Source organism: Jatropha curcas, chromosome 9, assembly GCF_041381405.1.
Source record: "Jatropha curcas cultivar XTBG-Jc1 chromosome 9, XTBG_Jcur_1.0, whole genome shotgun sequence".
In the NCBI taxonomy this organism is placed as follows: domain Eukaryota; kingdom Viridiplantae; phylum Streptophyta; class Magnoliopsida; order Malpighiales; family Euphorbiaceae; genus Jatropha; species Jatropha curcas.
The window spans coordinates 4816091-4952943 of NC_143159.1; the positions used below are offsets into that span (position 1 = coordinate 4816091).

The 136853-nt window shown below is 33.1% G+C and overlaps 19 protein-coding genes, 1 long non-coding RNA gene and 2 pseudogenes across 36 annotated transcripts in view; 14 read left to right on the top strand and 8 right to left on the bottom strand.

The window, feature by feature from the left end:
• Positions 1 to 502: 502 nt before the first annotated feature.
• LOC105630682 (cyclin-D3-1) lies at positions 503 to 3913 on the top strand. The gene is made up of 6 exons (XM_012212576.4): positions 503 to 1359; positions 2106 to 2192; positions 2295 to 2393; positions 2485 to 2686; positions 2830 to 2954; positions 3170 to 3913. Exons 1-6 carry the CDS (start codon positions 1051 to 1053, stop codon positions 3398 to 3400), a joined length of 1053 nt encoding a protein of 350 aa, XP_012067966.1. The 5' UTR covers positions 503 to 1050; the 3' UTR covers positions 3401 to 3913.
• A 13721-nt stretch (positions 3914 to 17634) lies between these two features.
• On the top strand, positions 17635 to 18989 carry LOC149493503 (uncharacterized). Its single transcript, XR_016322512.1, has 2 exons — positions 17635 to 17989; positions 18571 to 18989. It is a non-coding gene; the product is annotated as an uncharacterized LOC149493503 (long non-coding RNA).
• Positions 18990 to 19419: 430 nt separating this feature from the next.
• Positions 19420 to 21604, top strand: LOC105630681 (transcription factor bHLH145). Its single transcript, XM_012212575.3, has 2 exons — positions 19420 to 19571; positions 19673 to 21604. The coding sequence occupies exon 2, from the start codon at positions 19690 to 19692 to the stop codon at positions 20785 to 20787; it is 1098 nt and encodes a 365-aa protein (XP_012067965.1). The 5' UTR covers positions 19420 to 19571; positions 19673 to 19689; the 3' UTR covers positions 20788 to 21604.
• Positions 21605 to 22934: 1330 nt separating this feature from the next.
• Positions 22935 to 33328, top strand: ASG2 (transducin family protein / WD-40 repeat family protein). 4 transcript variants are annotated; one of them, XM_020677996.3, is made up of 21 exons: positions 22936 to 23267; positions 23966 to 24015; positions 24172 to 24240; positions 24602 to 24679; positions 25151 to 25285; positions 25384 to 25491; positions 25661 to 25789; positions 26637 to 26752; positions 26838 to 26955; positions 27365 to 27470; positions 27751 to 27896; positions 28021 to 28191; positions 28289 to 28399; positions 28867 to 28978; positions 29617 to 29966; positions 30489 to 30579; positions 30852 to 30947; positions 31055 to 31125; positions 31197 to 31324; positions 32192 to 32306; positions 33001 to 33328. In XM_020677996.3, the coding sequence occupies exons 3-20, from the start codon at positions 24193 to 24195 to the stop codon at positions 32277 to 32279; spliced, it is 2202 nt and encodes a 733-aa protein (XP_020533655.1). In that variant the 5' UTR covers positions 22936 to 23267; positions 23966 to 24015; positions 24172 to 24192; the 3' UTR covers positions 32280 to 32306; positions 33001 to 33328. The 4 variants fall into 4 exon arrangements, with proteins under 4 accessions (XP_012067963.1, XP_089582120.1, XP_020533655.1 ...); XM_012212573.4 differs by lacking the exon at positions 23966 to 24015 and having other exon boundaries at positions 22935 to 23267; positions 32198 to 32306; XM_089725994.1 differs by lacking the exon at positions 23966 to 24015 and having other exon boundaries at positions 22935 to 23267; positions 29623 to 29966.
• A 2941-nt stretch (positions 33329 to 36269) lies between these two features.
• Positions 36270 to 37272, top strand: LOC105630679 (uncharacterized). Its single transcript, XM_012212569.4, has 2 exons — positions 36270 to 36553; positions 36649 to 37272. Exons 1-2 carry the CDS (start codon positions 36411 to 36413, stop codon positions 37067 to 37069), a joined length of 564 nt encoding a protein of 187 aa, XP_012067959.1. The 5' UTR covers positions 36270 to 36410; the 3' UTR covers positions 37070 to 37272.
• A 6432-nt stretch (positions 37273 to 43704) lies between these two features.
• LOC105630677 (Protein kinase superfamily protein) lies at positions 43705 to 45632 on the top strand. Its single transcript, XM_012212568.4, has one exon. The coding sequence runs from the start codon at positions 43962 to 43964 to the stop codon at positions 45492 to 45494; it is 1533 nt and encodes a 510-aa protein (XP_012067958.1). The 5' UTR covers positions 43705 to 43961; the 3' UTR covers positions 45495 to 45632.
• A 7357-nt stretch (positions 45633 to 52989) lies between these two features.
• On the top strand, positions 52990 to 56326 carry HB22 (homeobox protein 22). Of its 4 annotated transcripts, none has more exons than XM_012212565.4 (2): positions 52990 to 54057; positions 54407 to 54678. In XM_012212565.4, exons 1-2 carry the CDS (start codon positions 53265 to 53267, stop codon positions 54601 to 54603), a joined length of 990 nt encoding a protein of 329 aa, XP_012067955.1. In that variant the 5' UTR covers positions 52990 to 53264; the 3' UTR covers positions 54604 to 54678. The 4 variants fall into 4 exon arrangements, with proteins under 4 accessions (XP_012067955.1, XP_012067956.1, XP_037494332.1 ...); XM_012212566.4 differs by lacking the exon at positions 54407 to 54678 and adding an exon at positions 55652 to 56326 and having other exon boundaries at positions 52991 to 54057; XM_037638404.2 differs by lacking the exon at positions 54407 to 54678 and adding an exon at positions 55308 to 55589 and having other exon boundaries at positions 52992 to 54057.
• A 3776-nt stretch (positions 56327 to 60102) lies between these two features.
• LOC105630675 (FH interacting protein 1) lies at positions 60103 to 63132 on the bottom strand. The gene is made up of 4 exons (XM_012212564.4): positions 62629 to 63132; positions 62382 to 62483; positions 61474 to 61745; positions 60103 to 60502 (listed from the first exon to the last, which is right to left on the bottom strand). Exons 1-4 carry the CDS (start codon positions 62912 to 62914, stop codon positions 60320 to 60322), a joined length of 843 nt encoding a protein of 280 aa, XP_012067954.1. The 5' UTR covers positions 62915 to 63132; the 3' UTR covers positions 60103 to 60319.
• A 6200-nt stretch (positions 63133 to 69332) lies between these two features.
• On the top strand, positions 69333 to 72989 carry AFB5 (auxin F-box protein 5). Its single transcript, XM_012212563.4, has 3 exons — positions 69333 to 70352; positions 70806 to 71307; positions 71390 to 72989. Exons 1-3 carry the CDS (start codon positions 69685 to 69687, stop codon positions 72146 to 72148), a joined length of 1929 nt encoding a protein of 642 aa, XP_012067953.1. The 5' UTR covers positions 69333 to 69684; the 3' UTR covers positions 72149 to 72989.
• A 5907-nt stretch (positions 72990 to 78896) lies between these two features.
• LOC105630673 (pyridoxin (pyrodoxamine) 5'-phosphate oxidase) lies at positions 78897 to 86047 on the bottom strand. 3 transcript variants are annotated; one of them, XM_020678015.3, is made up of 15 exons: positions 85846 to 86047; positions 85547 to 85747; positions 85399 to 85437; positions 84813 to 84980; positions 84618 to 84723; positions 83976 to 84142; positions 83566 to 83808; positions 83287 to 83375; positions 81941 to 81991; positions 81755 to 81845; positions 80839 to 80943; positions 80664 to 80734; positions 80315 to 80410; positions 79345 to 79454; positions 78897 to 79140 (listed from the first exon to the last, which is right to left on the bottom strand). In XM_020678015.3, the coding sequence occupies exons 1-14, from the start codon at positions 85987 to 85989 to the stop codon at positions 79388 to 79390; spliced, it is 1638 nt and encodes a 545-aa protein (XP_020533674.1). In that variant the 5' UTR covers positions 85990 to 86047; the 3' UTR covers positions 78897 to 79140; positions 79345 to 79387. The 3 variants fall into 3 exon arrangements, with proteins under 3 accessions (XP_020533674.1, XP_012067952.1, XP_037494330.1); XM_012212562.4 differs by having other exon boundaries at positions 78897 to 79236; positions 85846 to 86046; XM_037638402.2 differs by having other exon boundaries at positions 78897 to 79236; positions 85547 to 85685; positions 85846 to 85982.
• Positions 86048 to 87003: 956 nt separating this feature from the next.
• LOC105630672 (uncharacterized) lies at positions 87004 to 88627 on the bottom strand. Its single transcript, XM_012212561.4, has 6 exons — positions 88325 to 88627; positions 88134 to 88232; positions 87892 to 87933; positions 87532 to 87661; positions 87328 to 87429; positions 87004 to 87229 (listed from the first exon to the last, which is right to left on the bottom strand). The coding sequence occupies exons 1-6, from the start codon at positions 88544 to 88546 to the stop codon at positions 87132 to 87134; spliced, it is 693 nt and encodes a 230-aa protein (XP_012067951.1). The 5' UTR covers positions 88547 to 88627; the 3' UTR covers positions 87004 to 87131.
• A 1983-nt stretch (positions 88628 to 90610) lies between these two features.
• Positions 90611 to 93500, top strand: LOC105630671 (bet1-like protein At4g14600). The gene is made up of 4 exons (XM_012212559.4): positions 90611 to 90859; positions 90975 to 91098; positions 92009 to 92065; positions 93083 to 93500. The coding sequence occupies exons 1-4, from the start codon at positions 90798 to 90800 to the stop codon at positions 93242 to 93244; spliced, it is 405 nt and encodes a 134-aa protein (XP_012067949.1). The 5' UTR covers positions 90611 to 90797; the 3' UTR covers positions 93245 to 93500.
• Positions 93337 to 95392, bottom strand: LOC105630992 (uncharacterized). Its single transcript, XM_012212987.4, has 2 exons — positions 94067 to 95392; positions 93337 to 93937 (listed from the first exon to the last, which is right to left on the bottom strand). Exons 1-2 carry the CDS (start codon positions 95039 to 95041, stop codon positions 93545 to 93547), a joined length of 1368 nt encoding a protein of 455 aa, XP_012068377.1. The 5' UTR covers positions 95042 to 95392; the 3' UTR covers positions 93337 to 93544.
• Positions 95393 to 95543: 151 nt separating this feature from the next.
• On the bottom strand, positions 95544 to 99030 carry PEPKR2 (phosphoenolpyruvate carboxylase-related kinase 2). Its single transcript, XM_012212557.4, has 4 exons — positions 98746 to 99030; positions 97686 to 98516; positions 96534 to 96830; positions 95544 to 96180 (listed from the first exon to the last, which is right to left on the bottom strand). Exons 2-4 carry the CDS (start codon positions 98440 to 98442, stop codon positions 95834 to 95836), a joined length of 1401 nt encoding a protein of 466 aa, XP_012067947.1. The 5' UTR covers positions 98443 to 98516; positions 98746 to 99030; the 3' UTR covers positions 95544 to 95833.
• A 94-nt stretch (positions 99031 to 99124) lies between these two features.
• PUR7 (purin 7) lies at positions 99125 to 102739 on the top strand. The gene is made up of 12 exons (XM_012212558.4): positions 99125 to 99575; positions 99723 to 99824; positions 99961 to 100090; positions 100569 to 100661; positions 100748 to 100836; positions 101038 to 101118; positions 101322 to 101411; positions 101574 to 101663; positions 101833 to 101883; positions 101990 to 102036; positions 102286 to 102343; positions 102451 to 102739. Exons 1-12 carry the CDS (start codon positions 99258 to 99260, stop codon positions 102508 to 102510), a joined length of 1209 nt encoding a protein of 402 aa, XP_012067948.1. The 5' UTR covers positions 99125 to 99257; the 3' UTR covers positions 102511 to 102739.
• Positions 102740 to 102867: 128 nt separating this feature from the next.
• Positions 102868 to 104099, top strand: LOC105630991 (glutathione transferase GST 23). Its single transcript, XM_089725997.1, is given in 4 exon segments — positions 102868 to 103423; positions 103425 to 103568; positions 103742 to 103810; positions 103812 to 104099. Coding segments are annotated over 4 exon segments (693 nt in total). The 5' UTR covers positions 102868 to 103231.
• Positions 103679 to 107737, bottom strand: LOC105630668 (Tetratricopeptide repeat (TPR)-like superfamily protein). Of its 4 annotated transcripts, none has more exons than XR_001046689.4 (5): positions 107586 to 107737; positions 107229 to 107481; positions 104997 to 106777; positions 104347 to 104436; positions 103679 to 104196 (listed from the first exon to the last, which is right to left on the bottom strand). XR_001046689.4 is itself a non-coding variant. In XM_012212556.4 (3 exons), exons 1-3 carry the CDS (start codon positions 107624 to 107626, stop codon positions 105536 to 105538), a joined length of 1536 nt encoding a protein of 511 aa, XP_012067946.1. In that variant the 5' UTR covers positions 107627 to 107737; the 3' UTR covers positions 104872 to 105535. The 4 variants fall into 4 exon arrangements, 1 of the variants encoding a protein (XP_012067946.1); XR_002284021.3 differs by having other exon boundaries at positions 104347 to 104666; XR_001046690.4 differs by lacking the exons at positions 103679 to 104196; positions 104347 to 104436 and having other exon boundaries at positions 104872 to 105210; positions 105304 to 106777.
• Positions 107738 to 107811: 74 nt separating this feature from the next.
• ATJ1 (DNAJ heat shock family protein) lies at positions 107812 to 116402 on the top strand. Of its 4 annotated transcripts, none has more exons than XR_016322575.1 (20): positions 107812 to 108012; positions 108135 to 108240; positions 108361 to 108453; positions 108536 to 108627; positions 109235 to 109318; positions 109523 to 109561; positions 109790 to 109960; positions 110056 to 110097; positions 110196 to 110283; positions 110840 to 110904; positions 111014 to 111076; positions 111163 to 111235; positions 111832 to 111923; positions 112466 to 112537; positions 112846 to 112902; positions 113352 to 113400; positions 113485 to 113554; positions 114514 to 114603; positions 115368 to 115543; positions 116069 to 116402. XR_016322575.1 is itself a non-coding variant. In XM_012212552.4 (19 exons), the coding sequence occupies exons 1-19, from the start codon at positions 107983 to 107985 to the stop codon at positions 115357 to 115359; spliced, it is 1404 nt and encodes a 467-aa protein (XP_012067942.1). In that variant the 5' UTR covers positions 107812 to 107982; the 3' UTR covers positions 115360 to 115525. The 4 variants fall into 4 exon arrangements, 2 of the variants coding, with proteins under 2 accessions (XP_012067942.1, XP_012067945.1); XR_016322574.1 differs by having other exon boundaries at positions 107813 to 108012; positions 116005 to 116402; XM_012212552.4 differs by lacking the exon at positions 116069 to 116402 and having other exon boundaries at positions 115332 to 115525.
• A 5707-nt stretch (positions 116403 to 122109) lies between these two features.
• Positions 122110 to 123844, bottom strand: PUP3 (purine permease 3). The gene is made up of 2 exons (XM_012212549.4): positions 123088 to 123844; positions 122110 to 122615 (listed from the first exon to the last, which is right to left on the bottom strand). Exons 1-2 carry the CDS (start codon positions 123814 to 123816, stop codon positions 122265 to 122267), a joined length of 1080 nt encoding a protein of 359 aa, XP_012067939.2. The 5' UTR covers positions 123817 to 123844; the 3' UTR covers positions 122110 to 122264.
• Positions 123845 to 128216: 4372 nt separating this feature from the next.
• On the bottom strand, positions 128217 to 129725 carry LOC105630990 (uncharacterized). Its single transcript, XM_012212986.4, has one exon. It carries the CDS (start codon positions 129655 to 129657, stop codon positions 128410 to 128412), a length of 1248 nt encoding a protein of 415 aa, XP_012068376.2. The 5' UTR covers positions 129658 to 129725; the 3' UTR covers positions 128217 to 128409.
• Positions 129726 to 132295: 2570 nt separating this feature from the next.
• On the top strand, positions 132296 to 135512 carry LOC105630989 (protein DETOXIFICATION 27-like; annotated as a pseudogene). The gene is made up of 8 exons (XR_016322638.1): positions 132296 to 132516; positions 132603 to 133143; positions 133238 to 133323; positions 133439 to 133496; positions 134648 to 134879; positions 134962 to 135069; positions 135160 to 135246; positions 135356 to 135512. The product of XR_016322638.1 is annotated as a protein DETOXIFICATION 27-like (transcript).
• Positions 135513 to 135645: 133 nt separating this feature from the next.
• LOC149493504 (protein DETOXIFICATION 27-like) overlaps positions 135646 to 136853 on the top strand; it is a 37036-nt pseudogene continuing 35828 nt past the window's right edge. Inside the window, exon 1 of the transcript XR_016322637.1 lies at positions 135646 to 136793. The product of XR_016322637.1 is annotated as a protein DETOXIFICATION 27-like (transcript). The remainder of the gene's footprint in view (positions 136794 to 136853) is intronic.

The following is a 136853-nucleotide window of genomic DNA, read 5'->3' on the forward strand; positions in this document are numbered from 1 at the left end:
TTGATACGGTTTGTGTGTTAGAACTTAAATTTCAACTTTCAACTTGGATTAAATAATATAATTTAAATTTATGAATATTGAATTAATATTTGATTTTAAGTTTTGAAATTATTAGTTAAATTCTTTGTATTTATATATATTATTTTGTTATATAGGATGAATATTTGATGAGAATGATATATTGTATATTTTAACTATTGTAAAAAATTATTTTTCTTGCACTTAAAATATGTACACTTATATATATATATATATATATAAAAGAAAATTCGGTTGAACCAGTTCAACCTTGACCCAGTTAGTCATAATGCCGGTTTAGTTACTAATTCGATTCTAATAGCATTGAAATAAAGGGTAAGATGGACTTTATACTTTGGTTTTACTCCAAATCTAACATGCTTGTCTATTAAACACCCTAAATAAAAAAAAAATTTTGGCTATATAAATGAATTTGGAGGGAGGTTATACGAAAGCATACGCAACGCAAGTATTTTCTCCGGTAGCCCAACAATAGTTTCCACGTACAACAGTTGTAACTGGGTGTTTTAAGACATCAACAACACCATCCTTGTACAGACAATACTCTCTCTTTCTCTCTCTACAAAATACTGTAATTGCCCTTTTGTTTTGGATATTTTTCACTTATATTTTTCTTTGATTCATATATCAATAGTGCCCTTTCTCTCCTCCATCTCTCTCTCTCTCTCTCTCTCTCTCTCTCTGCCTTTTGCCCTAAAAAGAGGCACTCATTTCCTTCATAAACCCCTGCTTGCAGCAGTCTTTTCAGCCCCCAACTTAGAAAGATAGAGAGAGAGGGAGAGTGTTTCTTTCAATCCATATTGGTTTTTTGTTCTTTTGTAGTCTGATAAAAAGACCATTATTTGTTCTTCAATTTCTTGAGGCAAAAATCTGTTATTTATTATTCGGACAAAGATTAAAAGCCATCAAAGTTTTGATCACCATTTTCTGTTTAATGAACTTCATCGTTTAAAAATATACAACCCAGAAAGAAAGAGTCTTTTCTTCTTTTTTGGAGAGGTTTTTATTTTAATGGCGCCGAGTTTTGACTGTGCGGTTTCAAGCCTTCTTTGTGCAGAGGATAATAATAGCATTTTCAATGATAACGATTGCTATGGTGATGTGGAGGAATTTGAAAATATCATGCATCTTAGGAATCATCGAATCCACCATCAAGACAAGGCCTTTTACGGTGGGTTGCCAATGCAGAGTGAGGAGTGTTTGGCTTTGATGGTAGAGAAAGAGTGCCAGCATTTGCCAAATGTGGATTACTTAAAGAGACTGAGAAGAGGAGACTTGGACTTGGGGGATAGAAAAGAGGCTGTAGATTGGATAGGAAAGGTGGGTTTTATTTATTTATTTTTTTTTTGTTTTTGTTTTTTAATGTTTTATCAAATACTTGTAGATCATTTTTAGTTTCCAATTTTCGATTAGTTTTTCAAAAATCGGAAGTCTTTTTGGGGGGGTTTCGCTAGTTTTATGCAAGGACAGGACCTTTTTTTTCTTTGGCATACTGAGGTCTGATGGTTCTATAGAGATTTAGTTCCTGATTTCCGGAGTTGAATTTGGGGTTGCTTCTGCATTTTGATTGATTTCAGCCCTTTTGGCAAGTATTTATTGTGTTTGTGTTTCTTTTTAATATTGGTGTTAAATGACATCGGTAAGCAGTGTTTTTTTTTTTTTTTTTTTTTTTGCTCTTGTTATTGGGAATTTCTTTTTCCTCTTCTCTTTTGCTTAATCTGAAATGAGTTTGGTGGGTTCCCTTGCTTTTCTCCCTTTTTGGGGCCAATGTTGAGTTGTTAATTGAAGTCCTCTGTATTCTTTGCCTTTACCCTTGTACATGAACTAGATTGTGCATATTTTATCTTTGCTTTTTAATCTCTTTCCTTTGATTAGTCTCATATGCATATTTTGTCTTACTTTGATTCTCTCTCTCATTTGATTAATCTCATGCCAAACATCATTGATAATGAGTTTTTTTTTTTTTTTCCTATTTCTGTTCTGTTCTATTCAATTCTTTGTGCAATTCCTTTATGGAGCTCAATTGATTGTCAATAATAATACTAATGGCCTTGTTGGCTCAACAGGTTCATTCCCATTTTGGTTTTGGACCACTTTGTGCATATTTATCAATAAACTACTTGGATAGATTTCTCTCTGCCTACGAACTGCCAGTAAGTTTGATAATTAAGCACATTTTCCATATATGTCTTTTTTCCCCCTACTGCCTCTCTTATGATCTTCTTCTTATATATTGCTTAAAAATTCCTTCGCAGAAAGGTAAAGCTTGGATGATGCAATTATTGGCTGTGGCCTGTTTATCTCTTGCAGCCAAAATGGAGGAGACTGAAGTTCCACTTTCTCTAGATTTACAGGTGAATATCTATCTGAGTTTTCTTTTTAGAATTGCCTCTTTTAAGTTTTTGTTTTGATCTAATTAAGTTCTCATTATGGTGATTTTAATAGGTTGGTGAATCAAAATTTGTATTTGAAGCAAGAACTATACAAAGAATGGAGCTTCTTGTACTAAGCACCTTGAGTTGGAGAATGCAAGCAATTACACCTTTCTCTTTCATAGACCATTTCCTTTACAAGATCAATAATGATGAAAACCCATCTAGATCTTTAATTTTGAAATCAATCCAGCTCATATTAAGTACAATTAAAGGTCCGTTTATTTTTCCTCTCAAATAAAAGTAGTTTTGCAACTGTACTAGTCTACAATAATTTATCTCTGAAGTTGTAACAGTTGTGATTGAGATATTTGAGAGGAGGTGACTGATGTTTTTGGTTGGTTGAAATTGAATGCAGGAATTGACTTCTTGGAATTTAGGCCTTCTGAGATTGCAGCAGCAGTGGCCATAGCTGTTGTTGGGGAAATCAAAACAGTGGTCTCTGAGCAAGCAATTTCTGTTCTCTCTCAACATGTACAAAAGGTAAATTACTGCATTAGTGGTCCAAAAAATCTAATAAAGGAAACATAAATTCCGATTCGTATTTTTTAGAGTTCTATTACTCTCTATCTGACCAATTGAGCTATGCTACTATAATTGCATAGATAATTACAGTTTAATGTTTAGACAGTAAATGGTAGTAATTATTTTTTTCATATTTGGCTGATTATTTCTCGTTAAAATTTTGGTTTTTGCAGGAGACAGTGATGAAGTGTATTCAACTAGTTTATGATTTGTCATTGATTGGTGGGTCTATTAAGGATGCAAGTGCCTCAGTCCTATCTGTGCCCCGAAGTCCAATTGGGGTTTTGGATGCAGCATGCTTGAGCTATAGAAGTGATGACACAACTGTTGGGTCATGTGCAAATTCTTCTCAAAATACTCCTGATGCCAAAAGGAGAAAAATAAATAGACCATGGGAAGTGTAGCTTTGAATAATGGAGGTTTGATTTTTCACAAAAGACCTTTTTGAATATGTTTTTTGAAATTGGAGCTTTGGTGTCTCTACGATGGTGCTGCCAAAGAAAATAGGAAGGGTAAAAAAAAAAGAAATGAAGGCAGAAAGGAGGGCAGGTAGGAAAGAAGTGAAAATTGGGAAAATGCAGAAATGGAGTATAAAGATTTCAATAAGTTGGATCATGGTTGAAGGATGGAGGCAAATTGGAAGTGGGAAAAAAAAAAAAAAAGATTCATGCTTTGGGCATGAAAATAACAGTCAGAGCTGTTAAATATTAGATCTCTTAACAGCTATAGACAAGGAGTAGAGAGAAGGAAAATATTGGTTAAAAAAAAAGTTTTTGGTTTTTATTTTTTTATTTTTGGGTTTGTGAGACACAGTTTGTTCTAGGTTTTGGATTTTTGCTTTATTCAAGAAAATTGTCAAAAAAAATAGAAAAGAAAATAGTATAAAATATATTTTGAAGGACATTTTGAATTGAAAATGAATTATTTCAGTTTGTTTGGACATTTTTGTTTTATGGAGAATCACAAAGAGCGGAAGAGAATACCTTAAAGAAAGAAACAGATTTTCTCTTAAAATTATTTAATTACTGTGTCTGTCCGTCTGAACTGATGAGCCACTTTGCACCTGCTAACAACCCTTAGTTTGACCATCTGCCTGCCTGGATTAAACTGTGGGTTCTGCGCCTCAAATGGTGTTAAAGTACTTCTCTTTGGAAACACAATATTTACAACTGTAAGAATAAGTGGAGATTAAAATACTAGGTGGTCAATCTTTAATATTTTATTGATAGTAATGCGAAATGAGAGTATTTTAAGATAAAAGCAACTGGTTTAAATTCTATTTATTAATTTTTCTCCAAAAAATTTTTTATTTATTAATAATAAAATAATATTCTCTTTTTGTCATGGTTTAATTTATATATAAACTAATAAAAATTTAATTAATATAGTTAAATCTTAATTATTTTATTTTATTTTATTTTTTCCTAATGTACTTAAATTATGAATGTTTTGAAGCTTTCTGACATTAAAATTTGAGCTAGAGGGTGAAAATTACACTGGAGGAGAGCTAGAGCATTGAAATTCAAAGTTGAGACACATCCCATCGGTTTGCTAGGATTTTACAAACATTTCTGATAACGGAAATATAAGAAAAGGAAAGATGAACCCCATGTAGGAATCATAACAAATATTTACTTATTTAGGAGGTGAAAGATATTTTCAAAATTTAAAAATAACGAAATTGAAAAAATTTACTATTTTATGGGTAAAAGATAATTTTTTATATTTTATAAGGTAATTTTAAAATTAGAGGACAGAGTCCATTGTTGATCATTTCAAATTCCGCCATTGAATGCACTATCATTTTAAGACCGGAGAATTATTTTTTAACATTTTGATATTGAGATATAATCAATAATTTTCAAATCATATTATAATTGGCATAAAATAAAAATAAATATAAAGTTGAATTAAAAAAAACGAAAATATGAATAAATTTGACATTGTAAATATGTATTTCCAACGTGTGGCCTTGCAATTATAAAGAAAAAAAAAAAAAAATGTGGCCACTAAACCAGGCAGGAAATGAAATGGATAATTGGCTAGGCTAAACAAAGGAGATGTCGATAATGCCATTAAGCCTGGCCTTGTCCAACGTCTATAGCAGACTTCAATTTCAGACTTATTTGATGCTAAACTGCCATTATTGTTCATTTCAAATCGAGGATGAGGTGGCAATTATTTATTGTGTCTATAATTGTACGATCCCAATTCTGCCATTATTATTTATTTTAATTGCAATTTGTTTTGATAAAATTTATTTTTTATTATTTTTTTTAAATAAAAAATTAATTTATTAAATAAATAGATCTATAAATTCGATCTAGACAACTCAATCTCTTATTATATAATTTTTTTTTTTTTAGTTTATTTGATTTTTAAAATCTAAAAAATAAAATATAAATATTTTTTTATGGAATTTTCATTTTCAGCCTCGACGGTATCCATAGTTTATGGAAAAAGCGAAAAAAAAAAATGATGAAAAATGTTATTTTCTTTTTGAACAAAATAATGGCTGGTTGTCGTTTGGGACATTTCAGTCAGAGTAACAAATGAATGTCGTTGGAGTTTGGAGACAAAGTTAGGACAGTAGTTTCGGTCTACCGTTGTTATTATGAAATTAGAAAATGGGCCGCACGTGGGTCCACATCATATAATAAATGGGCCTTTGTGGATGATTCCTGACATTTACAATATTTTAAACAAACTCAAAATCTAATTCGCCAATCACATGCTACTCTCAGTATCTTGCACAAAATAAAAAATATATATATAGTAAGAAAAAAGAACAAAAGCAGTAACCAAATAATGTTTTTTTAATTAAAAAAAACAAAATTTTTTTAACCAAACAGCTTTTTTGTTCTGATAACAAACAAAAGGTCAGTGTCATTAGATGATAAAAAGGAATAATTAAATATTAATGAAAGTAATTAGTGACAGTAAAGGAAATATTATAGCGTGTGATGTACTGAAATTCTGAGTGGTCGCAAGCAGCCATTAAGTTAACAGCTCAGAATGGCCAGTTTCTAATCAAATCAAAAAGTGTAAGAGATAGACAAGTAAATAAAACACAAAGACAAGAACCTTGGAACTGTAAAATACCCATAACCCACTGCTCTTAAATTTCTGATACAGTCAGGTTTAATAAAAAATAATTATTATTCTTTTTTTTTTTCTGCAAAAATGTAAAATATTAAATTAATTACATTTCCATTCCCTACCACATGAAGTTTGCTTTTGTGTCCATAACTAAGATGGAAGGCAATTTCTCATGGCAAAGTCTTTGCAAGAAATTATTTACATAACGAAAAAAAAAAAGAGCACTATTTCTACTTTTTGACAATGAAATGCTCGTAATAAATAATTTATTATGTCGGGGTCCCTCGCTGCAATGTCATATCATTTGCAATAATTTGAATTTTGCTTTCTAAAGATTGTAAGCTATTATCATTTTTCGGCTTTTTTTTTTTTTTTTTTCGAAGGCTATGTTTATTTCTTGAAAAAAAATATATCTTTAGAAAAAATATTTTTGAGAATAGAGAAAAAAGGGAGTACTGTTCATAACATGATTTTTTAAAGTCTAATAAAATTTGAAATATCAGAAAAAAATACAGGAGTGATAATTCTCTCTCTGTTTCCTGCTAGAAGATGTTGCGGAGAGAGAGGAATCGTAGTATTATTGTCCACTTGCAATTACTTCTTTCCTTGCTTTCAATAATGGCATTTTGGTGGGCCGTTCGAGTGGGCCTAGTGGCCCAATCATTACAAATCATTCCCCAACTCAGCCTGTGAATGGCTCAACAACAAGTCCAAAACACCCGACCCAATAAAACAGCTAATTTGATGAAATGTTTGATAAAACGCTTGAAAGAAAACAACAATAAAATGTTCAGCGAAATAACTCGCAACTGTTATTATTATTATTATTTTAACAATATTTTACAAAATGATAAAAATGAATATTATTATTATAAATAATTAATAATAAAAATTCAAAAGATTTTAAATAAAAAATTCCTAAAGTGATTTTATAATACTTTATTTTAATTATGAAAGTTATAAATAATGTTTGTGAAGTTTTTAATTAAAATATAATTTTTTTTATTGGTAAAAAGTGAATGCATTTTTCTATTTCTGTTTTCTAAAAAACTGTTATACATAAGTAAACACATCCTAAATGAATTATATCACAATAAAAAAAAAATTTATTTAGGTGGCAAAATTCAATGTAGCATGACCAGCATGGGCCAACATCTGGGCTTCCACTCTTGTCGTTGATTAGTGGCAGTTCATCTGTTTGGGCCCATTTTGATGACGATCCCCATTGTAAATTGGGGAATAGGAGTCGGAGTCAGGTTATTGAAATTTGTTGAAAGGCCTGCTATTCTGTTCGGCTTTTATGATAGACAGGGTAATAAATTACTAGTGCAGAGACGAGCTATCGTTGGTTATGTACCCGAGAGCGGTGCAATTATTTAAAAATTAAAACATGAGAAGATAAAATTAAAAACCGTAAAATAAAAGCATTGACGATTGGATGGGAATCTAATCCATCACGGCTAAGAACTTCACCGCTGTCGTTTCTAGTAGTACGCTACAGTGCGCAGCTCGTACTTTTTTAGTACTTGTTCATACCTACACAGGTTGACGCCTCACGCATTTCACTTTTTTTTTTTTTTTTTTAAAAACTACTCCGTCTTGTCCATTTCTCATCTTTTCCCCCTCCCCTCCTTTCATTTTATTTTTTTTTCACCCATTTACCTTTTTTTTTTTTTTTGATAAATACTTGGCAAGAATTTTCTTTTCTTGAAATTTCTAACCGTTAATACAATATTCTAACTTTTCATATTTTCTCAAAGAAATTTTTAAAAGAAAAATAACTCTTACTTTTCTTTCATTCGGAATGAGGAAAAATCAATATCTTCTCTTATTCTCTCTTTTCATTTTCTTTTTCTTTGTTATTCTTTCTCTTCTAAATAAAAGATAAGAGAGAAAATAAAACAAAGGAAAGAAAATATAAGATGATTTTTTATTTTTTTAATTATTTGAAAAAAGAAAGAAAATAAGAGAGAAAGAGAAAAAAAAAAGCTATAAAACTATATTAATGGAGAAAAAGTATGTGATTTTCCATTTATATCTATAAATAAAAAGAAGAAAAGAACCTATATACGGAGCTCATTGAATTTTCCACGTTATGTAACATTTTTTTTTTTTAATTTATTGACTGAGCTGGTCTTGCTTTGTGAAATCCTTTGCTTTTTCTTGTTTTCCTTAAAAAAGATGCAGGTCTTCCTCTTTCGATAATGATATTATTAACAAATTTAAATTTAATTGAATAATTACTGTTGTCCATGCGGCGGCCTAGAAAATGTGAATGTGAATTTTGTCCTATATGAATAAGTTTAGCAAGGTTAAAACAAAAACTCACTTAAAAAAGACGAACGTTTCGATCAACAATAAATTATTTATTTTTTTTCCGACATATAATTCATTTAAAAGTGATTATTTTTTAAAAAATATAAATTATTTTTAAATATTTGAAAAAATAATAAATAATTATTTTTAATTTATTTTACCCTTATTTGTATCGCTGTAAATGAAAATTTTATTCACGTGAAAGAAGTTTTTAGAGTTAACGAAGAATAAAAAAAAGTTTTGGGTGGAATTGTAAATTTGACAAAACCAAAGCAGGAAAGTGCAGAAGAGTGGTAAAAAGGATAGCACACCAGAAAGCACGTCAATGGCGGCTACGCGTCCGCGATAACCGCTGTCATAGTTGGTTGGCCCGCACCCGCAGAGCCCAATCTGACGGTTGCCTTATAACTGACACGTGTCGTCCATGAAGTGATTAACCGTATCAATCCTCTTAATAGTTCACTGAATAACCGTGCATCCGGCTGTGACCCAAGCCTCGCGTGCATGGTAGGCCATTTAACTATTCTTTGACCAAAAAACCAAACGCACCTCACACTCTCTCTCTTACATGGAAACACGAGCCCAAGCGTGCACGAATGCATGCGCCATATAAGATCCCGACGGTGATGCGATCTGATAACAGTGTGTTTCATTATTTTGTTTCCTTTATACCTAGGCATGCCCTCCCTGATTCAACCACGTGTACTTCTGGATCTGTCTTGGTTTTAAAGTCAGTTAATCAGGACGTGAGGAGGAGATGCGCATGATAAGGGAGGTGAAGGTCATATGAATGTAAATGTGAAATTAATTAAAATTACAGCGTCAAAGATAAGACGGCGTGATTTTAATTTAAAAAAAAAGGGTCTGTTAGTCGCGTGAGGGGCCTTTTTTTCGCATAAAGTCTGCTGTTTGTTACTGTACCGAAGATTTAGTGGTCGGAACTGGAAGATTTTTTGCACTTATTTTAATCTTTTCTTAATTAAATATGGAAAAACAGTGCTCCTGCTTTTGATTGTTTGATTAATTTGAAGGGTACTCCTAAAGTTGTTGTAAAATTTTTATTTGTGGATGTAAAATTTTATTTTCGTAATGTACGATATATAAAATTATATCTATTAAATATTTTAATTAGTAAATTATTTTATTAAATATTTTAATTTATAAAATTATATCAATTAAATATTTATTAAATATTTAAAAATATAAAAATTTTTGTATAAAAATTAAACTAAAAACACAGAAAATCAATATTTTACATGTATAATAAAAAATCTCGAATATCATTGTTGTTATTATAGAAAACTATGTAATGTTGTTAAAATTTGCAAATTCAAGCTTAATGTGTCATAGGATTAAAATTACATAATTTAGGGGTGAATTAAGCTTGTTTCAAGTTCTTGGAGTTCAAATTCAATTTGTTGTAATTACTCTATTTATTCACAAGTATAAGTCGATTAAGAGCAGATATTTTGTCTATAAATATAAGTTATTTTGATAAATATTTATTTTGATAAATATCAAGGAGCAATTGACAATTTTTTTTTTAAATTTTATGTTCCGTTTGTTTTCATAAAATAACTTGTAGGAAAATAATTTGCTGGAAAATATTTTTATAAAAAAAAATTTTCCTTGAAAAAATTTTTCTAAATGACTTATTTTTCATTGTTTGGTTGTAATATTAAAAATTAGTTAAAAATATTAAACTATTGGTCTCATAGGACCATAACAGATATTAATAATAATAATAATAATAATAATAATAATAATTTTATAATTTAAAAATTTTATTGTTAAATATGAAAAAGATGAAAAAAAATGTAAATTATGAAAGCCGTCGGTGGTCGGTGATAAATGGTGACTGGTGGCGGTGACTATGATGATTAATAAATTAAAAAATATGGAGTTATAAGGTTTGTCAATGTCCGAAAAATGTTTTAGTCTTTCGAAAATGAGAAGTTATTTTCCTTAAAAAATGACTTAATTTTTGTTTAACCAGAAAAATATTTTCCGTTGACTTATTTTTCTGAACGCTCCAAACAACCGAAAATTGTGAAAAATATTTTTTTGCAAGTTATTTTACGAAAACAAATTATTTTACGAAAACGAATAGAGCCTTACTCTTATTTATTTTTTATATTAAATAATTTTACTTTTATTTATATTAAATAAAATAACTGTCTTCACAATTTTCTAGAGAGTAATTTAGTTAAATTAATCAACATTAATTTATAGAAATTAATTATTTTTGTAATCCCTATGTAACAACTTTAAACAATTTATATTTGTGGATAGATGGAGTATAATTAAAACAATTTACACATTCATAAATTTAAATGCAACTTCAAACTCAACTCATTTATTAAATGAACCCAACAATCAAATTTAATTTCGGCTCATTAAATTCATCAAATTTATAATCTTAATTAGAGTTAATTAATTACTCTTAATTTTATTATAATTTATAAATTTCAATACTTCACTGTAAACTTTAATCTTTAATTATCAGAAATCATCAAATTAAAAAGAAAAATAACTTAAAAAATAAAGTGCAATTGGATAGTAAGAAAGGGTTAGATTTGCACTCATTTTTTTAGCATATATGTATATATATTAAATGATAAATATTAATCATACATTATGATATAATTACAAGGCTAATTAGATGATGCTGAAACAATTACAAACTCATTAACAACATAAACCACATTCAACTAATAATTACAAAGAAATATTAGAAATATTTAATGAAACTTTTTTCAATGTTGGAATGATAAGGCCACTATTTCCTTTAATAATCTTGTTTTTTTTTTTTTTTTTTTTTTTTTTTTTTTAGTTGATTGGTCTAATGCACACCTCAACCCGCAGTTTATATATAACCTGAGTCCAACTTACCCACTAAAATAACATTTTTTTTTCTAAAAAAAAAAAAAAAAGAATCGAATGACAATGGACAGCACTAAACTAATGAAGGGCCAAGGCACGGTTTGTCATTATTTTTACGTGGGAATGGGGCTAATTTTAGTTAGTCTTGCAATTAAAATGGAAGACACTTTTAATTAGTCAATGTGATAATTATATCACTATTTATGGTTGGATAATTTTGACTTAGGTTAAAACAAAAAGTTAAAAAAAAACTAATTCTATTGATTATTTGGTAAAAGAAAGTTGAAAAATGGGAACCAACTAATCATATCTCATTCTTTGAAATGGAAGAGTAATATGGAAGTAGTGATTTTATTTATTTATTTATTTATTTATAATTACTTGCCAATGGTCGCACCGTGGCATCTCATCAAATATTCAAATGTAATTACTACCCTAAAATAATGTGTTCTCTAAATATTGTTATTATTGATATTATTACAAGTTCACACACTCGTGTGAGAGCTGCAATTATATTTTTCTCATTCATTTGAAAGTAACTTCATGGTCGCAATGTTTTGTTTATGTGTTAATTAGTTAAATATTATTGTCCTTTCAAAAAAAAAAAAAAAAGTTAAATATTATTGTGAATATATAAAAAAGGCATCACGGGGCTAAACCCTATCCTTTCTTGTTTTAAATAAAGATAAAAGAAAAATTTTGAATGTGGAAATTTGGTGGCTTCCATGTCAAAAATGTTGAGCTGCTGATACACTGCCAAATGTATGCCAAGAGTAAGTGGATGCTCAATGGTTCTATCTACTACTACTATTTTGGGTTGACTCACTAACTAATGCTTCGTTTTTCAATTCTATTCCACTATCTTCCGCTGAAATTATTAGACCCATTAATTCTATTATTGTTAATTATGTTTCAAAATTAAAAAAAAAAAAAAAACAAGAAAATAAAAGAAAAAAAAATATATTCTTCGATCCACTTAAGAAAATACGTACTTTTTTCTTTTTTGTTTTTAAACAAAAGGTTGGAAGTTTGGTTCCAACATCACATCTACAAGATTGCGATGGGAAGTTTTCTGTTTTCTTGTCATCCAAGGGACTTCAGCAAACGCATTCGCATCCACGTTCCATCGCATTAGTTTCTTGTTGTTTCTCATGCAAGCAAACTCTTATATATATACACATACACAAATTATAAAGTGATCGGTAGTTAAATGTTTTGTCTCATAATTCTATTAGTTGGATATCTATTTTATAATTGATGTAAAGAGTTTTGAGATTTAGTTATATTGGAATATAACATAAAAAAATAATTTATAAACACCTATTAATGAATAAATTATATATTATTATTATTTTTTATTCATAAGAACACATTTAGTAGGGATCCAACCCGTAGTTATTTGTAAATGGTAAACGCCGTTAATACAGGAAGAAACTATTCATTTCCTTTCTTTTCAGGATACATCAGCATATATTTATATATGTTTGTATGTCGGGATTGATATCACAAAATACATGCATATGTTCATTCACACGTGTTTGATGATGGAATTTCAAACCTAAACCATCCTTTCTCTGTCTCTGTCTCTATGTATATATATATATAATCTCGAGCCACTGAATTATAAGCTTAATTCCAAACACACCCCTCCCTTAAAATAAGATGAAAAGAGAGTTGACACTTTTCTTTATGGGTAAAAAGAATGGCAATTATTGTATAAATATAAAAGAGATTGGCATAAAAGTCTAAGCAAGTTGGTAGTGCATGGTATAAGATATTGGAGAGAGAGAGACAGAGAGAAGGCATATGGATTCTTTTTTTTAGTTATAGTTTTTTATTTTTTTGGTATTGGGTTTATGGGTATATTTATAAAAGTAGAAAAGATGAATAATCGTTTCAGTGGTGGAGGGAGTAGTATTTGTTCTTCTAGCTAGCTTTCCAAGCGTGGGTGTTTTTGTTGGAGAATCCACAACCAAATGGCTCCATGTATGGTATCTCATACCCCACGCTTATACTTATATCTCTCTCCTCCTCCTTCCCCACCATAACTCATTTTTATAATTATATATATTTTAGATCATTCTTAATGGTCTCTCCTGAAAGGAATTACTTCTTTTCTTTCTCTCTCCTATTTTTCTGATTGGTTTTCCTTTTTATCCCCTTTTCAACTAACGTTTTTGTGCCAATAAACTAATTTCTTTTGTTGCATAAAACACGGGATTGATCTTTGATTGTATTGCGCATAATGCTAGCTTTCTCTCTTTTGTTAGTGCACATTTATAACTTCCTCTTTTTTTGGGTGCTTTTATGCTTTAATCAAAGAAAGATTGGTTTGAATCCGTCCTGGTGGTGAGATGAGATGACAAATATCTATTCTCAAGTCTTGCGTATAAAGTTATTTTAAACACCGAAAAGGATCGGATTTGCTTAATGCGAATTTTATATTCAAAAAGAAAGTGGAAAGATTAGTTTTAGCTATATGCATGCATCAGTTCATCATCCTTCAAACAAAGTTTATGGTATGGAGTGTCCACTATAACAAGTGAACATGAAGCTCAGATAGCGAAAATTATGGATTTGTGCGTTACACAGAGTTATCCATTTCATCTCCTTCTGTGGATAAGCTATATGTACACTACACTTATGAGCTTGAGCTCTGTGGTATTGGTAGCATAAAAAAGCAAGAGACTTTTAGTTAAGTGGTCAATCCACAACCAACATTCTAATGTCATTTCTCAAGGCTTTATTGCTTCAATTGAGATTAATTATGAAAAATTTTTAATAATAATTAATTAAAAGTGGCTGGAAAAAGCAAACATGTATAATGATTCGAATGTCATATTCATATTAAATATTAATATATAAAGTAATAAAATAATTTGTTTTGATATAAATAAAATTACAATTTTGAATTCAATAGAATCCTAATTAATAAACAATGATACATTGTTTAAAAATGAGTTTCTTGATTTTCAAAATTATGTAAGTTCAAGCAAGAATTAACGTCTAAAAAACATACATCTGAAAACAAAATTTTGATATCTAATAAAAATATCTAAATTTTATAAAAGATTAGGGCATTTTAAGCAAGTGATGAGTGTTTACTCATTATAAATCGAGAAAGCTCCTATTGAGGCGAGAGTGCTTTCTCTTATGGGCTTGACGCGGTACGAGTAAGACGATGCTTAATCCAATGGACTGAGTACACATGTGGTGTGACATAATAAAAAAAAAATCTAAAAAAATATATTTAAAATTTTGTTTTGATCTATAAAGAAAATATCTAAATTTTAGTGATGACTACTCAAGTCCCTTAACTTAGATAGGAGTGTTCGATCATTGTGGATGAAGAAAATTTTCATTGAAAGTGCTTTTCTCTCTTGTGGCCTCAATACATGGCGAGCAATATTAAATTTCTCCCTTACGTCCTCGTTACATGGCGAGCAATATTAGATTTAACTCGATGAATGGAAAAATATCCGGGTTATAAACAAAAAAATGGTCCAACTTTGTTCCTATTGACAAATATATATGAAAAAGATATTTTATTAATATATAAAACGTGTAGAGGAAGGAGGAATCGTTTGGTTTGGTTTGCTTTACATGTCATGAGGGGGAGTAGTTGTTTTGGTGCTACCAAAAGTGTAGACCCAATGGGATTGGAGAGTTGTAGAGTGAGTTGATTAAAGCATGGTTGTTGTTCCCTCCACTCCAAACAAGAGGGCATGAAAGTAAGTTTATTATTATTAATTAATTGTTTATTCACAAATTACATTTATAATTGGAGCATTGGATCTTCTTACCTGTTCATAAGATTTTCCTTCAGGTGATTAAAATCATGGGTTCCCCTTTTTATTATTTTCTAATTTCTAGCTTGTACCATACCCTGTCTTGGCACGGCAGTCTCTTTTGCCCTTTTTCTAAATTTTCTAGTGATCATTTTATTACTTTAAGACAATAGATAAGGAGGGAGACATGTCATGTAGTCCCTCCCTCCATTACTCTATTTCTTTTTGTTTCTTTACAAAGCATGCCCTTCTCTTTCTCTTGCTTAGTATTAACATTAATTAATTTTTGGTGTATAAAATGAAACATATGTATGTAGACAAAAATATATTACATCCATTGCTTCCTTATATGTTACAAAATAAAACGAAAACGATCTTTGATGAGAATGAGCATCGAATACAACTGTAGCTTAATTGAACCGAATTGAAATATCTTAATTTTATTCATAGAAAAATTTAGCCAAATTCAAATAATCAAAATCACAATTTTTTATCTATTTTTTTATCGATTTGGTTCAGATTGAATTGAAATTTACATTTTTTTTTTACAATAATAGATTAATTTCAGTCAGATTGGATGGAATCAAATAAGGTTTTGTTTAATTTTTCAATTAAAATTGAAATATACTCACTTTAATCTTAATTTTAAGAAGCGAATAAATGATCGTTATAATATCTATATAGAAAAATAACTTTTAAACAATTGAAAAAATTACTTGAAAACTCAAATCCTTTTTTTGCATAGTTGAATGGAGTAGAAAGCAGTCAAATAAAAGTATATTTAGTATTTAATATTTTTTAAAAATTCTTTAATTTAGAATATCCAAAATATTCTTTTAAAGTCGATTCAATTTCATATTATTTATGTAAATATCTAAGGACCTTTAGATATAGACACCTATAGGTTCTTAGATATTTACATAAATAATATGAAATTGAATCGACTTTCTAATTTGAATATTTATATTTCAAAATTGAACACAAATTTTTAATCCAATATAATAATTTATTTTTCTCTATTTTCTCATATGCGCTCATTTAGATCACTTAATAATTGAGCGTTGTCTAATTTTCAGTATCGAAGAAATTTCAAAACATTCTTTTTAAGAATTTGGTTATACATAATTTCTTTTTGCTTGAAAGGCTACTGAAAAATCAAAAAGGAAAGAGTTTGTTAAATTTGATGGATAATTAGATATAATAATTAGCCCTAATAATAGAGTGAGATCGTAAATGAATTAGAGAGTTAATTTGAAACCCCTTGGTCTTGGGTTTGGTCTAATTCATGTATATGCTATAGCTATTTTTTATGGTTTAGGCAAATCCATAGATCACATCAATGAAAAGTATTATTGTACTCTGTGGAGGGGCCAAAAGAGTCTAACGACCTTTTTACCATTCTTTCCAATTCTAAAGTTAGTCCATAGCTACCAAAACAGATATTACTGTCAGGTAGATAGTATTGAGTTTAAATATGATGCAGCCAGTGCTGATCACTAGGGTGGGCTCCCATCATCTTCCTATAATCATATGGTTTGAACGGTCAAGCTACAAATAATTGGTGTGCATGTTAAACATAGGATACCATCCCTTTCTAATAATCTTCATCTCATTTTTTTCTTTTCTTTTTTAACCCTTATTGTAAAAGTATTTTTTTGCTCTCTTTTGATTCCTCTACAAACTTTTAACTCAGTTAAAAAAAGAACACTTCAATTCAATCTATGGAAGTTAGAGAAACCATTTTTTATTAGAATTTCCTATGTTGATCTTTTCTATTTAAAGAAAGATTATATATATATATAGCATATTTGAATATCTTTTCGTTTTACATGTCACAATGTAATATTAATTTCTTTATATAGTTGATAGAATTTTTTTCTTTTGTTTTTTTTTTTTTAGTATTGAAAGAAAGAATATTCGAATTCGGATCTATTGCCGATCGTATCATTTAATATTACACTATGTCTTGATGTGCTTAGATTCGCTTCTTTTGATTGCTCATGATATACCAAATACAACTTATATGCCAGTTTTGCTTCTTTTCTTCTACACTACCAAAAAAAAAAAAAAGTTTTGTCTGAATAATATTAGAATATGAGAAATTCAATTTAAAATTTAATTTTAATAATCTCTTATCAATGTGTATATATATATTATCTAATAAAAACTTGAGTTCAAACTAATCTAAAAATTAATTTGAAACTAATATATAAATTTATTAAAATTTTAATATAAATTATTCGTTTTGATTTGATATTGATTATATTCCTCAAACAACAATAAAATAAAAAATTAAAGTAATCCCAATAAAAGAAACAAAGAAATAGAAAAAAAAAACATATAAGGAATATTTTAATAAATATGGAAAATGTAATGTTATTTTTCACTAAAAGTGTGGAAATTATAGCTGGCATGATGGAATTGGTCCCTAATAGAAGGTACAAGTTCTCCTAGTCCAACCAGATCGGATTAACTTAACTATAGTCAGGGGTTGGGTTCGAACCCAAGCAAAGCAGGCCATAAATCATAATACTACCACCCCCACACGGAGGGAGAGAGAGAGAGAGAGAGAGATGGGTTTTGTTACAGTGCATCATCATTATACACTAATACCTTGCGTGCACTCCTCACGCACGCACGTATGAAACATCGCTTTTTTCTTTTTTGTTTTCTGATTTTTATTCTCGCTTTTGATACAAGTAGCAAAGGACATTTCCGTCAATTTAGTTTCTATATAACCTTAGCTTCCGTGCACTCCCAACATTTCGACTTTGACTGTTCTCTCTCCATCTCTCTACCACTGGCACTGCCAAGCAAAAGCATTTTTTTTGCATCTGTGTTTCCTGTCGCGTGTTCTTCCGTCTGGCTATTTGATTGTTCTTGATTGAATTGGGTCTGGATTTTACTGTAAGTCCTATTTAGCTTTTTGTTGATTGTTTATGTTGATTTTTTGACTGGATCATCCTTTTTGCCAAATGGGTTTTTATTCTTTTGATTTCTTCTGGTTCTGGTCTTAAATTTCGGCTTCTTACTTTGCTTTTGATTTTTCTTTTCGGTTACAGTTTATTTATTAATTTTCTTTCTCAATCTCCTCCTCATTTTTTCATTTCTACTACTGTTTGTTCTTTGGACCTATTTTCTCATTTCTAAACTACTGGGTACGAGTATATGCTGCTAAAGATGAGATCTTTGGTTTAGTTTTTGAACGGTTAACTATTTAGATTCATTCTGCATATTAATAACTGTAAACTCTTAAGCTGGTTGTATTTTGTTTTTTGATCCATTTTGTGTTTCAGCTAACAAATCCAATGAAAACCAAATAAAATTTCTTTTCTTTAATGGAAGCCTTGAAACTCTAAGTTCACTTCTTATGTACTATATAGTATATGTCAATTCTTAGTTGCCAAAACCGCATGTTTTTGGTTGATTTCTCTAGCATTAGAAATAAGATCTACAGGATCACTCTGATGTTGAAAACCCTTTTGCAGGGTTCTTAAAGTGGTATTGGAGCAAGAAACATCTGTGGCTATCTTTTGGCTGAGAGAAACAGTATGCGGTGGTTTTTAAGTCTTTCTGTAGATGTGTATAGGAAAGTTATCTCCCTGAACCTCTACTGTAGAGTGATCCTGTAATTTCTTTTTCCCCATCAACTATACCCTCCAATTCTACTGCTTTTTTCATTCAGTCTACTTTCCATGGGATCGACTTTTTTTGTTGTTATTCCCTGTTATGTCCGCCAGATTAGCTGAAGGGGAATCAATCTTTTACAATTTCCAATTGTATCTTGCTCATTTCTCTTGATTAGCTGTATTATTCTTTTACTTTTGTTGGTCTACTCTCTCCAGCTACGTTTATTGAGCGTCCATTGTGGTTTATGTGTCTGGCTTTTTTCCTGTTGTTCAATTGGTATCGCCTAGCGTGCGGCCTGCGAGTATTTGGTTTATATTCCCCTGGAAGATTGTACTCTATTCTGTTTTCATTATATTGAAGGATTGGAAAGTAGTTATGGTGTGCCAAGCAGCAAGCCAAACAAATTTTCGGGCATTGAAACACGAAAATGGGATTGCTGGGACTGCCACCATTATAGTTAGAGTCATAGCATGCTTTCAACCTCTTCAAGATTGCCAGGTTAGTGGAAGTTGATTTTATTCCTTGAATCTGTCTTTTCTTATAGGAATTTGATATTCTTGTTGCATTGCTTAATAAATATTCTCTCTTTTTTTTATTTTTTTTATGTGTGAGATTACTTTGTATTCCCTTTTGTTGCTGATGATGTTTGAAAAGTTTATGCCCTTTTTTTTACTGATATTTTCCTTGTTTGTTGGATTTTTTGCCAGGCTGAATATTTCCGTCATTTGCTTAAACCTGTAACGTAGATTTATTTTTTGTCCTTCTGTTTTCAAGTTAAGCTGGAGTTTTTTGTTTTTCCTATTACTACTGAAAGAAACAGCAAGTAAACAACCACTTTTACTAGTGAGAAATCCTTCTGGTATGTTTCATTTTTCTGATTACGTAAAGTTTAGTTGCAGTTTCTTCTGAATTTCTTTTATAGGATGAGGTATAAAATCATTTCCCGTTGTTTTATTATAGGTTATTGTTTTGGTTGGATGGGTGAAGACTGGGTATCCTGGTTTCCTCAGCAACAATTTGATTGGCAAATGCTCAATCTGAATCACTTGGGTGCTCCATTTAACTTGGGGCAGCAGTATTCCATCCCTTCACTTGTGAACTCTGGCACTGACATGGTTTCTATAAATGGGACTTTACCTGTATATCCATACCCTGAGCAACCTCATTCGCATGTTGGTCAAGCAAATGAAAGTCATGGTTGGTTTTACCGTGTGCCTCGTTTCCAACAGGCTTTTGCACCTACTTTACATTCTGGTCTCAAAGAGAAACTCTCAACTGCCCCTTGTGACAATCATACAGAGGCCATCATGCCCAAGGTGGAGTCTGGGTGTGCTCAAAAGAGATTCCTTGTGTTTGATCAATCAGGCGATCAAACAACTTTGGTTTTTAGTTCTGGGATTGGATCTCCTGTCCAATGCTTTTCTTCTTGGGGTCCAAATCCAACTGGTCTGTATAATTTGAAGAGGGAAGATCCTGGGACTAAAGAAAATCTGAATATTCACTTAGGGTCAATTGCAGATGACCATTTTGATGAAAATAATGATACTGATTTGCACAGTGAGATGCATGAGGACACTGAAGAACTGAATGCATTACTTTACTCAGATGATGATAGCGATTCCACCAAGGATGATGAAGTGACTAGTACTGGTCACTCGCCTAGTACAATGACAACGCACTGCAGGCAAGATTGGTTTGAGGGAAGTACAGAAGAGGTTGCAAGTTCTGATGGTTCAACTAAGAAGAGAAAATTGTTTATTGAAGGTTATAGTGATGCACCGGCACTGATGGACACTGCTACTTCTAAGAAATCCATTACAAGTTTTGAGCATGAGGATGATGCTGAATCTAGGTGTGATGGTGACATGAACTGGGCTTCAGGTGAGATGGGTTATGAATCAAGCAATAAGAGGATTAGAAAAGAGAGAATAAGAGAGACTATCAGCATTTTGCAAAGCTTAATTCCGGGTGGAAAGGGGAAGGATACAACTGTGGTTCTTGATGAAGCTATTAATTACTTGAAATCCTTGAAGCTGAAAGCAAAAGCTTTAGGACTTGATGTGCTGTGTGATTAGTAAAACTTCATCGAGTAATTTTAGTACTAGTACTAGGTCTTTTCAGTTAAAATGTGAATTAGAAGTTAATATGGTGTGCAGAATAAGTCAGGTAAATATGAGCTGGGCACGGACTTGCAGGTTTGTTCACGATAGATGAATTTCTTGCAAAAGAATCACAAAAAGAGCACCATTGCAGTATCTAATCAATGATTGATTTAGAAATCAACAAGCTTTAGATATTAATATTTTTTATAGTTCCTGTAAAGAGGAAGGCAAGTGCAGCATTATATGTCCCATTAAAGGAAGAGATAGAATGATTAAGGCGTCTTAGGGCCTAGAGAAAGTAGCACTCACACTTGAGCGTGGAGAATGGTTGTGAATGAGAAGACTAGTTATTCCAGAGGGACCGCGGCAAAGAAAGATGAATGCACGCTGCTTTTGTGTTTTGGGACCCAATCTTCACTTTCTCACCCCTTTTTGTATTTTTGTCATGTATTTGTTTTTCTCGGTGGGGTTATCACTTTCTTGATGTGTAACATTGCACGAGCAAGGGCCTCCTCCATCTTTTATCTTGGCGACCTCCTGGGCCCCCCTGATTTGCTATTTCATGCATCTGCGCAGGCGCTGTTACTCTATCTGCTCTGCTTTCGGAAAGATAAGCTTGGCTTGGCTTTTTAAACGGGTAGGAGTGTTTGAAATTTGATCATGAAAGAACATTTATGTTTGTTTGCTCTCTTGTTTGCCTCAAGCTCATAGCTGTACCTTTCCTATTGTTATTTCTTTCAAGTGACTCTGGTTTTGGTTGGTTAGATGTAATTTAATTTGCTTGGTTTTACTATTGTCTTTATGCCTATGTACATATGCTGCATGCAAATATTTATTAAACGCAAACAGTGATGTGATTCCTTTCCCTCCAATAAATTGTTGCAAATGCTTTCGAGTCCCTCTAGAAATGATGGGTTTCTATAATGGGACCACAGTATTGCATTATTTGGTGAAGGAAAGAAGAAGATATATATGCTACAAGCCATGTGATTGTGGAGAGGGCCTCAGGTTTAAATCCGGTAAAAGAAATTTGCATTTAAGAGAGAGAGGCGTGTGTCCTTTTCCTTCGCTTTCAAAACAATGACCTCTTATTTTACAGCTTTTCTTCCTAATTGCATGCTTTATCAAAAACTATTGGACTTCAAAAGGACATGGTCCTTGTCAAGTAGACCTTATGGATATCAAAATTATTAATTAGAACGAGCGTGCTAATTGGGGATTTAATTTCTATATTCCAAATGATGAAAGTAACAAAAATGAGGAGCAAATGATCCCTGAGGTGAAATTGCCTGCTGTTTTCAAGCTTTTGGCTTTTCTATTGTGGGTGGATGAAGAGGAGGAAGGGGGAAGAAAGAAAGAAAGAAAGAAAGAAAGAGAATATTCTTCTGTTGTATATAAAAATAAGATTGCTTAAGTTGCTCACGCTACCAATATTCTTTGACAAAAGCTTGTTGGTATAAGAACAAAAATTGCTTTCCTTAATGTTAAGGTTTGTTCCAACTGGATAAGAAAAATATTCATTTTACAGAAAAGGATCCAAACAACTTTTTTATATTCTGACTATATTTAAACTTCAGTTGCTAAATAATTTTCCAATCCAATTTCCAGTGCTTCAGTGGTCCCTCATTACATTAACAAGTAACTTTTACTTTTCTTTTTCTTTTTCTTTTTCCTTCTTTCTAATTTTTAACTGCTAGTTTGAGTAAATTGCAAAATTATTCTTGCTCAAGACTTGGCTCCTGATTCCGCTTCTTAGATTCGGAGGCCCAAAATTTGTTATTGTATACATAGGCTCAAAATTACTCTAATAAAATCCAATTTTAGCCCAATCCATCAATGGCCTCAAATTATAAGGCAATGAGTGTAAAAAAACCACCAATGGCCCGTGTCCGCATGGATGATGGATCCCATTTCATCCACGCAAAACCCGTGTCTCCATTAAAAATGATAAGACAACCGTCGATCTTGTGATCAACGTGCTTTATCGCTACGCGAACATTGCGAACCCGAACCATCTTTTATTATTATTATTTATATTCACTGAAAAATCGAAAATAAATAATGAATTTAATAAATTATTTAAAATTCAAGTCGTATATTGAGTAGAAAGAAGAAATGTGTAGAAATTCATTCAAACGGAAAAAAAAAAAGAAATGTTTAGAAATAAGCACAGGAAGGCGGCACTGTCACTCTGCACGTATTTTAATTAATCATATTATATTATTATATTATTACTAAAATCCATGATTATAAATTAGTTAAAAGTGCCACCTGCATAGGCATTACGATCATTTTAGCGATCAATCAATCAATTTAGCAGTTTCGATCAGAAGTTGGGGTTGGGAATTTCGCTGGAAGTTCCCCATTTCCTTTCAACAAAAATGGATACTTTTGGCTTTCACGATGGCAACATCTTTAAGTTCCTGGAGAGCAGATACTTCGACGCTCGCCATGTATGTTTACCTTACGCTTCTGATTATTTCAATTTCGATTTCTTTTTTTTTTTTTTTTTTTTTGAACTGTTTATTCCATGATTATTTGAATATTTTTTTCGTGCTTGCGGTTAAGATTGCTAGGTTTTTCTGTTTCTGATTTGAAATTGGAATTTGGGATTTGTATGATCCCAGTTAATATTTGAGGTAACTTAACCAGGTGTAGCCGAGTGTAAATGAAGTTTGGTGCTTATTGTACAAGTCTCACTGAGTTTATCTGGCCATTGTACGAGTGCTAGTTGTTTAATTGAGAATTGAGAATTTCGTGTTTTCTTTTTGGTGATTTCGGTTTTTGAAGTCATATGTATGTGCAAGTTTTGAACTGAGAATGATTGGGGGTCAGGATTACTAAGAAGAATAGAATAGAGTTTTTTATTTATTAAATCAAATTTTTACCTAGGGAGGAAATGGTGTCAAGGAATAATTGGATACTGTTTCAGAAAGGTCACTTGGAGTAAAATCTTATCTTTTAAATTGGCTATTTGTAATTTAATATCTAAGATGACTTGCATTCTGCTAATAAGTCAAATGTCAAATGGTAGCACCATTGTTTGTTCCGCGGAGTGATGTTTTGCACTCTTCAGTATTTTGTTCTATGACAAGAACAAGTGCACTGCCATTGAGCCTTTTCTCAGCTTTCCTTCTTTGCCATTTCTCAGAAATTAAGCTGGGAAGAGAGAGAGAAAGGGGATGATAATTCTTTTCGGTTGTGAGTTTGCTTTTCTGATTCGTATTTCCATGGCCTCAATGAAAATTTATAGATATGTTTATTTTTCTAATTCAAGGAAGTAAGTGCTTTAACATCAATACATGGAAGTTTTTTGGATTTACGCCAGCTAAGGAAAATGCTTTATTCCTTATGTAGGATATCAATCACAGTGTACAAATGCATTCATCATTGATACGAAGACTCTCCCAGGAAAAGGAATTAGAGGTTAGTATAGATTTCAATATTTAATGTTGAGATTGTTGATACTGTGGTCTTAGTAAGTTTATTTTCATTATTATTCCCACCATGATTGCTTTTACATCTTATTGCACTGCCAAAGTATGATGTCTTCTGAAGTCGAATAGGTTTTCAGCTTCTTTTGCTGATTCATATATTATACCAATCTGTTCTATTTGTTGGTGTAGCAGTGTTGCTTTCATGAAGAGTGATCATTTAACTCATAATAGGTTGCTGATTTTTGTTGGATACATGCAAAGCTATATTCATATATAATTTGTTGCCTATTAGAAAACTTGTATTTTCAATAAGCTTGTAATCTCAAATTCCTTCTCTCTCTCTTCAACAGGGGCACCAAGGTTGTGTCAATTCTATAGCTTGGAATTCTACTGGTTCACTCTTGGTTTCTGGATCAGATGACACTCAGGTATGCTACTTCTCAAGTTTTTCTAATTCAGGCATATAAAAGGGAAAAGATCCTGGTTATGCTGAAAGTGAACTATTCTATTGTTTTTCCCCATGTTTTCAAATATAGCTATGCTGAAAGTGAACTATCCTTGTGCTTTCTTTTGGATGGTTGGTAAAACGTTATCTTTTCTGCAATTTTCATCAATTTTTCATATTATCTGCACAAGGAGAAAAAAAGGAGGGCGCAGGATTATATGTGGTTGGGTAAGTATAGATTCTGAATTTATATGGTGTAACTTTAGATTTGGTGAGGGTCAGGAAATACTGAATGGAGTGGCCTTGTGTAAAGCTTTGAACTAATACTCCCTTGCATGTGTGCATGCACACGCTACATACCGATGATTATGTGCATCTGTCTCCATTCTTGCACAGGGACAAGCAATTGCATATTGGCAATGGAATATATTATTAATTTTTCATATTTATGCAGATGAATATATGGAGCTATAATGGTCGAAAGCTTTTGCATTCTATAGATACTGGGCATTCCGCAAACATATTCTGTACAAAATTTATTCCTGAAACTTCTGATGAGCTTGTGGTCTCTGGAGCTGGAGATGCTGAAGTAATTTTCTGAAGAATTGAAATTTATAATTGGATGCTATCTGGGTACAGTTAAAGTTAAATATGTTGTTAACTTTTATCTTATTTCCTTCTGCCCAGGTTCGCTTGTTTAATTTGTCTCGCCTAAGTGGCAGGGGCCCAGATGATAGTGCTATAGCTCCCTCAGCTGTGTATCAATGTCACACTAGACGAGTAAAAAAATTAGCTGTAAGATCTTATCAGATTGATGACGATGAAAGGGGATTACATTTATTGTGTAATATGAAAACAAGAAAAAAACTTAAATTGTTTTCTATTGTTTGAAATGCTGAATAAGTAAATTTTGTGTTCTTGCTTGCTTATCATTTACTTCCATCTACATCTTGTGGCATTTTAGGTTGAAGTTGGAAACCCCAATGTGGTTTGGAGTGCCAGTGAAGATGGAACACTGAGACAGCATGACTTTCGGGAGGGTACTTCTTGTCCTCCAGCTGGATCTTCACCCCAAGAGTGTTGTAACATTCTAGTGAGTTAAAATAAATGGGGAAATTCTTCACTCTCTGTACTTTATTTTGTTTTCCTGCTGTATTAGACAGCTTTGATGATAGTATGTTTGGTGAAGCGCCTTTTGCTGACTGGCTGAGTTCCTTACTGTTACCTTAACATGTTTGGAAAGCAAGGGTGGCTATCTATGTGTGATTATCGCTTTTGATTGTATGATTTGTGTCAAATGTAATAACCATAAGAGACTCAAATTTCTGGTGCTTCATTGTGAGAAACAATAGATGCATGTAGCCTTTTTCTTTATAAAATACTCTAAAGTCTAAATGGGCATTATTATAGTGTGAAGCTTAGGTTATCACATTCAGTATGTTTTTCATTGTAGGAAAATGTGAGAAATAAAAGGTTATCGTCTAGGTTTCCTTAGATATGACATTTTAATTTCTTACAGCTTTAAATGTAGTTCAACTGGAAATACAGCTCACTGTGATATGTCCCATCACGATGTTTAGAGTTTATTTTCAATTTTATACTTATTTACTAACAGCAGCATACTAAGTACTCAATATACCAATGAAACTTGTTCCTAGATGAGTGATCGATCAATTGGCTGGAAAGCCAGGAGGCTGATATCTGAGATTCTGGATCTAGTGCACATAATTACCTGGTTATAGAGGTCTAGTTAACATTTGATAAATATGACTCAAATGTTATTATGAGATCTTGCAGATTAGCATTTATGAATTGTGTGTACAAAGTTTTATGAAGTTTGGTGAACTTGTGTTTCTTCTGCAATTCTGATTCTGAGCATCCCTTTTAAAATGTTTTACCAGTCATCTAAAATTGTTCACATATTTAGTACTTGATGACAGCTTGACTTGAGGTGTGGGGCAAAGAGGTCGCTGGCCGATCCTCCTAAACAGACCCTTGCTCTGAAATCTTGTGACATTAGTGCCAGTCGGCCTCATCTGCTCCTAGTTGGTGGGAGGTGAATCTGATAATCAAACTGGAGTTTTGTAACCTTTCTTATTGTTCTTGTTTTGGCTGAACTTTCTTTGTTTGGATGTATGCAGTGATGCCTTTGCTCGTCTATATGATAGAAGGATGCTGCCTTCTCTGACCTCCTGCCGGAAAAGGACACAACCACCTCCTTGTGTTAATTATTTCTGTCCAATGCATCTTTCTGAACGTGTAAGTGGTGAACTTCACTATTGAATTGCTATCTTATTATTTCTTTTTCTTGAAGTTGACTATCTCATTGACATTATAGATACTATTGGATGGATGTCAAAAAGAAAAAGAGGAGAGAAGGGAAAAGGACATTTTTTTTTACGATAAAATATATTGTGGGGCCAGGTTGCTAAGATGAATTGGAACTTATTCATATTTGTTCTTAAAACCCTAAATTGCTATTGGTTTGGATATTGTCTTATTCTTAATGCGTATTATTCTATGGCTGATTGTTATTATTATTTATATCATCTTCAGATTTCTTATGTAAAAATTGTAAATAATTTCTATAGTAAGATTTTAGAAATGCCAGGGTTAGTAAATTATGAAAGGAATGTAGCTTAAGTCTCTTTTCCCCCCTTCTTTCCAGGTACGGTCAGGCTTGCACTTAACTCATGTGGGTTTTAGTCCGAGTGGAGATGAGGTTCTTGTCAGTTATAGTGGAGAGCATGTATACCTCATGAATGTAAATCATGGTATGCATCTTCCCTTGTGAAGTTGGCTTTGTTGCATTCACTAGCTTTGATTTTCATGTTGTTTCTTTACTCTTAAGTTGTTAGTGTTGCTTGATCTTGTGTTGCTTTATCTATATCTAAATGATGTTGACAACCCAGAGGATCAACCACATACAATTTATTTGCATCGTGGATATTTTATTTATCTTGTGGTTCTTAATATTTATAATTTATAGTTTTTCGATTGGTTATGTAAACAAGGTAGATAAGATTATTTTATAAATTTTCTCTTCATTTGTAGCTGGAGGAAGTGCTATGCAATATACTTCAGGAGATGCTTCAAAACTAATGACCTTCACTCCTATTCTCAATGGGCTAGAATTGCAACCACCACCATCTGATGTTTTCAGAAGTGGTCTTCATTTTAAAAGCAATTTGGCTTCCATGGTACACTTATTTTATATGTTTGTTTATTTCTTCTTGTTAAATGTGCCATATTGGTATTAGTGAGAAAGTTTCTTGCTACTTTTTCTGTGTTTTTATATTTGCTAATCTAATACACTTGCTACAGCTTGATAAATGTAGGAAACTGCTTAAAATTGCTGAAAAATGCTTAGAGGATGGTGCAAATTATTACCATGGAATTGAGGCGTGCAATGAAGTTTTAGATCGGCATGGTCAAGATATTGGAGCTGCAATTAGGCATGACTGTCTCTGTACACGTGCAGCCTTGTTGCTTAAGGTTACTCAAATTTAGTTGTGGTACTTGGTTTCCATTTATCTATTGATACGTATTTCTCATAATGTACTTATTCTTCTTTCTTGCCCTTTATTTTCAGCGTAAGTGGAAAAATGATGTTCACATGGCCATAAGAGACTGCTATAATGCTCGGAAAATTGACAGCTCTTCCTTTAGAGCCCTTTATTTTATGTCTGAAGCTTTGTCACAGGTAATTTCATAGTCTGGACTATGGCCCACAATATTGTGTTGCTGAATATGCAACTACGACAAGATATTATCTACACACAATTGCATTGGTTTAACAGCATGTTGTCTCTGCTGCCACCTGATGCTAGCTATAGAACATCAAATTTATTTTGATATTTGAAGACTGAAGTGCTACAATTATTAACGTGGAATGTCCTTTTTCTTATTAATCATCTGTCTGCTTTAATTTTATGCGTGGATGATTTACTCTGGTGTGTCACTTGGCTATTAATATTCTGTTGCATTTTTTATACCTGGATGTTTATATAGATGATTTGATGTCTGTTTGGTATAGGCAAATAGAAAATAATGTGAGAAGACTTTATAAAAGGGCTAAGTTCGAAGCACATGGGATTAAATTGAACTGAGTTAATCAATTTATGTTTGGTCAGTCATTGAGATCAGTTCCTTATTGTGAGGATATTGCAGTTGGGAAAATATAAAGAAGCTCTGGACTTTGCTGTTGCTGCTCAACACGTGGCCCCATCCAATACTGAGATCGCGGAATGGGTGGAGAACATAAAAAAGAATCTTGCTGCAGGTAATATGTTTGCAATTTCTTGTGCCTTGTGTTTTGGTCCTTCCCTGCCTCCTTCCTGGTTGAACTGTAACATCTATCACTTCTGATGTTATGTCATTAGCAATGCATTGTTCATTTTGTTTTTCAGAACAAAGTTCTTTTAGCATTGGAATGATTACCTCAGTGTTTGACATCTTGAGAGTTTTAAAAGTAAAGAAGTTCATTGTGTTATGGCATTGGTTAACCTCTTGAAAAGCCAAATCATTTAAAATGAAAGGAAGTATGCTAATTTAATGTATACATGGCACTGTACTTCCCTTGTTTGGACATCTGGTCGTCAATTATAAACTAAATACAAGTTTCACATGGATCAAGGCCATTTGACGTGCATAGTTTGTGAAAAAACTAAATGTGCAATTTTCATTCTAGTTGCAATCTTGTGCCCAGCTCAGACATCATACGAAATGCAGTGATTTCAAAATATTCCCTTTAGTTTTTATATGTTCTTCTAAGTGGATATGGTTAGTTGGTTCTGGTAAACATAATAGTTTTTCTCTCCTAATAGAAAAGGATATAGTAGGAAAAATTACCTATTTAATGTGAAAGGCATAATGTAATTTTACTTCGGCCTTTAATGCGTATCTGATTTGTGTGACAAGCTGAAGCTGAAAAAACTAATAAGGCAAATGATGGCTCCCTGAAGTCTGAATTTCGAAGTGGTAGAGCACTGTCACTAAGTGACATACTTTACCGCTCAGAGGCTAACAGTGATGCATCACAAGATGGTCTAAGGTCTGAAAGAGAAGACTCTGACTATGATGAGGAATTGGAGTTGGACTTTGAAACATCAATATCAGGTGATGAAGGGCGTGATGTTGAGCCCAATACTCTTCATGGAAGTTTAAATTTGAGGATTCATCGAAGAGGTGATTCAACACGAGAAACAAGTTGTACAAATGGCTCCTGCGGATCACCTTCATCATCACAAAATGATCGGATGCCTTATCAGGTTACATTCAGATTTTACAGGGGCCTATGTTGCTGTTATATATTTTTTGTGGGAATAGAAATGCTGCTTTCATAGTCTTGGACTCAAACAACTGTTAAATTATTTCTTCTTGAAAGATTATGATTACTGTATAGTCTCTAGTCATTGTGGCTCTTGAGATGGACCTGCTGCTTAGTGGCTTATCTGCTGGTAGAGCAACTATACCATTGAGTACCTATATTCTAAGGCCTTGGAAATAACGAATGAGAGCAATTGGAGTCGAGTATTGATTAAAGGAACAGTTTAGCATATGTGAGAAGACATCACCTGTTTGTCTCCGGATCTCCCTCCCCCCCCCCCCCCCCCCCCCAAAAAAAAAAAAAACATGGGGGATCTTTCATCTACAGTCACCCACCCCACCAGAAAAAAAAGCAGATGCACGTTATATATATGTATATCTGGTTCATTTAAATTTTTTATTATTCTCTTTTTGGTTGATAAATTTTTTCTGTGGTTTTAAGTAAGATTATGGTTGTATTGCAGCCGGAGACAGTCATTGATATGAAGCAGAGATTTGTTGGCCACTGTAATGTTGGAACTGATATAAAACAGGCCAGTTTTCTGGGCCAGAGAGGTATTTTAGATATACAAATGATAAGCACACATGCTATGTTCACACATTCATCATCGTCTGTATGCAAGAATGTGAATGAGTTTGCAGTGTTTATTGTTAATTCAATGAAATGGTAGCCTGTTTTTATGCAAATTATATTTCTATTTGATGCAACATATATCTGCATTCATCCATTGGATTCTGGCTGACTAACTGCATGCATGACATGGTAGCAAAATGAAATCAAATAACAACCTACAGATGAGATTAAATTTCTCATTACTGATTTACAGGTGAGTATATCGGCAGTGGAAGTGATGATGGTAGATGGTTTATTTGGGAAAAGCAAACTGGTAGACTAATAAAAATGCTTCTCGGAGATGAAGCTGGTATTATTCTGTCCCATTCTAAATATATGCTACAATACGAGCTTAGTATTGGCATTCTGTAGTCTCTCTTCAGTTCTTTTGATCTATTTCTCTCTCTCTCTCTGCAGTTGTGAATTGTGTGCAGTGCCACCCATTTGATTGTGTCGTGGCTACCAGCGGGATTGATAACACAATAAAGGTAAATCGGATGAAAATAATTGTCTTTTGGTGCAGTCACTTTGTTTTCTAACTTCACTGTCTTGATTCTAGATTTGGACTCCAACTGCTTCTGTCCCCTCAATTGTAGCTGGAGGATCAGCTGGGCCAGAAACTTCCAACATTTTGGAAGCCATGGAAAGCAATCAACGTAGATTAAGCCACAATCGTGAAGTTATTCTGTAAGACACAAAAATTCCATTTTGTCCTGTGTCTATTATTGCATTTCAAGCATTTACTGAGTGAGTTCTTTAGCCACTGAAGTTGCAGAACAGCCAAAAACATGAATTTTGTGGTTGGCAATTTGCCTACATTCATTGAGCCACTTGCGTTGTTCACTTAACTAGGCCTTCATTCCAGGCTAGTTGCATTTTTCACAATGTTACAAATCCCCTACAGTTGTACAGTTTTTCCTTTCTAGGTTATAGAAATATAGGGGGAAAACCCAAAATTAAAAAAGTGAAAATAGCCACCAACTGAGAAAGAAAGAAAAGAAGAGAAAGGAGAACAAGAAAGAGGGAAAAGGAAGGGGGGGTATTGCACATACTTCTTATCCCTCCTCAAGAAGTCTGCCAGGAGCTTAAAGTGTATAATGTTTCTCTGAATATGAGCCACAAGCACAATCATCCACTTGCCCGTTCTTTCTTCCTCAACAATTTCTACATTATTTCATTAGATGATAATGTGCATACTCTGCTTTCAATCCTTTCATGCACCACTCTACTCTGCTCACCAATGCCCATCTTTGTCTTTGCTATCTGATGTTGGCAGTGTCAGTTATTTTCATTAGGGCCATTCATTGTTCATACTTTAACACTCGCACTTAAACATCCCGTCTCGGTTGCTTGTCATTTCAATGTACCTTCGATAGAGATATTTCTATTACAGGTTATCTAATTGATACTTCATCAATTTTGAGGGGCCTGTTGCCCTCCAACTTCTCTTCTCACAAAATCTAGGTTGTGGCTTTGGTAGTAAAATATTCTGTCATTTAAAAGTTTCTTTCTAATCTTATTATTCATTGTTTTTACAATTATCTATAATGTTAGTTGCAGCCCCTTTGAACTTCTGGAGCGCTTTCGGATGCATGAATTTACCGAAGGTACTTTGCACCCTCATGAGTGTGTGCAGAGCTAATCATGATGTCTTTTGTTGGAGCATGCAGTTAAGTCTCTCTCTCTCTCTCTCTCTCTCTCTCTCAAATTTCATGTTCTTGTCGTCTAGAAAAATGTGTGGGAGTTATGCAGTTAGCACTTTGTAAAATCAATGGGCTAATTGGAAGTCTGAGCATATCTTTAATTTTCTATGAATATAATAAACAGAGGTTGATATACTGCACAGAATATTGATTTTCTATGAATATAATAAACAGAGGTTGATATACTGCACAGAATATTGTAATTGACAGGAAGAAAACCCATGACGTGTTACATCCATTTTTTGACTATGTTTCAGCCTTTTTATCCCAAAATCCTTAACAGTCACTCAGTTGGCTCAAAAGTTAAATTGCAGGAAGATATTTGCACAGGATTTTTATGACTTGTAAGAGAATTCTTATTAGGCTAGGATTTAAGTTCGAAGAATAAGGTAGAGAAGCTTAGCAAATTGAAGGAAGCAAATCACCAATTAGGACTCAGAGCACAGTGCTCCCTAGTCCCTTAAGCAGTCAAGAAAATAACTCAGCTCCAGTGCTGTCTCCCTAGCACATGTTGAACCACTGTGGCCAACCTGCAGAAGGCTTTATTATTATTATTATTATTATTATTGTTATTTTCTTATTTCTTCCACATGAATCCATAGACTTCAGCACAAAGTCATTATGTTCCCAGATTGATTGATTTTTGTTGTATTATTACAGATGTTATCTGATGAAGTATAAATGGAGGATATTGTGTTTTTACGGCAAAAACTCGGGAAAGAAGATACAGGCAGCCGATTGGTATTAGTAGTAGGAAATTAGATGACCATGTAAAGCCTTTTGATGTTTTATGAAATAAGTTGAAGGATCTTATAAAGCATATTGGCGTAGTATAATGATCTTATAGAGCATCATTTACCTTTACCCTCTTTAAGTAACTTTTTTCTTTTTGTTTGTTTTTTTGAGAAATTGTGTTTGTTAATGTATTTATTGAATGTATTCCTGTATAGATGATATTTTCTTCCAATGTAGATGTTATCTTTTTAAATGGCTTTTCGACTGAATTGCTGAACTTTGTGCGGGGGTGTGAATATATTGGCTTTTTCTCAAGATGCTTAAGCATATGCCAACGATGTTCTTCGGTACGAGAATTCATACTAGACTTAAAAATATCAGTCTCATTTCATATCCGATTCCAGTAAGATGCTTTGATTATTTTATATTAATGATCGCTAAATTGTTTTTAACTCGTTTGCCTTTTGATTGGTACGGTATTGACAGGCCTTTTTAAAAGCCAGTCATATTGTTATATAACAGGGAGAAAAGAAAACAATAACGTAGTCTTACTTTTCTCAGTTGCTGGTAGCCAGATGATTGCATTAGCAAGCCAGGTAGATGGCTGATTTCTATTTTCTTCTTATCTATTATGTGAAAGGCACAACATGGCATAACATAACGTAATAAATTATTTTTTTTTTCCCCTTTTCGTGTTTTTTGTGAAGCTGGAAGGACTATACCATACTTCTATATTCTTGCTTTGCAAGTATTCAAATACTTGGAGCATGTGCATGGTCTACCTTGAGAGAGGAGAAAAATACAAGCACGTGCTCCACACGTGGAACAGCCTAAAAAACAATTTGAGGCTATCTGGATGGGGCCAGAGGAAGAATCAAATGGTAATTGTAAAAGTGTCTCAGATTTTGAGGACTTCTGTCAAACAAAGTATTATTGATAAACATAATAAAGATGCCTCCTGTTTGCTCATGTGGTTGAGTGATCTTCGATCTTGTGCATGTGGACTTAAAGCACTTGCAATGCTCAATTCGTTATGACCCATGAGATAAAATAACACCGTAGACTACAAAATAGAGAGTAGCTCTCTCCTTAATTCAGTAAATCAGTGAAAACTCTTATGATTAAGAGGACTTAAATTCGAGATCAAATCACACCTGATCGGGTATTATTACTGCTGATAGTAGTCTTTGGTTAAGAAATGAAGAGTAATTCTTTTAGGTTCATTGTTAAAACTCAAAAGCCCTTCTATGAACCCTCAAGTGAAGGAACAAGGACCAGCCTTGTACCGGTCAGTTCTGGAATCCGGTCTCAAATTCCAAAAAATAATTCAGTTCCACACATTTTAATTTGATTCACACAAATTAGGAAAATATTGTTAACATGATCATACTATAATTTTTGCTTTGTTTTTTCTTAATATACGTTCCCTATTAAATGATCTACGTTACTATTTCCATTTAAATGACTCTTGTTAAATTATTATTGAAACTAGTCAAAATATAATTAAAGAACAAAGGCAATCAAAATCATATTATTTGGTTTATTTCAAGACTTGTTGATGGAGATCCACATTATATAGGAAACTACCAATATTACAAAAGGATTACTGAAAAAGGTAAGCCTACATATAGAATTAAATGCATTCGTTAAAGGAAAAGAAAATAAATATGTTTAATAATTAGATATTTGAGAATTTAAAAAAATAATAAAAATAAGAGAAAAAATAATTGTAAAGATAAAGAATCGCATCCGTTGATAGCAAATTAACCTTACTGAATAAAGGAAATCAAATACATTTATTAACCCTTGATTTGATTAAATAATCTTTTAGAAAATATTTATTGGGTTTAGTGGAGATAACGTAAAAGTGAAAAAATTAAAACTTTTTAATCTTTTCAAAATCACATATTATTTTTGGACAAAATAATTTCTAAAAAGCAAAAATAAAAATGAATAAATTGCCCAACCCATCTTTAATTTTGCAAAAAGGAAATTAATGTATAGCATAAGAACAAAATAAAGGTGTTCACATCAAATTTCCAACTTCCAAGAAATTTCCTTTGTAGAAGAATAAGACTCTCTTTCAGCCACGCATTCTGTCCGTTTTGTTGCTCCAAGTAATTTCAGAATGGACCCCCCTCAAAATTACTCCTAAATACCTATTTTCTTTTTGTCCATCAAAAGCATTTTCATATAATATGCCAACCATTGTAAAGGACTTCCTGTTTTTTTTTTTTTTTTTTTTTTTTTTTTTTTTTTTTTTTTTATCAACAGATTATGTTTTTATTTATTAACTAAAACCTACCTTGAGATTTGACATTGTGGTCTTATTACTAAGCATAAAAAGATTCTTTGCCTGATGTAGATACAAGTTTCATTTCAAAATGGTTGCTTTGATGCTTCATTTTCTTCACTTTCCTTCTTAGTGCAAGGAATATGTTATAAATTTGCACTGTAAATGCTGCGATTTAAGTTTTGTTTAGCAGCAGCTTTTCATATAGTATTTACTGATTAAGCAAAACACTAGCGTTAATATTAATATTTAGAATTTAAAAGAACGCATTTTAATGAATAATTAAATAATTGACATCTATTAAAATAACTAATTTTATTGAATAAATCCTCAAACATATTTGCATAATTATGATCTTAGTACATCAGCTTTACCACTTATTATGTGATCCTTTTAATATCAATATCACATATTTTTAAAAATTATATTATAGAACTCTCCAATATAAACTCTCTTTTTTTTTTTTGACATTCAATATAAAATCTCTATTTGATGTCTACATTTTCTAAATCATTATATCATTATATATCTAATAAAATTTGATTAATTAGCTCATCTACCATTATAAGATCTACCTGTAATCAATAATTTATTTGCATATTTTCTGTAAACAGAAAGAAAAGAAAAGAAAAGAAAAGAAAGAATTAATAACGACTTAATATATATATATATATATATATATATATATATATATATATATATATATATATATATATATATATATATATTAACCTCAATTATGTATTCTCTTTTGCGCAAGAAAACGAAATTATTATATTACTTTTCAAACACGGGACTCCTAAAAATCATATACAATCGACACCCACACGCGTATATCTATATATATATATATATATATATATATACACACACACAACATAAACCGTGTGCAATTTATAAACACCTTTCTTTCTGCTATTTTATAAAGTTTTTGTGTCCGTGTCTTCCATTCCACCCATCTCCACCGCTCTCACTTCTCTCTCTCTCTCTCTTTCTTTAATTCTTTCCTTCTTCCTATGAAACTAAACCTGAAACCAGAAAAATGACCACGGCACCTAAACCTGCACCAACCATTAATATTGCTTCATCGCAGCCAATCAATCCTGAATGTTGTATGTGTGGAGATTTTGGCCTTTCTTATGAGCTTTTCCAGTGCAAGATTTGCCATTTCAGATCTCAGCACAGGTTCGTTTCTTTAATTTCAGGTTTTCAATTTCTTGAATCGAAATCTCTCTGATGGTAAAACAGATTGAATTTTTTTTTTTTTCCGGTTTACGCAGATACTGTAGCAATCTTTATCCGAAAGCGGAGTCTTATCAAGTCTGCAATTGGTGTTTAGGCAATGAAGGGAAAGAAAAATCGCAAAATTCTTCGAATTCATCATCGTCAAATAAGAACAGCAGCGAAGATGATAGCAGCAAGAGTATAAAAAAAGGCGTAAAGAACCAGAGAGGAAGTTTACAGTTGGAAGTAATTAATAGCCCGATCAAGAAACAAAGATCGCCGGAAAGATCGCCGGTGACGACCAGAAGAAGACTTATCACTTATGGTAAATTAGAAGAGAAGAAGCTAATTAGAAGAACAAAATCAGAAGAAATATCCAATAATAATAATAATAGTAATAGTAATGGAATCACCATTACGCAAGTATTTAGAAACAGAGTTAGAAGGTATAAGCTTCTTGATGAAGTTTCAAGCTGATAATTAATCAATCTCCATTAATTATCACTCTTTTCTTTTCTTTTCTTTTCTTTTCTGGTGGAAATTTTGGTCCGTAGAAATTGCGGTTGATGAGGATTTGGTCATTTTCCCTGTATATTTTCCAGTATATGATAATGTTCAAATCGACCAATCCAGTTCAAGAAAAAGAATCAGAATAATTATCACCATTAAAACGTTTTATAGATGGCTTCTTTTTTTTTGTAGCCAATAAAAGTAGAGTCTTTTTTTTTTTTTTTTTCTCTTGTGATTGTGACTGCAGTTTAGGCATCAACACGTTACGCGATTCTTAAGACAGTTTTGGAACAACACTGAATCGTTTTTAGGCGATTTAGGGGAGTGTTTTAGAATTATTGATTCGGATGTGTTCCAATTTGAAATTGAAATTAAATAAATTTATTTTAAGCATTTTAAAATTGTAGTTTGCATAAATAATAATTATAAATATTATTATTAAAAAACTGAATCAATTTAATAATAAACAAATTGAAAGTTTTTTAAATATTACTATTAAAATCACTGGTTTTAGTTTCAAAAATGAATAATCGGAAATTGAACCTTAAATTTAAATTTCAATTACGGTGTTAAGTTAGAAACCATTGATCATAGTTTAATAACAGTTTTGATTTCGATTAAATTTCAATTTAAAATCGACCTGTAGTAATTATTAAGAAATTAAACATTTTGATTGTTACCTTGCAACTTTCTGTTTAAGGTATTAAAACTACTGTAACCTTTTGTTCAAGTCTCAAAACACTTATTCTCAAAAAAAAAAAAAAAAAAATTTCAAAACACTTGTCAAAACCAAAATAGAATTAGTGGAATAAATGTATAAGAAAAAAGTAGGATTAGACGCCACAATACGACATTGAGGTCAACTTCTAACTTTTTCTTAAAATTCTATTTATGTTAGATTGTAAGTTGCACTTCACAATTCACATAAGCACATTCTGTTCACGTTACCGAACTAGAAATTTTTATTTGTGGAGGGGTCAAAAACCAAAAATAAAAGGGTTAATTGAGTAATTTCACTATATAAAAAAAATTAGAAAAAAAAAGTGTCAATTAACTCTCTTTTGGTGAATAGGTCCTCTGTTTATAAGAAATATTTAAAGATAACAAATGGAAGTATTTTTACTTCGAGTCTTTTAGTATTTGATTAATAATCAAATTTAGTAAATGAAAGATGTATCAAAATATTAATAATATAAAGATATAAATTTGAAATTTTATAAATCAGATATATACTTGATTGGAGTATAAATATTAAAATTCTCAAATTCAATCCAATTTTCTATCTCAGTTCAAATTAGACTAGATTAAAAATTAGTTCAATGTTGAATTTAAATATATTACCGCTCAAGCTCAAACAATTTAAGTTCGTTTAACTCGGCGGTTCGTACCAGCTCATAGTTGATAGCAATTAATCTGAATAACTACTATTCGTATTTGATAAAATTTTGATAGCAATTACTGTTAAAATATAAAACAACCATTAAAGGCATATTTGTTTTATATATTATGATGTATAATATATATTATAATTTAAGGTGAATTTATTGTTTTTACTTTAATTTATTATATTAATTAAAATTTTAAAATCATATTTAAGAAAAAAAATTTATTTTAAATAACTATAAATAAAACGAGCATAAATGATATTAATTTGAAAAAAAAATTATTTTTATGATATTAATAGAGTGCAAATAATACAAATATGAATTAGCTCCATCGATATAAAAAAATTCAAAATATAATTAATGAAATCAACAGTTGGTGGAGACTTCTATCAATAATCAGCTAATTGAAAAACCTACTAAATACCTACAATATGACTATTAGGTACAAATTAACAATTATCAATAACATGAATCAGTTGAATCAAACGTTATCTTAAATACACTTATATTATAAACATTTTGTTTTCTTCTTATAATCTAGTTGTTAACCTTTAAATATTTCCAAAAACGTGTGCTTCAAAGGGGTGGCTTAATTGTTATAGTTGCATTTATTTTTCTTCATTATGTGTGTGAAATGAATATAAAGGTGACAAGTAAAGACAATAAATAGTATTTTTGAGATATTTTTATTTTACTATATAGTATGAAACATCTTAGATTCCTTGGGAAAGTGGTAAAAGCTAATGTAAAAATGGTGATTTTTTCAGCCATAAGTCTTCATGTTTAAATAATTAATTCGGCTATTATTTTTTCGACTGATTCTAAAACCCATGCATCACGGAATTATATAAACGTGTCAATGTCATATATTTTCTTTTTTTTTGGTGTTTTCCATGTTAGCTTATGCTGAGGGTCGATTAGGGGTGGCCACGGTTCCGGAACCGGCGGTTCCGGTTCCAGAACCGGCGGTTCCGGTTCCAAAAAAACTGGAACCGGAACCGAACCGAAAAAGTCCGGTTCCGGTTCCGGTTTGGAACCGGACGGTTCCGGTTCCGGTCCGGTGATAAAACCGACGGTTCCGATCGATTTTCCGGTGAATCACATAATTTTAAATTTTAAATTTTGAAGACCGGTTTTCAAAATTTAATAAATTTGTGAAAGTTATTTGTAAAAAAAATACACCTAAAAAATTAAAAAATTCTACAATTAAATTAATTTTTGTAAAGACTTGAATATAATTATTTTTTACAAAAAAATTCTTCAACTGAAATTATTTTTTGTTTAAAAAAGTTTGAATATAATTTAAAAAAATATTGTAGAGAGAGTAAGTAGAGAGAGTAGAGATTTTTTTGTAATGAATTTGTAAATGAAATGAGGTATTTATAATAAATCCAAAAAATTAATTTTTCAAAAATACCCTTGAAACTAGCCGTTATATAGCCGTTTATAGCTATTGGGAGGAATAATTAATAGATTTCACAATAAAATAAAAAAAAAAAACACAACGTTCAGACCAATAATTATAAGAAGAATATGTATTTATTTTTTTATTTCATTTTTCTGTTGTCCCTTTGTAGGGTGTAGGCGTAGGGTTTATAATTTTATTGTGTCTAAGGTTGGGTGGACAGAGTGGTGGGGTACTGGGGTTTCTTTGCTCTAAAAGGAGCTTTTTTTTTTTTTTTTTTTTTTTGGTGTGACAGTTTATAAGAACCTCCGGTTCGAACCGGTTCGAACCGGCGGTTCTAACCGGCCGGAGAACCGGCGGTTCCAACCGGTTCCGACCGGTTTTCTGGAACCGCCGGTTCTGGTTCCAGAAAATCTGGAACCGGAACTGAACCGGAATATTCCGGTTCCGGTTCCGGTTCGTCCCGGTTCCGGTTCTCACCGGTTCCGATTCCGGTTCCGGACCGGTTCGAACCGGCGGTTCCGGTTCCAGGAACCGTGATTTGGCCAAGCCTAGGGTCGATGACCTTCGTTTTATGAATTATAGGCTGAATAGACTTATTAAAAGTGAAAATTACATTTAAGGTCTGATTGATACTATTATAATGTGCTTGATTGCAGAGTAGAACGTGGCATACAGCAACATAGCCCATAGGAAAGTAGTTGAGACAAAAGGAATTTAATCTAGGATACGAATTAATCCGAATCCGACACAAAACCCTTACAGTGGTTTTTTATAAGAGATATGTTTTGATTTTGTCTACCATAAACATATTTACATGTCCAAAATTAATTAATTAATTAATATATGATATCAAAAGAAAATAGAATAAGATTTTCATATTAATAACATGATGAGTTTCAATATTAAGATACAAATGGGCCTTTTAAGTTGAAGAAAATAAGCAACCATCCTATCACCATTACATTTAAGCCCAAGCCCAATAAAAGAAAAGCCATTTATTTTGTAAATGCAAACAATATATATATATATATATATATTTTTTTTTTTTTTTGTTAAGGTAAATGTATTATTTTTATTTTAATATATTATATAAATAAAAATATTAACTTCAAAAAATTAATTTTATTAGTAATCATTGTATAAAATTTATAAAATTCAAATATAATATAATACCAAATCAACTGGCAACTGCATTAATCAAATGAACCAAACCCCCTCTTGCATTAATCAAATGAACAAGAGTTGGCCTCTTGATAGATACAAGAGGCACAAACGCCTTCAATGGCCATAGGCCAGTCTTAACACTTTTGGGCCCCATTCCAAACACAAAATAGGCCTATGCAGGCAACTACATAGGAATCCTATATATATATATATATTCCATCATCAGAATTTATAATAGGCCTATGTCCAGTACGTTTTATATTAGGAATTGAAATTAGACATTTTAATATATACTGATTATAAATTTAGGGATAATAAGGGATAAAATAGTGTAGTTATCAACCTGCATGAAGCATTCGTGTGAATTATGATGTTTATTAATTGTTAAGTGTTAGCATTTTCTTATTGTTTGCTTCTTATCAATGGCAGGGCTGCAAATATTTTAATTCTATTGATGGTCTAATTGTAATTCTCAGCTTAATTAAATATCAATTATTAATCATTGGTACTTTATTTCAATCTATTAAAAAGAGATGTATGAATATATTTGATAATATCATACAACGAAATAATATATTTTTTTTAATATTACATTATATCCTATAAAAACAATATATATATATATATATATATATATATATATATATATTATAGCATAGAGAGAATAACATATGCCTGCCCAATCCAACAAAATAATGAAAGCTTTATGATGATTGTGCCAAAAGCAAAGGATGGGTGTCGTGTGGCCTTCTTTTTGGTGCAGCATTATAATTTTGCATTTGGTATTTCTATAATTTTTCCCATCTCTTTGCCTCCATTATGTGAAAAAGATTCTATCCAACAGAAAAGGAACTGAAAAAATGGCAGATAATGGAATGATCAATTGTGTTTTATGTCAGGCTTTTAGGATAGTTAACTAAATGGATGTCACTTGGCAACTTTATAATGATTTTTTATCTTTAAAGCCATAAATTTATTTATAAATAATAATGATTTTTATTTTGAAATTATCGGTGCATAAATTCTTTTCAAAGGCAGTTAATTATTGTTAATTTAAACAAAAATAAATTTTGAAAAAAAAAGTTTAAAAGATAATTATTATTGGCATCTATAAAATTGGACATGATTAGATTAGGGTTTTGAGTTTCTTTCTTCTTGATATGTATAGCATAGCGGGGACGGGCAATCCTTTAATAATAACATATAAAAATAACAGAAGATTGAAAAATTATACTGAACATCATTTAGGCCCAAATCTATACAAAGTAAAAAATCATGATGGGCCAATGATCCAAACAAATTTTTGACAAATCGCAAATCAAATTACAATTAGCAGTTAATTAACCACAACTAATAATCCCACTCAAATCATAAAAAAGTTACAAGTCAGATGGCCCCATCAAATACAATTTTCACCTTTCATAACGATTTTTAAAATAATAAATTTGTAATATCTTCTTTTCTTGCAAGCATTTGCTGTATTACACAATAAATCAATCTTCTGTGAAGTCAAATTTACTATTGCTAACGTGGGTTCAGTTCAGAGTCAAAGTTCAAAAAAGGAATTTTAGATTCTTTCTAATTTCTAAAATTTCTAAAGCCAATCAGAGGCTGCCTACTCACTCTACTGTATTCTGCTTTTTCAAGGAATAAACCGGGTCTAAAAAGAGAGTGCACATACTACCATATACGCAGTAGCTACGTTAGGAATCCACCAAAATTTTTATAATTCCATGTTAATATTTTTATTACTATTTTTTCTTGTATTTTGTGACGTATAATATAATATAATATATACTGATTCTAAACGTAAGCTACAAGCATTTTTACTCAATTTGGCTGAGTGTACATAAAAATTAAATTATGACATTTTCTTTCATTTTTTTGCATTATTAATGTTTTAAAAATTCGTGGCGGCAGGTAAGGGATAACCATCTATCCATTCTTATTCAAATTTCAACCAAAAAAATATTATAATAATCATTTTCCTTATCTGTGGATGAAAGTTATCCATAGCCAAGATCGACCCATCAATAATTGACAAGTTTATAAAAATAACGATATTTAATTTAATTTAATTTTTTGTACAAGTATATATGAAATATAGTACACAAGTAAAAATTTTAATTTTTAAAAGCTAGTAATTGTCTGTGTACTTTATGCCTAATCATATCCAACTATGCATATAATTTTATGTTTAAAAATTACTTTTCATTGATATTTTCTCTTTTCTCCAATTTTTTTTTTTATCAACTTTATAACCTAAAATTTAATAAATTAAGCAAAATGAATATATATTGTTGATAGATGATAACTTTTAAAAACAGGGAATCTAATATAAGGTATTATAATATAGAGAGTAAACAAAATAATTCACACTAAAGAGTAAAATTGAATACACTAGAGTAAAAAAGTCCACATTCTTATTAAGTTATCATCTAAAATTGAATAATAGATGATAACTTAATTAGCATATTTTAAATTTTTTTTTTTAAAAAAAAAAAACCAGTTCATGGACCGGAATAGAAAAGTAAAAGTGAAAACAGATACCTGGCCCGGCCCCACCGTCTTTAAGCCAAGCCCGAGAAATTCCACCTAAAGTCGCACGCTTTTGCATGTAAAAAGAAAGAGAAAAACATTAAAATATTTACAAACACCAGCAGCATTCAAAATTTTCAAGCTTTGATTATTTTCACATCGTTCGGTTCTCAACTTCAAAGCTGTAAAACACAGCCCACGCCTTTAGACTTTCTCTACCTTCTTTCTACTAATAATGGCATTTGCCGTTCTACTTTCCAACTTCCACCTCCACCTTCTTCTGAATCCATCTATCTCTCACTATCTTCGTCTCCCTTGCAAATAACCCTATACTTTCTTTCTTCTTCTTCTTATTATTTTAATTATGGGTTATCTCTCTTGTAATGCAGAGTCTGCAATAGCCACCTGCGATCCATACAATTGGGATCGCAATAGAAGAAAAAATAAAGCTACCAAAGCTAAACAAAATAAACCAATAAAAATCAGAGACTTCACTTACCCGGAGTTAGTACAAGCTACCAACGGCTTCTCTGCCGAAAGTTTTCTCGGTAAAGGTAGCCACGGCACCGTTTATAAAGCTTTTCTCGACGACGGTAAGCTTATAGCCGCCGTTAAGAAAACCTACCCAAATCCTTCAATTAGTCATCACAATAACTGTACTGGCAGTAACTGCACCACTTGCATGACTCCTGCAGAGAACGAGATTGAGATTCTCTCCAGAGTTCAACACACAAGGCTTGTTAATCTCATTGGTTTCGCTGTTGACGCGAAAGACCGGAAACTACTGGTTGTGGAGTATATGCCAAATGGTACTTTATACAGTCTTTTACATTGTAGCTCTAGACCGCCCGGTTGGACCAGACGTGTTCGGTTCGCTTTGCAAATAGCCAAGGCGATTCATGCTTTGCACTCTTCCAATCCACCGGTGATTCATAGAGATATTAAATCCTCGAATGTGTTGATCGATGATAACTGGAAAGCGAGGATAGGTGATTTCGGGCTAGCGTTAAGAGGACACGTGGAGGATGTCCGCGTTAAATGCACGCCGCCGGCGGGGACTTTAGGATACCTCGACCCTGGCTATCTTGCTCCCGGCGATTTGAGCACGAAGAGCGACGTCTTCAGTTTCGGGATCTTATTATTGGAAATTATCAGCGGCAGAAATGCAATTGATGTCAACTACAGCCCTCCGTCAATCGTCGACTGGGCGGTTCCGTTGATAAAGCGCGGCGATTTCTTGCCGATTTGCGATCATCGAATCGGTACCCCTGTCGATCCAGGAGTGATAAAGAATCTGGCTATTTTAGCGGCCAGGTGCGTGAGATCCACGGCGGAGAAGCGACCGGGAATGGAAGAGCTAGTGGAGGGATTGAAAGTTGTGAACAAAAGAGTTCACGCGCCGCTCATATGGAACCGTTTGAGGAGGCGCGTGGGACGCGCTGAAGAATCGCGGACGTTAGAATCGGTGGTTGATAGTACAAATGAAGAGATGGTTAATGCAAACATCAAGACAGTTAGGATGGGAAGTAGGAGAAACAGGAAAGTATCGAGTGTTACGAGCGTAGAGTATGGAAACGAAATGACTGGGTCATCAGTGGGCGAGCGAGTTATCAGATCAAAATCAATCGGATCATTTGGCGAGATAAAGATGAGCGGCTCTGATTTAAGAAGAAAACAAGGAGTGGCAGTGAAAATGCCACTGGTAAAACTAAGCAAGTCAAGATCAATGGGAGTATTGCAAAGTCCAAAGCTTAGTAGCAGAAGCAGAGGATTTGTTTTTGAACTGGAAAGAGAGAATGGTTCAAGAGAAATTGAAGCCTCTATAGCAAAGCTGTTTATAGGTTTGGATGAGAAATCTGAAAGAGAAATGCAAGAGAAGCCGTTAGTCTCAATTTAAAAATTGTAGTATTTTGTAGCAGTAACAGTAATATCATAAATGGTGAACATTGGTATTCCTGTCACATGGAATGTTGTCAGTTGATGAATTTTGAAATTTTGAAATTTAATTGAATCTTGAGGATTCATCAACTTACAACAGATCATCTTTAAGGGGATCACACTAAATCTAGTTTTTGTGAATTAAATTGTTTGGTTCTACTATAATTTAAATGAAACTTTGAAGAATATTTTTCACAACAGAAACTTCTTACGACTTAATAATTAGTCCCTACTGTACTTCTCAAACTATGATGCTTGTGGAAATAAAAGACGACTACAAAAACTTGTAAAGTTTTGATATCTAATTACGTTAATTAAGAAGTTATTGTGGTCAATGAGAACCGTTATGGAGAGTTGAAGACCACACAACACAACACAGAGATAAGTATCCAGTTGTACACATGCAGTCCAAAACATTTAATACAAGCAGATCTTGTTGGCCGACGTTTGTTTATTGGGTGCCATCGTTGAAAATGATTCTTCTTCTTTCAACAACAGCAGTTGATGTTAGTAAATACATGGTTGCTAAAATTAGAACCAAAGTCACATTCAGTTCTACCATATATGCTCTCTTATTAATGATTTTAACTCATCTGCATCCATGTATGATGGATCTTTCATTTCTTTAGCACGTGCTGTACGCTTTCATGGATTGTTTGTTACCTTATTTCTGGGCCATGCCATTTAATTGATGGAAGTTTTTTAGATGCTTTTTCTTCGACATACACCAAATTCCTTATTACCTATAAGTAAATCAAGCCTCATTTCTTCCATTTTGTGCATGTTATGATTACTGATAGACACGAACGTTTATAGTTAACGGGTCACTGTCTTTCAAAAACTTTTTTAAATATGTTAATGTATAATTCCTGCGTAACTCACTTAGTAAAATTAAAAATTAAAAATTAATTTTATTTGAAAGTAAATTTTCTAATTCATTCTCATCCTATCAATTAAAATTCTGAAAATAACAATAATATTTCAGCTTTTCACAAATCATTCCGACATAAAAAGACGTTACCAATAAATTTTGAAACTGGGTTCCTGAATCCAGAACCTATGCATAGCCCATGTTGATGCAGATTGGGCTTTAATTTGCACGTGAAGTAAAATGGACATGCATTTAAGTCGAGCTCCAGCCAGTAGCCATTGGCTGCAGTCAACAGCTAGTGCCTATTGAACAGATGGAACTTGAAATTAGACTTTATGCATTTGTTTCTACTGAGCCTCTCCTAAAGGCTATTGCCCTAAACCTGGCTTATTTAATCATATAACAATAAATGTGCAGACAAGAAACTCCAAGAATAGGGTACTATTCTTTAACCTGCGAATCCCTAACCCAAAACCCTACTACGTTTCTTCAATCCATTTAGATTGGGAGCTGAATCCATATTGGGCTCTGCAAAGCATCTCACTTCAAACTTTACCTTCAAATTACTTGGCATATATAAAGTCTTAGCTTATAGACACAAATGGGATGATATGAATTTCTTTTCCTTTAATTAGAGGTGTTAAGTTCGAGTTCTGGGTATATAGATTTTTTAAACATTTGGGAGAGAGTAATTTATTCTTTTTGTAGACTTGATGTGAATTCGAATTAATCAGACTAATATGCTTGGAATATTAGACGATTTAATAATAATAAAAAAAAAATGAACCTTAGCCTTTGCTTCCAAAGGAGACTCAAGAAAAATAGAGGGGAATTATTAATTTTAATCCCATATTTAGAAAGGACAAAATATTAAAAGAAAAAAAGTATTATTATTGAGAATTAAATTCATGCCTTCATTTATTTTTAATAAGTAAAATGTGACTTTAGTTGTTGCTTAATAAATGGTTAATTTGTTAGTAATTTGGATATTTGAATATTTTAATAAAAATAAAATAAAATCATGCTTTCCTCCAATATTTTCTCTCTAATTGGAGAGGCACAAAATATATAATTCTAAGTGAAAAATAAATAAAATATTACTTCTTTCAATGTTTTTCTTTCCTTTACAAACAAGAGAAAACAGTTTTATGTAAATATTTTTTTCAAAAAAAAAAAAAAAAAACTCTCATGTACAAACAAAGGCTTAATGTTATTTTTGGACATGTAGAGAAAAATAATGAAGTTCTTACAAGTCTCTAGGTATAGTTTCTTCCTAATGAACAATAGGTTTCTTATTTTGAGTTTACTATCTAAGGTTAACGGTAATTTGGAGTTTTAATATATAGGACAAGGCAAAGTCTTGGGTGTACAAAAAAGTTGGGCTATCTCACATCTTAACTGGTTTTTCTTACTAGGTTTGATTCAATCATTGAGTTAGCTTTTGGTTCTTGACAGTTTCAGACAACTTAACAATTAAAATTTTAATTTTCAATATTTCAATTGTAATTTTACCAATAAACTTAATTAAAAGTTTAAACGATAAATATTAATTTCAACTTGCTTATTCAGATAGATAAGATCCTCAACTAGAGAATTGAAGAAGAAAAAATCGAGTGTATCAGTGATAAAAATGTAAAATAAAAATAATTTGAATTGTTATGGAAATAATTATTTTTTGGGTGATGCAGAATAGAAGAAGTTGGGCCGAGTTTTCGGACAGGGAACCGTAACTTGAACATGTGGTCCAAAACTAATCCCACCGAACAAACTTTTTTACGTTGTCACAAAGTCATAACCATCATGTGCAAACTGTAAATTTTCTCATCTATCTCTGACACAAAGCCTATTTTGAAGCTAAATCCACCAAAGTCTTCATTAATATTTTTCAAAGACTCAGTTTTTAATAATTGAGATGAAGTGAGATTATTATACAATACAGACATACTAACGCTAGAGTTAATCAACGGTAATGAAACGCTGTACCCGTCCCCGGCCCAAATAGTCATGGAGTTAAAAAAATAATTTTACTAAAATTAATTTTTTTTTCAAAAACTTTTCATGTGGGAAATTTAAAAAATTTTTAGCTTGGAGACCAGAGTCCCCTTAAAATTCTCCATGTTGGCCCCCTAATGAAATGTGTATAATATAATTAAATCTATTAAAATTTTAATTATATTGCACTATTTCTCGATGCAAAGTTAGGGTTTATCCCTTAAAACTTCATCAACTTCAATTTTATAATACTGAACTTCCTCTAGCCATAATCCGATGATGAACGACACCGGAATGCTGATGTGGCAATAATCATTTAAAAGAAAATAGATATTTTATTCCATGTATAAAAGCCTACTCTTTAGCTTTTCGTATCATTATCTCTCTCTTATGTCCGAGCTCCAGTCTTGTGCCATAAATGATCATAAACATCTAAATCAAAAGCCCATAATAGATTGAATCTCTCTTATGCCAATTCAAATCTGCTGAATGCTATTGCTTTTTTATATGCAAAGACAATATAAACTATTTTTTACGCTTGAATTTTGTTTTGCTACAGTTTATTCCTCCTCATGAAGGTTTGGGTGCCAATAATGTAAAATTTTGTGAACTCTCTAACTGAGAGCTTACTCTTTCATGGAGTTAGTTACTCAATTCATAGAACAACTTACGGGCATTTTCAACTTTTCTAATCTGGAAGTAAAAAGCTCTTAGAAAATTGACATATATAAGAGCTAAAATCTTCTTTCAGCAAATACTCATAAGTCCGATTTTGCGTAGTTCAATCTCTGTTTTTCTCTTTTAGAGAGAAACCGCAGAGAAGCAGAGAAGGAAGGAGTTAATAGAAGTCTAATATGTGTTTATGCAGCTATTAGGCAAAAAGTCATCTTTTGTGGCTCGGCTAGTGACTACTTTACAGAAAAAGAAGCAATAGAGTACCATACAGTGGTAGCCAAAACAGCGAATTCCCCAGCTACGTTATAATACCTCTATGTGCAAGGCGGACAAAAATAGCATACGAGCAGGAGAGAAAATATTGGACCTTAAAGATTGATATGGAATTGGAAAATTACGGGTCATGAACTTAGTCTTGCCACGTCAGTTTTCCGGTGACGTTGGATACCATATTATAGTTTGAGGGAGTTTAGTGTTAAAAAAAAATTAAATTTTAGACAGTTTCAAATGATAAATTGAAATTTGGAAACGATAAAATGATCATGTCTTAAGTTGAGGGACCATTAATGAAAATAAGCCATAATAATATAAATAATTTTACAAAAGGGGTGAAAATAATGGAGATTATAAAGACAAAGATTCCATGATTAAGGTATTAATGCAATTATTATACTAGAATAAGTTAGATTAAGGTTGGGTTTGGGAGTATGGTTAGAATTGGACATGATAGAGGGAATTGGACTATTAGTGAAGTGATAGTAACGCGACATAAGGATCCAAAACTAGGATGGGCCATGAGAGCTTTTAAGTGGGGATTGGTTGGTGAAGGACCCACCAAAGAAGATTGATGGATCAACAATTTACATGTTGATGTTTGTGTGTGATAATTAGGATGCAAAGCTCATTTCATTCTTTCTTTATATAAATAATAATCATATTATATGAAGAATTAAATAGAAAAAAAAAAAAAAAAAAAAAGGCTGCCAAAAAGCATGGAAATGGAAATCAAGATCAAAGGGCCAGAGACAGAGCCCTCCCCACACTCCCACTCCTTTTCTCCGTCTTGTCACCATCTTTGTCCCCTCTCTCTCCCTCTCGTAATCACAAGAAATAAAGAAAAGAATCTCCGTTATTCAAAAACGGTTAAAAATATTAAACAACGGAACGGAAAAGCAAGACTCACAAGTCACACCACACGTGGCCTTTTCTTTAGGCTAGCTAGTACCTAACCACTACCAGTCGTGAGTCGTAACCCACCTCTCTTCTTCTTGCAGGTACACTGTAACACACAATTTCAGAAGAAAGGAAAACGGAGGGTGGTTGGTTTCCCGCCAGCTGACATGACAGTGACACCAGTACGGGGGCACCCCGTCGAGTCAGACATACCTGGATTGCCTTTACCTTTCCATGGCCATCACATGACGGCCTCTCTTCTCTTTCTCTCTGGTTCTTGCTTTTGTGCTTAGTATTATTACTCACAACAATGGAAATGGAAAATATACTCATTACATAATTTTACAATGTCAGCAAGTGTATTTGTTTATATTTTAATTATTGTATTATTATTATTATTATTTTTGTTGTTGGGAGTGTTTCAAGGCTGTCCAAGTCCCAAGGTGTAAACCTCTCCATCTTCTTCTTCTCCATATATTCTGCAAAAATGAAACAAGAGTCCCCCAATCATTTACAAGATATGTGCTCTCTCTTCCAGCTATTTTCTTGTTTCAATCCTTTGTTCACTTCTGGCCTATGGGGTTTTGGGCCCTAATTTCCCAATACTGCAACTTAATTATCCCACTAAAAAAAAAAAAAAAAGATATTATAGAACTGAATTATGAGTCACCACCTTTCAGAAAAAAGAATTATGATTCACCACATTATTTGTTGTTTATTTATTTATTTTTATTTATACGTCTCTACATTTATACAGAAATACTAACAATGACAGTTCTTTTTTTTTTTCAACAATGACCATTCTAAATTTTAAACTCTTAATTTTACAAATAAAATTCACTTAACTACACTTTATGCTTCAATTGATCTGACCCACTATTCATCTTTCAAAAATCAAATTCTAACAGTATAAATTTAGGGTAATTAATGTTTTTTTTTTTTTTTATATTGTTGTTAGCTGAATTTATAACTTGAAAAAAAAAAAAAAAAAAAACCTTACATATCTACCAGATCGAAACCCAAATTCTACATGTACAGGATAAAAAAATTAAAGTAAAATCTTTATTTTTATATAATAATGTTATTAGAAATTAAATTTAGAGGAATAAAATATTATATTAGTTAGAAGTTAATTTTTGCAGTAATGCATAACATAATAATAAGTACATGTACAACATAATCATAAATCTAAATTTCTAATACTTCTCCCAAATATTTAAAAAAAAAAAATTGTAACAGTAAAGTCACTTGACTGGGAACCGTTGATTTGAGCTGTAGAAACAGCCTCCAGGTAAAAATAAGGAAGATACTGCATGTAATAACGCTTCCCAAATTCTATAAATATGAACTTATCACCTTCACGTAATTTACAAGTATTCTTAAAAAAAAGAAATTCGGAGGCTAGGCTCCTCAGTCTTCACTGCTCCAAAGTTTTCATAGGTGGAAAGTTTTAATCTACGAAGATAAAGGAATCTAAAATTATTTTGTCAGAATGACCAAACTCAAAGCAATAATGATTTCATATACTTACTGTAATTTTCTTTTCGCTCAATATTGAAATTGAGTTTCAATGTAAAATATCCATATAATTTACGGAAAACAAATTAAGGAAGCATAATATATTTTTTATTATCATTAAAATTTCCAAAAAAAAAAAAAAAAAAGAGCAGCGTATATATGAAGTATAAAAATAATAAATAAGAAGATCCAGAAAAGAAATGTATAAATGTAGGCGGTGAAGGAAAGAGGGTCACATATAGTCGGAGATGAACGTCACGCTGCAATTAATGCCCACAAAATTAATTTTTTCTGATTTAAATCCGTGTCCTATCCTATAGTTTTATAATGTTATTCTTCTCCTCCTCTATCTCCATCGTCTCCACTCTGTTTTTCTGCTTCTCGAACGCTTATATATTTCTCTTTGGGCCGCCAACTTCATTTGTTTAAATTACAAGTTGAAGAGGTAATTTAGACTTTATTTGAATTAAATTACCGGTAACGATGTCTTGGCCTGGTGCCTAACGCTGGACACTAATTTCAATTATTGGTTCCACCATCCACCATTCAATAATGAATCCATGAAAAACAAATCACTACACAAATTACTGTCAAATGGTAATGGCCTTAAAACTGCTACCAATGCAGGAAATTAACTTAGCATTGTGTCTTTTTTTTTTTAAGTAAGATAATTTAATTCATTGCAAATGGGTAGATGAGATTTAAAAACAGCTCAATGTATAACTTAGGAGGAGTGAAAATGAGAACCCCTACCATAAATTGGAAATATTTTGTGAGAAAAAAATAATTATAAATTGGATTAAACATAAATTGATTATTGATTATAACTATAAATTGGGGAAGTGCCAAAGATAATCTTGTCCCATGTTCCCAAACACCACCTTTCTCTATCACTCTTACGTCACTTTTCTTGACACTACCTACACGCTACCTCTCTGCTATTTTTATCTCTCTTTTCCTTTGCATATGTTTGGGTGAATTTCTACATTTCCACTTTTACTTTTTACTGCACTAACTGTCAACAAATATGGAAAAAGAACCAGACAACAGTGCACGCCACCATCACCCCAATTCCTTAATTACTACATAACATTTCTACCATTATTTTCTTTCTCTCTCTTTTTTTTTTTTTTTTTTTAAATTTTTAAAAAATGTAATTTAATAATTTTTTTTTAAGGCAAAGAAAGAGAGAAAAAGAAAAAAAAACATATGAAAGGCTTTCGAGTAAGACACCTTTTTTTTGCAGGTCGAGGATTAATGGCCACACTCTCCTTAAACTCTTATCTTCTCTTATGAGCTAATTTTTAATTTTTTTTAAAAAATTTTTTATGACATATTAATCCCATATAAATACAAGGCTTATCACGGTTACCATTTGCTTATTGTGGTGGATCTGCTAAATAAACCGGCCATGTAGATCTTCCTCTATCAAGAAAGAGAGAGCAAGAAGACAACAGAGAGAGATAGCGAGATAGAAAGAGGGGAAAAGAAAGAGAAAGAATGGATTTTGATGATGAGCACGAAGATCAAGAAGAAGAAATGGGCATGCCGGTGCCTGCTGGTTATGACGCTATTAGCAACTCAGCTCGGCCAAAAATGGGTCCAGGTACCGGCGGCGCTGGGGAAGGAGGAGGAGGAGGAGGAGAAGGTGCCTCAACAATTGCAACAGCAACAAACACAAGAAAATCCGGCAGCTCAGTTAGATATAGAGAGTGTTTGAAAAACCACGCCGTCAATATCGGCGGACATGCGGTGGATGGTTGTGGAGAATTCATGGCGGCGGGAGAAAAAGGTACTTTAGATGCACTTAAATGTGCTGCGTGTAACTGCCACCGAAATTTCCACCGCAAGGAGACTGACGGTGGCGGAGAAGGAATATATCACCACCACCAGCAACACTACCCCCAATTCTCTCCTTTCTATCGTGCTCCGCCACCTGCAGGTTATTTACACCTGACGCCGCCAACGCAGCATAGGCCTTTAGCTCTACCAGCAGCATCTGGTGGTGGAGCAGGAGGTGATGTTGTTGGTGGTGGGTATAGTAGAGAGGAAGAGGATGTATCGAATCCTAGTAGTAGTGGGGGTGGAGGCGGCGGAGTCAGCGGTGGTTCAAAGAAGAGGTTTCGTACGAAGTTTACACAAGAACAGAAAGATAAGATGTTGGATTTTGCAGAAAGGCTTGGTTGGAGGATCCAAAAACACGATGAGGTTGCTGTGGAGCAGTTTTGTGGAGAAAATGGAGTGAAAAGGCATGTGCTCAAGGTGTGGATGCATAATAACAAACACACTCTTGGTAAGAAACCCTAATTTTTAGAAAACTCAACTTGAAAAAAAACCATTTCTTTATCATCTTCAAGCAATCAAATTAGCTACTTATAGAGCCAAATGCCAAAGGAGAAAATGAGAGCGAGGAAGAGACATAAAGATATTATCACCATTGCTTAGTGCAGTTGATGATATATATCAAGAAAGGATCAAAAATGGCAAAAAGTTTGTGATTGACAATTTGTTTAGGTGTAGTAACGTGACTAGGGTTCTTACTTTTTTTTTTTCCTTTTCTTGGTTCTTTTTCTTTTTCCTTTCAATTTAATTTGTTTTCTTCTTTAGTTTTTTCTTTTTTTTTTCTTTCTTGAATATTGTAGGATGGATGGTGAAGAAGATGGTGATGGTGATGATGATGACCCTTTTATTTCTTGAATACATTGTTGCTGATGGACCATTTTGCTCCTCAAATCAGCATCTTCTAATTCTTGTTTCTTTCTTTCATTTCAAGAAGAAGAAGAAAAAAAAAAAGAACCCATTAGTTAAGCGCTGGAAAAATTATATGGAGCTGCAATAACTCTGCAACTTCACCAGCTAGCTTTTACATTTCCAGTCAAATAAAACAGTCTTTACTCTTTAGTTTCACAATAAACAGGTTGAAGAAGCAAGAAATAGCCAAGTTACTGCAAGTCTGTAATATATATATATATATATATATATATATATAAATATATATATATATATATATATATATGTATATATAATGAGAAGCTGATGAAAAATGAAACATCATCATCATCATCATAATCGAGAGAGAAAATAAAAGAAAAGAAAAGAGAATTAGAATTGAATTCTTAGTATTGAATCATCAGAACGTGTATAACATGCAAAGCTGCATTTTTTTCGTGTTTGCTCACAACTGTCAACTTCTCCTTCTTTCTTTCCATCTCACCGCTCTTATTTAACTTTACTCGTTTCTTTCTTTCCTTTCGATTCTCTCTCATATTAATTTCTTTCAACCTCCATTTTACTTCATGAAGCCAAAGCTGCTGATTCCGAATTATATATAAAAACCCCAAAAAACCACCGAAGACGGGCATGTCGACAAAAATGTGTCCTTAGGAAAGAGAGTACGGCTCAAATTTGCCACTCTCTTCTGCTTCTTCATATACCTCGTCCGCCATTAATTTCTCTCCTTTCTTCTATGTAGAATTGTTTTATTTCTTTTTTATCTTTTTTTATTTGTTTTTCTTTCTTTACAACTTGTTTTGTTTCTTGCAGCAGTCTTCTTCTCGGTCTTGGTAGTTCTTTAGATATGATAATACAATAATCTTAGGATTTGCTAAATTGCTAGCTCAGTGTGTGTACTAACACTGGTAAATTAGTAAAAAACAAAATTTCTGATGAGGTTATTAACGTAGCCAGTAGTACAGTGGCACAGTGTTTTGCCAGTTTTTTTGCAGTATTATGCAGATTTGCAGACCTTGTGATTATCATATAGTAATTGCACATGTAAGCAAAAAAATAAAAAAATAAAAGAAAATTAAAATTCTCCTTTTACAAGCGTTTCTTTTTCTTTTTGAATATAATTCTTGAATTCTTTTTCTCTACTTAATCCGGTCAAGAATCAAAGATAAATAATATAGCTGATGAAAACTCAAAGAAAGAGAGAAATTCTTGCACGGAGGAAAGTGGATAGACAAGAAAATGTTGGAGAAAGGGAAGAAGTTAAAACAAGAGAGCATCTGAATTGAAGCTGTCGGAAAAACGATCTAAAGTTCGGTCTCATGTTATGTTAGCTCAAGAAATTTGCTTTTTTTCTGTTCCGTTTGAGGGACATGTGGGCTCTGTCTCTTAAGAAAGAAAGAAAGAAAGAAAGAAAACGGAAGAATAATAAATGGACTGACATTACAGCTAATGGTGTTGTGATGTTTTTGCTGCAAGCTTGTCTCTTACTCCTATATATTCCACATCAACACAACAATAGCTCAATTCTTGTTCACCTAATTTCTTTAATCTACTTGGATTTTTCTGATACTGTTCAAAGAGTTAGATGAAGCTCTTTATTTAATTTTCTCTGACGATGGAAGAAAAGTGAGCCATGGGGTTTCTTTTTAGTCTTGAAAATTATATTTACAGAGGCATTGTTTCTGCATACATATGCTGTCTTTTGACCTAGTTTGAGCTACTACCTGTTTATGGACCAAGACTGAGTTTGGAAGAATTAACGATTGTAATCTGATCAGCTAATAATACTAGTAATAATAAATAATAAAAAACGTGGTGTGTTCTCTCTACAATTATTGGTTTACCGAGTCAAATCTTGATTTTAATTCAGGAAAAATAATGTAGAAATCAATGTAGAATTATGATTGTGATTCAGGTTTTTATGTTGGAAAAAATTTACTTGGGAGAGGTTCTTAATTCCTATTCTAATGCCTAACAATATGTTGAAGAGGAATATGACTCACCATAAAAAAAGGGGGTTTAAAAAATTATTACTGTTTTTTTTTTTAGATTGCCTTTGAAACTGCCGATAATTTTGGTGTATACTAAAACATTTTAATTTGTAAAATTGTATTATTAAACACTTTTAACACGTAAAAACAATATTCAACGCTCCAACTAATAGAACTAGATCGATTAGATACTTATTTTATAGTTTAAAAATATGAAAATTTTATTTGGAAAATTGCACTAATGATGTATTAATCAGCATTTCAGTTTTAAAAAGTTAAAATCCTAAAAAAATGTATGGCATTATCAAAATTATAATCATAAAAGCACAAAAGATCACTTAAACCTACGTATAAAGAAAGGAGACTTTCAGTTGGCCCTTTAATCTGATTATATAGCTATTTAAACTTGATAAAAAGAAAAGATGAAAATGAATTACAAATTTCTTAAGAAGACAATTATTGGGATGGTACATCGTTAGAGTGTATTTGCAGAGGAAAAGAAAGAATCAGAAGACATGTTAAGATATGTAAGTAAGAGAGTGGTTGGGGGAGAAGAGAGGCCAATTGCCAATCTTACAACTTACTTTGTGTATGCTAACAACCAAAACCTAATATCACAATCAGTTCTTTCTATATATGGGCTGACATGTTAAGATGCCACCTCCTTTGCTACCAACATAACATTTTCTTATTCCACCTCGTAGTTAAAAATAACGATAATTTTTTACTCATTTTAATAAAACATGTTCTTTTCAAGATTTAGTTGAGCATATTTCGAGTTAAACTAATCAAACTCATTCGATTTGACTCTTTTCTTATGTAAGGAAGTTTGATTTTCTATTTAAATGGGTAAATTGAAGTTTTCTTTGGTTCAATGTAATTTGATTTCAAGAAGCTTAAAAGGTCAGGCTTAAACTAAATTGATAGGAGAAATGCTCAAACCGATTGAATCAATTGGTCTGATTTTATTCTGACAACTATTTTGACTTGAATTCGTTTTGATTTTTAAAGTTCGGTGTGGATTTATTTACTTATCTATTTGGTTCAGTTTTGAACCGAACTGACCCGTTTACACGCTTCTAGACGCAAATAAGTATAATTATTTTTTTCACTAGAAAAAAGGAAAAAAAATAATAATAGTGTACCAATTTTTTTAAATGACCATTAATTATTAGCTAGGTATATAAGGAATACATATAAATCCAATGTGGCAAATATTTTCTCCATTAAACAGGGCAAATTGATCTAAACAACCAAAATTACTTAATCCAATTTAAATTTTTGATTGTTAGGTGAAAATGTTGTACTAGAAATTAGCTAAAGGCTTGAATACAAAATTTGAAGTCAAAGTGTGCATAACCAAAACCAATAATTCTGAAGTCCAAATAGATGTATATATTGTCAAAATTAAAAAACCAACAATATGGGCATATATATTTATATAAATAGTCAAATATAAGTGTAAAAAGTATGGAGAGTGTTGACTTGGGGTTTTGGTATATAAAATATTTACAATCATTGTTTAGTTGTATGATGGCTGGAGGACCCCATTGGTTTGTGTTTTGGGAAAAATCCTTTCAAGTTGAAAGCTTTTTCCTCCAAGTCTAACATGAAATAACTTTGGGACCAATTGCATTGCAATGAAATAAAATATTATTTATTTTTTACTTCGTCTGTCCCAAAATATATGTCGTTTTTAGGTGACTAATTTGTCTTAAAATATAAGCTGATTTGAATATTTTAAGGAGTAATAAATGATGTTGTTCTAACGTTATCTCAAGAAAAAATTATTTTTTCTAACGTTACCCTTATTTATTAAATACAATAATTATCTTCACAAGTTACTCCATCTGTCCCAAAATATAAGTCGTTTTTTGGGTGATTATTTTGTCACAAAATATAAGTCAGTTTCGAGTATTTTAAGGAGTAATAAATAATGTTTGTTTAATGTTACCCTTGTTAGATTAGTTATAATAAATACTTTTACAAATAATTATTGATTTTGAGATAAATGATAATTTGATCAAATTACTCTTGAGTTTGTTATAATCTAAGAGAATTAATTGTTTTCTTAATTACTGTACAACAACTTTAAATGATTTATATTTTAGAACAAAGAAAGTTGTTGATTTTCAGATAAATGGTAATTTGATTAAATCATATTTGATTTTGTTATAATATGATAATTAATTAATTGATTTCTTAATCTCTGTGAAAAATTTTAAAAGAGGACAAATAGAATTAAAAACAATCTATTTATTTTGGAAAAAAAAAATAAATTGAACAACGCATGTTTTAATTTTTCAAGATGATTTCGAGAACATCTAATTTAGATTTCTAACTTAAAATTTCATGATTTTAAACATTTGAAACATGAATTATTTTGCTTGCATTCTAAGTTAAAACCTTTTTTGTGCAATTGCATCAAAGTTTCGGTGAAGCAATAACGGAAATTTTATGTAACAACTAATTAACTTTTTTTTCTTTCTTTGTTAGTTAGTTAAAATGGATTGCCATGTTCATCTTGAAGTGCAAAATAATAACTAGAAAGTGGTATAAATCGTGGTCTATAAGATTTGGTTAGGTTTTATCTTTTCCATCAAAAAAAGATTAGGTAGGCTTATAAGATGGGCCCCATGCAATTGATGAATTGTTAAGTTAGATCTCTGCCATTAATCGTGTTTTGTGTTCCCGCTTTTCAGTTTGCCAGTTGGAATGCAGACAGACAAAGCTGTCCTGACCATTTTCTTCAGACTATCACCCTATTAACTAACCCTTCCGACACAAGTTTTTGTTGGGCCTGTCCAACTTCCAGGTTCCAGGTTTCCACCTTGTAATTTTAAATTGAAAATAGTTTCGGATATATTTGACCCGCTCCACATAATCTCGAAGGACGAATTAATCATGTTTGCCCTGTAGCTGGAGTGAAGAGCCAAGTCTTTTTTTGTTTTTTTTGTTTGTTTGTTTCAAATTGGCGCTTCTTGTTCATCAATCAGGACAGAGATGAAATCATAAAAATGGAGAAGTTACAAGGCAACAGCAGAATTACCTGTTTCCTCTTTTGGATTTTTCTTTTTTAATTTCACATGCTAACCATATTTAATGTGCATTTCTTTTAATAAAATCATTATTTTTAACTTTTTAAAATTATTATTACTACCACCAATATTAGTCAATTACCTATCTTTAGTTACCTTATTCTTACATTAAAATATTACTCTATCCGTCCCATAAATAAATTATAATTTTTATTTTGTTTTTCCCAATATACCCTACAGAAATTAAGTAATTCATATTAAGTTGTTCTTGAAATTAATCAAATTATAATCAAATACTATTTGATTAAATTGAATTTTTCTTGGAAGATTAAAGGTTGATATTTTAACTTTATTTACATCCATAATATAATAGTTTGACTATTGTATTTGAAGACAAAAACATATTAAATAAGGATACAATTATAAACTTTAAATATTATTCACTCCTTATAAAAGAAAACAGGACAATAATTATAAGACCAGGGGAGAAATTTACATATTTTTCAGTAATATTTTAATATGCATTATTTAATTATAATAGAATAACATAGATTATTTAATAATTAACATAAGAATATATTAAGAAAAAAAAATTAAGCAAAATTTATAATTTAACCATATTTATTGTATTTTCTTAATATGACAACATAAAGTACATAATATTAAATACAATCTATAAGTTTGAATCACAAATGAATATTCAGTATCACAAATGCAACATACTGCTACTATCTACACCAACCTCCAGTATGAGACTTGCATTTGATAGGGTTGGATATTTGCTGGCCCCAACACATCACAAGCTGCGGTTCTGCTCTAATGCTCCTTGCAGATTTTTCACAGCACTATCATAGTGTACAAAACCCATGAACCAAAATTCATGGTTATCAACTGAGATTATCTGGATGTATTTTTCTCCAGGTTTGGCCTTGCTTGTTGATGGATTGACACCCTTCAGCTGGTGCAATGGAATAACAACCTATATAATACAGAGTTGGAATATGTTATTACCAAAACCAAACAATACACAGCATGAAAATTGCAAATGATGAATCAACAATTATACTTCATTTCATGAGACCATCACATGAGATGCAGATTGACACATGATTGTTTCCTTACTTCAAAGAAGCAATATAATCTCAAATGAAGCAATAATCTTTGGAATTCTAACTCCGTTTTACCTTCTTTTTTTTTTTTTTTTTCTTTTGGCATGGAGGATTTTGATGGAGAGAAATGAATGATCTTCCAAAAATCAGATTTGGTTAATTATGGGGCAATGTGGTGTTTTTAGCTTCTATATGAACTTACGCTTCCAAAAGCTTTTAGGAAGGCATTGCTTTTTAAGCTTACATTTAATCTTCTTACAAGTTAAGTAGGAGATTCCTTGTCCTCCATGATCCACTCAACTTATTTTTCTTTCAATAAAGCTTCCATTCTTGAATATACACACAATCATATGGACAATACAGATATAAACAGTTTGGGCATTTGCCCTAGGTCAATCTTGAAACTTATTCCCAGCCATGACTGAACCATCTATACCAAACCTAAAGGCCTTGCCATCCACTACTGATCTTAAAACAATGTAGTCAAAACCTTTGTCAGCTTCAACTTCGATGTATCAATGATCAGGTGTTCAATACAATATTCCAGTCAAAGAAGAATTGTTTACATCAGAAACAGTTTTTTCATATACATAATTGTTTCGCATCATACTAGCTAAGAAATAAATGCGTATATTATAACAAATATCACAATCATTGCAGTTACTGGAGATAAAAAAAAAATGTTTCATGATAATAAAAAAAATGATCACTGAAAGTAATATCAATATCAAAAGGGGAAAAATGTGACAAGGATTTTAGAAAGAGGCTTGGATCTGTGTCCTAGCCCTGGCAGTAGAAGTGCAAAATTATTTAAAATGTTATCAAACCACAATGTGCATACCTTGTAGTAACTATATTGTGTTTGATCCCCAGCTTTGTAAGACAGAGGATTATCGCTACAAAATGCCAGCTTTGCAGTTGACAAATATAAAACTCCCATAACTGGACCAGCAGAAGTAGATAGGTAGCATGCATATGTCTTCTGGAGTTGTTCCTCAGGAACGGTCTCAAAAGTTTGTCGAAAGATCTTCTCGTAACCTCCTTCTGCAAGAACTTTAGTTTGCTGAGCAATTCTTCCCACAGCAGCATCAGCAAAACTAGGACCTGTTTTCACTGATTAAGAGAAGAAAGATTCAATTTTTTTGTATGAAGAAAAATACTAAGAGGAAACTGAGCATTAAAACATTAAATTGTTTGGATGTAGAATACGACTAGCATTGTTTTAGTACTCATTAATTCGACAAGTGATTTTGGAAAATAAATCCAGAGACAAGCTATAACTTCAATGGCCAATGCAAAACCCTTTCAGATATTCAGAGATGTCCAAAATTTTAGAAAATTTGATCAGATTTAAAATATCACTTCAATAGCCAATAGCTAACACTGCAATCACTATCAGATTGAATAACCAAAATTGTAGAAAATTTGATCCACTCAACACCCTCCGTTATAGTAGATATACAGCTGAAATAATTACAGACAAAGATAGTTACCAGTAACCATCTTTTTAGAACATCAACTATCACTACGACAAGAAGATCATAAACCATTTTAGAAAAGTCCAAAACCAAAAGTAACAATCTATTCTATGCAGAAGCATGTATGACATGACACTGAAGAAATCAAATTAAAAAGTGAAATTTACCATTGCGATTAACAGAGCAAAAACACTTAAAGGAAATCTACAGACTTTTAAATATACCAATAAACAAACGAAATGAATAAAATCGGAAGAAGACAGATACTCACAGTGTTGCCACATGTTACCAGCAAGATCCTCCGCCTTCTTGGTCGCCTCTGCCGCCTTCTTTCCCCATTTCCCCAACACATCCTTCACCGATTCCATCGTATCTGTTCAAAATGAACCACAAATTTCATTTATTTATTTATTTCCAAAAAAAAAAATTGCAACAATTGGCTAAAGCATTTCGCCAATTCGAACTCCAATCAAAAAACAAATGCAGATATACATTACTATATAGTTAACGAAGCTTACTCTTGGAGGAGGAAGAAGCAACAGGTGCCGGAGAGACGTAGGGATTAGACTCAGCAGGCATAGTAGTAGCAGCTGCTCCGGAAATCGGCGCTGGGCCTTCAGCTGGCTGTGGTGGGTGATCCGTGGCTCTTGACACGTTAGCCCAATTCTCGGCTGGAGGAGCAACGTCGTTTGGATCAAGCTTAGGGTAAGGCGCGTAGTCCGAGGGGTGAGGATTCTTTTGGTTGTCCTCGGGTTCCTTTGACTCTTTGGTATGATCGAGCTGCTGTTGCTGCTTCTGATCCATGTTCGTTCTGATCTAATAAAGAAGAGCAAAAGCTTTTGAAACCGAAGCTATGGCTTCTAGGACCTATCGAATTGAGGAAGGATTTTTGTTGCTTTTGTTTGGAGTTAGGAGGGTTTAATGGTGATGGAGGCTATTACCATTACCAACGGTTAGAAGGCAGACAGATTTGGATTTTCGATACAGAAGTATTTTGTTGTCCAAACGGTCAAATTGATTTTCTAGAGTATTCTTTTGGGGTTCCATTTTATTGTTGGTCTTACAGTTTTTGTCGTTTTTGACAGTTGAAGCCCACAAAAAGCCCATAAAGCTGCGTTGGGCATGGGGCCAATTCCCACAAAAGGGCATCTACGGCCCAATAAAAAAGGCTACACCTCCACATCTCTATGCCCAAAACAGCGAGTTAAAAAGCAAAGTGCTTTTTCTAGTATTTCTCTTCTTAAAATATTTGCTAATTCAGTGGAAATCAACCTATAATAAGAGAAGGATTTTCCTTTTTTTTTTTTTTTTATTACAGCCAGACAGTCAATACCTTATCAAAATCAAATTAATTGCTCAAAAGAAATCATTGTTGAGGTGTTGATAAACATCATTTGAAAGTTGCACCTAATTTGGGCAAACCCAATTACTTATATTTATTTTAACAAAATTTTATAGATATTATGAAATTACAAATTTCTTCACTATCTCATATTTAATCTAAAACTAGGTATCGTCAACAAGGAAAATTCATATCTTTTTTTTTCTTTTGATTTATTATTGTAATGTGTACTATTACTATCTCGACTCGAGCTATTTAAAGGGATAATGATTTCGATTCATAGAACCATCGGTTTTGATTCTTCCATAAGAACCAACTGCTCTAATTTAGTTTCAATTTCAACATGATTTCAATTGATTCCTTTTTTTTTTTTTTCTATCTTATTTTCCCGGCTGAAATGGCTAAAATCGGGCAATTCTAGCTGAAATGACGATTCTCAATTCTAACATTTGAAATCGAATCGGCTCAAAATTGATTAATTTCATGCCAACCTCGATATCATTTTTTTAGGTACGTTCCGATACGATTTCGATTTGGAGTTGACCCAACCGGCTTTTTTTATATAGATCATTCTGTACAAGGCCCAATAGCCTTTATATGGACTTTTATAGTCCTAACAAATAGACACAACATAGTTCAGAAAATTTTCATTTTCTTATTTGTTGTGTGGTGTTTTTATATTAATAATTAACGTGAATTTAAGAAAATAAATTTCCTCTAACTTTTTTTTATTTAAAAAATTTCAATGTGATCTTTCTTTTTCCTCAAAAAAAATAAAAAAACGTTAAATGGGCCAAACAGAAACTATCAATTAACAAGGTGAGCATTCCCAAAATAATAGAACAGACAATGTCGAAGGACTGCCAAACAATGAAACAGTAAAAGGTTTATCATCTATCATGGTGAGCTTACAATAATTGTAATAAGACATAAAAGAACAAGATTTATAAATACATGGTACTTACTTTTATTTCCTTTTTTCTTTAAATTAATGAATGCTTCATTAAGAATCAATGTCATAAGTACTACTGAAACAAGAAAGATTCCCATAGTTGGAAAAATTTTAAAATAAAAATTAAATAAGGGAACCAAAAATTTTAAAGCATAGAAATAAACAGTGCATTGATTCCTGAGTGTGAGTTTTTTAGACAAAATAGCAATTCAATTGTCATTAGAACTGTTTCAATTTAAAAGAAAAATGAATTTTTTTTTAAATAGATTTTCTTATTGGATTCTTATAATGATGGTTTTCTTGTAAGTTCAAACTAATTGCATGCATGGGAAATTAAATAGAAAATAAGTGAATAAAACCAATATTAACAAGATTAAAAAGAAAAAAGAGGGAAAAAAAATTGTCAATATAGACAAATAAAAGACCGACAGAGGTTATCACCCTCCTAAAATTTTCAATTTGTATATAAATATAAACGAATATTTTTATGTCTGCTCAATCTAAATCATGTATCCGTTACGGTCTATTCTTATCGTTAATTTTATAATTAATAATTGAAAAATAGGAATTAATTATATTGTAATTTAAGCGATGGTCGGTCCCTAATAGTTCGATTCTTATTTTGAAAATAAGAGATATGAAAATATTATGGTCCCACGTAGAGTAGAATAAAACTATTGATTCATAAAATTATGATGACAAACTTCCCTTATAATACAAAAGGTCAATGGAATTAAAACAGAGGTAGTTGTTATCTTGTAATTTTAGTGAGACCTAAAAGGTGATTAGACTTGAAAATTGGACATGCCACATTAGACCTTTAGTTTTTAGAAAGCTTCCAAGCTTTTCCTTATCACTATGATATGGATTATGATTCCTTACAGGGCAACAAGACAATGCATATATAATTTTTAATTAATTTATAATTAACATGATAAATTACAAGTCATGAGTTTGAATTCTATTTAAGTCTTATTTGTATCACAATTTTTTATGCATATGATTCTATTGGGATTATTGCTAATTAATTCAATTCTTTTTTTTTTATTAATATAGGTATCCTCGGCTTATTGGGCTAGAACCAAATCATGCTCGCACCGGATCGGTCCACTAAAGGGTGAAGTATTTTCAGTGAATATTTACTTCATTCATGATGATTAAACCTTCGAGCTCACTTAAAAGGAAAAAAACGTGGAACCGCTCATCACAACACTCGCCGGTATTAATTTAAATATTTTAACGGACATGGCACTTGCAATTATCATTATTTGAAATAACTTCCAAAATTTTTTCATAGCAGATAGATTTTTTGATAGATAATTAGAGAGTTTGTTTGGAATTGTGATTAAGGACATTGATATAGTTAAAGAGTCATTTCCTAGAAACTGTGTTTTTGATTTGATATGTTTGTGCTCTAAATATTTTCATGATTCATCCACCTTAATACAATACATGTAGTAATGAACTAATGAAGGGACTTCTCTCAATAATGTTTCAACACTTCGTTTCCCCTCATTTTTTCTACCAAATCCACTCACATATTTATAAGGAAGAATAAAAGCAAAAGACAAAAACATAATTGACAAACTCTAACATATGCAATTCCTATTTAATCATAATTAATTAATAAAGAAGCATAGCGGAATAAATTATTGCGGGAAAAACACATATAGTCTATAATTTTTTTTAAAAAAAAAAAAAATCATCTTTTAATTTACTATTATCATACGAAAAAATGATTTTAAACTTTAATATATATATATATAAAAAAAACCTACTTCAATCACATATTGTCTCTTAATTTTATTTAATTAACTTATTTATTATTTTGTCCATCTCAACTGTTTGATGAGTTATGATTATTTATATCTTTAATCATTCAAACGTATCAAGACATGGGCTTTTACCCACTTGCTAAAAGTGAGGAGAAAAATTGAAAAATGTTTTAACTACCCCATAACCTAAAAAAGGTATGGATGATCTTTTTTTTTTTCTTTTTTTTTTTTTTTAAAAAAAAAGGATACATAATTGTTACAACCCAATATCAATGAATGCAAAGATTAACCGAAAAAACCCACAAAGTAAAAAAAAACTTACTGAGGGTTTTGAGTAAAGGTGAGATTGCATAACAAGTAAAAAACTAGAATAGAGAGGACGGTAAAAAAAAATTGGTTAAGAGTAAAATTTACATAACAAGAGAGAGAGAGAGAGAGAGATCTAAGATTAGATCCAAAGTGTAAGAAGGACAAATGATGCTAACCTCAGCAACACCCAAAGAAAAAAAGATGAGTTCAATCACATCCACTCTCCTTTCATTTTATTTGTTGATTAATTATTTATTTGCTCATAAGTATTATTTAGCCTTCTTTTTTGCCCTTTCTGCACTAAAGAATAACAAAGAAGACAGCATAGTAGATTGCACAAAATGAAATAGGAAAGAAAAAATATTTTATTCATACATTTTTACATAATTAATTACTTTGTCTTTATTTTTTAAAAATTATATTATTTTATTCTTATAATTTATTCATGTTAAATGAAAGTATCATTCCATCCATTATGTAAGATTTAAGTCGTTAACGGATTTAGGTTATAAATAATGTATTTTTTTTAACTACGAGGACAAAGTAATTAATTATATTAAAATATAGAGACAAAAATGTAAGTTTTTTATTTTAGTTTATATGTATGTAGGGTTAATCCAATAATCTTACCGGCAATTAACGACTTAAATCTCAAATAATGGATGAAAGAATAATTTCATTTAACGGATTCAAACTACAGGGAAAAATAGTGTAATTTTTAAATTAGAAGAACAAAGTAATTATTATGTCAAAATATATGGATAAAAATAAACCTTTTCTAAAAAAATAAGAGTGTTATTTTTGTCCCTATATTTTTTATATGATAACCCAAAAAAAAATTGTTTTTCAGAAATTTATTTAAATTTATTATTTACATATAGTAACATTGTAACTTGTTTACAAATGATACTCAAGTAATGGTGAAAGTTAAAAACAGACCAACTAAATAAAAATGAGAATAATTTCATTTTAAGGGAAAATTATATACAAGGACATATTACTTAATTTACCATATTAACGATAAAAAACTTGAATCCGAGATCATCTATTACTAAAAATAATCAATTAACGTGTTAATTATTCAACACTTGATTAAGCTATGGATAGTGATATTGAAAATTAAAAAAAAAAAAAGAAAAAAAAGTTAAAATACTTAATTGATAAAAAACTAGACAAAACAAAAAAACAAAATTTTCAATTTTTTATTAATAGATATATGTATTTTATCTTGTAATTGTATGTTTTTTTTTTTTGAGAAATGACATTATAACGTTAATTGATAATAATTATTTCAGAAAAATAATCCACGAGCTGGAAAAATTAAAATAGGTACAAAAAAATATATTATATTTTACAAAATCATAGCAAGTTATATTCCGCGAAGATAGAGCGCGTGGTGAAGGCACTAATCTGAGTGTGCCATGTCAGCTGTGTCAGCCTTTGGTCGAATAAAGTCCTTGAAGTTTCAGGAAGTACTGGAGTTTGATTGGAGCGTGTCATTTACCTTCCTTGTAAAGCGTAGACATATAGGTCTCTCATACTCATTGAAAAATTAGAAGAATATTATCCTTCCTTTTTCTTTCTTGTGAAATTATCATTTCATTTCGTTTATTTAAAAGTAAACCCATTCCATTTTTTTTTTTTTTTTTTACTTTGTTACCCATTGACAAAGAAATTATCCTCCCTATAGCCACTGGTAATGCTCCAATTCCTCACTTGCAAGTTGCAAATTAGGCTTTTTTTTTTTTTTTTTAATTTGCGCATGTATTTTGATGTGTTTTTTAATATTGAGGAAGAGAGATTCGAACATGGATCTATTGTCGACTTGTATATGCATTTACTACTAGGTTATGTTTTGGTGCATTTTGATGTTTGATTAGTGTTAAAATAAATAGATATATTACAAATGGTTTCTATCTAAGATTTATCTTTACTTGAATTATTAGATTATTATGTGGTAAAAATTAGGAATTTTACATATAAAGATTATAAATTGGTAAAAAATTCTACTTTTTTTGAGAAGAAAATTTATAATTTTCAAATTGATGCAATATAACCATTCTTGAGAATGTGAACTATAAGCAAAATAATATTTCCAATGCTCACAATACTCAATTTAGCTAAGACATTTTTCCTTTTTTTTCCCATTATATAAGGGAAAGATAAAATCAAGTGAAATGAAGACTTACTGCTAGAAATCCAATAAAAAGATATGAGAGACCTCAAAGAATAGGATGAGTAAAAAGTGGCAATTATCACATCAAGTAAGTTGATAAGGCGGCACAAGTTTTTTTTTTTTTTTTTTTTCCCTTGTTTTTTCCCATTATATATCAAATAATCAACAGAACCATTGAATTTTTAAAAAAAAAAAATTAAGTAAAAGATTTTTAGAAATAACATTTCTCTTTATAATTAATAAGATTAGACAAGCAATTATAAGAATTAATTTCATCATCTGAGAATTTCTTTTCTTTTTGATTCTTCATGAGATTGATAGCAAAATTTGAATCTGATTGATGATGACCTTAAGCAAACCTTTAAGCCCCTCCACTAAAGTCAATGGCTCAGAGCTCTCATACAACAACTAGGTTTTAGCCTCTAATTGGGCTAAAGCCACCGAGAATCCGCCAGGTGAAACTAAAATTACAAGAACTCAATAATTAAAAAAAAAAAAAAAAAAAGAAGAAGAAAAGTATTAAAATATCAAAGAGAGTTATAGGGGTAATTCTAACAATAATACCTTTGCAAATTTTAACAAGATTTTTAAAAAAAAAAAGGGAAAAAGGAAATTAGCAGAAAAAGATAGTAATTAAAGGACAAAAAAGCATGTAAAAAGAGGAAAAAAAAAAAAAAAACTCCCAAATAATGGAGGAGAAGTGTGGAGAGCCATTGGATATTGCAGATGAGAGAGAGAAAGAGGCATGGAGAATCCCAATGCTCAGTCTATCAGACATCACAGCCTACTCTTCACACCCTCCTGTCACCAGTTATACTACTAAACTAATCTCTTCCATTTTCTTTACTTCTTCTCTTCTCTCCTTCTCTTCTTCTTCTTCTTCTTCTTCTTCTAATCTTGAAAAGCTCTTACCTTTATTTACCAAACTCACTGCTCATCTCCTTCTTTCTGACTAAAATCCCTTTCATGATCTGAAAATCTGAAAAACCAATAAGAAACAATTTTTTTTATTATTATTTTATGATCATCAATAAAAAACCTAGATCAGATACTGACTCTCAAACCCCTAATTTCATGAGAGAAGATCGAACTGAAATGTCTGAAGACGACAACCGATCTCCGCCGTCTGATTCTGTTACTAATTCTGATTTATCTTCTAACAAGACCCAAACTTGCACTTCTGGGTGTGGTTCTAGTTCCGGGTCTAGCTCCATACCCGAATACCAAGCTCCTTATCCTGACCAGGTTCTTGAAAATGTCCTCGAGAATGTTCTCTGCTTCTTGACCTCACGCCGGGACAGAAACGCTGCCTCATTGGTCTGTAGGTCTTGGTATCGTGTGGAGGCGCTTACACGATCCGAGCTCTTCATCGGGAATTGTTATGCAGTCTCTCCACAACGCGCTACGGCGCGGTTTGCTCGAATCCGGTCCCTGACATTGAAGGGCAAGCCCCGGTTCGCTGATTTCAACCTTATGCCTCCTCGATGGGGGGCTCACTTTGCGCCATGGGTTTCTTCTATGGCAAAGGCATACCCTTGGCTCGAGAAGGTTCACTTGAAGCGGATGACCGTGACGGATGATGATCTTGCGCTGCTTGCGGAGTCATTTTTGGGATTTAAGGAGCTTGTGCTAGTGTGTTGTGATGGGTTTGGCACTAGTGGGCTTGCTGTGGTTGCTAGTAGATGCAGGTATGTGGGTTTTTGATTTTATACTGGTGTGTGTTTATATATTTTGTAGTTTATGTTAGTAATGGCAGAGTAGATCTGGTTATAGTGCTGGCTTTTTTAGGAAAGTTTGAAACTTTTCTGGGTTTTGTTTTATTTTGGTTATTGTTTGTAATTATATGACAAAGTCTAAGTAGAAGAATTTGATTAGCATAATAATTTTCTGGGTTCACATTTGTAGAAGGCATGTTTAGATCTGTGTTGTAGTTTGAAACTGATCAAAAGTTTGTTCATTGAGGTTGGGATTGTTGCTTCTGATCTGTTTTGTTTATTGCGATTTGATAACAAATGTAAACCTCAACAATGCCTTTTCAAATATTGGGATGTTAAAGATATTATTCAGAACTTGCAATGACGAAGGCTGTTTGATTCTGTAATTATGACCATGTTTTGTGGATTTTTACATCTTTTGTACAGACAACTGAGAGTGCTTGATCTGATTGAATCTGAGGTATCAGATGATGAAGTTGATTGGATTTCGTGTTTTCCAGAGAGTGAAATGTGCCTCGAATCTCTGATTTTTGATTGCGTAGAATGTCCAATCAATTTTAGTGCACTGGAAAGGCTGGTGGCACGGTCACCATCACTGAAGAAAATTAGATTGAACCGACATGTTTCAATTGGCCAGTTATACCGCCTCATGGTCCGAGCTCCACAACTTACTCATCTTGGAACAGGCTCATTTCGGCCATCAGAGGATGTGGCTCAGGGAGAACAAGAACCAGATTTTGTATCTGCATTTGCTGCTTGCAAATCTTTAGTTTGCCTATCTGGATTTAGGGATATACTTCCGGATTACTTACCAGCAATTTACCCTGTTTGTGCCATTCTCACTTCTCTAAACTTAAGCTATGCAAATGTTACTGCTGAACAGATTAAACCAATAATAAGCAATTGCTATAAGCTTCAGATTTTCTGGGTATGTGTTATAATGTGCCATCCTTTTTTTAGGCAATGCACTGAATTGGGTGATTTGAAGTGATGTTGGTTTTGTTCTGCAGGTCCTTGATTCAATATGTGATGAAGGACTACAGGCTGTGGCTGCAACGTGCAAGGAACTCCGAGAGCTGCGGGTCTTCCCTATTGATGCTCGGGAGGATAGTGAAGGCCCTGTTTCTGAAGTGGGCCTTCAAGCAATTTCAGAGGGTTGTAGAAAGCTCCAATCTATTTTGTATTTTTGCCAAAGGATGACGAATGCAGCTGTGATTGCCATGTCTAAGAACTGCCCAGATCTAGTGGTGTTCCGTCTTTGTATAATGGGGCGCCACAGGCCTGATCATGTCACTGGAGAACCTATGGATGAAGGCTTTGGAGCTATTGTCATGAATTGTAAGAAACTCACACGGCTTGCTGTATCAGGTTTATTGACTGATAGAGCTTTCAATTATATTGGAAAATATGGGAAAACAGTAAGAACCCTGTCTGTTGCTTTTGCTGGGGACAGTGACATGGGGCTTAAGTATGTGCTTGAGGGCTGCCCTAGATTACAGAAGCTTGAGATTAGAGATAGTCCATTTGGGGATGCAGCCCTGCTTTCTGGTCTACACCACTATTACAATATGAGATTCCTGTGGATGTCTTCTTGTAAATTAACTCAAGGTGGTTGTCAGCAGGTTGCTCGAGCGCTACCGCATCTGGTGTTGGAAGTGATTAATCAGGAAATTGATGAGGACATGGATAGTAATGTTGATACATTATACATGTATCGATCTCTGGAAGGGCCAAGAGATGATGCGCCAAAATTTGTTTCCATCTTGTAGGAATTTGTGCTGCAGGAAGTTGTATCAGATGTTCTTAATGTCAGCTATTGGACAAGTGGCAAATGTTTTTTGCTTTTGCGGGAATGTCTGAGTTCATTAAGAACTAGTTATATAAAGCCCTGCAAGAGAAGGTCAATATTTGTATCAGAGAAAGTTTAGCAAACAGCTTCTGTCCTTGCCCTGTGATGTTGAAAATGAATTCGTAGCAGAAGCTATATGAAGGACCACAATTTTTTATTTGCTTTGGTTCTTTAAGAGGACTTGATCAAGGAAGTGCTAGTTCAGAAGATAGATCACTGTGTAAGGATTAGATCATTGGATCTTGTTGTATTGTTAAGCTTCTAAATTTTTATGTTTCTTTTTTGGTGTCATATTCATTTGATCATAAAGGACAAGGCGGCCAGAGAAAAGGGATATTTGGTATCAAGGTACATAAGAAATCCAATGGCCAATGGGAAAAATTGTGTACCATTTGATATAAAGAAATCAAGATGGGTTCGAATCATGTTAGATTTAATGTGTATCCTGAGGAAGCTTTTCTTAAACATTAATGCCATCAGCCAGAGCAAGAGCGAGAAGAAAGCAAAGCATTCAACTCTTCGGGAGAAGTTTAGTCAAATCTTATTCTTGAATCAGATGTGGTAGCTAGTCTAAAGCTGTAGCTGGTGAGAACCTAAATGCCCAGATTGATCCATCTCTCTGTCTATCTCTATCTCTCACTTTCTCTTTCTCAACGTTTGTTTTCTTAAGATGTGATGTTGTAACACCTGACTGTTGAATTTATTATTGTTATTGTTAGCCAATGTTGAGATGGGTAATAAATGCCAAATATTCATATGAATGGACCGTATGACTTCAGTGAGAGACTTATCCTTTTTTTAAAAGATATATATATATATATATTTACTTTCTTTGAATGTGGAATGATCCAATTGACTATGAGGGCCATTAATTATGTATGGAAAGTGTTAGTACGAGTACATGTTCAAGGCCCTCGATAGTCCATTACCATTAATTTGATGAGGAACCCATTCCTATTCTTTAAGGGTATTGATCTGATCATTTCTCATATGCTGAAGTGTCTGTACTTTATTGAATTAGCAGCTTGGATTAGTTCTCTTGGTGTACTACACTTATATCTATGGTTGTGTGGTGGGACCAAACATTTGATGATTTGTCACACCCCTGTGTTTGCGTTATAAAGCAGCTAACTCCACCAATGCTGTGTATCTGTGTAAATCTCTCTCACACACATACACATTATTAGCAGAGAAATGTAGACTATATCTATATGGCTTGTTTGTTGGTATTCTGTGTGGCAGGAGGGTAAAAACCAAACTCATCATCAACGTGGGATCTGACTGTGCAATTGAATAAGTAATGGGAAGCAAAGCTTAGGCTTTTCTTTCTTGTCTTTCTATCCATTTTGTGGGCGTAGCATAGAAAAGCAAGTGGACAAAAATCTCTCTGTGTATTTCTCTTTTGCCCACAAACCCATTGCTAGACATTTTGTGAATCATTTGTGTGCTTACCTGAAGTACCAGTTCTCAACAGTTAAAGGGTAAGATGGTGTTTGTTTCTCATTTGTGGGTTCAACATAAAAGATAGAAGAAATAAAGAGACAAGCATTTTCAAGTCCTTGTACTACCGTTCTTACTGCTACTATGGTGTGAAGTGTGAACATTTGAGTTTTGTTTTTTATATTTTTGTTCTTTGATTATATTATTAATTTATTATCTAGAATATGATATGGATTTGAATTATCTTTTTGAGAGCTTGTTGTCCCTAGAGAAGAGAAAAAAAAGGTGACATGAAGAAATTGATAATGACCTTACACATAGATAGGGCCAGGAAGGGATTGGCATCATTGAAAAAAAAAAAAAAAAAATGGCCCTTAGATAATGTGGAATTGTGCTTCTCTTTCCCTTTGGTGATAGAACTAGCTTACCTACTAGACATGTCTTATCTGTCTATCATTTGATAGAGAGACTTTCATTTAATTGAATGGTCATGATTGAATCAACCACATCACACCACCACTCCATCCATTTTCGAATTTTGGTTGAGCACATGCCTTCCACTGTTTGCTAAGCAGGTGCATCATTATAATAAATTTATAATAAATTAATGCTTTATTTATTAAGTTTTAGCTTCTTAGTACTGTGCTTTGTGGTGGATGCCCATCTTAAAAACCATGTCCCACCACCAGATCAATCAATCTGTGGGCCACGTGTACGGTATGGGAGGTGGGATACATGAATGGCTTAAAATTAGTAAAATTTGAGGGTGTCATATAATCATGCGTTTAATAATAATTAATATCATTTGTTTTTGATAATGGAAGAAGGATAATCAATGAGAAAAAGAAACTCAGCTAGTACCAATCAGAAAAAACCAACTACTAATATATTAGCAGCTGTTTAATCAGTCCAGTGGCCAGTAGCTGGTGGAGGTGCAGGTGGAGGTGGAGGTGGAGGTGGAGGAGGTGGTGGTGGAGATTAAGAAAAGATCATCGTTGAAGCCAAAGAAAATAAATAATAATATTAAAAAAAAGAGTGGTTTTTCATAACTTTTCTGTTAAACACATTCATGGCTGAACTAAGCACGAGGTCAACCACCAAAGTATGCTCTCTCGTGCTGCTCCACTTTATTTTTTTTTTTTTCCCTCTATGCACTGTTTATTGTATCTTCATTTTTCTTATTCTAATATTTTTCCCCTGCACTATTTCGATTTTTGCAATTGAGTCTTTATTTCCCATGGTTTTATTTGCCAATTTCTTGTACATATATATATATATATATATATATATATATTTTTAGTATATGTGTAAATTCACATCCATCTGAAACGACAATTTTCTAATAGCAGTGATTTTTAAGTCTCAGAATTTTTAACCTTTCAAATAAAATTTACCTTAAAATATAATTATTGTACTTTTGTAATATATAGACTAAGCAAAGCATCTCTTGCATTAGTAACAATTTTGACAGGAACCATTGGTTTTTTAATTTAACCATGGATAACTCAATGTTTTACTCTGATAGTAAATATTAAATCTTTGAACTTTTTTCAGGTGTGAATGTTATTAGAGTATCTCCAATTGATTAAGAATTTAATTTTATTAGGTTCAAATCCTTCAGCAAAATTGTGTACTGTGACTTTAATTATCATTTGTCACCCTTTTAAAAAAAAAAAAAAAAAGAAAGAAACAACTGTTTGTTGCCGACAAAAAAAAAAAAAAAAAAAAAAAAAAAAACGTTTTGATGACAAACAAGTAAATAAATTTGGTATCAATTAATTTAGCAAGTTATAGAAGAAACGTGACACGGGTTACCGCATGCGAGAGCGAGACATACCTGAAGCCTCTTGTTCTACTAGGAAACTTTGCCAAACATGGGATTCTTTTCTATGCATCTTCTATCTAATTAACAAGTTTTATTATGTCAAAAAGATCACAATTGAAGAAAACGATATATAACTAATTCTTTTGGAAATTATGGACAAAACAATCATATACAAACAACAACACATTCTGACACAAACCCAATTCTTTTGACCTGAATTGGACATAAGCATCTCATTAATTACTAATTAGGGTTATGCTACTAGTACTGTTTTTCTTTGCAATTTTGAGGAAGAAAAAAAAAATGTAAACAGCATCTTTTAAAACTCTCTACTGTGCATAGTTTTTCCAAAAATGTCAAATTCAAATCTCTCTTCTTGATCAATACTGCTAATATATATGGGCATGGTTTTAATTGCAAGAATACCAAGGTCAAGTATAAACGTTACTATAATCAAACGTCAAAACCTCAAAGTAAGAGCGGGTGATATGTTTGACGCTGAAAGATGCTTTCTTGCTTTCCATGCACCCATGCATGCATTTACACTCCCCAAAACATATCCTCCATTTTAATGTCAAAGAAAGGTTCAGTACTCCCAAGAAAGAAACAAGAAAGTTAGTGTGTATTACGTAATCTTTGGTTGGATTATAATTATTTGTTTGGATCCGATTAGAGGAATAAGCTAAGTGGCAAGAAGCTCCTTATAATTCTTGTTAAATGGGAGTATTATTTTTTATGCTCTCTTTATTTTAAAAAATAATTCTTGAAATTTTAAATACTCAAAAAAAAAAAAAAAAAAGTCCAAACATAGTAACTTATACAAAAAGGAAAATATTTTCTTGATATTGATATATTTACGATAATCTTATAGGTACATTTATAATTCATTTGATCATCTGAAATCAATTTTATCAATCACTAATAATCTCTACCTGTCATCATAACAATTTATTTTTTCACATTCAACAATAAATTTTTATTCAATAAAATAATAAACTTTTAAAATATAAATTTTATAATTCTACATATTTATATAATCTTATAAATTAAAAATTTTTATAATTTTAAGTAATTTCAATATTGGAATAAATATAAATAACAGAAAGTGAATTGTTTGAAAAATATTTTTAAGGACAAGTTATTTCTGTAAAATAAATAGAGTCTAATCAGTCAAATATATTGTACATTAAAAAATATCACAACCCAGTTTCTGATGACAAGAAGCAATTGAGAGTAAGGAGACAAAATACCATCGCTCTAAGAAATACCCTATGCGGACCTAACGAGTCTTTGTATAAAATCCAAGACATGTAGGGGTCCTCTCTCCCTCTGTTTTTATCTATTGATAGGAGACACCATAATACTTGTTGCTTCAAGATGGATTGAACACCACTACTTTGAATCTTTCTTTTCTACCCACAATTCAAAAAAGATTTTAAAAGTTCCTATACCCTAAAGCTAGCTATAGAATTGTACCATGCATCTTCCTCTGTGATCCTTTGTTCTCCTAACATAATCATCTTCCATGAAAGATTGTCTTTAAGTTTTTGCCAAGCTTTATGGTTGTATTTTGAATACTAGAAATAGATTTCAAGGAAATAATAATAATAATTGAGCTAACCCCACAATTAAATCAATAATTTAATGATTAATTATCTCCAGTCCTTTTTTATTGTAAAAAGATTAGGAACTCAAATCATTTACAGTCTTTTTCCTTTTCTGGTTAATTTCATGTTGCCCGCGGTACAAATTCAACCTTCCAATTGCCTCTAAATATTTAAGGAAAGAAACATTTTATTATATTTGCTTTTGTTGAATAACTTTTAAGAATTTATTCCCAAATATTTGCCAAATTTATCCGGATTTGTGGAGAATATATATTTTTTAAATCAATTAGAATGTGTGCGCGCGTGTATATATATAGGAATAATGTCCCGTAGGAATACGGTTGACAATGATAGTTGTGAGGGGGTAATCAATTCAATCATCCGCCAAAAGCAAAAGCATCCAGAGTGAACAACATGTATTAGGACATTCCTTTCAGGTAAAAAAAAAAAAAGACACTTCCTTTTAGGACATTTTTTAAGGCATATCTCAATTCTCAAAATGTTGAAGACGTGGCCACTTACTCAGCATTAGGTCAAACTCCATTAATGGTTGGTTCCTCAACTCTTCTTCTATGGTGAATGTTATATTTTGGAGTCAAAAAATGGCCTACAAAAAGAAAAGGATTCCTTAACCTCTTCCAATGCTTATGACTCGTGAATTTTGATCAAACAGCTGTACCCACTTAGGAGATATTATAAAAAAAAAAAAAAAGAAAAAGAAAAAGAAAAAACACATACCCTCAAAAACCTATCAATAGATATAGAATATACTAATCATTTATCCTATACAACTCAAAAAGTTTCCCCCGCCTCTAGTTCTTGGATCTCTAGTGTGATGCACAATGACAAGAAAGGAACAGGATTTCTAAGGCCCTGAGATGTTCGATATTTTTCCACTTACCCCTCCCTCCTTTGAAAAGAAAGTGGTGTGGTCACCTTAGCATCAAAAAATAAATTGGCCTTTCAGAAAAGAATAGTGTGTCAGAATTTGGCTTCAGCTTCTTGGTCAAAAGAACCTTGAAAAGCAACTCCTGATATTTTTTCCTGGTGGAGCCCGGTTTGGTCAGGATCAACGTTAACCTCCCCCAACCAAACCAATTCCCCATTTTAATTTTTAAATATAAAATCATCAACAAAAATCCATTCAGGAAACTCCAAACTTTGTGACATGCTTGCACTGATTTGAAAGCATCTTTGCATAAAAAGACTACAAAATTTTCCACTTTACCTTTCTGCTTTATCTATATAGGGGGAAAAATATGACCAAAACAACGGATGAAAAAAAAATTGCCCGAGTTACACACACCATATCATTGGAACAATGCTTTAAATAATGGAATTCACAAATCATTATCAACATTTTCCATCTCAGGGCCCAAGCATGAGGATGCAGTTTAAAGAAAGCTTAACAGATCCAGCAATAAAGAGGCTTACCGTTATAAATGTTGCAAATTCACCTCAGCATTTGGAGCATTCAGACTGTTAAACTTTCATGCAACTGCTGCCAAGCCCACGAAGAGAGAGAGAGAGTGCCGTTATGTTCAAAAGATAGCTCTCTAACTTGCACTTCTCTAGTAAAACCTTAATGAGGATGATTTTGAAGGTTTAATGGCTCATACAATAGAACAAAGGCTGTAAACTTTATGCCGCACAAAAGAAAGCAATGGCATGACTGGTTAATCTAGGGTGAAGTTCAAAGACCTGATTTACTCGGGGAAAAACTCAGTGGGAAGACAGCCAGAGTGGAGGAATGGATGCTAAATGAGATGATGTTCAGGAGAAAACTGTGACCGTAGTTTTCAAGCAATTATAATTTCTAATATATTAAGAATAGTTCAAACCATTTCTTTGAAATCATGTTAAAATCTTTAATCTGCAGGCTGCAGACAGTAAATAATAGCAGAAGCAACAACCTAAATGATACCATCCACTACCTTTGGCACATCTTTCGTCCTTCACTGTGTTATTATCCGTAATTGCTCTTTCAATAGACTGTAATCCCAAACCCAACCCTCTAGCTATTCACCTAAAAGCTTATACCTGCACAAAACCATATCCATAATCATATTTCAGTTATTCTGCTTCCTCATCGAGTTGCAATTTATTATGCTTATGGCTGAATGCACTCCTCGAATGCTGCAAATATATCAATTAAAGACTTCAATGAGAGGGCGAATTAGTGTGAGCATGCACTCAACTAATTAAACAAAATATATGAACACAAAGGAGCAGATAGTGAGATACCAACAAATCATGAACTTCACAATGAAGAAGCTGAAAGTACTAGTCAGGGAGCCAACCGCACAATTTTCCATACTTGTTTCCCATTGATCTCTTGAGGAACATATTGCAACCTGAAAAGAGAGCAATATATTAGCAATGGGGCCAAAACAAATCTTCTTGGCTGGAAATCCCACTTCCCATTTTCAAAAACTATTATATATCCATTGAATAACCTGATTGAAACTTCCCTGTTACTTATCATTAAGTAAAATTTTTTGGTTCATATGGAGGCTACACATACACAACAAAGTGTAGCCCATTTCATAGCCCTCATCATATTATTGAAAATTTTATGGATGATGGTGGATGAGGGGTCTTGAGGCTTAGAAAACAACAACACCCCCCCCCCCCCACCAAAAAAAAAAAAAAAGAAAAAAAAAGAGAAAGAAATGTGAGGATATGAGATAGGGTAATGTTTTGACTCCTCTGGCTAAAACAAGCATTCAATTAAATAAATACACAACACAAATGTGCTTTTTATAGAGCTTGGTGCAAATCCATATTGTACATGAACTTTGACAAGCAACACACAAGAGAAAGGGGGAAGTTGCACCCAAACTCCACATTGAACTGCATTCATATGGTCACTACAGAAACAAATGCAACATAGTAGTAGTCATCAGCCTTAGTTCCCAGGAATTCATTTATTTGGTTAGAAAAGCTTTACACAATCCTGAAGGTAGAAAAGCTTTACACAATCCTGAAGGTGAAAATACAAGGATCTAACAAAACTCATTCACTGGTCCTGAATCTGAGTTTACCCAATTCATAACTTCATGTTCAGTCCATACCCATGCACATTGTAACAAATCAAGCATTCAAAAGCTTGGATACACCATTTTGCCAATTGGTCTAGAGATTGAGCTTAAGCTGTTCAATCAATATTTAAAGACGTTATAGAAATTAATGCAGGAGTAGGGATGAAAATAACCTGTCGTGCAAGCGAGACTGCTGTCCTTGCCAAAACTCAAAAAGCTCTGGTTCAAGCCTGTATCCTCCCCAGTGCTTAGGTTTTGGGATCAAACTTCTGCACTCAGAAGAAAGGACAAGAGAAAAAGAGTGAAAGGAGGGACTTCCATCATCTTTGTTTTCTTCCAAGAGGTAATGAATTTGGATATTCTCTTTCAAAAAAAAAAAAAAAAGAAAAGAAAACAATGAAAATCCTTCAAAATCAAGTAACCATGAACATCTTAGTCATGATCTTTCATTTGAGGATAATAAACAAAGCAGTATGACATTTTTTTACAATTAGAAAAAGATGCTTGGGAAGTAAAACTTACATGTTAGAAAACTTCTCTTCTAACTCTTTGTATTGTTGGTGTAGAACATGTCTTCCAGGAACTATACTACTCTGGAGGAACAAAAAAAAAAAAAAAAAAAAAACGGTACTTGAGGCCTTACAAACAAGTAGTCACATGTATTGATACAATTTGATAAACTGAAAGTAAAAGGAACCTGTTTGCTAACTATTGCTCCAATCTGACTTCCTCGAGGGCGGCTATGGAAGTATTTTTCAGATTCCTCATCAGAGACTTTCTGCACAGATCCTTCCACTCTTACCTAGAAGTCACACTTAACAAAATGTTAGGCAATGGACCAACTCCTAGATGAACATGAAAACAAAAAATATTCCCCATTATTTTTGACACACTTCAATGGGTATAGAACACTTAGTGGGGCTTCAGAACAACACCAAACTTAGATCTAAAAGCCAATTAAAGGAATACCATAACAACAATCTCCAAGTGCAGGCAGATAATATTTTCATATGGGTTCACTAAATTATGACATTGGAAGCCAGTAAGACTAATGACATTGTCACTAATTAATAGTTGTTGCTCCACTTTCAAGTGTTCATTCTGTATATCCAAATCCAACATCTGCATTTGTTTGAGGTCCACTTATCTGATTTAACATGCTGGGACAAGACATTGGTATGTCTCACTTGGCAAATATCCAACGAAGACAAAATGCTCAATGGAAAGGGCAGGAATTTTTCAGCAATAACTGAAAAGAAGCATGAGAGAGGGAGAGGGAAAAACAGGACGGGGGACACCAAATTAGAAAAATACCACTAAAATTTCATCCATAGGTTACCAGATAGTAGATATATAGAGGTCCTATGATCCTTAATTTCAAAACTTACAGAACATATTTTGCTGCTTTCTGTTCATTCCCACATGGAGAAAGAAGGTTTATCATTATAGATATAGAACAAACACCTACACAAGCTATTCTATCAGATTTCCGCATTATGTATATGATTAAGTTGAATAAAGAATAGAACAACAGCATATAAGTTAGAAAGTTGAGAAAGAAGAAAAAGAAAAGAAAGGTCAACCTAATGACCAAAGCAAGTAATATGCATTACCTGCCGATTAAGACCATCCCAGTAGAAAAGGAGTGCTGCTCGAGGATTTTCTGATAATTCATGTGCCTTTCGACTTTCATAATTGGTGAACCTGTAAAGGTAAAAATTGCAGCAAGATCAAAACCAGCAGTTCTAGTCACAAAACAGGAATCTCATTGCTGCAATGATAGTGCCAGATTTACTAACCAGACAAACCCATCCTTATCAACTCCTTTCAACAATACCATTCTTGATGAGCTGTATTGGCAAGTAAGATAACATATGATCAATATCAGGTCAAAATCAATGGACAAAAATTGGTATTTGGAATCCAGCAGTTCCACAAGATAAAATAATGAAAAATGACAAGTACTTCGAAAAATATAGCCAATGTCATATAATAAAGTTAGATGGATTCTTTTGCTTCATTGAAGAGGGAAATGTACTTGCAGGTTTAAACCTCGATTCATATCTCGTTTTCATCCATAAACAATCCAATAGGATTTTTTACCATGAAATAAAAACTAAAGAAGCTTTATTCTTAAGACAAAAAACATTAAAGAGAAAATTTTATTACAAAATTCCTCTTATAATATACATATACCTCAAATGTAAAAGCTTAAAAGTGTAGTTGCACATTTAATACCCTATAAAAAAGTTGAAACAGATAAATTTAGAGCCAATAATGTCGTTCTCCAGTTGGTATGCTAGAGGGATTCTTTTATACAGGGTAGTGGCACTTTAGGAAAGTCCTAAGTAAAATCCCAAGGATAGAGAAAGGTCTTCATAGGAAAAACCTCTATTCAATGCCGTTCTCCTGCTGTATGTCTTTGGTAATATGTTTCTGAGGACCTCCCATAGCAAGTGTTAAGTATAAAGATATGATACCCATGTGGACCTAAATTAATTGAGTATAGTTTCTCCCTATGCATATGCTACAGTTTTGCATTTTGCTTGTCTTCACTAGCGTGCACCACAGACTTTTGTTAAACAAGCCACAGTTAACCATTTACCTATATGGAAATTAGGGTAGTTAGTTACATTTTACCACCCTGGTTGTTTTTTGGTTTCTTGATTTATTTTGTTCTCCATAAGCTTAATTAGAGCTCTGAGAGAGAGAAAGACAAAGAGAGGGTGGGGAGTGTTGAGAAAATGTTGGATGCAGAAGTGGAGTTAAAGCTGTGTTTGTCCTGCTTCCATACTATATCAGCATAGAAGAGTTAAGTTCTGGGGGGAGAAAATATTTTTTCTCTGTGCCATGACTCGTGAACTCCTGTACCAGTGAACAGATATCGCGACTGAAGACAAATGGATTAAGTAGCCCAACAATAATTTGTCTACCACTTTGGACAATTTATAAATGCAATGGCTTACATTAGCAATTCTAAGACACTTTTTCCTTCTGTTTTCAAGGGTCACTTTATAAGCCAAAATCAATTAAAAGAATCATTCTTCACTTAAGTTCATAAACATCCATGCCAATCAGTTACTTTATCCATTTGGAAGAAGGTAATGACTTTCAACTGATGAATAGCAGAAGAAGAAAAACTCACGGTTTTCCATCCTTTCCAACAGTTGACAAGCACATAGCATTTGGCTCTTTTAATCCAGCAACCACAGCATCATCAAACCATTTACGGAACTGCAAGATAGCAAATGGCATAATCCCTGACACAGTAAACTGACTCTGCAATGATCCTGACTAAAAAAGCAACCTTACCAACTACAAATGGTTCATTTCCTTGTTGACTTGCAAGCTTAAAAAAAAAAAAAAAAAAAAGAAAAAAAAAAACACACAACTCAAAAGTAACTACCACATCATTAATACGAACCTGATCGATGGGGTTAGCCTCCACCTGCTCCTCAAGGAATTCAGGAGAAATATAGTTCTCTCTCAGAGCTGACATATCAATTTGTGGAGGTTTTCCAATTCGGACACACATAGACGTACCAGGATATGGTGGAAGATGCAACTTAAATTTCTCAACAATAATTGGTGGGATAAACCTACCACCTAGAAAGTGGTGCGGACCAGAAAATTTCTTTGCACACAACTTTGGAGCAGTCAAAGAGACCTAGGAGATACTGAAGTTGCATTAACAAGATGGTTTCACCACTAGAAATATAATTGTGTAAAATTGTAAAATATTTTGTAAATTTATGATCACAAGATTTCAGACTATTGAGTTACAGCAAGAAAAAAAAAAAAAAAAAGATTACTGGTGTCTGTTACATAACATACCAACATGTCAGGTTTAATTCCCTCACCACCAACATCACCTTCTTCAACATGCCATCCAGATGGAATATCTATGGAGACAACAACTGAACGCTTTTCATGAACTTCATTGCACTTATGCAAGTAAACCAACTTTTGGATTAGATCATCAAAAGGTGGCCTTGGGGCACCTGAAACATTTGAGAATGTCAGTTAGAAAAGAGATAAGAATACATGAGCTTTCAGCAGTAAAATAATTTCATAATTAGATAAATTATGTATGTTAGCCAGGCAAAATAAAAAACATAAACAATTAAAAGAACTCAGGCCAAGAAGGTTTGCTTGAAGAGGTGAATTTGCATAAGTTAAATAAAATCAGAGAGCTTATTAAACATAGTCTAACAAGTTCAAAGCAATTAGTGATTAAATTACAAGAAATCTCTACTTGAGAGATTGCACTCCAATATTCCATATACTTGAATATCTTCCAAGACAATGAATAGCAATAATGTTGACTTGTTACAATATATATAATATACACATGGAGTGAAGAAGCTATGAAAAAGCCCTACAAATTTGGCTTCAGTGCCAGCGTGAACAGACTTGAGCAAAAGCAAACAAAAAAAAAGAAAAAATAAATTAAATTACAGAAAAAAGAGCAATTACCATGAAATGAGAACCCAAACATTGCATCAACTAGAATGTCAAAGTCCTTTGACAAGTCCAAAGGCAGATCTTCCACTGCCAAGAAGGGGACTGACAGCGACTCCAGCTACAAAATTACTACAATCAAATAAGAATTCTGATGAAGTGTAGCATCTGGTGGTTCAAGTAGGTTTCAAACTTGTGATCACTCCGTACCTGAGTGACCAGACCAGTGTAAAGTTGTTTGGCAGTACGCTTTGGATAGCAAATAACTGGCTTGTATCCAAAGTGATGCAGATGGCGAGCAGCTACCAAACCATCACCACCATTATTCCCAGGACCGCATATAGCAAGAACACGATTATACTCGCTCGGTTTGTAAACCTGCCAAAGGATTCAATTCAGAAAAGAATCCTGGATCAAGTTCTTAATTCTCACTGAGTATAGAATTGTTTTACATAATAATACTTATTTCCCTCCCTTTTATGGGTCTTATAGATTTTAGAGGTATTAATGCCGAGTGTCATACAGCATCAAACCTAAAAACTACTATTAGTCAAAAGACATGATTACATGTGTACATGTGCAAACTTTCACAACTGTAAATCCATTTTCCAAGCAAAGATGAACAAGCAACAAGACAAGTAAATTACAAGATTTGTGGTTGTTTGCCTATGATAAAATTTAACTTATGCAAAATGCTAACTTACACGAAATTAATAATCTAAGAAATAATGATTGCCTGAACATTTCGCAGAAACTATTTGCAAGAAAAATATTATTACTATAAATGAAGCAATACCTCCTCTATGGAAGTAGCAACGCTCAAACCAGCCAATTCCTGCAAATACCGTTAAAAACATTAAAATTAAGAATAGAGCGAGAAGGAATCAAATCATAAAGCTTCTAAAATCCAAATAAAAACAAAACGATAAGGCTTGTAAACTGACCATCAATTGATCCACGCTAAATCCGAGAGGTCCCATGAGCATCTCATCAATCTCCGCAGCTTCACGCTGCCTGAGGTAGGATATAGACTCTGGATTTTGAATGCTCTGCATTTCTCTAGTCGGTTCGCTTGATTTTGAACTGGAGAAACGAATTACAGAACTCGAACAAAATTCAGGACGCGGAATTGGACAAGTAGAACCCTAAAAGACATGTCGCCAGAATTTAGATGGCTAAACAGTGCAGTGCAGTGAGAGAGAGAGAGAGAGAGAGAGAGAGAGAGAGAGGAGGCTACGCTTACCCAGGCTTTTGAGGGGAGGGAGTTGTAGAGAAAGCGAGATGAATTGGAAATGGAAGAAGAGTTATTGCGCTGAGTGAGAGCAAGAGGGATTAACTGGCTAAGAAATAAACATGTCATTGCTCGGGTTTTGCGTATCAATATCATCGCTACGTTAACCAGATTATTCTTTATTCGTGCGTGTTACTGTGTTTCGCTCCATTCTGCGTAAATGTTGATTTTGCGCCGAAATCATTCGCGAATTGGGACGTTTCAACTGCAGTTGGGCCATTACCAATAACCACAGTATGCGGCCCGATTCGGATAATTTAAAAGACGCTTCAACGTAGAATGATTTTCAAACGTTATCCATTTAGAAGGTGGGTTTTCAAGCGGGCTGGATTTTGGAGGCCCTTGCCCGAAACTTGAAACGTTATAGGACTAGTCGACTGGACGGTTTTTCAAATCTTGGTCACAGAGCTCAGTTCGAAGATTTGATTATCAAGCCAAACCCGCTAGGTTCAGCAATGGTATAATTTTTATTTTTTCAGATTTTAGATGTTGCTTTTTGGGCTTTGTTTGATAATATTAGATGTTTAAGTAGTTATTGATTATTGTAGTATCAATCATGTTAATTGGATGTTAATTGGTTGTTAGCGGTCAGTAGTTAGTTGTTTATATAATCATATAAAGTATGAGTTTTCAGTAAAAATAATTATTTAATTAATTTTGATTGGTTGTTTACATATACAATAGTTTTAAAACATAAATGTTTAATTTAAATAATTTAAAAAGTTCATTAATAGAGATTACTATAAAAAGCATCTTCAATATTACACATGAAATGCTATTGTTTAATTGACACATCATGAAAAACAAAAATATATTTTTTGAAAAAATACTCTCCAATGCTAATATGTAAAAGTAATACATTAGAGAGAAATTTTTAAAATTTAATGTACTATAAATAAATATTTAATCACATCATCATTTTGCATGATGCATCATTCACAATTCACATCATCATTTTATATGACACATCATTTACAATCCACGTTAATATTGGAAATGCTTTTAATCATTAAATAGTATAATCAACAAATATAAAAATGGTGATTTGACAATAATGTCTTAAAAACTGATGTTGGTGATTGAGGTACCTGTGGAAAAAATTGTACTCAGTTACTAAGTAAAATAATATTATATGATAAAATGTTACAGGTTTGTCCTAGTAAATCCAACTAGAACACAAAATGATATAATTTTCTTTGTGCTACTGACAAAGTTATTTTGATTACATGTATTTCCGATCACTTGATCAGGCTAATCAAATCAGTAGCATCTGAATGGGGCAACGTATTTTCAATCTTCTTAATGAAGCTCAGCATAGTTTCTTGACTTGTTTCATCTGAAAGGAAAAGACAGACAACAATCATCTATTAGCAATCATAGTATTAATATAGTAGTATTTACCAATAGCGAATAAAAGATTATATTTTTAATTACCAAGTCTGGGTATGGTATGGCCCTTTGGATGGTGAATCACAACAGGTTCTACAAACGATTCCAAGAGCTCTAAACCATGCGGCTTCAAAAAGTCCGTCTCTCCTGCCAAAGACAAACCAATATCAGTAAATTAATGTACATTGTCCGAATATTTCTATTGACTATTGCAGTTTGGCATTTTTATAATGTTTGGTATATATATACCTAAAAAGTGAATAGAGGCACATTGAATTGGAGAGGCATATGCTTTTTCGGCCACGGATGGTGACTTGAACTTAGCTCCGCCAATTATTATCAGGAACTTTATTTTGGGTACATTCTTTAAAGCCACGCCCTGCAAATGGAATCAAAACAAAATAAAACCTTATTAATATGATGTTTAATTGTTTATAGCGAGCCATAACAGGAATTGAATTTACCATAAAAATGCTTTTGATTTTAATTATATTGCATTACAATTTACAACACGATGGAATTTGTCTCAAATAATAAAAAATAAAAAAAACCTATTTTATCAAACCTTCATTAATTACTAAATTAAAAGACAGAACGATAATTAATTACCTTAGCTTGCAGCCCCGCAAGCCCCGCCGATAGTATTGCTCCCTGTATCAATAATGCAATTGCCGTGAATTAGTTGGATTTAAAAAAAAAAAGAAAAAAGAAAAAAAACTTTCAAACATCTAATCGCATACGGCATCCAAAAAAAAAAAAAGGGAAAAACTTTCCGTAATTTGATGTTTTTCTAGCAACCAAACAGAAAGTCAAGGCAATATAAATATTAATTCTGCACTTGACTCAATTACCTGAGAGAAACCCAAGAGACCATCAAAAGGTCCATGATTAATCATGAAATCCTCTATGTAAGCAAGACATTCGTCAAAATTGGTGTATTCTGTAAATTCCTGAGAGAAAACTCACAAAATTTTATTTTCCTGAGAGAAAAAAAGTTACAAAAGCAAAGCAGAAATAGCCGAAGAGAGAATAAGAATTTAACCTTGTTGAATTGGAACCACTCGTAATAAGGAGGATCGAAAATCCCTTCCACGTCGGATTTTCCTTGAGCTGGATAAGGTGCGTCTGGAAAAACAAGATCGATCTTTTGAAGAACTGATTCAGGCCACTTAGAGACCTGTTTCTTAAGAATTTCTCCGCTTGTTCTAAATCCATGTAGGCATAGAAATCTCGGTTTCCTCACAGTCTGTCGTTCTTGTACCATCTTAAAATTTCGATTTCTTACACGTATTGATTTTTTTTCTTTTTAGCAGAAAAGAGACGTTGCAGACTTGCGGCTCCGCTACCTTTGGAGGAGTATATATAGGCAAAACCAGGGCGTTGATGGGCCTGAATTAAAAAGCGAGATTTCAACGAACGCGTGAGAGTGACGTAGGGAGTGAGGGAAAACAAGGGAATTAGATGATCAGTGTAATCGAATGTTAGAAATGCCGGTTAGGCTTTATTTGACGGTCAAGATTTGCTGGGGATTTAGTGAATGGTGTGGGTGTATTGGAGTGTAGCACAGACAGTGCCATGAACGCGCGTTCCCTCGGTTTGACCCACGTGAACTTTGTGAAGGACGTGGGCTGTTAGGAACAAAAACATGAACCAATCAAAATAATATTGAAAATAAAATCAATTTGTTTATTTATATGGTCAAATTATTCCTAATGTTTTGTGGTGGTACTATTAATCAAGATTTTACTAATTATTTTTATTTTACTTTTTTTTCAAACTCTTACTACTCATATTAGATTATGTTTTCTTTTTAATTTATAAAAAAGTCGAACAAAAATAAAAATAATTTCTTATTTAGAAAGTAAGTGAGATTTTATTTTTCAATATCAATTAATGATTGAGATAAGAAATTAAATTTATTTATCATAAATAAAAAACATTACAAACGGAAGTATTATGTTTGAGATGCACAAAGTAACACCCTTGCTCTTCTTACCCATGAGTCAAAATTATAAAAGCCATTTTCTTCATATATATATATATATACAGATTGCTCTACAGCCGACACTTGTCTATGGAAACTTTTTATATTAGGTAACAAAACCTATGATTCTATTTGCTTATTTCTATATTTCTCAATGTATTTTCTTTTCTCTATTTTTCTTCTATTCCATAATATGTTATGTAGAAAGTATATAATACCGTTCAAAATAAGAATTAATTTTTTTTCTCGTCATCATACAAGAGTAAGTTACAAAAATATGATAAAATATTATAATATATTGTATAAATACTATTTATATGGTTTGATTTAATGTTATTATACTCTTATATAAATAATATAAAAAAGAGTATTTATATTACAGTATTTACATATATTATTAAATTAAACAAAATAATAGCATAAGTACATATTTACTTTGCATACTCGATGGAAGAAATATTATGTATAACTATTGTTAATTAGACTAATACATGTTCGGGTAAGAGGAAAATTAGATAAAATGTGTGGGTTTCTAAAGTTCTCGATGCAATGAAAGATAAAGAAGGTGAATTCACTAATTCAGTGAAGTTATTGTAGTCTATATATTTATTTTTGCTGACCTTTGAAACCACTTTCTTTATTCAGTTAATTAATGCTAAAAAGCTTCTTTTCGGATGAAGGGATCTTTTAATTGGACAGACTAAAACTGGAACTATATAATCGGTTCCCCAAAATAGAGTAGGATAGTAAATTTGACAATCCGTTAGCAACTAGTATTTTCTAATGTTAAGTTTCAATTTTATTATATATTAATTAAATTTAAAAAATTGAAAACCTATAGATTATAATTCAGTTGACAATACATATGGATATGTAAGAAGAACTATCGAGTTCGATCATTACTAAATATACATGTACAAAAAGGCGAAGGGCTTAATTGTACTAAATCCGAACTAGATTAGATAGTCTTAGTAATAGCATTTCGGTTATTTACACAAAAAAAATTTAGAGATCAAAAGAAAAGAATATTATTAAAAAAATTTAGAAATCAAAAGAAAAGAGTATTGTTAGTCGATCGGTTTAGTTAGTCTTGTCAACCGTACGAATAGCGAGAAGTTTGAAGTTCAAGATTTCACAGCTACTAAATTTCTCGCCAAATTAGTGAATAAATGAAAAATGAAAAAAAAAAAAACATTGAATTACGAAAACCCGTTTGAATGCCAGCTCACCTAGTAAACTTACGCGGCATAAACACATTAAAGCTAATTTTAAGCTTAGGTATACTTATCCAATAACTATCTGCCACGTATAACACAATAACATAGAGCCGTCTTTACCTTTTGACCTCTTTTATGATCAAAATTTCCGGCACGTCCATTGCTCATCACTGATCCTTCGAGAAAAACTGACGGAGAATGTATCGCTTGTTAACGTTACGTCGTCACCACCACCTATAATAAAACAAAAAAATTTTCAATCTCTGTGCTCTGATTCTCTTTGATTTCGATTTAGCCGCAAAGAACTCTCTTCAATGGCCGCCAGTTCGAGCCGAGGCGGTTCCTTCTATGGCGGCGCTGCTCCCTATAGATCGAAGTATGATTTCCATTACTTGATCATGTTTTTAGGGTTTCGTATTAGTTCTTATTTATTTGTTGTTGTAATCGATTTTCTTTAACATTATCATAAATTTTGTGTTTATATATTTCAGGGATGGGCTCAGCACGAGACCGGCGGCGAGCTCCGATGAAATACAATTACGGATTGATCCGATGCACGCTGACTTCGATGACGAGATCTCTGGTCTCCGTAGCCAAGTTAAGCAATTGAGAAATGTGAGTTTTCTTTTTCTTTTTTCAATTTCTTTTTGAATTGCTATTTGTTATCTTTTAAATTGAATTACGAGGCCTGTCTCGTGAGCTAAAATCAATAAATAGGGAGTATGATTCTATCTTTATGGATTTTTCTGGCTAACCATAACGTTAGCTGGATAGTTAGTTCATGTTGATGATAGGTATGAGTTAATTTGAATTTTTACTCTAATATAGGTAGGTACTGCCAGAGATTATATAATTATTGATTAAATGGCTATAAATGTGCCATGTAAAGACCTCAAATACCAGTGCCAGTTTGAATTTATTTCAGGTAGTTTATTGGCAAAAGGAAGTATGCAAATATGATAAAAGGCTGCTAATGGTTTGTTTTATCTGTATAGAAATAGTGTCACACATTGTCATTTTTCTTTGCGTTCATGAATAAATATTGATGTCTGTGTCTTAGGAACTTGGAGGAGAATGATGCAGAACATTGAAAATGGCTCTTTTAGGAGATTCTTTTTTACACCCACTTTCCTTGGATTGGTAGCAAATAAGGTTATCCATATGTTTCAGTCTGAAATCAATGTTTATTTTATAATATCTGCCTAAATGGAGGAAACTGCCAAGAAATGCTGGGAGATGCAATGCATTTAGGACTTTAATGGCTAATCATATACAAATCTTTTCCTGAAGCTGCATGTCTGGCAACTCAAAATCCCAAGCTATTCCTTGCTTATAAAGATTCTGTTATTTTATGAGCTTAGTGCTGTATTTGCGCTATTTCTTGCTTTTTCTCTACTTCTTGCTTTCTTTCGCTTTGAAACTGTCTGTTTTCGTTTATCCCTTGTCCAAAGTTATCAATATCATTACTGAATTATAAGTTTCTTTAGATATATCGTGTTAGTTCTTATCTAATTATATGCTGCAGGTGGCTCAAGAGATAGGATCAGAAGCAAAGTTCCAGAAGGATTTCTTGGATCAGCTGGTGAGTTTCCAATTGGCATGCCCCTTCTTGGTTATGTTTGGCTGTTTTATGTGCTCTTTAGTATTTTACTTTCCTTTGGGTTTTAGTTTGCTCTATATTGTTGATGCAGTGTAGTGGTATTTCTATTTCTGTGGCTAATTATGTTAAAGCCTCACTACTTTGAATCTGAAGCAAAATATAATTGCTTTACAACATGAAATTTCTGTGGGGGTAAGGAGAGGGTTATTATAAACTCTGAATTTTTAGAACAACATTCACATGCTATGTGAAATTAGGAGGACTTTATTGGTCCAGGAAGCCGCACCTCTTACCTAGGGAGGGGTTTGCAGTTTCATATCTACCCTCCCTTCCCTCCACCTCTAGAAAAAGGGTTTCCTTTCTGCATGTTCACACACACACACACACACAGAGACACTGATGTTATTATTATTGATAATGGCATTTTGATTGTTAAAAAGGAAATGAGGAAAAGAAGGGGAATGGCTGCCATCAGTTAGTATCTAAGAAAATATAATAAGAAAGATTGTATCATCACAATGTCATATCTAAACATATGGCTGTATACAATTTGCTCTATTGTATAGTGATGTGACGTATTCGTGCTCTCAATTTGAAGTCTTTATGGTCTGGGAACAATTTGGCTCTTTCAACTTATCTTTTTGATGGGTATGGGACAAAATGTCACTGATTACATTTACCCTGCCATTGGATAATTTTGTTCTTAATTATTAGTGCCCTCCTTTGTTTCTATACGTGTTTCTTTATCTGATTTTGAGCTGTTTTTATTATTATGTTCAGTGCAAGCTAGACTATAAACTGAAGTCTGTTTGCTTATTGCTTTTCTCATATGCCTTCCAGAAATTTGTTTTCCATCTATGATATCAATAAATGATTAGGACTTTTCTTACTATTATCCAATGATTTATAGTGCTATAAACTAATAGCACTTTGCCTATATTTCCTAGTACAAAATGCTGTAACTGCCTTGATGAATGTTCAATTTTGTTGAAATGACAGCAAATGACTGTGATAAAAGCTCAAGCAGGTGTGAAGAATAACATAAGGAAATTGAACAAGAGCATCATTAAGAATGGTGGAAACCATATCGTCCACGTGGTTCTTTTTGCACTCCTATGTTTCACTGTGGTCTACCTGTGGTCCAAAGTATCCAGAAGATGAGTTATGTTTAGACTGAAAATATGTTCATATCAATAGCTATCCATGGATGGACCGGTATTTGCGAGCTATATTGCAGGATCCGTTGTAAAATCTTCCCATTAGCTTCTTTATTGAACATTGGCTTTTGTTGGGTTATGCCTAAAATCTAGATCTTTCCTATTTAAAAAAGAAAAAAGAGATTACTACTATGCTTGATCTCTAGTTTTTGATGTACGAACACAGCAATATTCAATGCAATCAAGCTTTACTAATACAATTTATGCACTACGGATTTGTAGAATGGTAAATAGAACAAATATACTAGCATGCGCAGGACGTTGAATATGGCTGTGGCTTCTTGATGGCATTTTCTACCTTTCTTTGTTTAACTTGGTTGATAACAGTTCTTGCCCAGAGTGTAAAATGGGTTTCGTTGTGACCCACCTTGCCATTTTTATAGAAGTCGAAGCACTGTAGATCATTTTGAGGAAGGGGACATTCCTTTTTGCCTAAAGGTTCCCACCATGTGCCTTCATGTCTGATTCCAGTTTGGTCTGCCATCCAGTGATGTGCATATTGGCCTATACCAGCGAGCTCTAACCATCCTTTAGGGAAGAACTCCATTACACTACTGTTCCTATCCATGAAAAGCATGTTCGTCAATTGGGCACCGTGCGGTGAGACAACGATGTCTGTGTAAGTCATTACTCTAACCTGAATGCATAACAGAAACGAAGTGATAAGCACTAATAGACTCGTTTTTAGAACTGTGAAATTGTGAGTCAGGACATTAAGAAAAAAGAAAAAGAAAAAAAGAGAGGTCGTTTTAGCCCATTTACAAACCTGGTCACAAAAGCTTAGATCCTCAGACTGAGCCACCTCAAGTATGCAGCCCTCCACCTTTGCACATTCCCTAGCGAATATTTCTGTAACTGCAGTAGCATTCTTAAACGATCTCGAACCTCTTCTCATTAGCAATGTTAGCCTTATTATATCTTTGCTTTCTTTTCCTTTACCTGCTAAATCAATTCCACAAAATCTCCTTGCTTTACATCTCAACATATCAAAAACCTGAAGCTTCTTTTCCTTTCCCATGCTTCCCTGATTGTGTCTCATTACAACCGCCTTTTCAAAACAATAAGGCTTGTCTCCTTCTTCAAGTCCTTCTAGTTTAACTTGTCCAAAATTAGCTTCCATCAAATTTTGCAGCCAAGATCCCATTTTAGACCTGAGCTCTCCCCAGTGGAACAGTATCCATCTTGTTGGCTTCAAGCACTCGTTCTTTATGGACCAACCAACAAATGGGGCCATAGCACACAATCCATGCCATAAATTTACATAATCATAATATGTGTCTGATACAAAAGTCAAGCCTTCAATAAACTTGGCTGAGGCTGGAAGAGCTTCTTGAAATGCCAAGGCATATGAATTCTTGGTGCCATCTGTTGTGTCCTTTCCTTTGATGCATAAAAGCCTTCCTTTAGACATTTCTGAAGGGAAATAGAGGTATTCAGCTTCATTTTCCTCGCGAGTGTCGTTCAAAGAGCTCATAAACCAGGAGTTCCCTTCTGTGGCAGTTTTCGCAAAGCGCAGATCTTTAAGGGGAAGGAAAGTGACAGACTTTTGGAGCTTTGAGATCAAAGTATTGGTATTTTTGGAAAGGTTAACGGCATTAAGTGCTAACCCTTTCCAGAAAGGAGAGGTTTGAGATTGAATAAATAAAAGAGAGAACAACAGAAGAAAGGATATAATGATTATGGTTGAGTAGTATGAACTCTTCTTCTTGGTAAACGCTTTAGTGCTTCTGTCTAAATCCATAATTAGACTTGAAATGAAGTGATAAGTGAAAAGTAAACTCGTTGGTTTATATTAGACCAATTGTGAGTAATTGATCTCGAGATTGAGATACATATAATATTAAAGAAACCAGTTAAAAATTATATTGATACTGTTTTGGTCAACCACGGTATCGTCATCTCCGATCGCCACTACAGAGGGAATAGCAGATTCCGGAATACCATGAGAATTTAAAAAGAGAAAGAAGACCGACAAATGGCTTCGGTTGAAAACAGCGCAGGAAATGCTAATTTTTTACAAATTTCCTGCGTCAAGATCCACCATTGACGGTTTAACACCTTGAGAAAAATTGCAGTCACGTATACAGAGAACAAGGGATAGCTTCCAATCCCAAGATATGAATGATATACAGAGATACCAACAATTCCCAGCCGCATAGGATCAAACGAGCAATTTTATAGAGTAATCTTGCAATGTTACATCCAACCAACTTAGCAAAGCACTGAAAATAGCCCCCATGAAATAAGTGTAAAGAAATAACCTAAATCATAAAATTTCCCGCTAAAATGTTATTTACAGAAGAAACTGTACATAAATTTCCTCATTCTTATCAGGGTATAACCATTATTAGGTTAGTTTGCGAATATAAGAACAATTACAGTCATATCCATTGGAGGATAAAACACCACCTTGAAATTATATGGCTAAGCCGACCTGTAACCTTCATTGCCCACTGTATATTGCACCAGGGCATGTTAATTTTAATCCCCAGCTTCAAAAAACAGTGGAGAAAATGTTGTTAGCATGTCAGAATCAAAATGCTCTACAGAGATTGTTAGCTGTCAGGTTAGATGAATGCTGCTGCTCTATTGGGCCTGCAGGCCCGCAGACTCTGCTCCTCTTTGGCTCTGAAATCTTCACATGAGAAATTGCCACCGCCAATGCATCCACCACACCGCATTCATCCTGCTCTTCTGACTTGCTGCTTAGACTATCGGATGGCGAATGATTATTTGAATCCACACCAGGAGAGCCACTTTCTACTTTGTTTCCATGTACCTCTGGTCGGCAAGGAGTTGGTCCAACTTGATTCTTCAATTTTGATTTGATAGACAGCATCTTTAATGTGCGCTCTGTGTAGAACAAAATCCATGGGTGCCCTGAACCAACACCAATTCAATGATCACTTTAGTGGGATCAACCAAAAAGAAGAGGGGAAAAAAAATCGGGAATGCAGTTGCTACCTGCGAACGGAATGGTATATGGGAGATTAATAAGAAGATATTAACATGTGGAAAGAAAAAAGGATTTGATTAGCAATTTAATTGGCTAAAAGTGAATACAATTAATGCGAGTGAGAAAAGGACGTGAGATAAAAATATCATCATTTGCATACTCATGAGGTTAGAATAGTTCACAATATCCATACTGGAGCATCAGGGTAACTAATCAGTCAAAGGATAAAAAAGATACAGTTTGTAATATTCAGAAATTTAAAGCATAAGGGACTTACTTAGCACTTCATCTGCAGTTATCCTTGCTGAGACATCCCTAGTCAGCATTCTTGAAACAAGATCACGAGCAGGCTTAGATACAGACTTCCATAATCCTGCGTGGAAATCAAGCTTTACGTTCTTGATTGCTTCAAAAACAGCTTCTAAGGAGTCCCCTTGAAATGGAAGAACACCAACCAAGAGAGCATGTAGGAGGACACCAGCACTCCATACATCAACCTTCTCAGAATAATTGCCAGACAAAACTTCTGGGGCAACGTATGCTGGACTTCCAGCCAAACCAGACAGTGTCTGACCTGCATTCAACATTCAATTGCACAAGGAAATCTTTGAGAGTATAAACAAAATGTACACACAAAGGACGTAGAATTTAACTTGGTATATAAATTCCTAAAGCAGTTCTCTAACATCTTTTAGAAATATTTGGTATTGCAAAAATTCTTTCTAAAAAGAATTAAAAAAATTAAAAATAAACAAAAATTTAGAAGGTTGACTGACTGGGAAGTTTACAGAGGGTCATAGAAAGCTATAAATTCTACTTACACCACAAGAAGTAAATGTGAATGGACTCCTAATTGAAAAAAAAAGAAAGTAGTAAGTTTATGTTCGGAGAGGTTAAACATTGGATTATGTATAATGCAACCAGAGAATGGCTCTGATATGTTCCACATTTACCGCCCGATTTAGAATAACATGCAAGGGCTTTTTCTGGTTCCATGTTAAAATTGTAGCTAAATAAAAAAGAGAGAAATCTTTTAGCTTTCTTCTTGAACAAAAACACATAATTGGAGCTAGACAAAATGCCTCTTCATATTAGTTTTCATACACATTCATGAAATTAAACTCCTTTAATGAAAATAAAAGAAAGACACAATACTATCTCCAATAATTCACCATACTTATTTCCTAAAGACTGTGCTTGCCAAAGACATCTAACACCAAAATATACTCGAGACACCCTGTCATCCTGCTTTCTTGCATTGCCTGATGTGCGTACTTTGGCAATTTGTCCTATCAACTTCCTGGATATACATATCAAATTTTTCCATTTTAACTCCGTGCTTAAAAAATATACAGGTAAGTTGACAAGAGAAAAACAAAAATGTCATAGATAGCAAATAACATTATGCAAGTTAGGTTGAGAGACTTGCCATTTGAAATTCTCATGGCCAGACCAAAATCAGCTAGCTTTAGCTTTCCTGATCTCATGAGAAGTACATTCTCTGGTTTTATATCTCTATGCACAACTCCCATATCATGGCAATAACTGATAACTGACATCACATCTTTGAATATAGTAGCAGCCCGTTGTTCCGAATACTGACCCTCTTCCATCATCTGGTCGATCAAACGTCCCCCAGAGCATAATTCCATCACAAGATGGAAGCAATCCGACTCTTCGTAAACAGCATGCAATGTCACCACCCCAGGATGGCCAGACAAGTGCTGCATTATCTCCACCTCCCTATGGACTGTCTCCTCCCCTTTCCGCAAGGTCTTACAAGCAAATTCTACTCCAGTTGCCTTGGACTTACATAACCAAACGGACCCAAATTTGCCACGACCAATAGTGGCACCTGCAACATAGTCATCCTCAATCTTATTCTTTCTACCTGTCTGAGTAGCAGTATCTATGCACCCAATTTTCCTTTTGAGACCTCTTCCAGGTGGCACCAAGGATGATGACGCACCAAAAGGTGGAGCGGTAGCAATGCCTGCAAGCCTACTTTTGCAAGAACTAACGGGTTCGCTACAAGCATTTTCTTTGCATCTCTTCTTTAGTCTATTGTAATCTTCTAGAGAATAATGGGACCTGAGATTTGATGATTTCGTCTCATGGGTAGGTGTTAATTCATTTTGTACATCCTCGCTTGCTTCAGTTTCACTTCCTTTCCTCTTCTTCCTCATCACATCAAATGTATTGAATTACGAAAGAAACTAACAAAATCGTTCCATTTTCATTGCGCCTTAGGGTTCCATTCCTACAATCAGAAAGAAAATAAATTGATGTCAAAATTCGTTCAACAAAGCTCCGATCTCGTAACATACAATGTAGATAAACCCTAAACCACTCGAATTAAAAAGATGTTTGATGACTTTTCTTCCATTAGCAATATCAGCAATCAAAAACACGTCAATTATTCCTCAATCAAAATCCAAATAATCAAATATATTAAAATCAAAAACCAGAAATTAGGGCAAAACACAAACCTTATGAGTCAAAATGTCCTTCGAATTCAGAGGCAAAACTGGTAAATTCTGCCGCAAAAGCAAAAAAATATATGCACACAAAACAAATCGGTGGTTCGTTATAGAAACAGACACGAGAAAGTAACAGAATTTGAAAATGGATTGGTACAAGAAACCCTAGAAATTTCGGATTCAATATATGGGTCAAGACGCTACATAATCAAGAATATAAGGGGGAAAAATCAGTTGTTTTTTTTTATTTTTTATTATAGAATAGGGAGGGCGACACAGAGAGGTCATTGAGGTAGTAGTTTTAGTCAAAAAAGTGTTTTGGATTTTATATTTTCTTCTAAGAAGCGACAAGTCCGCTATATAAGGCTATGGCTTTTACAAATCCGGGTCTAACCCAAATACCCAACACCAACCCAACGCCAACACTAACGCCTTACGCCTCTACGCATTATAAGTTGAATTCCATGTGAACGAACAAACAACATAGAGAAGCCGACAGGGACAGCGAGAAAACAGCAGAAATGTCTCAGTGCATGAGAGCCTTAAACCCTGTAAAAACCCTTCTCAATAACACCAATCTTTCAATACCCAATCCGAATTTCCCTTCAAAATCTTCCTTTGAACCCAAGTCCAAATCTAAATCGAAGAGATACCCGAGAATATCAGTTATGTCAGCACAGAATGACACTCATCAACAAAAATTGTCACTCGATGCTTTAATCAAGGGTAGCCGCAAAGACGATGCCCTTGCCGCCATTAAAGGCTCATTGTCTAATTGTCTGTCGGACACAAATCTTCATTTGACGGTTCCCGGTCTTAAATCCAAAACCAGAGGCAAGGTACCTTTGGTTTTCGATTGACGTTTTTCTCTGAGGTTTTTGTTTGATTACATTGCCTTTTCTGCATAAAAAGGATCCTAAATTCGTACAGAACTTGCTTGATTGTTTTGCTGGATTGTAAAATGACTAAGCAGCTTGATTTTGAAGGTGAGAGATATATATGATGGCGGGGATTATCTTGTTTTGGTCACAACTGATCGGCAGAGTGCTTTTGATAGAATTCTTGCCTCCATTCCCTTTAAAGGCCAGGTCTTTGATTTTTTTTTTTTTTCCTTTTGATTTTCTAATTGTAGGAGTATATTGATCAGTGGTTGATTGAACTTAGATATTGTTCAAAATCAGGGTAAAACCACTATTTGTAAATTCATAACTATCTTGCTCTCAGGTTCTAAACGAGACAAGTCTATGGTGGTTCAATAAAACTCAACACATAACTCAGAATGCGGTTGTAACTGCCCCTGATGAAAATGTTACTATTGCAAAGAAATGTTCAGTTTTTCCTGTTGAATTTGTTGGTGAGTAATTCTAAAGGTTCCAGATTCCTCCTTTTTCTTGCTGGCTTTAATTGAACATGCTTTCACCAATTCTGTGGCAGTTCTATGTTATTTAAAATAGCTCGGTTAATGACAGATTCTAAAATGACTTGTAAACTTGCTATTAAGCAACTTTTTATGTTAAAGTTACAATGCCATGGATATGAAAAAGTGGCAACGCTTGGATAAAATAAGCACTTGATAGTGAATGATGTAATGGGATTTTCTTTGGAAAATATTTTATGTACTTAATTTTGTATGATGGCGCAACATGCTTAAAGACATTCACAAATGACATAAATTTGTTCTAAAATTCTTCTTTTGGCGGTTTATTTCTCATGGAAAAACACATTCATATGTGTAAGAGAGTCTTGCAATTTTGTTAAATTTGGTTGTTTGAGGCTTAGGATTCTTGGGCATGAGTTCTTCAGTCGATCTTACTTGTACTGTTAATTTGTAGTTAGAGGGTATGTGACTGGAAGTACTGATACATCGCTATGGACGGTCTACAAAAATGGTGTCCGAAATTACTGCGGCAATGCCCTTCCAGATGGTCTAATTTCCTTCATCATTGTTTTTTTCTCCATTAAAAATTTTAACCATTTAAAGGCAATGGGCTGATATATGACCATGTTTTAGGACTGGTAAAGAACCAAAAGCTAGCTGTGAATATACTCACTCCTACAACCAAGGCTGCAGATCATGATGTTCCAGTTACTCCAGAGGAGGTTTGTTCCAATTTGAACTTTGAAATATTGGCCGAGTCTTGAAAAAAAGAAAAAAAAACCTGTTTTCTATGTCATATCTCTAAATGAACGCCTCTGTTTGTTGTGTTTATGCCCTATGACGGGCTTATACTTTACAGAATATTGTTCTCCTTTTCTTATTTAAGCTGTTTAAGTGCCTTATCTGCTTCATCTGCCTAGTAGATAGTGGAACGTGGGTTAATGACTCAAGCTGATTATGATGAAGCCAGTAGGAAAGCATTGAGCTTATTTGAGTATGGACAGGTGAATTCCTTTCCTCTTGACAATTTTTTTTGCTCATGATTCGATTTAGATGAAGCATAATGGTTCTCAACAAAATTAGTACAGAGAAATATCCTATTTCCAAGGAGGATTTCTGTTTCCACAACATGTATGCTTATGGTTGCTTAATGGCTGCTGGTATAGTGGTCGATATAACTAGTTACATCATTCCTTTGTACTTGCAGCGTGTAGCTTTAGAGCATGGCTTGATATTAGTGGACACAAAATATGAATTTGGGAAGGGCACTGATGGTTCAGTTCTTTTGATTGATGAGGTTTGAATTTTTTTGTTTTCACTGTAATAATTCATTGTTTCACTCTTTCTTTCTCGGATCATAGCACATACATACACGTTAACATACAATTGCTCGTGCACCATCAATCTAGACCAAATAATGTCCTTACATAAGTTTTATTGTCATGTCTTGAAATGGTAGGTGCACACACCTGACTCAAGCAGATACTGGATTGCCAATTCTTATGAAGAATGCTTTCAAAATGGTCTGGAACCTGAAAATGTCGATAAGGTGTGTTTTTCGGCTTAAGCTTGCCTTTTTATCTCACCTGTTCATTCAATTGATGCATGTGGCAATATCTTTCATGCTTATGTTTTTTTTTTTTTTTTGTTGGGGGGGGGGGGGGGGTGTATTATTGATCACTGATGATATATATATCAATTAAATTTGACATTTTTAGGAGTTCTTGCGGCTGTGGTTCAAGGATCACTGTGATCCATACAAAGATGAGGCAAGTCAACCTAAGAAGTCCAATTAAATATATTAGTTTTTATGCATCTCATCTTGTATATATGTATAGCTGTATGCTAAATCTCATCTGCTGATGCAATTTTTAGGTCCTTCCTGATGCTCCTGAAGAACTTGTTTGCGAGCTATCATGGAGGTAAGTTTCATGTCACCGTATTGAGCTTTGGCACCACTGATTTAACTAGAGATTGAGGAGATCTCAGCAAAGTGGCTATTAGAACCTCGATTGTCTGTTCTAGAAATTTTATTTGTTTATTCTTTGGTGAAATGGACTCCTAACTGGGACAACTTATGTTTACCAATTTTCATACCTTTATGTTGAAAAATAGTGAATTATATTTCCCATACCAATTAACAAAGATTTTTAACCTTGTTTTGATGCTAGATATATTTTCTTGTACGAGACAATAACAAAATCAAAATTTGAGATGCCAGAAACAGAGGTAATCTACATCAAATATACCTCGACGTCTTTTGACATCATCCAAAGTAAATTAGTTCCTTAATGCTTGCAAAGGATATTAAGTGACAATACATTGTCTTTGTGCAGGAACCAATACACGATCGGATCTCAAGAAATGTCAAACTAGCATTATCATCTTTGAAGTGATTCTAAAATCTAAAGTCTTATGCTTCACTAATTGAGATTATAGCAGGAACTGGAGGGTTATTCCCCTATTTGACCGTATTAGAGGCAATTAGTGTGGCTATTGAGGTGCATAAGAGGCCCAAGTTTTTATGAGTCACTTTACTCCTTGCAAATAATGAACTGGTCTTTTGTATGTGCATTTTTTTTTCTTTTAAAAAATAGCAATAAATATGAAGGTTAAATTTTTTAATTTGTTAAAATTATACAATTTTTTTTTTTTTAAATGCTTCTACCATTTCATTTCTCTACTGCTCTCGAGGTGTTGTCTTTGATTTGTTTATGGATTCGTTTTTAGAGTTGATAATTATAAGCTACGTATTTTATATATTTTATCGCTCTGCAATAGGTTTCCAACAAGCAGCGAAGGAAAGATATCCCTCCTGTCCGGGATCCATGAATGAAGAGAGAAAAAAAAAAAAAAAAAAAAGCTCAGCTCTTATATCAGCTATGAATTGGCATAAACAACTAAACTAAACGGGTCTGGTTATTCATCTTCTTTTATTTTTCCATTTTTAAGATAGTTTCCTTTTCAAATTTTGAATAAATGGGAGTATCAATCACTTTCGCTTCCAAGTACGACTAGTCATAGCGATAAGTTTGGAACATAGGAGAGCACTGATCCAAGTTGGCATTGGAAATAATTTATCATGCAGCAGTACCTTCAACACTTCTAAAGTCCACAATGGGTAAAGAGGAAGAAAAATTGCTAGGGTTTTTGGCAAGTCCTTTTGTCCTTAAATGGGCTTTGAAGCTGAAAGGGATGGAGTATAAGCGTCTAGAAGAGGATCTCTCAAACAAGAATCCCTTGCTGTTGCAGTACAACCCTGTTCAGAAAAAGGTTCCTGTGCCTGTACACAATGGCAATCCTGTGGCAAGAGTCAATGGTGATAATTGAATATATAAATGAAGAGTGGAAGGAAAATCCGCCCTCTCACATAGATCCTGGTGAAAGAGCTAAGAAACAGTTCTGGGCTAAATTTGCAGAAGAGAACTGAAGTTATATAATGTTTCAAACCAAAGTTTTCAGATGAACTGGTTAAGAAAGACCAAAATAAGAAAATTCACTAGCAAATAGCAATCACACTATCAGACATGCATTTTTCTTGGAAGTTCACATTTACTGCTATAGTAGAACACAAGATTAAAATCTTTTCTTCTTAAAATTCATTGATATGCTCATCTTCTATTTCAGTGCATGGCTGTGATCATGCATACATTTGTCACAGAAGGGGAGGAGAAGGATGAGGTAGTGAAAGAAGTTAAGAGAGAAGCTGAAGACTCTGGAAAGCATTTTGGAGGGGAAGAGATTCTTTGAAGGTGAAAGAATAGGCTATTTGGAGATTGCTACAGGATGGATTCAAATAGTTGAGGAAATTGCGAGTGTAAATGTGATTGATGCAGAAACCATGCCTCTGCTCGACACTTGGTTTGACAATTTCCTTCCAGCTCCTGCTATCAAGGAATTTATCTCTCCCTGGAATAAATTGAAAGAACACCTAAAAGGGTTGTACAATTTGTGGAAGGCTTCATCATCAACCTTTAGCCCTTAGCATCACTCCTCATTGTAACATATTAATGGTGACTGTCTCTCTTATGTGCATGATTGCTTGTTGGCTCTATTATATTAATAATCTGCTGTATTGATGACTGAAATATCATGTAATTAGAATTAAAAAAAGAAAAAAAAAAAACAAAAAACAAAACTCAGCTAAATTACGCAGCAGTAGCATTTTGTGCATTTGTTGTAACATAAAAATAATAAGAGCAGTTAAGATATTGATTGTGGGAAACTGATACCTCTGTTACTTCTTTATAAATGTTAATTTGTTCCAAAAATACAAGCAGATGGCTAGTCCGTCATTGAGCCTGCTGATAAATCTAATGTGCCTGTTAACAAGTGAGCAAACTCAAATGAGAAGCTATGAAACCAAGTAAACAACTTTGAGAAACAGAATAATAAAATGCTCATGAATTAACTGGAAAAGGAAAGGGAAATAAATATATTGAGAACAATCTCCCAAACAAGATTTATTAATGTGATGCAGGACTATTTGCTCCTTGCATGAGATCCATATGGGAATTCCATAATGGACGGAATAAGCTGGCTAAGTTTGCATCTGAAAAAGGTAAATGAAGAAGTTAGCTTTCATGTCTCGTTATTATTCTATTGTAGCTGTAGGCTTATACATTTTACTCCACAGCTTTGCAATTAGAACTTTGTGGCTCCAATACTTCAGTCATTAAGAACTCTGTAAAGTTAAAATGTGAATTTTTGTTTATCAGAAATCATACGCATATCGGATGAGAGACTTGGATTGGATGTGTTTCAAATGTCATATGATTATTTTCTTACACAAAAAAGGAACAAAACCAGAATGATTAATGAATCCTTCAATTGCTTTAACAATGTGTCAGCTTTAATTTACAATGGATGATATACAACTTACAAAATCTAACTCTTCCTTCCGTCTAAACAATTAAGTGGCCCAGATGCTATTCCAATCCATGAAGGCAAGCATGCGTGCATTTACAGCGGAAGGGGGTAAGAAGAGAGAAAGTTATAAATGAAGCTGAAGCAAGGGGTCTAAAAGGAAGACAATCCTTTGGAGGTGAAACAATAAGCCTTCTGGTTCTGTACATTGCCTGTGGCTGTATTGACATCTGTAAAGGAAGTCATGAACCGGAGACCATTACTTAGGTTGGTGATTGGTTTGAAAATTTGGTTGAAAATCATAATTTAAAAAAGAGCACTACCTTGCCATAAATTGTTAGCAAATATCAAAAACTTCCTCTTTAACACCCATCGCCCGAATGCCACATTAAGGGAAGAAAGTTATATTGACCTGGTTAGCACCATTTGTGGCTGCAAATACCATGGGATACCAGCCATTGTTTGTAGAGTTTCATGATGAGTATTATACAAGGTGTCAGTTGTTATCCACCAGTGTCTGCAGACATCCACTATAAACATCAATGCGCTGATATATCAGACATGCGAACTGAAAGCTTGAACAAGGACAGAAGTCTCATCATCCATCTCAATTTTGTCCTTCTCCATCATTTTAAGGATGTGAAAAGGTGCTCTGCGTGCATGCAGGTGCATTCTAAGGAGGATTTTATACAGTGGTAAACTTGCAACACCAAAATGATGGATAACCTGAATACAGCAGTTTGCATCTCCTAAATTCCTGTTCTTCTCCAAGTACTCTGCGATGGCCATTAAAATACCATGTGATGGTCTCCAATCACAATATTTCAACATAGAAAATGCTTCCTTCATGGCAATAATGGCCTTATCCATCTTTTGGCTTTTCACCCATCCCTCCATTAGAATCTCCCATGTCTTATAATTTGGGCATCCACCTCTTTCCAATGTGTGAAGATGTAATGACTCAGCTTTGTTTATCATTCCATTCCGCACATATGCACCAAGAAGGACATTGGAGACTCTAATGTCGTATTTCCAACAATTGGACTCCCATTCCATAAACACTTTTTCAGCTTTTATAAATTCACCTACCTTAACCAAGCATGACAGTATACACATGTAGTTGGAACATGTAATTCTTCCACCAACGGCTTTACTGGCTTCCCAAAGCCTCCAAACTCCCTCATTATTCTTCAATGAGGAATATAGTGTAATAAGGAAGAAGTAACCAAGGCGATTACTGGTAGAGAGCTTTCTCTCTGCATTTTTAAGGGATGAAAGAGCTTTATCAACAAGGCCTACCTTTACATAAATATTGGCCAAAGTGGACAGAGTGCTCCATCCAACTTCAACGTTTTCATCATTCACCATTTGTTTGTATACCATCTCTGCTTTAGTGACATCAGATGCCTCACCACATGAACTCATCCAAAGATTGTAGGAGAGAATATTTAATGGTATTTTATTGTTCTTCATTTCCAGGATAACTAAGGGTACTTTCTCATAATTTGACGTGGCCATATAAAGTTTCATCATCTCATTAAATGGATGAGGGCTCACAATCAACCCCAAGCCATTCAGATTCATCATCAAAGCCTCAGCTTTCACTATGTCTCTCTCTTTTACATAGCCATGAAGAAGAGGAAGAGAGGCAGCTTTTTTTGAAGCAGAATCAGGTATAAGTTTGAAATATTCTTCTGCCTCCTTTAAACCTCGCACTTCCATGATTAATTCCAGTCTTACGGCACGATCTGCTGCTGACATGCGAAAACCTTTTTGAGCTTCCATCCATGTGCCTATCTGCAAATTAACAAAATAACAGAACTACATATAGAGAAACGCAAGATGTTTTGCCACATAAGTTAACCAAAGACGAACAGAATCACCTAATAATTGTAACAAACATCTAGTGAGCATAAAGAAGAAAGTAATAAAAATTCCTACAAGAAAAAACTTGTAATTGCTAATAGCAAGTTAGAAGATGGCGAGATAGAGTTTTCCTTCAGACATTAATACTCTGTTAAGAAAATGTATCTTGAAAATGTAACACTTTCCACTATTTGTTGATAAATCAGACATCTACCACTTCTAACCATTTAATTGTGCAATGTCATATAAGTATGAATCAGGATTGCAAAGAGAATCAAGACAAAATAGAGAGAATTTTCTTGAATTGCATTCCAAAGGGATATTAGGCCTACTACAGTATCGAATTGGAAAGCGAGAAACTAAAACAGTTATTAGAACGAACCTCAAGTGCATGCTTGTAGCGCCTAGATTGCACCAGTAGTCTAGAGATGTATCTGAGCTGAGAGATTGTAACCTCGCGGCCATTATCGACCCATTTCTGAAGGATAGAGGTTGCGCTTGCCTCAGGCGATTTCATTCGCATAATTTCGCTTTTGAGATTGCCATTGCTATTGCTGTATTGCAGGGACGATTCAGCGAAATTATTGATTTGCGTGAACATCGACAGTTTTCTCTCCTCTAATTCAGGTTTACAACTGCAATCAAATAACATTTTCATTGAGAGAACTTGAACTATTTATTTACGCAAACTAAAAAAGAAAAAGGAAAAAGAAAACTGAGAAGTGAGAAGTGATTTTACCGTCTGAAACAGGAAATGAGTGAGCGACAGCGTATTGCCATAGAAGCGAAGCTTACTTTCGGTTTTGCTCTCGAGGTGGAGGCTCTGTAACCTCTGTTTAATTAGGTGCTGTTTGGATGCGATATGTTTTTTCGTTTTTTGCCGCGTGGCCTTAAAATACTTCCAGTTAAACGGTACCGTTTTTCTTTCTTAACCCATGTGTAAAACCCTTGCACGCAAACCGTTTATGGAAACGATTTATTGCTGTGCAGTGCACGAATAGTTGAGAAAATTCAGAGAAATTTTCTTTTTTCTTGCCAAACACGACGGCTTCATTTGCCTCTGCCATTTCTTTATTCTTTTTTGGAATCGACGCAATCCTATTCGGTTTCCGATTATAACTATCTTTCAACTCTAAATGGGGAGATACGGTTGGCTGGCAGCGCTAGTAAATCACTGAGCTTAACCTTCTATACTAGAAATTAGAACTGTTTTCCATTTGTGAAAACGATAATCTGTTAATTTGATTTCTGCTATTACTGATTTGTTTGTCAAAATTTTCCTGCACAGTGCCGGCGGCATTTGCTATCATCTGTGGCTGTAGAATCTGCCGTCAGTGGAGGATGTTGGCACTGGAAAATCTCTACATTGCAGCAAGACCTTTTTCATGATCGATGTAAGCTCTTTGTTACAAACTTAAGGTGCTTTACTATATACTAACATGGAATTAGTTTGCTTTCCGATGTTAATTAGTCATTTTTTGGCTTTTCACTCTTGTTTTTCCTCCTTTATTCAGTTGTGCACAGTTGGGCTTTTCTCATTCGGCAAACTACTGGTTTTGGGAAAGCTGAAATGCGGTTGATGAAGTGCAGATATATTCATGCTACAGGTCCTAGCTTAACACGCCTGCCTTAGAATTTAGATTGTTTAATGGTCTTGTTTTGTTATTTAGTGGTTTGTTATTTTTCCAGGTACTCACAATGCTAAGGAACCGAGCTACTATGAAATTCTTGGTGTTTCTGAAAATGCTAGCCAAGATGAGATTAAAAAAGCTTTCCGTTTGGTGAGTGCATTTTTGGCACTGTCTGCTTCATCTTAACTGGCTGGAGATCTTTTTCTTGTCATGGTTGATGTATGCTTTTTTCTTTTTCCTTTCTATCTTTCCTTGCCGCTTTGTAATTAATGCTGTTAGGTGGATGCCTTTGGTATGCATTCTAGTTCTTGTAAACAACTTTTAGAGCAGTTAACGTAGGTTAGAGTATACAAAATCATTTTTATATAATGGAATAGTTGTTGCTAATTCAGCTATTGAGATTGACTTGTAGTTGGATATAATTTAAGGCCCGTTTCTCCCTGGTCTTTCATCTGCCTTGGGGCTAATTGTGATTTAGTTTTAAATAAAATCTTAAATTGCAGATCCCTTTCTTCTTCGCTTGACCCACTTCTGCATAAATTTAGAGCTTAAATTCATTCCATTCAATTAACAATTCTTCACAGAGGGGAAATCAGAATAAAATTTGTGATTGACAAATTAATCGATATACTGCAAATGAGAAGTCTCCCTTGAAGTTCGTAACTTTATAAAAATCTCACACCAGAACAAATATGTTATTCTTCTCAAACAGAAAAAGAGTAGTATTCATGTGGTTCCCTTTGTTAATTTGATGCAGCTTGCTAAGAAGTACCATCCAGATGCAAATAAAAATAATCCTTCTGCAAAGACGAAATTTCAAGAGATAAGAGAAGCCTATGAGGTTCATATCCATCATTGTTTAATGTACCATATTCTTGTGTCCTTTTCATTTGTTTGTTCCGTTCTTCTGTGTGTGTCGTTCTCTTACTATCAGCATTGGGATGCAATAATCGAATGTTCTTAATGTTAGGAAAAGGGTTATCAATTTGCCTAAATTTTAGTTATACTATAATGTTGTTCATTCCTTTGCTCTGGTGAAATTTAGACACTGAAAGATTCTGAGAAGAGGGCACAATATGACAGGGTAAGAACTTTCTTTCCTTTTTATTTATCTATAGTTTCTAATATTGCTATTTTGTTGTTTTTCCATATCACTAGTTGCTTTTGTGGACATATATTTGTTATCCTTTGGTATCTGTACAGTAGTTAGTGCTGACTTTTAGTTTCATAGATTAAAATAAGTTGAGCTTTCAGTTTCAATATGGTTTTTACACTAACTGAACTGCTCCTTGTATCTTTGCATCTAATGAAGAGGTATGCTAGAAGTTCAGAGAAGGCAGAATATAGTGCGGATTATGCAGATTGGTTTGGATACGGTACTGATGATGCAACAAGTTTCAGATATGGTGCTGGTAATACTGGGGATTTTTCATATTCTAACCGAACCAATTTCTCTGATTCATTCCACAAGATATTCTCTGAGGTACTCTGCATTACCATGTTTACACCTTCATCAGATACACTTTGTTTCCCTGATATGTTGGATCATGAAACTCCAATGCATTTCATTCTTTACAGATCTTTGAAGATGAGGCCAATCAGTTTGCATCGGACATTAAGGTGCACTGCTTTGCTTTTCGTCTTCAATGCTTGTTTAAAACTGATATTCTATTTTTTTTTGGAGCTAAATACTTCTATCATTTCTTGAAATTACACAGGTGGAACTAGTGCTCTCTTTCACTGAAGCTGCGAGAGGATGCATAAAGAATCTGTCTTTTGACGCATATGTTCCTTGTGATTCATGCGGTCGGTAATTAAAACTACCATTTTCTTTGAATCATGTTGCATTTGGAAATCCTTGCAGCAAAAATGTCCCTTTTGTGTGCATGAATCCTTCTATACCTCAAACTGTTCTTCATTTGTTACTTTGCATGATTATTTTGAGGGGGAATCTTGATTAGCATCCATTCTAACAAAGAACTATGTAATTTTCTCTTGGATGTTTCTGTATCTTCTTTTAATGCATAAGAATTTAAATCTGCAATGATTAAAAACAACGCTTAGTAAATAAAATCTAATCTAAGGAATATAGCCATGGACAATTTTGAAGGTGTAGAATGTGATTTGATATCAGAATACACTTTGCAACTTGAAAAATTAGAATTACTGTTTGTTTTTTTCTTTTTAACTAGTATTACAGGACAAATTTCTCTTGGAAGACTTTTAAGAGATAAGTTATAAGATACTGAATTATAGAACTTCTCTGCTCTCAGTCCCCTCTAACTTATCTCCTTTGCGACTTTTCATTACCCTATTATAAACTATTGATTATCCCTATTCCCTGGCCTATTACATATTGAAGATGGGCGTGGCTTTCCAGTTGATGCCAAAACAGCAGTTTGCTCAACTTGCAGAGGCATGGGAAAAGTAAGTTTCTGGAAAATCTACAAGTATAACAATAAATCAGCAAGAAGGAATTCACTTTGGAATCATTTTATGTTTCCCTTTTTATATGATAATCCAAAATTTCAATCAGGTTACTATTCCTCCTTTTACAACAACATGCAGCACTTGTAAAGGATCAGGTCGAATCATTAAGGTTAGATGTGAATTCTAGCAAATACACTCCATTTGATTTTTATCTGTTGTTAGAACTATTATTTATGGTTTGCTCATTTGGCACAGGAATGCTGTCTGTCATGTAGAGGTTCAGGGGTGGTTGAAGGTGTTAAAGAAGTTAAAGTTATAATACCAGCAGGTTGGTTTTCATTGTTCCTGAGACTATTTCAATTTTTACTGCTCAAAAATAAAAGGGGAAGGAAGTTTACCTGACCTGTTACATGGTGATCATCTGCACAAAATCATGTTGGGTAAACATATCCTGTCATATAACATATCCATTATAGGGAGCATGCATCCATATGACGAACTATTGCCACTAGCTTCAAAAAATTGTCAGGATAGCTTTAGAAGGGTATGTCTTAATGGTGCTATTGTAGAAAAATGCTTGATTAGTTGATCTATATAAGATGTATTTTATTGTAAAAAAAATTTACATGCTGCCAAGGATGGACTTATATATGTGTAAAATGAACAAGCTTCTAGAAACTGAAAAAGTGATATAACTGAGGACACTAATTGAACATGCAGTCCAAGTGAGATTGTAACTATTACTGTCAAAATGCTCTGGTGGATTAAAAAGAAGAAAATAGGAAAGGTTTTTGCTTGAGCACTTCCCTTCTGTGCATTTTGTTTGACTCTGGTGACAAAAAGCATGTTATTAATGGTCTTCTTTTTGAAACAATTACACATATTTCATTTATTTTCTAAAAAAATTTTGAATCAATGGTTTAGGTGTCGATTCTGGAGATACAATCCGTGTGCCAGAAGCCGGTAATACTGGTGGAAAAGGACATCGACCTGGCAACTTATTCATTTATCTGAAGGCATATTCTCTTCACCCCATTTAAATCTCTGATCTAATTAAATTAAGTTTATATGGTAATAGAATTTACACATTTGGAATAACCCTTTGAATGATAGAATTCAATTGAATTATAGTGTTTGAAATAAATGAAAATTGAATTGAACTATCTAACTAGTCACAGTATTCTGACTTAAAGGACAAAGTTGCTTTCATAGTACCCTCCACCCACCTCACCAAAAAAAAAAAAAAAAAAAAAAAAAAAGAAGGCCCCAGGATCACTTTGAACTGAATGAATTGAGAACTAGCAAATTATTCCATTTTTCGAGTGATTTTGCAATTCTTGCAAAATATCTTGTTGACACTTAAAAGTTGAATCCTATCACTGGATGGGTGGATGCACTTTTTCTTTTTAATGCTGACTGGCATGTACCATAATTCAGAAATATATGTTCATGCTATAGAAGCTCTCTTTCCTAGGCTTATTGCTATGAAAAAGGATATTGTTGGTTTAAGAGGTTCTATTCTCAAACTTGAATGAACTTTCCTTTCATGGTAATGCAGGTTGCTGATGATTCAACCTTTACTAGGGATGGTGCTGATGTTTATGTGGATGCTAATATTAGCTTTACCCAGGTGAGAACTGAATCACCTATAAATAAAATATTTTCTTGAGCTTATTTCTGTTGAGTAGATATTCGTTGGCTAACTTCAAGTTTCAACTGTTCCCATTGAGCATGGAAGTAAATCATCCCTGTTTATGCACTTCCTTTTTTGTTTTGCGTCATCAGATAAAGTGTTTTCCTCTGAAACTAGAAATTAAAGAGGCATGCTTTGTTATCAGCATGCAGTTTGACAGTGTGGTTGAAGTTGGTGGGTTAGGTTTTCTTGTATAATAGTACTGTTTCTCTTCCAGGCGTCATAACAGTATTTTTCTCTTGCAGGCCATCCTTGGTGGTACAGTTGAGGTACCGACTTTGTCAGGAAAATACAAAGTGAAGGTGATAACTATTATCATTATATACTTTGCTTTTCTTTTTTTTTTTTTTTTTCTAATATTATGAATCAAAACAACCTGAATGTCTTGATCTACATGTTCAAATAAGGCATCTATTTGATCTATATTTAATATGATTGTTAAGAGGTGTTGATGTGAAACTAACAAAATATACCAGAGTTTTTCAAGAAATATCCAATAATATTGCTTGAACATGGGCATGGGCCATATATTTAACATGATTTACATGCTTTAATGTGGCAAAGTCTGAAAAATAAGGATGGGGATAGGGGGAAAACTAATTGATGAACAAATTTTATCAGTTAAATTACTTAGAATCCAATAATGTTAACATTGTCCCCCTCCTTAATCTCTACCTGTAATTGTAGTTGTCATAAAGTTTCGCATACTCTGGTGAGTGACAGAATCTTCCCATCCTTTGTTATTATACAGATACCCAAGGGGGTTCAGCCTGGACAACTTCTGGTACTAAGAGGCAAAGGTATGTTAAATTACACTCTAGGTCCTGAAATCTACTCCTTGTAACTTTCCTCATAAATATTCTCACATTTTAAAGTACCTGCAGGACTACCAAAGCATGGTTTTCTTGTGGACCATGGAGACCAATTTGTACGGTTTTGCATAAAATTCCCCACGTAAGTTCTCTTTTTTCCTTTGTTTTTCCTCCACACAAGTTGGGAGAGATATTAGTGTCAGTGTCAGTCATACCTTTTTTTACACAAATGGTAGTCGTCATTTCATGTCTATTTGCGCTTGTTTTAAATGTAGTTCCTAATTTAACTATTCTGTAGTGTGAAATGTGCTTTAGAATTTGTGCAAACTATTAAAGCTAGATTGAGAATCCCAAATTTGTAGGCTCTAGGAGGGTTGGTGTACGTAGTCTTCCTACTGCTTTTGCAGAGGGTGTTTCCGTGAATCGAACTTATTTACTGTTACATCAATCACCCTCAAGAATACTTGACAATAGTAGCTGTGAATATATTGTCCTATACATCTGGGTAACAAAATGATAAGTTAGCAAGATACTTTGTAATCTAGAGTATCCAAACCATGCCTAGGCTAGCAGGTAGAGTTTTCAATGGAAAAGACCATGCCAAACTTTATACCCAATTAATATGACTTTTTAATGCGAACTGCGCTAACTTTGTGAAAACGGACAAGTATTTCATCTAAAATAAAGCCACTTGGCTCAGCTTGGCACTTCTTTTGTCCTTGCACAAATGCCTTTTTTCTCATTTGCTGGTAAAGGCCGTTGGATTTGTAGTATTACTTGTTGGAAAAAAAAATGAGCTGTTTACAAATACAAGAATAAAACTTTAATCTTCAGAATACTTAAAAAAGGTGAGTTATGACCTTTAATGTGGCTCCTGATCCTTCGGTCTTTTTCTTTTCCTTTTTTAAAAAGTCCTGTAAATTTTACAAATATGAAAAAGCTGCAGATCCATTTTTTCATGTTAATATATTTTCTAATCATGTTTCTAAAGGGCAATACAATAAAACATTGTATCCTGCGCAGCTATTGCTTTTGAAATTCATATGGAGTATGCTGTAGAGTATGAAAGTCTAATCTCTGCTGTTTTTATTCTGATTGTAGTTCATTAAATGAACGTCAACGCGCCATATTAGAAGAATTTGCTGTGGAGGAGATAAATAGTGAAAATGATACATTTGTTGAAGGCAATTGGTAAGCTTTTTTCTTCACATGTGCTTGTTAGCTAATGTTTTTTGTTCTTGCTACTCTGCTGCATATGAGGAATGTATGGACCGTTTCAGGTTTTAATATAATCATATTTAACATTAATGTGATTGTTTTATGAACCATCAGATAAACTTAGATACATTGCTTAGTATAAATCAACATCCTGAGAAATAGGAGAAACAAGGTCTCAAAATTACTAGCTGTTCAAAGGAATGCATCAATAGTTGTATGATGTCCATACGTACTCTAGATGACCATGATCAATTGTAAACTCTTTTGTAGAAGAAAAGGATCAGCAGCATATCTGTACAATTACTATTGTGATTGAAGAATTCTTGGGGTTCATTTCAGATCCATGATGGAACTAAAATTACAATGGTGGGACAACAGTTATACTAAACTCTGTTACCTTGTTTTGGTGTTAAATTTGTGTATAGTGTTGGCTAATGTTATATCTATTTATCTTCTTAAAATGACTAAGTTTCTCTATTGGATTAACTTCAGCATGCTAAAAATATTTCTTGAAAATAGCCAATTATTAGCATTCTAGATGATTGAAGTGCTATTGGTTTGAAGAAATAGGCTTTGCAGCAATCTTCTAATATTTTAATTTGGATTAGGGTATGTGAATTCCCCAAATATTAATTGAACTTTGTTGTCAACTTCAGTGATTTTTATTCTGACTGTAATGAAGATCCTGAAATGGATAACAGGCTTTATCAGCAGCTATCTACTGGTTGAACTTACAGGTGGCAGCGTCTTCTTGAGCATGTGACAGGCCCAACGTTTATGCTTGAATTTTCTCTATTCATTTTACTCCTGCTGTTCCTTCACAAAATCGTGGGATAAAAGCCGGGTTGAGGTGACATTCCGCGGAAATATTCATTTAAGGAATTCATCTTTGTTGGAAGTCCACTGATTAAAGGTACTAATTTCTGATATTGACATCAGCAGAATCCGGTGCATTTTCTTTTCTTGCATGTAATTTATTACATTCACTATCTGCAGATAAATGTAAAAGAACTGTTTTTCTAATCCCCCGGCACTCCAATTTGTTAAAAAACTGAATAGGTCAAAAAAAGTGCATTTCAGGCCAGCCATATTGGTAATAATAGTTGAAACCCGTCCACCAAGAATGTTTTGTTTTGCATTTTAGATATTTGATCAATTCTAAAGTAGCATTCAGAAATTACTTCCAAGTTATACTTGTGTTTATTGGCGATGTGGTTTGAGGTTTTAGGTTGGCTGACTCGCTGAACTTTGAAATAAATTACAAATTGATTGCAGCTAGTGGACTGACCTTCAAATAATTATTGCAGTTTGAAATAATGAGAAATTAATAAGTACTTAAAAAATGTGTGAAAGTCATTTTACACTTGGATGCAGATGATGTTACTGGAGCTGTGAAATGTTTTGATAATTACCGTGCTTATTTGTGTGGACATGGCAGACATGGACACTCCAAACAAATTTATGCTTCTCAAAGCTCCGATACTTGTTTTTCTGGAAAGTACTGAAGATACAGGATTAGATTGGAATAATACTTTTCTTACCAGCGGAAGACCACTTCAATGAAGAGCCACGACGCTGGACTTTATCATTTCTCTTCTGATGTAAAAATGCATATGCGTGATATATTTCTTTTGTTGGAGGTTATACTAGATTGACGCATACAAAAATGCATATACGTGATTAGCTGACAAAAATATTCAATTGTAACTAGAAATACGCATATGAGAGTTCCACTGATCTCAGAATGGAAGCTTTTTAATTTTCCTTTCAAATATGATATGATGGATTTACGTAGCTAGCATATATTTTATAACTTTGTATGCCATTATTCTCTATAGTTATTTTTCCTTTCTTTTCCTTGCCTTTCTGTTTTTGAGACAAATACTTCATTTCTCCAAGCTCAAACACTCTTGCTTCTCTTGGAATTACCTGTTAAAAAAAAAAATCTACATAGATTTATCTAATTCTTAGAATTTCAAACCAGTTATAATGAGAAGTATAAAAGAAAAAATAAATGTCTCTAATGTCAATACGATAAACATTTCAGGGTCTCTGAAAATGGAAACATGGACAAATACTTTGGAACGGACTAAGTATTAAATAAATATTTAGTGAAAATATGAAAATATATATATATATATATATATATATATATATATATATATATATATATATATCAATTTTGATACACCTAGCTAAAACTAATAGTCGACAGAATTTAACCGTAGTAAGTAATGAGTCAAGAGTCAATCAAAAGAATTTGATAATGTAAACTAAACAGCTTAGTTTGATCCAATAAGCAAAGCAAGTTTAATTAATCTAAATTGTAAACAAGTTGAAGGTGAAAAAAGAAAGAACCAACCTTGAAATCATTGTTCACGATTATTCCTATGATGCAAAAGACAGTAGCAAACAAGCACATAATCATCTAAATCTCCGTCACAAAAGTGTCGCAGACAAAAACTCATGAAATCGGTCAAAGTTCTTGTGGAGGTTGTAGTACGAATTGTGATATCAAACTGTGAGCCTGTGTATTATCTTGATCTTTGACAAATTTTGTTTAATTCTTGCTAAATACTTAAAAAAAAAAAAAAAAAATCAAACCTCTTGTTTAAAAGTCAAAACTTCACCTATCAGTTTGTGGCTCAATTTGTAATGCAAACAGGACATGTGAAAAAAGATTTCGAGTACGATCTCTGCTAAACACACTTTTCAAGTAGGGACGAAAAGTTTTAATTATGATTAACCCAATGAATTAGACGATCTCTAATAATAGAGTCTGGATACCAATAATTTACAAAAAAAAAAAAAAAAAAAGCATATTGACTTATTGGACTACCAACTATGAACCAGCCAATTATGAACCAGCCATAACTTGGTTCGAATTCCAGTCCGATTTTAAAAATATTGGTTCTACTTATTGGACTACCAACTGCCACTTCAATCATATTGACTTGGGTGTCTATGGGTATGGCTGAATTTTGATTCATTCTATTTATAAAAATTTCATTTGTTAGCTACATCAATGATAATAAGCCAACTGTTAAAAAAAATCCTCAATTTTAATACTTTTACAATATTGGTAAATTGTTTTAATTCCGCTAATTGATTTCAGTATTACGACTTTTGTATGATTGCTGTGAAAATTTAATCTTAATAAATATCATAAATAGAAAAAAGCATTAATAACCATTTGATTGGGTTCAAGCACCAGAACTAGGAAAGCACTAAGCAAGAAACAAAGCTCAAACTATCTCAAAATGTATCTAAACAAACATTCTTTCTCATTTGGGGCGGTTTGTTTTAGACAACTTATTAAACCTTCAAATTATGCATTCAGATAATAAAAAATAAATTTATTTTTGCTGAGATGAATCAATAAGTGATTTATCTAATATAAGTTGAATTTGTATGAAGAAAAAAAGTTTCTTTTTAAAATTAATTTAATAAGCTATGTAATTTATTAGATGAAAGAATAAAATTACTCCTATAATTATAAAATGACACTATATATCACTTCTCAATTATTTAGTAATAGACTTTAAATGCTGTTTTTTTTTTTTTTTTTTTAATCATTCATCTTAATAAAATAGTATATTAAGAATTACCAGATGTAACGACTGTTGACAACTGCATGAATGGTACGCACAGTTTACAAATTATTCATCGTTAGATTTCCGTCGCAATCTAACGGTCACCGTCACTTTACAGATTTTCTAATTTGGTTGTACTTATTGGGCTGCGGGCTGCAATTTCATTATGGATTTGATGCTCATGCCTTCTCTCTCTCTAACCCATCCCTTCTTTTTCTTTGTCTTTTGCACTTGTCTCTCCTCACCTTCCTCCACAACCATGATTATCTTCAGATAAATTCATCCCTTTATCATATACATTGCCCACCACTTCAAATACCCACCATTAGAAATCACCATCATCAACAAAAATAAAAAGCAAAAACAATGATGCAAAATGAGCAAGACAGAGAAAGAGCAAGAGAGACCACGTCACTCGATATCACATTACTATATTCAGAAAGGCCAAAAGTAAAGAAAAACGAGTTTGCTAAAGACACTGCAAAAAGGCACACTAGGACTGCATGAAGGATTTTCCAGTTTGGCGGTCCCCGATTATAAGTTCTCGTTGACCACGGCCTAACCTCCACACAACACACAAGTAGCTCTTAAGTTAAGGCAGTCTAAGCGGTACAACGAACCTGTCATGTCAATCCATTCATCTGAGGAGTTTTCCTTGTTAAGTACCTTAGGGCTGTCATCTTAGAATCATTAACAGAGTGTTTCACGGTTCGTTCTCTTGAAAACAGGAAGTAAGAATACAACCAGCATGTCGTCAGAAATTCAATCTGTGGTCGGGAACGCTTATTTGGCATTGCCAAACCAACCCTTTTGCTTCCTTAAGGGGTAAGGGGCTAACTTTCCCTTCCAGTTGTCGGATAGCAGAGCAGACGCCACCCTAAAAGGACGATCAAAGGAAAGATAGCATCATTGGCGTATTTTTGGTAGTGGAAAAAGGCTAGGCCCCCATACAGCAGGTAAAGGAATAAATGGTAATGGGTAAAGACGTTATTTTGGCAGAAAATCGTTCGTTTGTTATTATATTACTGGCTTGTTTGTGCAAGAAAGCTACAGACATGCAATTGACTCTTCTGCAGGGGTGTGCAGACTGAATTGAATTAAAAATGGAATCCCCTCGTCTCGGTTTGGTTTGGTCCAGTCCATTCAAGAGAGATTCAGTTTATTGGGTTGGTCGGTTTGAACCAAAGTTGCTATACTGACCCCTTCTCTTTTGTCATGCAAAACTTTATTTTAGCTTTTAGGGCTTGTTTGGTTCAACAGTTCAGTTCATACCAGTAGTGATAGCTAGTATCTGGTAGTGGTGGTGGTTAACTAATGAATGTTGCTTGGTAAAATTTTGGTAACCGTTGCTGTTAAATATAAAATGTCTACTAAGAGCATTGTATAAAAAGTATAATGTAAAAAATATACATATTTTTAAAATTTTTTAGGTCAATATAGAATTTGAAAATAATATTCAAAAAAAATTATTATATTTAAATAATAATAAATAAAATGATCATAAAAATTAATTTTTAAAAAAAAATACTAATAATTATTTTTATGAAATCAATGAAGTCCAAATATAATATAATCAGTTATCAGCCCATACGAAAAATCTCTAAAAAGTGACCAGTAGAATTAGCTATAGATATTAATTAGCTATCAGCTTCCAAACGCTTTATTCATGAATTTATTTGCCTATTGATACATCGAGAGATGACAAGTCACGTCGTTGATTAATCAGGGGAACTACACACTCTGTGGGCCAACCTAAAACTAAGTGAAGGTCGATATCCTGTTATGTCGTTGACATTGACAATACCTGGCTAATGGTCCAAACTAATAAAACAACATCCTAACATGATATTGATCTTGTCTCTTCTGATAATAATAATAATAATAATAATAAACGTGGATAAAATGGCTAATATGAGGTGGTTGGCCACCCAACTTTTGGCGGCACTGATTCTGTTATTTATTTTCTCTTCCTTTGCGATGCTGGGAATAAGTTGAGGGTTGATAATGGTTAGCTATAGGATGAAGATGAGTCTAACGAGGCTATGGATGGCTTGGATGATGATGATTTCTTTGGGATCATGAGAATTTCGACTCACATAAGGGACTACTAATGCTTGTAGTAGAACATTCTTTATTATTTTTACACATCTGCCTTTATTTAGATACGTGAGGAATAAACATGTTCACGGTTTGATTTTAAATCAAATGAAAACTTTGGTTCAGATTTCATCTTTTAAAATTGAAATGGATAGTTTTAACTTAAAATCAGCCGTTATATTTGAAATAATGAAAAATAAAAAGAGTTCTCCGAATAAATTTTCAATTTATTTTTTTAAAAATAAATTTTAATACTTTTTATTAAATTGATTTAGTCATTTTTTTTAAATAGTAATGTTTATCATTATTATTATTTATTCAAGCCATAAAACAAATTAGATTCCAACTCATAAAAGAATTAGAATCAACAATTTTAAACCATTTTAGAAACTGCATAACAGCAGTTCTTTTTTGGTTTCACCGTTCTTATAACCATAATCAATAATTTGAAACTTAAACTTGCATTTATAGACCGGTCATGCCTAGTTGGTTAGGGAGTGTGCAGTTCAAGGCTAATACTTTTATCTTCTTAAAATGACTAACTAAATCAATATTTCATGAAACAATAACCAATTATTAGTGCGCTTTATAATTGAATTGCTAGAAATAGGCCTTGCGGTGATCTTGTGATTTAATTTGGTTTAGGATATATGAATTCTCCAAATGTTGATTGAACATTGTCAGCAATTTCAGTAATTTTTCTTCTAACTATATTGAAGATCCTGAAATAGGTACCTGGCTTTATTAGCAACTATCTATCGGTTGAAGTTACAGGCAATAGCATCTTCTTAGCTTGTTACAGGCCTTATGTACTTTTTCCTATTAGAATCAGCATTTCTCCTCAAATTGCAGAGCGTACATATTTTCGGGACAGACCCTATTCATCTTATACTTGTCTTAGAATCACGGGATGAAACATGAAAGCTGAATCGAGGTGACATTCGCGAAAATGAGAACCAAAATCTTCAAGTGTTTCTTTATGGAATTCATCCTTGATGGGAATTGATTAAAGGTACCAATTTCTGACAATAACATAAGCAGAACACATGCATTGTTTCCCTTGCATTGCGTGAAATTTATTACATTAACTATCTAGAGATAAACGTAATCGAACAGTTTTCTAACCCCCTGACACTCCAATTTCTCTTCTTGGGGCAGACTAGGTAATACAGTCCTAGATCACCCACCACCACTATCTTCTTTTCCAGACAAATTTTCTTAAAAGATGTTAGGAAAAAAAAAAAAGAATTTAGCTCAAATGTTATATAGCTTAAAAAATAATCTCTAAAAGAGTATTTTTGACTTTTAAATGTACAATATTACAGTTATAATATAACAATATTGGAGCTTGTGCTTTTTACACTATGCCTGGAACAAAATTAGTTAAATATACAATTAACTTTCCAACATAAACCATTTGAGATAAATTTTTCGATTTTTACCTCCATTTTGGAAAATTACCCCTTTTCCCCCTCTATTTTTGGTTAAAAAAAACCGAAGAGGTCAACAGGAGTGCTTTTAGGGTCAGCCATATTGGCAATAATAGTTGAACCCATCCAACAAGAATGGTTGTAGTTTTGCATTTTAGATATGGTTCTTTATGCACTTGCATGAGTTTATCGACTTCAATGTGGTGTGAATTTTCATGGTTGAAGTTAGTGGACTCACCTTCTAATAATTATTAGTTGCAATTTGAAATTATTAGAAATTAATTGTTATTTGGCATAAATTTTCAAAGTACCCTCAAATCTTAGTCTGTGACTCTTGGTTGAAAGATTGAGATTCCAAATTGAGCCAATTGAAATGGAAATTTTATTCTCCGGTTATGTCCAACATTTCATTCCGACACTAGCGAATATAGAGAAGAAATTAGGTACTGCGTATATTTCATGCAGGATAATTAAATTCAGATCATAATTTGACAATTTAGCGTATTACATATATTCAGACATTTTGTGTTGGAATGGAAGATTCAGATGTTTCTATTTCTGAAGTAAGATTCGTTTTCTTGCTCTGTTTTATCTCACCATAGAAGTAAGAAAGAAAGCCCCAAAGAGAAAGTGCAAGAGCTACCCCTTTTTCTGCTTGAAATTTCTCTTGGTAGAAAATGACGGCTAGGATCTCTGTCACTGGAAGAAGAACAGCGATTACGACGCCTGATGCCAAAGAGGAGGCGCAAAACACGATTCCTATTGCTCCCAAGAAAAAGCACTGCCATATGATTGCACTCCACACCATTATCACATAATACTTCGTTTCTCCAAGTTCAAACTCTTTTGCTTCTCTTGGAATTACCTGTAAAAAAATGAATTTTGTTATTTACTTTTGTAATGACATATTTTATGTGAACAAGCTTAGTGCAGCAATGTACCGAGTCAGCCTTACATTTGTCTCTCAGTTTTCTCTTTCTTTCTAGAAAATAACTTGATTTTCCGATATAGAGTGTGCTTAGAAAAAAATAAATCAACCAAAAATACATATTTATTTTTTATCATGATCTTTAAACTATATATTTTTTGCACATCGACAAATTTATTATGACCTTTAAACTATATATTTATTAACTCTAAAATATATCTATTTTAGAATCTAAATTTTTGAACTCTGATAAGTAAGAGCATGAGTCAAGCAAAAGAATTTTATAATGTAAAATTAACAGCTTAGTTTGACCCAACAGCAAAGCAAGTTTAAATAATCTAAAATAAACAAAGGCTGGCTCTCCCGGCCGGCGAAGAGAAAAGTTGACGGTGAAAAGGAAAGAACCAACCTTGAAATCATTGTTGACGAGCATTCCTACGGTGCAAACGACAGTAGCAAACAAACACATGATCATCTGAATCTCCATCACGAGAGTATAGCTTATTTCTTGCTTTGCCTTCCTGTACGTCAATTCCACCAACGGCAAAATCAACCCGTACAAAACCGCAGCTCCTAAAGTCATCACAAACCCTAAATTATACTCTTTCTTTGATTCATGCTCAGGCCGGTCACTGCTCGTATGTAAAGCCAACACGCCAGCCCCGACTGTCAGTAAAACGACAGCGTTTATAGAATAAGAAGTGAACTTTTGTTTAACTAATAGAAAAGCAAAGCCAGCCGTGAAAGCCAACTGCGTTGCGATGATCAAAGAAGAAGTTGAAACAGGAAGACGTGCAACTCCGTAAGCGTAAAGATAGTCATCGAAGCCGGTGAGGATTCCGATTCCTGTGGCCGCGAGAAACAGAGAAGGTTTCATGTAGAAGAGTTTAGCGGTGGTGGGATCGGTGGTGGAGCGACGGTGGAAGTAGCTTATGAGGAGAGGAATGAAAATGATGGGCCAACCGGCGGTTTCCAGCCAGCTAGAAAGCCAAACGCGTTTGCCTCCATGTATGAAGTAGAGGCGCATTATTAAAGGGCCACCGCAGTTTCCTATAGATAAAATGACGCAATTTAGAACGAGTAGGGCTCTTCTCATGGTGGCCTTTGCCGGTTGAGGCTTTTCCTTGTTCTCGTCCATCACAACTCTATCCCTCCTCTATTTTCTAAGAGTTTTATACTCTATGACCAGAAACTTTTTTTTTTTTTTTTTTTTGAATAATCATGTATCGCCCACTGCCCCACTAATCCGTATTTACCCTGATAGGTCCATAAGAATTTTTTTTTTTTTATTTCTCCACTCTTAGAAGTATTATTCACGTTAAACTCTTCTAACATGAATGGTTAACATTCTGTGTTATTAACCAACAAAGTATTGGTTGAGGTGATAAGTGATCTCAATCCCGTAAGGGTGACAATATAAGTTTGATCCTAGAAAATTCATTTGTTATGAGGATCAAAAATCGTTATCTTCTATGGACCGAGGGGATAGAAATATATCCATGAGAGAGCATATTACTTTAAAGCCAGCTGATTTTAGAAAATTATATAAAATAATTATGGAATGGAGAGAGTAGGTGGAATTAATTTAGATTTCTTTTTATTTTTTGGAAAGGAAGATTTCTTTTTATTTATACAACCATGAAAAATGTGAGTAAATTATATATGTGAATTCGTGCATTTTTGATTGTGCCAACCAAGTTTACGAGTATAATTAATTACTTACTAAAATCATTTGTGTATGACAACAAAGTAATTTTGAACTTACTAAAATATTAAATTATAAAAAAATATTATAATCCCTTCCATAAAAATATAATCCGTTTGCTAATCAAAATCTTTACCAAATACTTTTAGCTCAGCATTGGATGCAAATCAGCTACCGATTGAAACAAAACATTCCAACATCACTCTTTATCTCATCTAATTACTTCAATTTCAACATTTCTCTCTCTATTAATCTGAGATTAAATTAAATTAAGAAAAATAGATAGAGAGGTAATAAAATGAGTTGTAAGAAATTATAAAAAATAATTACTGTATTTAATAAAGATAAAAGGTAAAATTTCAAAAAAATAATTATTAATAACTTTAAACAAAGGAAAGGTAAAAGAATTTGTGATAGACACATGACGCAAGCAATATAATTAAAAGATAATTTACATTTTTCAAAAGGCAATTAAACAATGGTAAGAAGAATCTTCCATCCTGCCGGATTTAATATTCTAAAGTTGTTAACTCTTCCTCAATTGGATGGAATAGAAGACTAACAATAACAAGCGAGGCTTCTGATTGGGTGGCTAATCTATTGTGTATTCCCTCTCAAGCTCTGTATTAAATGGACAACTTCGGTATTTGTCTGATTCCCTCGTGGGTTTGACAATGAAATTGCATAATTGAGGTTGAAAAAATAAACAAATAAATAAATAAGGGTGGGAATGGGACCATTAAACGATTATTATTTGCTGATTAAGTATATCGTCATCATTGCTATACAATTTCAATCTTGCTTGACTTGGAGTGGGTGGACAGTTGCGTTCATTTTTATTTTTATATAAATATAATTTCATTGTCACCCCTTTCATTAAATAATTTAAATTCATTAAATATATATATACATGTGAAAGTGAAACTAATGTATAATTTAAATATTTGAGATCTGTGTCAAATATATAAATTAATCTCTCACACTACTCCATATTAATAACTGTAATTTTTTATATTATAGTTTTTATATGGCAAATAATAATTTAATAAATGGTTACTACGACGCCTAAAATAATAATTTTTATAAAATAATAAGTGCTCAATGGATGTAAAAATTAACCGTGTAATAAAATTTTTTGTTTAAAAAAATTTTTTGTTTAAAGTAGAAATATGAGTTTATGCATTGAGCCTAAATAGCTAAATATATAATATTATATATCTATTTTTTCTAATGGATTTTAAGTTTTGTTTTCTCTCTTTTAAGGATTGTTTACTTTAAAGTGGATTTATTTATTTTATTATTATTTTTTGAATGTAAAATGAAATGCGAATATATTAATAAGAGGCAAAAGTCTTAAAGTCGTTAGATCATATAAAAATTTATAGAGTCGAAAAATGGCTATAAATTATTAGTAACCGCAACATGTTTACTGTTGATGGCACCAATTTGGTGGTTCAGCACTATCAAATTCCTCCAAGTACTGCTTTTTTTTTTCCTGGGAAGAAAAAAAAGGAGAGTAGAAGCTGTAAAAGAACAAGCACGTTCTAGGATAAACAACACTAATGGCAACATGCATCAACCATGACGCCATCCTTAGAGGAGATATGAACTGTTGTTTTTTGTATAAGGGATTAATGTTAATTCAGTTAATTATCCAAAAATTGGAAAAAAAAAAAAATATAGCCATTGCCCATCTCTATGACTATATTTCAAATGGATAAGTCATTCGCAATTTAATGAAATATGATTTCATTTTCTTCTGAAAAAAAAATTAAAACACTATTAAACCAGAAATACTTTAAATTAGTATATTTTATTACAGTTGAAAGAGATTTTATTTTATAGAGGGAGATTATATCTATTTTTTGTTTTCTTTTTACTAAATCAAAAAAAAAAAATTTGTGGAAAACCGAGCTGAGAAAAATAAACAGAAATCATGCTTTGCAAAATTTTTTTGACAGTTTAATTTTTTATTGTAAGATACCAAAAAAAAAAAAAAAAATTAAACATTGGATCTTTCTTTCAAATTTAAGAAAAAAAAAATACAATATTAGTTAAAATCTCTATGAGTCCAACCCTGGATGTTTGTGCAAGAAAGTCGGAGTTATAAAATTTCATCATCATAACTAATTAAGTGGTCCTCACAAATATTGGGAAAATGGAGGTTTAAGATGTGAAGTTATAGAAGTAACTGACTCTGCAAGGACATGGTCGCAATGTTGTCTTCGTCTGGGTTAAGGATTCCTTGAATTATTTAAACCATAGTAATGCAGAATTGTGTCTTTTAAGTCTTTGAATTTTTTTTTTTTTTTTACTTACTTAGTAGCCATAGTCATGGCCACCGGTTCATTTTGAACCGAAACTGAATCGTATTGTATATGAATCGAATCGAATTAGAACCGTCGGTTCAAAATTGTAAACTGGAACGGATGGTTTAAGGGCCGGTTAATGTTCATGTGAATATTAAAATCTGAACCTGAACTGGCCCTGAACTGTTGGTGAACCAGCAGTTTCAGTCCGGTTCGAACCGAAAATTTTTTTATTTTTATTTTGAAAATAATAATCATTTACTCTATTTTATACATCTCTAAAAGTCTCAATAATATTTTATTGCATGATATACTTTACTTAAGTTTTTTTTTTTTTAAATAAAATACACTTCACTTTAAAAGTTAGAAATCTAAAAAGTAAAATGGTAAAAAAAGAGAGAAATATTTAGTATAAACTTATATTGTTTTTAACTTTTTTTTTTACCCTTTTAAATTAGTTACTAAGTTTAAAATTACATTCTTTTTAAGCATTTTTCAAAATTTTCTTATAATTTATTTAATTAATAACATTTAAATAAAATAAAGTGATAACTTATGTAATTATTTTGTAAAATTAATTAATTTTATTCTTATATGAGTATGAGTATTCTAAAATTATTTAAAATAAAATATATCAATATTTTTTAAACTCATATTAATATTTTCAAAAGAAAGATGTAACGTTATGATCGATTTAAAAAAAATATATATATCACCAGAAACCGTGATCGGAACCGTCAGTTCATCAAAACAGCACTGGAACCGATCGGAACCAGAACTGAAACCTACAATTTAAAGGCTGGTTTAAATTTAATATTTTAAAAATTTTGAACCATCGGTTCCGTGAACCAGAACCCGCGGTTCATTGAACCCGCCATGCTTAGCCCATAATCTTTATGGGGCCTTTGTTATTTGTTGTACTTCTTATTCTAAATGTGTAGCTAGTTTTATTCTTTTGCTTGCAATAGTGGGCCTTGGGACCAACAATCAGTGAATTACAAGGCTGGGTGTGGCTCTATATACTAATGGGTAGTTTTGCAATCCTAATTCCATGGTTTATTATTATTCAATTAATACACATCTAGGTTATTTCCGTTGTTGGTTGTTCTATAATTGCCAGGTGTTTTCTTAAAACAATAAAAATAAAATATAATTGATAGATGTTTTTATTAGCTTTCAACTACACTTTAAAATGAATAACCTTTTAAACTCGATTAGAAACAACCCGAGGCACTCCAACATAATCAACCTTCATATTGCTGAATAGTATATAAACCTCATGTCACTGAAATCTTATTGAGACCATATCAAACCAGGCCAAGTCCGAGCCGATCCAGTTATGGAACCACATGTTCGTAGAACTAACCGGCCCTTAATAGCAGCAAGCAATATTTTTTTTTTTTCTTTTGAAGTTAATTGAATCTGTTTTTTAGATTTTTTTTTTTTTTTTTTTTAAAGAACATTCAAAATTGTTTTTAAAATATTCAACAGTCAGTGATCACAACATATAATTATAGTTGTTAATGAAACTTTATTTTATTTGATAACTAACTGCTCCATTGTTTAATTACCAATACAAGTTCCACGTAATATACACACATTGACACTCATTGTACAGATAAAATAATCACTCATTTATTATATTTTGGCCAACGAATTGCAAATAAATCAATCATGTTGATATATAATATGAAACGAAAGCTCATAATGCTATTCTTTAGCTCTGACGGTAATCATGACCTTGATGATGATGAGGGGCGCCACCACCAGCCGCCATAATTGAACTACCAGCGCCGCCAGCTGCAAGTTCGTGAATTCGTACTTCATCCTCAATCGACTCCGTGATAATTTCCTCTCCATGCGATCCTGTGGTTATTGTCTCTTGAATTACTTCGTGTTCTTCAATAACAAGAGGAGGTGCAGCTACAGGAATCATAACTGGCTTCTTTTTCTTTTTAGCCAAACAAATAAGACCAACTAATAGGAATGCAAGAAAGAATGCACCTCCTAGCGACGCAAACACCACGACGATAGTCGTGTGGTGGTTGTTTCCCGAAGGTGGTGCCACCACGTCCGATGAAGGTGGAACTGCGTTAAGAGGTACTGGAGGTGCACCATAAGAAACAGGCGGTGCTGTAGCGTATGGAGGTAACTTTGATGGTGAAACTGGACCTTTTGATGGAGTTGGTGGTGATGAAGGCAGAGAAGGAGAGGGTGGTGATGCATATGGAGGTGACTTTGGTGATGGAGTTGGTGGTGATGAAGGGAGAGAAGGAGACGGTGGTGATGCATTTGGAGGCGACTTTGGTGATGGAGTTGGTGGTGATGAAGGGAGAGAAGGAGAAGGTGGTGATGCATTTGGAGGCGACTTTGGTGATGGAGTTGGTGGTGATAAAGGGAGAGAAGGAGAAGGTGGTGATACATTTGGAGGCGACTTTGGAGATGGAGTTGGAGGAGTATGGCTTGGCTGAGGTGAGGGTTTAGGCGGAGTTGGATTGTGTGGAGAGGGCATGGGTGGTTTTGGTGGTGGTGGAGGTGATTTGGATGATGGAACTGGACCTGGAGTATGGCTTCCTGGAGAAGGTGGTTTTGGTTTGTGGGGAGATGGTACCGGCGGCACCGCAGGGCTTGTAGGAGGTGGTGGTGGCAAGGTATGCAGTGGTGGTGCATATGAAGGAGTTTTTGGTGGAGGACTGAGATTTTTAGGTGGCGGTGCATTATAAGTTGGGGGTGTGCAATAATAACATGAAGGTGGCGATTGTGGAGATGGGGATGGTGGAGGTGGCTTAGGGTGGTGTTGGTGATGGTGTGGTGGTGAGGATGGCTTATGATGGTGGTGGTGGTGATGATGATGAGGTGGAAGTGGAGACCGTGATGGCGGCGGCGAGGGTGAGTGGACATAGTGGTGGTTGGCTGGAGGTGATGGGATGACCGGTGGTGGTGGTGAATAGTATGGATAAGCCATATTCAATGGAAAAGAAAAAGAGGTGTCTCAGACCCTTTGAGTACTTAATTAGGTGAGTGCTGTAATTGGCAAGCTAGAGATGTGCGCTCTATTTGTACTGATTTTGAACTAGTTCTAGTTCATCAAGTTTTTGGATGTTGAGTTGTCCATTCACATAAACTAAATTAAATTAAACCATGTGATCAAAAGTTTTGCAAAGTCTTTTTATATTTTGGTAAAACCCTAACTTTCTTTTCATTGAATGATCAACTATATAGAAACAAAAGAGTAGTTCTTTCTTTCTTCTTGCTTTTTTTTTTTTTTTCCAACTTGAAATCTTTTAACATTGGAGCAAAATATTTATTCTCGTAATCTTAAAGATAATTTAATGAGTTGATAAATATAGATTTATTTTTCACTTTATTTACAATGGTTATATATATATTTTCAATTTTATATATATTTTCATGATTGAGCTAAGGATAGTGTTTAAATAAAATCCTCTCAATAAAAAGTACCATCAAATTTCGAACTTTTGACCTTACAAGTTAAATTGGCTCAAAAATATTAGATATAGTTTACTTCTACTAATCTTTTATATTTTAATTATAAAAAAATTATCAACTTCAATACGATATATGTATGTAAAAAATTAAGATGTGATAGAATAAAAAATGGAATAGAATAAAATTGGTCAAAATGATCCGTAATTAACTAGCTAGCTATCCTATGAGGAAACGCAATTGACAGTTTGTTGTTGAGTTGATTATCAAAATCTAGTCAGACGACTTGATATAACTTTTAGTTGGTCCAATTGCATATCTAGGAACTTTTTTGTGAACTTACTTAGTGGGATTTTTATATTATGATTTGGTATTATTATTTTTTTCGATTAGGTAATTAATGACAGGGATAATTAGTAATTACAGAATGTACATTGTCCACTTCTGTTTGACGGCTAACGTCCACGCATTGTCGTTTTGCCTCACTTGCCACATGCATACAATTAATATATTCAAAACCATCTCATTTAGTCATTCACAAAAGGTTTATTAAGAACCAAAAAAAGTTTAACAAATTGGTATAATTAGAACCCGCCAGCCAGGCGTCTCACCTGGCTACTGAGATTCTTTTGGACAGTTTTAAATGCTGGCGGAAATTTTATATTTTTTCTTAATATATCTTTATATTAGTATTTCATTAAAATTAAATTATCTATATTAAATTGTTATTAAAAATAATCAAACTATAAATATTTATCTAATAAATGAAGCAATTGCTTACTATATAAATGAAATATTAAAAGTTTGATATTTTAATTTTATTTATATGAAGATTTTTATTATAGTAGTTTGACTAATATATTTATTGAAGCATATTAAATAAGGATAAAATAATAAATTTAAAATGTATGAAAAAGGAAACTATGATTACGAAAAAGGAAACTATGGTTACAATAAAGGAAGCATTTATTTATTCTCAATAGACAAAAATCAAATTGACGACTTTCCCCCATGAGGAAAGCTATGATGATTCACTGAGAATAATACTTGGATCTCCTCCTAAGGAGAAGTGCCTTGGCCATTGACCCAAGTCTACAACTAAAAATGAATTACATAAATATAATACACAAAAATGAATTAAATAATTAGATCAGAAGGCAAGCTAACATCAGTGCTCATACTCCTGTTCGAGCATCTTACCATCGTACTAGCTTTCAAATTTTTATATTTTATCTTGTTATGTTTGTTGGATTATTTTTCATTGAGTTAATATAACATTTGTGCTCTCTTTCAATATATATATATATATATATATATATATATATATATATATATATATATATATATATATATATATATATATATAGTAATGACATATTAATTTCTAATAATAAGAGACTAAAAATTATAAATTGATAAATTATTTTAGACTATAGAAATATACGAAATTTTGCATATTTTATTGCAATTGTATTCTATTTCAATTATAGGATCCAATTAATTGTTTTAGATATAAAAATATCATGAACTTGACATATTGTTACAATTGTACTATATTTTTTTTCTAATTACGTGGTGTAATTAATCTTAAATTTCATTTTAGCATATACTTGTCAAAATGTTAAAAATATAGTGCAGTTATAACAAGTTGCAAATTTCAGATATTTTTGTTTATTGAGCCCAGAAATGTAAGGAAACTCAAAGTACTTGATGATTATTTTCTCATTTAATCTAATTTAGATGGGGAGAGTAAGAGTGCAAGTGGATGATTTATATAGTTATACTCTGCTCAGGCTCCTATAAAATATAAATGCATAAACGGCACATCGTTTCATTTTTTCGTTTGTAAATGTTGGGAAACTACAAGAAAAATGTTTTCCTTGTTGTCGTCCATATGAAGGGAAAAGTTTTCTTTTATCCATAGACGACGCATCCGCAGTCAAGAGGAAATGTTTTCTCTGTGTTTTTTCATCTAAGTGTCTACAGTCGTTCGATTCATTAGCCCCAATAAAGCAACCGAATCAATCGCAACAATTTTAGCCACTTGATACGTGGCCCCACCTCATTGATTCCCTTCCAATTTCCACAGCCCAGCAACAACAGCGAATAGCCAACCTAGTCATGGTAATCGGAGAAGAAGAGCACCCCCTTCTAATTACAGACATCGCAGAAGAAAATAAACGACACTTTGGTAGGAGAAGCATGGCTAGAATCGAAAAAGATATGGCAAATTGCAGGTCCCTCTATCTTCAACCGTGTTGCTATGTTCTCCATGACTGTCATCACCCAAGCTTTCGCTGGCCACCGCGGTGATCTCAATCTCGCCGCCATTTCCATCGCCACCACTGTCATTATCGCCATTAGTTTCGGTTTCCTGGTAAACAAACAAATCCTTCTGAATTCTTTCACATTTTCTTTATTTAATTAATAGCCGTTAGATTCTTATTGTTTTGATTGCTCCAGCTAGGCATGGCGAGTGCGTTGGAAACACTCTGTGGCCAAGCTTATGGAGCTAAGCGTTACCAAATGCTAGGCATATATATGCAACGTTCGTGGATTATTTTATTTTTATGTTCCATTTTGTTACTACCAATCTTCTGGTTCGCAACCCCAATATTAAAGCTGATCGGACAGCCTGCACAGGTTGCTGAGCACACAGGTTTGGTGGCGTTATGGTTAATACCATTTCATTTTAGTTTCCCCTTTCAGTTCACATTGCAAAGATTTTTGCAGTGCCAATTAAAGGCAGGGTTTATTGCTTGGGTGTCTGGGGTTTCTCTTCTTATCCATGTTATTGTGAGTTGGGTTTTTGTTTATAGGTTAAAGGTTGGGATAGTTGGAACTGCAATTACTCTTGATTTCTCTTGGTGGGTTTCAGTTTTGGGGATGTTTGTATATTGTGTTTGTGGTGGTTGTTCACTTTCTTGTACTGGTTTCTCTTCACAAGCTTTTGTTGGGTTATCGCCGTTCTTTAACTCTCTGTGGCATCTGGAATCATGCTTTTGTATGTTTTATTATTCTCTCTTTTCTATTGATTTTTTGAATATTTTAATTAGTTTATAGCTGGAAGTTATTGAGTTTCTACATTTTTTTTAAAGGTTGGAGAACTTCTATTATAGAGTATTGATTATAGTATCTGGGTATTTGCATAATACTGAGGTCGCAATTGATGCTCTTTCCATCTGCTTGGTTGCTGTTCACAATTCTGGTAGCTTTCTTTTCTTAATAAATTCAGATATTGGTGAATTTTACTTTGATGTCATTTCTTTGTGTCCTGATGGGTTCTAACTTATTTGGCAGCCTAAGTATATATGCCTGGGAATCTATGATTCCACTTGGATTTTTGGCTGCCAATGGGTATGTTACTGGTTGTAAGTCTCTCTCTCTCTCTTTTGCCTTCTGTTTAGTAAGTAAAACCAGTATATGGTCCGCAAAGAACGAACAACAATTTAATCCTTCTAAGGAAAAATAAGAAGCAAAGATGGTATCTCTTCTGCAATAGCTTTTTAAGGTCGTGTTTAGTGTTTTCATAGTTAAAACACTTCCTTTATTTATATCATCTGGTGGCGCAATGTTTATAATAGTGTTTAGAGGTTGAAGGAGTAGATCATGAAATGTTACCCTCCCTAAGGTTTAGCTAACTAGTAAAACAGCTGACAACTATTATAACAGCTAATAGCTACTAAATCAACTACTATTCCCAAACATGGCCTAAGACAGAATAAATAATTATGTTACATTGGGGGACTAGTAGGAAGAAACTTTGGAAAATAGAGCTGCCTTTTAAACGCTGCTCTTTGCAAGTTCAGAATATTAGTTGCTGACTATTTGCTAACTCTTCCAATAGTGTCTTTATTGACTTTTGCTAGAGATGTTTTGTTCTGATATAGGACAGGAGTACCTTTTAGCAAGTTCAAAGCTTAGAGGGGATGGGCTTTGATTCAAAGTCAAACCTTTTTCCTGTGCATCCTTTTCGTTGGTCAGTTAGAGGGCCTAATAAACCCAGCTTTTTAGAATTAATATACCTTTTGCTTCTTTATCAGTTTCCTTTGAATCATTTTGTGTCTGTAAATTTTAACATCGTTTGAGTAAATAGGTTTCAGGAGCATTGCATACCTATGTAAAAAAGTATGGGTTTGTTTGCTTGTGATTAGTGGCTTATTGGATCAAATCAACAATTCATCTATCTTCCATTTACAAGTCAAATAATTGCATGTCTCACCTGACCATTTTACTGCATTTATTGAATAGGTGGCTATCAATAGTCTTCACACTTTCATGAAACTTTCACAGGGTTTGAATTATTTACTTGATATGTGGCATATGATATTTTTACCCTACTTTGATCATAATAAGCAGTCAAGTTGTATAAGTATTATCATCTTGTCCTGCTATTTTACTTGTGGAATTATAATAATTCATTGAGGAAGAAATCATGAGCTCTATATTATGCTTCTGAAACAAATTCACGGTGATTTTTCCCTTCCCTTACTAATCAATAATTGCAGGGTACGTGTTGCAAATGAGCTTGGGGCAGGCAATGCAAAAGGTGCCAAATTTGCTACCATAGTATCAGTATTGACCTCCCTAATGATTGGACTATTCTTTTGGTTGATCATCATAGCTTTCCCTGAGAAGCTTGCTGTGATCTTTACCTCAAGCTCCAATGTTATTGCAATGAGTTAGCTGTCTTATTAGCATTCGCCATTCTCTTCAATTGCATTCAACCAGTTCGTTCAGGTAGTAAATAAAACAAGAATTTCGTACCTAGTTAGGGTTCTGAAATTAGTATACCACTTTATGCTTTATCTCCATATTTCAGGTGTGGCAGTTGGGTCTGGCTGGCAACATTATAAATATTGGCAGCTACTACATGGTTGGGGTCCCTCTGGGTATCTGCTTGGGCTGGCCGGTTGACTTTGGTTTTACAGTTAAGTATGATTATATTGCTACAAAATACTGTTAAGCATTTTAGCATGTCCATAATTGAATTTGTATGATCAAATTAATTTATAAGCAGGGTATCTGGGTTGGAATGGTTGTTGGAACTGTGGTTCAAACGTTTACACTTGCTATCATCACCATGAAATGCGAGTGGGAAAAAGAGGTACTGTTCATGACATAGCTTTTCTCCGCAAGTCCATTTGATTTCGTTTTGGTTATACTAGTAAATTGCTAGTTCCGTCAATGAAATGTCATTGAAATGTCATTTACAGGCTGAAAAAGCTCGCGTTTACATAGCTAATGAGTAATGAAGCAGTTTGGTAGCTGACAGTTGAATACAAGAATGCTTTCATTTTGAAATGTAATTGCTGTTAAACGATGATTGGTTAACATTTTAAATGTCAAGACCTTGAGATGACGTGCTTCTCATTTTTTTTTTTCACAGCAAATAGTTTTGAGGATTAGGTGATATACTGTTAAAAACCCAAATCATAATTTCTAAACCTGAAATTTCAATAACATAATATTAATAGAACAAATACACATATTCAGTCTTCCGGATTTTGAAGCGATTTACGAAAAACGTATATGGATTGTATAGATTACTACGGCCTTCCAAAATTATTATTAGTTGTTTCGTAAAGGAGTGTGGTTTATTCTTCATTCATGTACTGTACTGCATTGTGTATTCCTTAATAAACCGATCGAGATGAGTGAATATATCCATTCTCTTTCAAAAGTCTGCTTATATAGATGGATAACATCAGAAATAACTAAAAAGAAAATGCTTCTTATTGATGGATACACGAAAAGACTTTGAAGGGAATAAATAATTCTTGCTTCTAAGCACTATCTGCATCATTGAAAAGGAAGTTTACCTAGAAAAGAAGAAAAACAGAACTGTAACTACCATTCTTGGAAAAGGTATATCTGACAGCCAACCTTTATAATAAAATGGGATTTTCATTAAGACGCATCGTGTAATTTGTTAATATTTTGTAATATTTGTTAAATAACTTGTCAAAAGTTGCAGTTTTTATTGTTACATTATTGCTGGTCACAAGACAAGCAATGCGGGAACGAAATTCAGAGAGAAACCTCACTTAATTTTCAAAGTGGCTGTGACCTGTACATAACTAATTTTCATCCTCCAAATTTGATTTTCCTAGCAAGATATGGAAACATTTTAATTTCTGTATACATACCATTTCTTCATTTCATTTTATTTCTACAGACACCTGTGTACATATACAATATACAATGTATGCATGTGCAATTACAAAAATACACCTTAAATTCGTCATACATACGTCGTTTAACAAACTTTCCGGCTTTTAATCTCACTTCTATGCGTTAATTCTTCTCCCAAAAACGAGGGCAGGAAGAACTAATACAGAATAACCTTTTTTTTTTTTTTTTCAACTTTCTTTGTCTGTGATGGGGAGTAACAATAACGATGATCCTCTTATCACTGAAACCTTGTTACCAGAAGTTAGAGTTAACAAAGATGAAGACGATAACCTTGCATCAAAAGTCTGGACTGAAACCAAGAAGCTATGGCAAATCGTAGGACCCGCTATTTTTAGCAGGATAGCTTCCTTCTCTATGAATATCATAACCCAAGCTTTTGCAGGCCATTTGGGAGATATTCCACTCGCTTCTATCTCCATAGCCAACACTGTCATTGTCGGCTTCAATTTCGGCCTCCTGGTAATTTATATCTTAACATCTATTTCCATTTAATTTTTTTGCTGTGTACTCATGATACCA

What these genes read in the sequence shown, in the direction of transcription:
- LOC105630990 (XM_012212986.4), bottom strand. Translation starts at nt 129,657, where the DNA reads ATGGCTTATCCATACTATTCACCACCACCACCGGTCATCCCATCACCT.
- ATJ1 (XM_012212552.4), top strand. Translation starts at nt 107,983, where the DNA reads ATGGGGAGATACGGTTGGCTGGCAGCGCTA. An exon ending in AGTTTGCATCGGACATTAAG is followed by an intron (nt 110,098 to 110,195) that starts GTGCACTGCTTT and finishes GAAATTACACAG; the next exon opens with GTGGAACTAGTGCTCTCTTT. An exon ending in ACTTATTCATTTATCTGAAG is followed by an intron (nt 111,924 to 112,465) that starts GCATATTCTCTT and finishes ATGGTAATGCAG; the next exon opens with GTTGCTGATGATTCAACCTT.
- PEPKR2 (XM_012212557.4), bottom strand. Translation starts at nt 98,442, where the DNA reads ATGAGGAAGAAGAGGAAAGGAAGTGAAACTGAAGCAAGCGAGGATGTA. An exon ending in GGCCATGAGAATTTCAAATG is followed by an intron (nt 96,831 to 97,685) that starts GCAAGTCTCTCA and finishes TGTTGAATGCAG; the next exon opens with GTCAGACACTGTCTGGTTTG. An exon ending in AACTGCAGATGAAGTGCTAA is followed by an intron (nt 96,181 to 96,533) that starts GTAAGTCCCTTA and finishes GTGTTGGTTCAG; the next exon opens with GGCACCCATGGATTTTGTTC.
- LOC105630671 (XM_012212559.4), top strand. Translation starts at nt 90,798, where the DNA reads ATGGCCGCCAGTTCGAGCCGAGGCGGTTCCTTCTATGGCGGCGCTGCT. An exon ending in GCTGCTCCCTATAGATCGAA is followed by an intron (nt 90,860 to 90,974) that starts GTATGATTTCCA and finishes TATATATTTCAG; the next exon opens with GGATGGGCTCAGCACGAGAC. An exon ending in AGGATTTCTTGGATCAGCTG is followed by an intron (nt 92,066 to 93,082) that starts GTGAGTTTCCAA and finishes TTGAAATGACAG; the next exon opens with CAAATGACTGTGATAAAAGC.
- LOC105630677 (XM_012212568.4), top strand. Translation starts at nt 43,962, where the DNA reads ATGGGTTATCTCTCTTGTAATGCAGAGTCTGCAATAGCCACCTGCGAT.
- LOC105630668 (XM_012212556.4), bottom strand. Translation starts at nt 107,626, where the DNA reads ATGGCAATACGCTGTCGCTCACTCATTTCCTGTTTCAGACG. An exon ending in CTCATTTCCTGTTTCAGACG is followed by an intron (nt 107,482 to 107,585) that starts GTAAAATCACTT and finishes ATTTGATTGCAG; the next exon opens with TTGTAAACCTGAATTAGAGG. An exon ending in GCTACAAGCATGCACTTGAG is followed by an intron (nt 106,778 to 107,228) that starts GTTCGTTCTAAT and finishes GTTAATTTGCAG; the next exon opens with ATAGGCACATGGATGGAAGC.
- LOC105630681 (XM_012212575.3), top strand. Translation starts at nt 19,690, where the DNA reads ATGGGTGAAGACTGGGTATCCTGGTTTCCTCAGCAACAATTTGATTGG.
- AFB5 (XM_012212563.4), top strand. Translation starts at nt 69,685, where the DNA reads ATGATCATCAATAAAAAACCTAGATCAGATACTGACTCTCAAACCCCT. An exon ending in GTGGTTGCTAGTAGATGCAG is followed by an intron (nt 70,353 to 70,805) that starts GTATGTGGGTTT and finishes TCTTTTGTACAG; the next exon opens with ACAACTGAGAGTGCTTGATC. An exon ending in ATAAGCTTCAGATTTTCTGG is followed by an intron (nt 71,308 to 71,389) that starts GTATGTGTTATA and finishes TTTGTTCTGCAG; the next exon opens with GTCCTTGATTCAATATGTGA.
- LOC105630673 (XM_020678015.3), bottom strand. Translation starts at nt 85,989, where the DNA reads ATGATATTGATACGCAAAACCCGAGCAATGACATGTTTATTTCTTAGC. An exon ending in GTTGGAAAGGATGGAAAACC is followed by an intron (nt 81,992 to 83,286) that starts GTGAGTTTTTCT and finishes TTGCCAATACAG; the next exon opens with CTCATCAAGAATGGTATTGT. An exon ending in GGGATGGTCTTAATCGGCAG is followed by an intron (nt 80,944 to 81,754) that starts GTAATGCATATT and finishes TGTGACTTCTAG; the next exon opens with GTAAGAGTGGAAGGATCTGT.
- LOC105630682 (XM_012212576.4), top strand. Translation starts at nt 1,051, where the DNA reads ATGGCGCCGAGTTTTGACTGTGCGGTTTCAAGCCTTCTTTGTGCAGAG. An exon ending in CTGTAGATTGGATAGGAAAG is followed by an intron (nt 1,360 to 2,105) that starts GTGGGTTTTATT and finishes TTGGCTCAACAG; the next exon opens with GTTCATTCCCATTTTGGTTT. An exon ending in TCTCTGCCTACGAACTGCCA is followed by an intron (nt 2,193 to 2,294) that starts GTAAGTTTGATA and finishes ATTCCTTCGCAG; the next exon opens with AAAGGTAAAGCTTGGATGAT.
- LOC105630672 (XM_012212561.4), bottom strand. Translation starts at nt 88,546, where the DNA reads ATGGTACAAGAACGACAGACTGTGAGGAAACCGAGATTTCTATGCCTA. An exon ending in GTCTCTTGGGTTTCTCTCAG is followed by an intron (nt 87,934 to 88,133) that starts GTAATTGAGTCA and finishes TTATTGATACAG; the next exon opens with GGAGCAATACTATCGGCGGG. An exon ending in CCATACCATACCCAGACTTG is followed by an intron (nt 87,230 to 87,327) that starts GTAATTAAAAAT and finishes TTTTCCTTTCAG; the next exon opens with ATGAAACAAGTCAAGAAACT.
- ASG2 (XM_012212571.4), top strand. Translation starts at nt 23,196, where the DNA reads ATGGATACTTTTGGCTTTCACGATGGCAACATCTTTAAGTTCCTGGAG. An exon ending in TGTCTGAAGCTTTGTCACAG is followed by an intron (nt 28,400 to 28,866) that starts GTAATTTCATAG and finishes AGGATATTGCAG; the next exon opens with TTGGGAAAATATAAAGAAGC. An exon ending in GGATTGATAACACAATAAAG is followed by an intron (nt 31,126 to 31,196) that starts GTAAATCGGATG and finishes TCTTGATTCTAG; the next exon opens with ATTTGGACTCCAACTGCTTC.
- LOC105630675 (XM_012212564.4), bottom strand. Translation starts at nt 62,914, where the DNA reads ATGGATCAGAAGCAGCAACAGCAGCTCGATCATACCAAAGAGTCAAAG. An exon ending in TGCTTCTTCCTCCTCCAAGA is followed by an intron (nt 62,484 to 62,628) that starts GTAAGCTTCGTT and finishes CATTTTGAACAG; the next exon opens with ATACGATGGAATCGGTGAAG. An exon ending in CACAATATAGTTACTACAAG is followed by an intron (nt 60,503 to 61,473) that starts GTATGCACATTG and finishes TGTATTATATAG; the next exon opens with GTTGTTATTCCATTGCACCA.
- LOC105630992 (XM_012212987.4), bottom strand. Translation starts at nt 95,041, where the DNA reads ATGGATTTAGACAGAAGCACTAAAGCGTTTACCAAGAAGAAGAGTTCA. An exon ending in ATCTAAGCTTTTGTGACCAG is followed by an intron (nt 93,938 to 94,066) that starts GTTTGTAAATGG and finishes TTATGCATTCAG; the next exon opens with GTTAGAGTAATGACTTACAC.
- PUP3 (XM_012212549.4), bottom strand. Translation starts at nt 123,816, where the DNA reads ATGGACGAGAACAAGGAAAAGCCTCAACCGGCAAAGGCCACCATGAGA. An exon ending in TCGTCAACAATGATTTCAAG is followed by an intron (nt 122,616 to 123,087) that starts GTTGGTTCTTTC and finishes ATTTTTTTACAG; the next exon opens with GTAATTCCAAGAGAAGCAAA.
- LOC105630679 (XM_012212569.4), top strand. Translation starts at nt 36,411, where the DNA reads ATGACCACGGCACCTAAACCTGCACCAACCATTAATATTGCTTCATCG. An exon ending in CATTTCAGATCTCAGCACAG is followed by an intron (nt 36,554 to 36,648) that starts GTTCGTTTCTTT and finishes CGGTTTACGCAG; the next exon opens with ATACTGTAGCAATCTTTATC.
- HB22 (XM_012212565.4), top strand. Translation starts at nt 53,265, where the DNA reads ATGGATTTTGATGATGAGCACGAAGATCAAGAAGAAGAAATGGGCATG. An exon ending in TAATAACAAACACACTCTTG is followed by an intron (nt 54,058 to 54,406) that starts GTAAGAAACCCT and finishes TGAATATTGTAG; the next exon opens with GATGGATGGTGAAGAAGATG.
- PUR7 (XM_012212558.4), top strand. Translation starts at nt 99,258, where the DNA reads ATGTCTCAGTGCATGAGAGCCTTAAACCCTGTAAAAACCCTTCTCAAT. An exon ending in CGGCAATGCCCTTCCAGATG is followed by an intron (nt 100,662 to 100,747) that starts GTCTAATTTCCT and finishes ACCATGTTTTAG; the next exon opens with GACTGGTAAAGAACCAAAAG. An exon ending in GTGATCCATACAAAGATGAG is followed by an intron (nt 101,884 to 101,989) that starts GCAAGTCAACCT and finishes TGCAATTTTTAG; the next exon opens with GTCCTTCCTGATGCTCCTGA.